This window comes from Acanthochromis polyacanthus, chromosome 16, assembly GCF_021347895.1.
Source record: "Acanthochromis polyacanthus isolate Apoly-LR-REF ecotype Palm Island chromosome 16, KAUST_Apoly_ChrSc, whole genome shotgun sequence".
NCBI classification, from domain to species: Eukaryota; Metazoa; Chordata; class Actinopteri; family Pomacentridae; genus Acanthochromis; species Acanthochromis polyacanthus.
The window spans coordinates 3,906,611-4,043,254 of record NC_067128.1 but is presented as its reverse complement, the minus strand read 5'-3'; the positions used below and the strand labels follow the sequence as shown (position 1 = coordinate 4,043,254).

Here is a 136,644-nt window from a genome sequence, read left to right as displayed (position 1 = left end):
GCCACAACAGATACAGTACTAAAGCTATTACTGTCTATTTCTGCTCTTCTGCAGAAGCTTTGCTCACCAACAGAACTCCTCCCTAACAAGCAACATACAGTAACTGAAGCTGCAGTGCCAAAACTTCCACTCAGATTAATATAAGCTCTTAAATTAAATTCAGTCTCCAGCAGCAGGAGTTTGGTTCAGCTCATATCAACTATTTTCTCCTTGAATTTCAACGTCTCCACCCATCACAATGTGAAGTGCAAAACGTTGACTTTTGGTTCCATTTGTATTCACTGCTCTTTCATACATTTTTGTACCAACATTGAAAGTTAAAGTAAAAACACGTCTTAACTCTACTTTTATGGTTTTTAAATGTGTCTTTTTCTTTCCAATTCAGAAAACTAAGGTGAAAATGGGGGGTGTTTTGACCCATATCTGTCAATATATTGTGCTCATTAGCCAACTTTACTGAGGGGGAGCTCCACTGCTAAAGGCTGCTGATTTGATTAAGTGCAGTTAGCTCACTTTGAAACTTCTTACACTGGAATTATAATTACTGTTGTTTCTTAATATTGCTGCTGCTAAAGCTGGGGTTGTGTTGCTTTGTATACCACTGGGATTATATCCTAGGGATCAAAAAATAAATAAAGCCCAACCTTAGCCCACATGATACATCATCATTTATTTATCTAATTAATAGTAAAATCTCAATCTGTTCAGTAAAGTTACCAGATAATGGTGGTAGAGTAAAATGTAGCTATAATATGTAGTTGAAAATTTACCCACTGACCAAAACAGACTGTTTGAGACATGAACACTGGAGCTCTGGAAGGAAACCGTGGCAGTGGATCCTTTGGGTTCTGTAAGATGCTGAAGTTGGGGCCTAGTCGGTGCTTTGGGCTCTTGTTCATGTTCCTTGAGCTGTCCCTGAGCAGTTTTTGGAAAGGGCATCACCTTCGATTATAAGCATTGCCATAGGGGGACTTGCTCAGACTGCTACAATGTGTAGATGGAGGTCAAAGTAACAGCAGAACATTTAGTAAATGGAAATGACCAATGTCATTCTTTTTACCTGTCAGTAACTATCCAGTACAAAGCCCTAAAACACAAAAAGAAACACATTAAAGACGATTCTGCTGGAAGCTGCAAGCCAACACCTAAAGAACAAACTAAAGCAATGAAACCAAACCCAGTTCAGTGGTGAAGAGAAGGAGAGGAAATGTTTGACTGCAAACATAAAGCAGGAAGACACTGAGCTGCTCAGATGTTCCTGATAACACCAAGCAGCCTCCTGGACAGCCAATAGGAACACAGCTTACTGGAAGTCCAGAGGGCTGGCTTAGTGAAGGAAATTTAGTTTAAAGTTGAAGCAGAAAGTTAACAAAGAAAGTTGAAAACCACCTTCTGATATCTGAAATCTCTGAGTTTTCTCACAAAGAACACCTGAACATGTCAAACTGGTTCCATAGTAGAACCTTCTCTTTAAACAGGGCCGTGCAGAGGCCTTTGGAGGGGCAGGTGCTCAAAGTTAAAAGGGGGCACATGCCTCATTTTAAAGCACCATTTTAAGGCATGTCATAAACTTATGTGTAACTTTGATACACAGATTAGTTTTTCGAGGTTTTATCACCTACATATGAAAATAAAAGTGTTAGCATTAGCTCGGCTACCAATCAATCAATCAGACTATCTATATAACCATTTTATACAAATAGATGTTAACTATAATGCTTTACAGTACAAAGGAAAAAAAATCCTCCTTCCATCACCTCATAAATGATTTTGTTATGAATGAATGACTCAATAAATTTATGACTGAGGAACAGAACAAATGCATCGAGGCATGAAATAAGTAAAATAAGACAATAATAATAAAGTGAAGAGGTGAAAGACAGATAAAATAGACCAAAGTGTATATATAAATACACAAATACTCTAATAATGGCCCCTTGAAAGACAGAAGTCCAACGAATACACATATATTTACAGTACTTCATTAAATGGATGGCTAAAATTTCTAATTTACTGTTTAATTCAATCTTTTCAGTTGCAGGATTTATTTTGATGTTGCATCAACATAATAATGTTGATAACTGCAGCAAACTGATACTGTGAGTCATTTCAACTCATATTTCTGCATTAGTTGATTTAAAACTCCTTTCAAGTTGCGGTAACTTAATAAAATTGGCTTGAAAAGTTCAAGATTTGAAATCTTTAACTAAATCTTAACATGCTTGGACACTTTTAGCTGGTAAATGAAAGCACCTTTGACTGTCAAGGTAAAGCTGTTTCCTCCCAACTCAATATAGTTTGTTGAATATAATTTCATAAGAAGTTGCCACAACTCAAAAAGACTGAGTGTTTGAGGCATCATGAAATTAAGAAACCAATTAGTAAACTGATGAACCGAGTCTTCTTCAGTTACATTTAATAGTGTTCTGTGGTTTGGACAAGGACCAAAATAGTTGTGAAGCTTTAGCAATTTTTTAACCTTTATGTCTCCACAACATCTTTAAAGCTCTATATTTTACTCGACTATTGTGTCATACATTAAGCTTTTTACTGCACAAGTCTTCACTCAAGTCAACGTGAAGGGTGTTTTTTGGAATACATTAGTTTCAAAGCAAATTTATTCCAACCAAACAAAAAGTCAGCTTTGTTTTCTCCCAGTTTTCAAGTATCTTCTCCCTCATACTTGTCGCTGTTTTTTCCTGAAGTCAAGGTCTCTGGATCATAAATATTCAGGTGCAAAGATGTAGAAGAATCTGGTTGCTGCTTCGCGGCACTCATCGCGGCTGCTAAATAATTCACCGGCTGTTACCTACTCTGTTTTGCGAGTGTGTGTGTGTCAATGAGGTGCAGGTTGTGCGTGAGCCTGACGAGGACAGATTGAACCCACTGAGGTGGATACATCCCCCCACTCCAGTTACTCCTCTGGCTACTTAACACTGATATGAACCAGTAAGCTCTGATACTGTATCACACATTCACACTGCACAATGGCAACGCACTAAACAAGAATAGCAGGGAATGGTGAGCCTGCCAAGTGAGGTAAAGGCCTCCCTTTCTTTAAAAAAAATGCAGATCCTAATTCATTTCAGGGTACTACTTGGACACGAAGTCATTAAATGTATATTAGCACTACATAAAGTTTGTTTTGGATGCTACAGAAGCATCTTCCTCCAATGAGAGTCAGACTGAATCCGAACAGGTCATGTACGTAAAGCAAGGTATGGGAAATCCATTAATAATGCAGGCTGCACATACAGTAAAGATGCATCCATGGCTACTGGAACATTGCGTATACGCTGCAGTAAACATTGCATGTGCCCTTAACGTTGACTTTGACAGACTGCTTAAATAATTTATTATCACTGATGCAATTTGCCTCTTAAGCCGGATTAAGACTCGTTCGAACAAAACTTGAGATTTGTTTTGTCACAGCTCTGATTTCCTTGAGATCTGACGTGCACTCGACCTTAACTCTGGTTGCATAACATAAACATGCTGTCACTTTATTATAGTGGTTTCAGCAGATTGTCAAGGCCCTGTTTGTTTCTATAGAGTCATACTGTAAGAGCCGGTGTCATTCTCCGAGAACAAAGGAGGCATTTTCAAGGTCATGTAGAGTTCAGGTTCTCTGACTTAAGAGAAAATTGACAAAGGTCCTAAGAAATGCTGGATCAAATTGAACCAAGAATGGATTCATGTGATGCTTTAGCTTGACTAAGATTAAACTGCTTTTGCCTCTTTTGACAGTGGAGCCATGGTTTGGCCCAAATATGTCCCTTCATAGGAGTGATCAGACTGAGACCAGGACTTTCATTGGAAGGGCACAATGTCTCTTAGATGTTATTTTCTGTAGATTACCCACCGGGCACAACCATTGTAACCAGCCCAGGTTTTTGACTACTTGAGGGCGTCATAAAAAAATCTTATTTTATTGAGTTGTCGTGTCATTGCAGGATTTCCTGTGCTAGCAAATAATAAGAGTGAGTGACCAAAAATGACTATTTGGCCTTCAGTGATTTAAAAAAATAATGAGATATTGTGTCATCCTTAAGTAATGGTCTCTGCCAGTTCACCATTATAAAGACTGTCTGGCTTCATCACTGGGAGAAGCTACCCACATTTCCTCTTTAACTCACTGGTAAGACTGTGGGTTATATGTTGACCTATTAAAACCCATGGATGGTTGGTTGATGGATGGTTGGGTCTTTTACTATCAGGCTGGACAGTAACAGGTGTGTACCTGGTTCCTCAGATCATTCGGGCCCAGTTTAAATAATTCTATAGGTTCAGTCTAGTTGTTTATCTCTGTGTTCGCCTGTCCTGAGATGCATCCCCACCTTTTATCTACGTCTGGCCTAATGTTCTCCCTCTAATTGAACTTGTGTCCGTTCCTCCAGCTCACAATTACTAATGCGGCTTAAGGCAAGTGAATTCCATTAAAGTTTCAGTAAATGTTACACCCTGTTAGATAAGACGCTGCGGAGATGGACGGTTGTGGTCACTGGCAGTTGTGTTCAGACACCAAACATGCCTGTACTTGTCTAGCAGCAAGTGCTTCCTCTGAGGTTTGTTACTTTGGGGTTAGGCTAGTTAATTATTATAGAGGTCTTGGAACAAACAGTCTTTATCTAGTCAATGAGATTTAAACAGGTCATAAATCATCTCTGTTTTACTTTCTTCAACTTGCGGGAGGTCTATGAGGCCAGTAGTCTTTAAGATGCCAGTCCAGTCAAGCAAGATTGTGGCTTTTGCAATAAACAGTGAATACAAAAACAGTATAGACAGGATGAGGTGAGAATGGGATGTTTGTTTGGCGACTCCAGAATCCACCTAACACTTCACAGATTCATAAAGTTGTTACGATTTCAAGTACAGTTTGTGAAGACCATAAATCATGGCAGTCTTGGTTTTCCAATGACTCGTACAACTCTTAATATTCTGTGCTGGAATGATTAAACCACATGCATCTTTGTCTCAAAAACAAACAAAAATACAATCGTGCATTTTGCTTCTTCCGTAGATTTATTGTAGGTCTTTTTATGTGAGAAACTGCAGGGTCAAATCTATATACAGCAACTTAAATGATCAATCTTAGCGATGATGAAAGTTGTGCTAATCAGATTTTCTATAGACCTCTTACTTTCTTATGAGTGATTACAGTGTATTGAAACTTCAAGAATCTGGATTCCAGTGAGTTCAAAAATGGCTCAAATCAACCAATCAGGTAAGTAATTTAACTGTTGTCAACTAATCGACTGACTCTTGCATTGAAGGCACCTCTATAAACATGCAAATGTCCGTATAATTACAGTGCTAACATGCTGATGCTAAGCTATGCACCAAACCATTTTTTTTTAGCTTTTTAACATTTGCCAGTGAAGCACAGCTAGTTTAGCTAGCATTTAGTTTTATACATATTGAAACACTGACCTGATGTTGAAGAATCACTGAAGTTACTGTTATAATACTACATTTTCATTGCAATCTATCTCATAATTTCTGAGCTATTTCAGTGGAACCAACCAGCAGTGCCACCTCTGAAGCTGAGCAGCCGTCATAGCTAAAACCACACAACAAAAAGTCAAAGAAAATGAATGAAGGTGTTCTTCGGCAGAGAAGAAGAAAAATGACAGATTCCACACTGTAAACCTTTCTAAGTGTGTTTCTGTGTGGATTGTGGATGCATCACCCTCGGTGGCATCATTTAATGTGCTGCAGCTCAATCCCTGAGTTAATGACTGCTGAGAGATATGCTTTGTGTGAGCTTCTATCTAGAACAAATGGAGGATTAAGAGCTGATACTGAAGGACAGATCTGCAGCTGCCCCCAACGTCAACCTTCACATCCGACCGATTGAGTTACTGTACATGAAGAACAACAACTCCTGATAAAGATATTCATGTTTTACTATCAGAATGATTAGTTTTATGGTGATGTGTTAATGTGACACTGATATGGAAAATTGCTCGGTGTTGGTCACCTGGAGGCCACGGGGGTTATGGGTGCAGTGGTTATGGAATGAAATGGATGGTGTTACTCCATTAGCACTTCAATAGTCTTGGGTGTCTCTGAGAATAATCGTCGTGCCCATCACAGTGTTTGTGTGTGTGTGTGTGTCAGTCTGGGCAAGCCTGTGTTCCGGCGGGTCTGGTTTCTAATGATGGTCATCCATAATTGAGTGTCTCCTCTCGGGGGGTGCTGGAAGTGGTGGAGGAGGTCCAAGGCGGCGTGGTGATGGTGGTTAACTGGGCTCCAGCTGCTCGCCATGACAGCGTGTGTGGATATGAGTCACGGGGGTCAGCGGCGCACAAAACGTCCAGCGCCACGGGGCCGCAACCCGAGACCAAGCTGTTTAATTGATGCCACCTCTGATTAACTGTCAGTTCAGGATCAACACCAGCTAATTCAGTAAAAGACGCTCCGGACCGCAGGGACACTCTGTCAGTTTAACCTCCACACGTAGGAGCTGCCCTTAACCTCAACACATGAGATTCAAACCTGAACAGCAGGGAGACATGCTGAGGGAAGTCAGGTTATCAGGAAACACACAAGTTTATCTCAGCAGCAAAGTTTTAAAATATGGCTTTGAATAAGGATTATTCATCATGCTAGGCAGATTTTCAACCTCAGACGGTCATGTTAGACTGAGTGTAGGAATTTAATTTGATTAACTCATGTAGAAAAGCTAGTCAATCTTGTAGTTGGGTCCAGTTTTGATTCTTTGACTGGAATTAGCCCAACACTGGATCTGTTAAAATGGATTAAATGGGAGCCTTTCTGAGCTAATTTCATGATACAAGCGATTAATCAGATTTAATAATAAGATTATAGGTTGTGATAAATCCCTCTCCTGCTGGTGTGACATTTTATGAAATACCAGCATGTTTTTAAGACATGTTGAAAAAACAATCACTTTCTTTCAACATAGTACTATGGCGTTTTTTTTTTGGACAAAATTCATGATGATTTTTTTTTCAAAGAAAACTGCTCTGTAGTGTTTTTCACGTCCTATTTTACATTATTTCATCATATGGCATGTTTTTACGACATGTTGAAAAAAGTTGCATTTTTTTTTCGACATGGCGTTTTTTTTGGACAAAATTCATGATGATTTTTTTTTCAAAGAAAACTGCTTTGTAGTGCTTTTCACGGCCTATTTTACATTATTACGTCATATGGCATGTTTTTACGACATGTTGAAAAAATCACATTTTTTTTCGACATACTATACTGTGGCATTTTTTTGGACAAAATTCATGAGGATTTTTTTATTCCCAAAGCAACCTGCTCTGTAGTGCTTTTCACGGCCTATTTTACATTATTTCATCATATGACATGTTTTAACGACATGTAGAAAAAAGTCGCATTTTTTTTCCGACATAGTATACTATGGCGTTTTTTTGGGCAAAATTCATGATGATTTTTTTTTCTAAATAAACTGCTCTGTGGTGCTTTTCACGGCCTACTTTACATTATTTTATCATGTGGCTGGTTCTTTACGACATATAGAAAATATGGCATTTTTTCTCGACATAGTATACTATGGCGTTTTTTTTGGACAAAATTCATGATTATTTTTTTTTCAAAGAAAACTGCTCTGTAGTGCTTTTCACGGCCTATTTTACATTATTTCATCATATGGCATGTTTTAACGACATGTTGAAAAAATGGCATTTTTTTCGACATAGTATACTATGGCATTTTTTTTGACAAAATTCATCATGGTGACCTGGGTGCCCATATAGCTCAACGGGTTAAGTGGGTGACCCATGTACAGGGGCTGGTCTCTTATGCAGCAGCCCAACTTCGATTCCTGACTGCGGCCCTTCATTGCATGACTTCCCTCCACTCTTCTTCTCCTCTCAACGTTCACTGCCGCTATCGAATAAAGGCTAAAACAAAAAATTCATGATGATTTTTTTTTCAAGGAAAACTGCTCTGTGGTGCTTTTCACGGCCTATTTTACATTATTTAATCATGTGGCATGTTTTTAGGACATGTTGAAAAAATCACATTTTTTTTGACATAGTACACCATGGCCTTTTTTTGGACAAAATTCATGATGATTTTTTTTTCAAGGAAAACTGCTCTGTAGTGTTTTTCACAGCCTACTTTACATTATTCCGTCATATGGCATGTTTTACAACATGTTGAAAAAAAAATCACATTTTTTTCGACACACTATACTGTGGCGTTTTTTTGGACAAAATTCATGAGGATTTTTTTATTCCCAAAGAAACCTGTAGTGCTTTTCACGGCCTATTTTACATTATTTCATCATATGGCATGTTTTAACGACATGTCGAAAAAAGTCGCATTTTTTTTTCGACATACTATACTATGGCGTTTTTTTTGGACAAAATTCAAGATGATTTTTTTTCAAGGAAAACTGCTCTGTGGTACTTTTCACGGCCGACTTTACATTATTTCATCATGTAGCATGTTTTTACGACATGTAGAAAAAATGGCATTTTTTTTCCGACATAGTATACTATAGCGGTTTTTTTTCGAGAAAATTCATGATGATGACCGAGGCGCCCGTATGGCTCAACGGGTTAAGTGCGTGATTTATCCAAAGGGGCTGGTCTAAGACGCAGCAGCTGGGGTTTGGTTCTTGACCGTGGTGCTTAGCTGCATGTGTTTTCACTGTCTGCCTAAACTGCTGCAATCGAAAAAAGGCAAAAAATTCAATTCTTGATTTGTTTTTCAAGGAAAACTTCTCTGTAGTGCTTTTCACGTCCTATTTTACATTATTTTATCATGTGGCATGTTTTTACAACATGGTGAAAAAAGTTGCATTTTTTTTTCGACATACTATACTATGGCGTTTTTTTGGACAAAATTCATGAGGATTTTTTTTCAAGGAAAACTGCTTTGTAGTGCTTTTCACGGCCTATTTTATATTATTACATCATATGGCATGTTTTTACAACATGTAGAAAAAAGTCGCATTTTTTTTCCGACATACTATACTATGGCGTTTTTTTTGGGCAAAATTCATGATGATTTTTTTTCTAAATAAACTGCTCTGTGGTGCTTTTCACGGCCTACTTTACATTATTTTATCATGTGGCGGGTTCTTTACGACATATAGAAAATATGGCATTTTTTCTTGACATAGTATACTATGGCGTTTTTTTTGGACAAAATTCATGTTTTTTTTTTTCAAAGAAAACTGCTCTGTAGTGCTTTTCACGGCCTATTTTACATTATTTCATCATATGGCATGTTTTTATGACATGGTGAAAAAATGGCATTTTTTTCGACATAGTATACTATGGCGTTTTTTTTGGACAAAATTCATCATGGTGACCTGGGCACCCATATAGCTCAACGGGTTAAGTGGGTGACCCATGTACAGGGGCTGGTCTCTTATGGAGCAGCCCAGGTTCGATTCCTGTCTGTGGCCCTTTGCTGCATGAATTCTCTCCACTCTTCTTCTCCTGTCAACATTGACTGCCGCTATCGAATAAAGGCTAAAACAAAAAATTCATGATGATTTTTTTTTTTCAAGGAAAACTGCTCTGTAGTGCTTTTCACGGCCTATTTTACATTATTACGTCATATGGCATGTTTTTACGACATGTTAAAAAAATCACATTTATTTTGACATAGTATACCATGGCCTTTTTTTGGACAAAATTCATGATGATTTTTTTTTCATAGAAAACTGCTCTGTAATGCTTTTCACAGCCCATTTTACATTATTTTATCATGTGGCATGTTTTTACAACATGTCGAAAAAATGGCATTTTTTTTCCGACATAGTATCTATAGCGTTTTTTTTCGACAAAATTGACGATAATGACCGAGGCGCCCGTATGGCTAAACGGGTAAAGTGCGTGACCTGTCCACAATGGCTGGTCTAAGACGCAGTGGCCAGGGTTCGATTCTTGCCTCTGGTGCTTAGCTGCATGTGTTCTCCCTGTTTACTGTCTACCTAAACTGCTGCAATGGAAAAAAGGCAAAAAATTCTGTTCTTGACTTATCTTTCAAGGAAAACTTCTCTGTAGTGCTTTTCACATCCTATTTTACATTATTTTATCATATGGCATGTTTTTACGACATGCTGAAAAAATTCGCATTTTTTTTTCAACATACTATACTGTGGCGTTTTTTTTGGACAAAATTCATGATGATTTTTTTTCTAAATAAACTGCTCTGTAGTGCTTTTCACTGCCGACTTTACATGTGGCATTTTTTAAAACATGGAGAAAAAATGGCATTTTTTTTCGACATAGTATACGATGACGTTTTTTTTTGACAAAATTCATGATGATGACTGAGGCACCCGTATAGCTCAATGGGTTAAGCGCGTGACCCATGTACAGGGGCTGGTCTGCGATGCAGCGGCCAGGGTTCGATTCTTGCCCGCGGTGCTTTGCTGCATGTGTTCTCCCTGTTTACTGTCTACCTAAACTGCTGCAATCGAAAAAAGGCAAAAAATGAAGTTCTTGATTTGTTTTCAAGGAAAACTGCTCTGTAGTGCTTTTCACGGCCTACTTTACATTATTTCATCATATGGCATGTTTTTTACAACAAGTTGAAAAAAGTCACATTTTTTTCCGACATAGTATACTATGGCGTTTTTTTTGGACAAAATTCATGAGGATTTTTTTTCAAGGAAAACTGCTTTGTAGTGCTTTTCACGGCCTATTTTATATTATTACATCATATGGCATGTTTTTATAACATGTAGAAAAAAGTCGCATTTTTTTTCCGACATACTATACTATGGCGTTTTTTTTGGGCAAAATTCATGATGATTTTTTTTCTAAATAAACTGCTCTGTGGTGCTTTTCACGGCCTACTTTACATTATTTTATCATGTGGCGGGTTCTTTACGACATATAGAAAATATGGCATTTTTTCTCGACATAGTATACTATGGCGTTTTTTTTGGACAAAATTCATGTTTTTTTTTTTCAAAGAAAGCTGCTCTGTAGTGCTTTTCACGGCCTATTTTACATTATTTCATCATATGGCATGTTTTTATGACCTGTTGAAAAAATGGCATTTTTTTCGACATAGTATACTATGGTGTTTTTTTTGGACAAAATTCATCATGGTGACCTGGGCGCCCATATAGCTCAACGGGTTAAGTGGGTGACCCATGTACAGGGGCTGGTCTCTTATGGAGCAGCCCAGGTTCGATTCCTGACTGCGGCCCTTCATTGCATGACTTCTCTCCACTCTTCTTCTCCTGTCAACGTTCACTGCCGCTATCGAATAAAGGCTAAAACAAAAAATTCATGATGATTTTTTTTTCAAGGAAAACTGCTCTGTTGTGTTTTTCACAGCCTACTTTACATTATTCCGTCATATGGCATGTTTTACAACATGTTGAAAAAAAAATCACATTTTTTTTCGACATACTATACTGTGGCGTTTTTTTTGGACAAAATTCATGAGGATTTTTTTATTCCCAAAGAAACCTGTAGTGCTTTTCACGGCCTATTTTACATTATTTCATCATATGGCACGTTTTAACGACATGTCGAAAAAAGTCGCATTTTTTTTCGACATACTATACTATGGCGTTTTTTTTGGACAAAATTCATGATGATTTTTTTTCAAGGAAAACTGCTCTGTGGTACTTTTCACGGCCTACTTTACATTATTTCATCATATGGCATGTTTTTACGATATCTAAAAAAAATCGCATTTTTTTCGACATAGTATACTATAGCGTTTTTTTTGGACAAAATTCAAGATGATTTTTTTTCAAAGAAAACTGCTCTGTAATGCTTTTCATGGCCGACTTTACATTATTTCATCATGTGGCATGTTTTTACGACATGTAGAAAAAATGGCATTTTTTTCCCGACATAGTATACTATAGCGTTTTTTTTTCGAGAAAATTCATGGTGATGACCGAGGCGCCCGTATGGCTCAACGGGTTAAGTGCATGACTTATCCAAAGGGGCTGGTCTAAGACGCAGCAGCTGGGGTTTGGTTCTTGACCGCAGTGCTTAGCTGCATGTGTTTTCACTGTCTGCCTAAACTGCTGCAATCGAAAAAAGGCAAAAAATTCAATTCTTGATTTGTTTTTCAAGGAAAACTTCTCTGTAGTGCTTTTCACGTCCTATTTTACATTATTTTATCATGTGGCATGTTTTTATAACATGTAGAAAAAAGTTGCATTTTTTTTTCGACATACTATACTATGGCGTTTTTTTTGGACAAGATTCATGAGGATTTTTTTTCAAGGAAAACTGCTCTGTAGTGCTTTTCACGGCCTATTTTACATTATTACGTCATATGACATGTTGAAAAAATCACATTTTTTCCGAAATACTATACTGTGGCGTTTTTTTGGACCAAATTCACGAGGATTTTTTTTTCCCCAAAGAAACCTGTTCTGTAGTGCTTTTCATGGCCTATTTTACATTATTTCATCATATGGCATGTTTTAACGACATGTTGAAAAAATGGCATTTTTTTCGACATAGTATACTATGGCGTTTTTTTTTGACAAAATTCATGGTGGTGACCTGGGAGCCCATATAGCTCAATGGGTTAAGTGGGTGACCCATGTACAGGAGCTGGTCTCTTACACAGCGGCCAGGGTTCGATGCTTGGCTGCATGTGTTCTCCCTGTTCACTGTATACCTAAACTGCTGCAATCGAAAAAAGGCACAAAATTCAGTTCTTGATTTGTTTTTCAAGGAAAACTGCTCTGTAGTGCTTTTCACGGCCTATTTTACATTATTACGTCATATGACATGTTTTTACGACATGTTGAAAAAATGGCATTTTTTTCGACATAGTATACTATGGCATTTTTTTTGGACAAAATTCACAATTGTGATCTGGTCGCCCATATAGCTCCAAGGAAAACTGCTCTGTAGTGCTTTTCACGGCCTATTTTACATTATTTAATCATGTGGCATGTTTTTACGACATGTTGAAAAAATCACATTTTTTTCGATAGTATATTATGGCGTTTTTTTGGACAAAATTCATGATGATTTTTTTTTCAAGAAAAACCGCTCTGTAGTGTTTTTCACAGCCTACTTTACATTATTTGATCATGTGGCATGTTTTTAGGACATGTTGAAAAAAAATCACATTTTTTTCCACATAGTATATTATGGCCTTTTTTTGGACAAAATTCATGATGATTTTTTTATTCAAGGAAAACTGCTCTGTGGTGCTTTTCACGGCCTATTTTACATTATTTAATCATGTGGCATGTTTTTACGACATGTTAGAAAAATCACATTTTTTTCGACAGTATATTATGGCGTTTTTTTGGACAAAATTCATGATTATTTTTTTATTCAAGGAAAACTGCTCTGTGGTGTTTTTGGAACTCTTCTCCACTTCGGCCTTCAAAGTTCTCGTTTGAATATTTGCTACTACCAGCAAGATCTGCACATGTATAACACATACCTGTGCCTGGCGCAAGGTCTCTTTTTATTACAGATTCCATCCATCACAAATGATACGTCAACTAAGCAGCCTTGTTTTAGTACTGCACTCTCTAAGTGCTTTTCTAGTTATTATTACTTTTATCCTTGTTTTTAATCCTTTACTCTCCATTTTCGTGTTCCGTTTCCTGTCTTGGATATGGCATTTTTGTTTATTTCCTAATCTTATCTGGTCTTGTTGTATTGGTTCATGTTTGATCATCTTTTTTAATGTTTAACTCTGTTTCTCCATTTTAGCATTTTTGCTTTTCTTGTTCTGTTCAGACCAACTGTCCTTTTGTTGTTCAATGTTCCTCCTGAGTCTCTTCTTTTCTCTTTTTTTTTTTGTCTGTAAAGCACTTTTGAAAACTGTTTTTTATAGGTGCTATATATATATAAAGTTCTTATTATTATATCACTGTTACATTTATCTTCCAAGGTGCGGCCAAAGTTGCTGCACATTTTTACATCCCACAGCCTTTTAAAAACATTTGTCCATTCCCAGACAATCGAGCGGATCACATAGTTGATGGAGCAGCCATCGCCTGGCTGTCTCTCAGCTCATTGTTTGGATGAATCATGGCTTGATGAGAGTCACATTTCTGGATAGGAAAGGTCTTGATCGGGTGCCAGCTGTTTTGACAGGCAGAACTCAGCACCTAGACGCTCACAACAGAGAGACCAGTTCGAGACTGAGGCCTCCTCGCTCAAACATACCGACTCTGTGATATACAAGCGTTTATTAACAGCAAACTCACCACTTGGTTTCCCACTTTGATGTTCTTTTGGCAGCTTTGCTTAAAGATTATCTCAGGATTGCAGATTTTTCTCTGTTTGAAAGTTTTCATTCATTTTTAATCAACACTTCATCACAAGGCTCTGGCACATGATCCCCAGGGAGGTTTTAAGGAGTGCAAAGATAAAAAAAAAAAAAACACAACAAAGCTCACACTGCCAGACAAACTGGAGTGTGAGGAGACATCAATTACTAATGAAGTCTGTAACAGAGAGCAGAGCTGCATGAGTCAGAGGTGTTAAGTTCAACACACATGTTGTTCAAACTGTGAAGAAGACTATAAAAATGGTAACTGTGACATTACCTGTGAAACTCATTTCACTTTGGCTCCATAAAATGGGTTTTTCAGTGGTAATGCAACAGTAACTCAGTGCTGAAATAATATGTTTATGGTTCTAAACGCTCAAATCTTCAGCGAGAGCAACTACAAAACAGAAAGTAGAAACTCATGCAAACCGCACCATCTGTTGATCTGCAGCTTCATCTGCTGGAGGTTTAATGTACTGCAAGTTTCTTCATCACTTTCCACAATTTGTCTGCATGGTTCTCAGTACATTCCACTGATATCTCATCTCTCACCAGTTCTGCACGGCTCTAATCATACATCATCAGTTGTATATACACAGACTTTAGTTCTCCCCACAGCATGCTGTTGTTTTGTTTTTTAGTTAATGAGATAATATTTCTAAAAATTATTTTATATTTAGAATAATTCAAATTTGGAAGGCATAGTACAAATTTTGCTCATTTCACTTTTTAATTTATGCAAATTTTTATCGTTTTCCTCCACCTGTTCCTCATAAATCACTCGGACGGCCAGTCCTTCTGATACTATCAGGTTTCCATAACAACAACCAGCTGCTTCGTTGTGTCTCAACACATGCTCGTCCACGCTGCCTAATGACTGTTGACCGGCGTGGATGTGAGCCAAATCGCGACTTGTTGGTGAGGTGCAAATTCCAGGAGATGTTGTGTATCATCCGTAGCACTTTGGTACGAGTCCCATCAGTTCTTTTCTTTGTGTTGGTGTAGCCTCCAAGATACAGGAAATCATCACCTTTTTTGATTTCTGACCCATCTAGTGCATGCAATGTCTCTTCAGATGTTGGGTTAAGGTGCAGGTTCAGGACGAGTCCAATCTGTCTTGATTCTCTCTCTACCCGATGCAGACGGTCTTCTGCTTCACTGAGGGTGCTTTCCAGGAAGGTGATGTCATCTGCGAATGCATGTTTTGAGAGGACTTCTTTGGGGTGTCTTCTACTTTGACGACTCTTTAGGGTCAGACCATCGGAGGACAAGATTGCATTCCTCAGTGCATAGTCTAAGCAGATGATGAAGAAGAAAGGTGCTAGAGGGTCTCCTTGAAGTACTCCGGTGTCTATGGAGATCTGTGTTGTCCCCAGGAGCCTTGAACATATGTCTTCCAACATACAACATACCTCCAAAGTTGCTCTACTTTAGGATTTGACTGAATTATTTTCTACTTACAGAGTAGTATAGTAATCAGATTGGTTCTTATCAGTCTCCAGATCCATCAAATTCAAGAAGTGATTGTTCTCTTGCTGCCAAACACATTCTTCCTGCTGTCAGGTGCCACTGGAATGAGATAATCGATGTTCACTTCAGCTGTGGATCGTTTTAAAGCTGTGGCTGATCTACGAACCATTAGTGTCAGATCCAGTGGTTTCCTTTTTATGTGCTTCATCTTGCTGGTTAACTCGTTTATTACAACATTTTATTTTGGTGGAAAGTTGTTAAGTAATGGGTCTATTTTGTTGGAAACAAAGAAGTACAGCTGGATAAAGTGAAATGTAACTAAAGGACAGTCTGTAAAAAAGACACAAATGCAAACAGTCCTCTGGTTTTCAGAACAAATTCTAGAACTGCATGAAACCACAGACAGGTGATGCGGACAGTAAAGAAATGTAATTCAAATGCTGCTCTCTGCTGTCCTCAGGAGGACATTTAGGAAAGTGCTGACTGCACTTAACCCTGCCATAGACTGTATATAAAGATGGACGTAGCATCTGGCTCCAAAAATGAAGCCCCCCAGAAATGTCAAAAACTTCCAATATCACGCCGTCCGCTAGGATTGGCTCCAAAAAGCTTTTGCTCCATAGACCCCAATTCATTTTTGGAAAAAATAAAATTTGATAGACTGATTTTCTAAAGCTCAGGATTTTTTTCCCGTTAGTTTTCATGGTCAAAATGAGAGATCAGGTGGCCCACCTTAAAATAAATCAATACTGAATTTTAAATAAATCGTTAAAGTTGGCAGAGCCAGGGGGCGTGGCTATACTTGATAGACAGTCTTGTCTGGAATGATTGACAGATCCTTTTATTCCGAAAGCAGCAACAGAAGCCTCTGCGGTAAAATGTGGGCGGGATAAGAGAGTCTTCAGCTCTCAGTCTGGCCCGCCCATAGACTGGTCCTGCCCCTAGTTGCTCTCCTGTCCAGCCTGTCTGATGACACTTTTTACATCACTGGCTCTAAAAAATCCAAAATGGCGACCAGGAAGTAGCAAAATCTGGGCTTCATTTTCTCGGCATTGAAACCAACGGGTGACGTCACGGTTAGTTCACGCCTGAGCCCTGCTCAGTAAAGACAGTAAAACAGTTAAAGAAAATTCTCTTTTATTTGTTTCTGGACAGTCCTTTCTTTCACTGGTTAAATACAACATCACAAATAGCCACACTGAAGCCCTGGAGTGTTCGCCAGAGCAGCGTTACACAACAGCTTAGTTCATTGATCTAGGGCAGGAATTAAGACTGTTCTTCCTTCAAAGTGGTGAGTGAAGCTGAGGAACACTACGAGAAAATGCCCAGAACAAAAGAAAACAGGAAAATGAAACTAAAGGAATAGATCTGCCAGCTGCTTGACAGAGATTTTGTTTCACTAAATGGCACCATTTTTCTCTACCGGCAAACATAAAATTCCTTGTTTTAGTTTGTAGTGTTTGCAGCCTGGAGTGGAGGTCTTCACATCCAGAGCTCAGTATTTCTTTTCAAACACTCTCAAGAGAAAAAAACCTAGAGAAGATCCAATCAGCCAAAAATTAAAAATCCCCTTAAACTGTAGAGAAAAACCTGACGTAGACGGTTCTGTCATTTTCACTGCTGATAGGCCTCCGGTCATGAAGCCCCATGTGAGGAGAAATCTGCCAACAATCCCATTTGTAGTTTTAAAAAATAAAAAGAAAGAATATGTATTTACACAGATATTCACACATACATACAGCCATACGTGAACACATGGAGCTGTACATACCCAGACAGTGCATAAACCCACCAGAAACAACCGTTTTTTTGGTGGCAAAATCTCAGTCACAGCTGTTGCCACATCACTACAATCTACAGTCAGATTTCAAAAAAAGAAAGAAAAAAAAGAAACTATAATGTGCTTATGCCTGCATACAAGTTTTCCCTATTTGCAAACCACAGTGGGCTATCTAGCTGGGTATCATGGCAGTTACAGATGTTTTGTTCCTCTCACACATACAGGGACGCTACAAGCTTGTGCCTGTGGTCTAAATGTTCAGTGCTGCTCATAACGGTTTATATACAAAACATCTGGACAAGTGGTAAAAAGCAAAAGTAACGTATATATTTCCTATGTTCTCTTTAATCAATTATCCCCACAATCTGCTGTATATGAGATGATTCCTACTGTGACCGGACATTTTTATTCAGTCAGATAACCGGCAGACAGAAACGACCATTCCCAAGGCAAGAGCATGGTTTAACAGCTGATATTGTGGTTTGTTTTTTTTCCTTCGTAATCACTAAGATCCAGACATTACTGATTGTTTACAGCTGACTGGATCTACCTATGTGATGAAAGTGAGGCATAGCATGGCAGGTTGAGGATTTTGGGTTTGAAAATGAATTAAAATAGATTCCCTTGGTCATGACCACAGACTGTACATAAAAGATGGATGTAAAGACAATGTAAAAGTGCTTGAAACATGTATTCTTTCTAAAGGCCAGCAGGGGGAGACTCCTCTGGTTGGGAAATATAGACATCTAGGAGAAAATCAGGCTACTTCTCACTTGACTTGCTTCCTTATAAAACATTTTCCTAATGGGTTTATGGTCTTGACCACTACTTTTATGTCTCCTTAAACACACCATAATGTTCTTTTTGTACATTATGGTCCCATTTGGAGGTAATTAGATAATAAGGGAGAGTTTGTTTTACAGCGATTGAGTGTTTTCTATGGGCGTATCATTTTTCAAAAGACCTTGATGGCGATGGCCAAATTTCAAACTCGAGGATTAAAAGCTGTAGTCTAGAAACCAGTGATCTATAGATTGCATATAAAGATGACCTAACCCATCATGACATCACCCACAGCTTTCCTGAACAGCAGTTTTTAAAGTTCAGTGTGGCTCCACTCATTGCCATCTTGGCTAATCATAGCAGAGAGGTGGAGCTGTGGAGTGGTCATGCACTTACACAAAAAGTTCATCTTACCTATAGGTTTATTAGACACAGAGACCAAAATTGTTCTTTTTACCAGCCTGTAACCGTGTCTGTTTCTACTGTAAAAGTGGACATTTTAACATAGAGGTCTGTGGGGATTACTCTGCTGAGAGCCAGCCTCAAGTGGTCATTTGAGGAAGTGCAGTTTTTTTTTCACTTTAGTTTCACTTTATAACCCCCTGAATTCACTAGTTGGTGACATCCAGGTGGCTACGTCCATCTTTTCTATACAGCCTGTGGTCATGAAAATCTCTTAGTATGAACTGAAGCACAAAATTGTGCTCAGATAAACAATACTGGTCAGTTTTCAACAAGGCCAAAAAAGGGAGTCGAATGGGTCAAGGTTACACACAAGCAAACGTACTTCCACAAAACTGCAGCCACACGGATGTCACATTTGTCTTTTGAAATGAGAGGTAACACAAATAAGGCCTGTCTTGTCTTTTTTGGCCTTGCTTTGAAAACCAGTTCAATGAGAAACCAAAGTCATGCAGCCACAACTGAATGCCCTTCGCCTTGGACACAAAGTTTGAATCTCCCAGAGGAACAGTGTTTACCCAACCGAAAAAAAGCAGCGAGACAAGTTACATGATAAACAGTATAAAAGGTGTGATAATATCTGTAGGAGCAGGAGAGCACGACGCCCGGCGGTGGTGTAGCGTTTGCGGTGTCCCGGCTTGTTCCCTCAGAGTGAGTCCGCTCCAGTGACGGTTTTTGGACGCACTCTTCATTCAAGCGCTGCGCAACTTAACCACACACCGTTGCCATGGCAGCAGACAAACAGGGAAAAAAAAACCCTGAAGACGTGTATCTATATATAAAAAAATAAACCTATAAAAAAAGAACGAATCAGCGTGAAGACACGACACCTCAGAAGGAAGGGAGAACCGGGAGGTCAGAGCTCAGACAGAAGTCAAAGTGGAAAGTTAGTTGAGGTCACCCTGGTCAATTCTTGCCCTGGTTAGTTCATGTTTCTGCGTCAGCACAGAGCAGAACGCGGAATTAATTAACGGGAAATTTATACAATGTTTCACAGGAGGAAATTGTTTTCAGTTTGAAAATAAAATGCCCCAAACCCCTTAAAACATACACTATATATATAGCTATTAACATATATCACAGAGATTTCCAACTGTAAATCATCCAATAATAATAAAAAAAAGTGACGGAACCTTTAAACACTGAACACAGCTGCCAGAGTTCTGAGGTTTGGTCAAGTTTGCAACAACACACTACTTGAGGCATTCCTGTTAATAGAATTAAACTGAAATGGCGTTTCCCCAAGGCATATTATACATTCATAATACTATGTGAGTACGACTGCGTGTTCGTGTACATAGCTGTGTTTGTACTGAAATACCTGCCACCAAATAGAAATGATCTGCGTTAAAGCAGAATAATACGTGTGTGCATGTATTAGCTTGTGTGTCTATCTTTGTGAGGACCGATGTGAGTTATAGACCTTGGGAGTGGCAGGTCCTCGCTTTGGGACAGATCTAACCAGACGGGCCGTTAGAGGGTCAAGACTTGGTTGAAATTAGGTGTACTTAGGGGTTAGGCATGGAGGTAATGGTTAGGATAACAGGTAGGGCGTGTCAGTAAGGGTTCTCACAAAGACAGAAGTACAAACGTGCATGTGAGTGTTCGTCTTTGCATGGCTCGTCTGGGCTCCTGTCCTCTTGACTGAAGCACATTTCCGTAGGAAACAATTGCACCTCATTGGCTCAACCAAGTTAGCCAATCACCAATGACGGAAGCCAGAGCCCCTGGACCCGCCCCATCGCCGAGACCAGAGTTCGGTTGGTTGGTTGGAGGATATGTGTGTGATTGTGTATGTTGTGTTTGTTGTGTGTGTGTGTGTGTGTGTGTTTTTGGAAACAATGGAAAAAGAGGGCCACAGTCCTCCTTTCCATTTGCAGTGTCCTCGCAGATGGAGGGGAGGGGATGCGGTTTCCGTGGTGATGGAAGTGAAGTGTCGGTAAGCCGAGGAGGGGCAAAGCCTAAACCTCTGCTCCTTTCAAGCCGATTCGTTCCTCCTCCTGTCAGTCACTACTGGGCTTCTTGAGGGAGAAGGCGAAGATGTTGAAGTGACTGCTGAGCTGCTGTACCTGGCAGGGAACAAGAGAATATATTCATTTTATTATTCATTCAAACTCAGTAACTGATCTGATAACAACTCTGTGTAATAAAGAGGAGGATGCTACATTCAGCAGCACAACACCTCAACGGGAAACGATGGAGCCCAGATAAATTCTCATAAATATCTCGTGTTTCCACTGCATCTAAACCTGCAACCTTTAAGAAAGGGGCTGACAATTTATTCAGGAAGTTCTAATGTCAGTCACACTAATTTTAAAATGTTGTAGAGTATTATCACTGCCAACTGTCGCTGTTTTTTTCACAAGAAAAACAGCCATGATTCTTTAATAACAAATGATCATAATTAAGTAATGAGTAATTAACCGGACAAAATACTGAAAAGGCCTTTTAACTCAACTTTGTAAGTATTTTTATTTTGGCTTCAGGCAGTGCCACAGGACTGAGGTTGTACTAATAAATATGCTAAAGGCCCAGTAGTTACACACGTGGACAAAATTGTTGGTACCCCTCAGTTAAAGAAGGAAAAACCCACAATTCTCACTGAAATCACTTGAAACTCACAAAAGTAACAATAAATAAAAATGTATTGAAAATTAAATAATCAAAATCAGCCATCACTTTTGAATTGTTGATTAACATAATTATTTAAAAAAACAAACTAATGAAATAGGGCTGGACAAAAATGATGGTACCCATAACTTAATATTTTGTTGCACAACCTTTTGAGGCAGTCACTGCAATTAAACGATTTCTGTATTTGTCAATGAGCGTTCTGCAGCTGTCAACAGGTATTTTGGCCCACTCCTCATGAGCAAACAGCTCCAGTTGTCTCAGGTTTGATGGGTGTCTTCTCCAAATGGCATGTTTCAGCTCCTTCCACATATGTTCAATGGGATTCAGATCTGGGCTCATAGAAGGCCACTTTAGAATAGTCCAACGCTTTTCTCTCAGCCATTCTTGGGTGTTTCTGGCTGTGTGTTTTGGATGGTTGTCCTGTTGGAAGACCCATGACCTGCGACTGAGACCAAGCTTTCTGACACTAGGCAGCACATTTCTCTCCAGAATGCCTTGATAGTCTTCAGATTTCATCGTACCTTGCACACTTTCAAGACACCCTGTGCCAGATGCAGCAAAGCAGCCCCAAAACATTACTGAGCCTCCTCCATGTTTCACCGTAGGGACAGTGTTCTTTTCTTCGTATGCTTGGTTTTTGAGTCTATGAACATAGAGTTGATGTGCCTTACCAAAAAGCTCCAGTTTGGTCTCATCTGTCCAAAGGACATTCTCCCAGAAGCTTTGTGGCTTGTCAACATGCATTTTTGCAAATTCCAGTCTGGCTTTTTTATGAGTTTTTTTCAGCAGTGGTGTCCTCCTTGGTCGTCTCCCATGAAGTCCACTTTGGCTCAAACAACGACGAATGGTGCGATCTGACACTGATGTACCTTGGCCTTGGAGTTCACCTTTAATTTCTTTGGAGGTTGCTCTGGGCTCTTTGGATACAATTCCAACGATCCGTCTCTTCAATTTGTCATCAATTTTCCTCTTGCGGCCACGTCCAGGGAGGTTGGCTACTGTCCCGTGGGTCTTGAACTTCTGAATAATATGAGCCACTGTTGTCACAGGAACTTCAAGCTGTTTAGAGATGGTCTTATAGCCTTTACCTTTAAGATGTTTGTCTATAATTTTTTTTCGGATGTCCTGGGACAATTCTCTCCTTCGCTTTCTGTTGTCCATGTTCAGTGTGGTACACACCTTTTCACCAAACAGCAGGGTGACTACTTGTCTCCCTTTAAATAGGCAGACTGACTGATTATGAGTTTGGAAACACCTGTGATGTCAATTAAATGACACACCTGAGTTAATCATGTCACTCTGGTCAAATAGTTTTCAATCTTTTATAGAGGTACCATCATTTTTGTCCAGGCCTGTTTCATTAGTTTGTTTTTTTAAATAATTATGTTAATCAACAATTCAAAATGGCTGTTTTTGATGATTTAATTTTCAATAAATTTTTATTTATTGTTACTTTTGTGAGTTTCAAGTGATTTCAGTGAGAATTGTGGTTTTTCCTTCTTTAACTGAGGGGTACCAACAATTTTGTCCACGTGTGTAAGTGGGCAGCATGTCTGCAGACTGCAACCATCAAAATATCCCGCCCTCACCTCTGCCTTTCTAATAACTTACAGTACTAGAGTCTATGGTGACTGCCACTTCAACATAAAAACACACAAGTCCCTCTGCAAGCTCACAAAAACACAACCATTTGAAATGATAAGTGATATTCACGAGTGGAAACATAGTTAATAATATGCTCCATTTCTGCTAACATATCCCTCCAAATCCTGTACACTCAACTTTTATCTGATGACTGATTCTGGGGAAATATCACCTCTGGCGCTACTTGACATTAGTGCAGTCTGTGAACCATGAAATGCAAACTGACAAACTGGAAAAGTGAGTGGCTTTATTTTAATACAGTTCTCCGTTTGCTGCAGATCTCATGTTAAAGGAAGGGGCTATGCTGCTGCCGGTCCTGATCATAAATCTGGGCAGACCACAGTGACATGTGAAGTCAGTATATGACTAGACATGTCTGCTGTTCAACCTTTCTAACATGCTCAGAGGGTATTGTTTGAAATCCAGCCCTGGTGTTCTCTTGTGTCTTTGGTGGGACAGCTTAAAACTAACTTATAGCTACACTGACTGCACACTATCGGCACAATAAATGTATTTCTTGTTCAACATCATCTTTGAACTCAACTTTTTAGGCATAAATGGCTTTATTCTGGTTTCAGACACTATCACAGAGCAGAGGTTGCACTAACTAAAGGTGGTAAGAGGTAAGATTTAGTGGTATCTAGCAGATACCGATTTAGACTAAATATATTTAAAATTCCAATTCATTCTGTCTTAATTGATTTAAATCTGCTTCTAATTGCTAATGTAAAGATCTTTCAAGGGACAAGAGAGACCTGGCCAAGGTAGCAGCCATACAAAATGTAAAAGTTATATAAACCAGATACACAAATCAACAATGAACAATAAAACAGATTGACAGCTGTTCAAGGACAGTGACCTCTTAAGAAAAACTACTGACATTCCTCACTCGCTGTATTCTTTATGATAGTCTTAAACTCATTAACGGATACGAATGTTTCTAGTTTAAGAGTTTTATGAAGATTATTCCATGACCATGGTGCATGATGGGAGAACACTGTTTAGCTTTTGTTTCAAAGGACTCAAGGTTCCTCAAGTAAAAAGTCCAAATGCTGACAGTGTTGACAAGCAGAACGAACAAAACAAGTCAAGTCGCCGTTATCACGATTAAAGCAACAGCTGCTGCATCGATGTGCTTTCTAGGAGAAAAGATTATGACTGGCATTACCAATCATCTAACAAGTTTAGATATTGGGGTTAAGACACTACAGTGTTATTTATGGTGTGATTTTACCTGAGCCGATTATATATTATATATTAAAATCTTACATCCAGTATATAAAATGGTACTAATCTGTGAAGCTACAATGAATAACTTCATCTTTTAAACTCCTGCATACACCTCTTCCCTTCGCCTCACACAGTGTCTTTTCCTTTGTATGAAAGGAAACTCAGAGGGTCTTAGTGTGTGTGCTCTTACCACTGATACTCCGTAGTGTATGTGTGCTAGTATGACAGCAGCCGTCCACAGGTAAAGCAGCTGAGTCTCGCTGGCCACGATTCCGGTCACAGCGAACAACACGACCGCCGCCATGGGCAGCAGCAGCCAGCTCAGCGGCTGGCAACGTGTGTTACTCATCTGACACACAATCAGCTTACACTGGAAGGGAAACGGACGCACAACAGCATGACTAAAGGCACAGAGAACACACACCTGCAGAAAGTGGGAACTGTGGGGGTTGCAGACTCTCACCGTGACGTTGGCGAAGGCCGTCCCCACCATGAGGTAGAAGATCCTCGGCTGCTGCTCAAGGATGTTGGATGGAGAGAAAACCACCCAGGCGGTGGATAAGATGAAGAGGAGGAAGGGAGACAGGAAAGGCAGGAACGCTTCGTACAGGCTGCTGTGCTTCAGAGTGTTACTCCGGTGAGCCCTGAAAAACCACAGAGGGTGAAAAGTTCAGAACACCGAGTGAAACACAGTGAACGGAGCAAACAAAGAGCTAATATGAACTGCACTTACTTCAGGACATTGTACAGGCTCATGGGTAAGGTCACAGTGAAGGAACAAGCTAGAAATCATCAAACCATAATTTTAGCAGCTGTTAAGGACAGAGAACGAATGTGTTGAGAGTAACCGAACACAGCTCACCTATGATCATAAAGGTGAAGAGGTCTCTGTAGAGGAGATGCCACAGGACCGGCTGGTACCACTTTTCAACACCAACCACAGAAGTGACCAAGTAAACCAGGGAGATGGTCTGACAGGAGAGGATTAGAAAATAACAATTATTTAACTCTCTGCTACTAATTTTGTACTGTGTTAAAAAAATTCTTGACAGCCAGATCAGCATGAACTATTATCCTACTGTGGAAGTTTGACGACAATATTACAGAAATGTTAGATTAGCCATTAAAGAGCCTTCCATTTCTACACTGGTTTGTCCTCATTCTGAAAGATTTTTCTCTTCTAATGTTAAAAAAATGAAACCTAGTTTTGAAATACAAACAATCCTAAGTCTAGCATCTCTCTTGCTTATCAAAGTAGGTTTAATTTTTTTTTAAAAAAGCATCCAGTTTTAAGATAACCTTTAGACTGCAATATGAGAACATGGATGCTTTTCAGATCTACAACTCCTGCATCGATTACCAGCGGGAGGACACTTTCTGTCTGGGAAATGGGGCTCTAGTTTTAGTATTTTGGCAAAATATCATACATGTGACCATCAATTGCTTGAAAATACCATTTGCCAGGTTTTATCAAATCCCCTGAGCAAATGTTGGCTGATTTTACCTGGTATATGGCAGCAGACAAAATGAGAAGCTAATGTTTTCGGTCTGAAATTCCACTGAGGCTAATTTTGATGGTAATTCTATTATGGTTTCTATTGTAAACTGCATATGTAACATGGGAGAACGTCAGAAAGGTTCACAGTGCAGCAGTGACTGAGGAGGGCGGGGCTTAGCAAACAACCAGTGACCTGGCTTTATTTTTAACACACCTTCGATCACGTATGTGTATGTGTGTGTGTGTGTGTGTGTGTGTGTGTGTGTGTCCTCACCACTTGGCTGATGTCGTATCCCCAGGGCAGGAACAAGATGCCAGTGTTGTATTTCTCCCAGTGAGACAGAATGAAGGAGAACAGCACCACCCACAGGATGTAATACAGCGTGACCACGCCCACGCCGCTCTCCCCGCGCCCAAATATGGAGTACACGGTGGCGACGAAGAAGATGCAGGCCCAGCTGTCCAGACCGTGGTCAAACAGCTCCCCTAGTGGTGTGGAGGAGTTGGTGCGGCGAGCCTGTTTACCATCGACGCCATCTACACACAACAAAGAAAGTCACGGGTCACTGCATAGAGTTCATGTTTACAGGGAAATGCAAACACAAAAAGGGCCAAATATTTTCTTCTTCTACCATCTTTCACATCTGACTCAGCTGAAGCTGCTGCCCACACTCACATAGCTGTGTAAAGTGCAGCCACATTCCTACATCCCACCACTGAATTCACCACTACAGCAACTGATCTGGGCTGTTTTCTTTTCATCCACACATGGAAGTATTCTGGAAGCACATCCATATAACAAACATCGCACAGCAAGTTGTTGGATTTTAATGCATCACACAAGCACAATGGTTCACAGAGAACATGTCTGCACACAAGTATGCAGGGAATTCAACAGTACAATAAGTCTGCAGTCTCCAGAAAACATGAGGGGAATTTATATGGTAAACTTTGGATCTGTCAGGAGAGCAGTAGTCAGCTATAAAAAAAATAATATTCAGCTGCTTTGAGCTTGGACGGTTAATATTTGTGAAACAATTTCCAACAAGCTGACAAATGCAAACAAAAACTCATCGATTTAACATTTCTATTTAACAATCGTCGGCTGTGTTATCAATTGATGAGTGATTAATCATTGAAATGAATGGAATGGATGTTTTTTCATACAATGCAAACATTTTTAACCGCTAACCCATAATTTTTACGGTAAAATCAGCTATATTACATTAGGAATTTAAAGACGAGATAAAGTAAACACCAGGTTACTTGAATCCCAAATCAACCAGCAAAAAATAATAACTTCATTTGAAACTGTTCGATAATTGGCACGACACAATTCAAAGCATAAAATGCAGCAAATAAGGTGTAATGGTAATAATCTCTTCACTGTGGTTTAATATCAGAATAATGCTTACAGGTGATCTACATGATGCAGCGACTCATTCACGGCAGTAAATATTAGTCCAGCTGCAAGAAACAGCTGCTCAGATGGAACAGATGTCCATAAATACTTTTGCAGCAACTTTATCAGTCCAGGGAATCGATCAGGGTTTATTGCCACCTCTGAAATGCATTTATACTCAGATCAGAGCATCACTGAGGCAATTCATCACTTTAGCTTAAATGTTGTTGGAAGTATGTAATCAGAGTCCTGCTGCAGTATCAGAGAGACAGACACTCGGCTCCCAGCATGTGTTAGCATTCAAAAATCCTAGCTTAGCATTAGCCTCAGGTAGATGTGTGAACCAGACACCTTTTTACGACCTGATGCTGCAGAGTTTAGAAACACGACTGCCTCAGTTACCCGTTAGACAAGTCAAGTCATCTTTATTTATAAGACATAATCTGTAAGGAAATATACTGAACAAGATGAACGATGCCATCTTTCAGGTGTCAGCGTTCAGCTACAACTGAAAGCCACAGAGCACGTTTCTTCAGTAGGCACCGAGCGGTTCTATTCTGAACAGGTAAACGGCTCCACAGTCTGGGTGCAGCTACAGAAAAGACTCGGTCCGCTCCGTTTCTGAGCCTGAAGCCAGGAACCTTAAGGATCATCTGACTGACCGACCTCAGCGATAACACCGGAGCATGGATAGTAAAAAGCTCAGATAAATAAGAAGGTGCCAACCCGTTTAACACCTTAAAAACAAGCAATAAAATCTTAACAATTCTAAAATAGACAGGAAGCCAGTGCAGTGAGGCTAAAACTGATGTGCTCCTGTTTCTTTGTCTAATCGCCAGTTAGACAGCAGGGAGGTGTGCTCGTTTTATGCACCATTACAGGCAGTCAGCAAACACACCTGTAACTCCAGAACATTAACCAGAAAGAGGCTCCACCTGGTTTCACTGGTGTATAATCACCGCGACTACCTGTTGTGTTTGGTTAGCTTAGAATGAGGCCCTCCTATCTAAAGAGGAGCAGGGCATTGACTAGCCAAACACTGGCTGTCACGTTTACTTTGAAGAAGCAGCCACCATGGGTTCTCCGACATGCTTGCAAAGGGAGAGGCGAGGGAGTTGGCCACAATCTGCAACTTCTCTGCTAAACTCACTTAAAGTCTACGTATGTTTTGTCATGCGTAGGGTAAATATTGCCCTGCTAAACTGACTTATCCTGCTTCAGTGAACAGCACTGAGGGTGTGACAGAATCACACAACTATAATGCATATTACACATTCCTTTAAATTCCCTCTGATGACGACACCATATGCTAAATATTCAGCTCCGTACTAACTGTGTGCATTCATTGTGCATGTTGAGAGTCAAATGAAGGTGTTTTCAGATGCAATAATATGATGCGATGCTTTGCTGTTATCGTATTCCACATGATGCAGTAGATTCTACATCAGGGCAGGAAGTGTCTAACTAATTTCTCCACCCACATTTTCAGTCTGTTTCTACACCCTTGTTTCTTGTGAGACATCATTTTAATGTCATCTTATCTCAAACTATTTATTGGGTCCCTTTCGTAAACAATTTTTAAAAAATCTGACCGTTCGTCTTTTGAAAACTAATTTATATTTCAAATGTGGCTTCCAAGATCTCAGCGCATGCATGAAAGTGTCGTTCACATCTTCATTTCAGCATCTCAACTACAAAAGCTCCCTGCACACCAGCATTTTCAAATCATGATTCCAACTAGTTGATGACGTAGTATCAGTTTTTTCCTGGCGCGGGACGCATTTTGCCTTCTTGTTTAAAATAGGAATCGCATCACATTACAGTCATCTGGCAGACACTTATGTCCAGAAGTGATTTACAGCAAGATCCTTATTCTCAGTTTGGAGGAAACATGGGGTTCAGCACATGGATGTGGCAGGGATTGAACTACCAACCTTGGACAAATGTCATCCAAAATTGGGAGTGTAACCAGAATTTTAAAAAACTATGATGGCACCTGCTGAAATGGAGTCTGTCGTAGCTTTCAGCGTTAGTGAGTGATTGAAGTCATTTGTCATAGGAGGAATGGGGTGTGTCAGCAGCTGGTTATGATTGTTAACATTAAGCTACACTCATTCACCAACATCAGTCTGGGCAACAATCCAGATATGTGACACTATGTAGACTGACACTATATGCTTAAGACTTAACATACCTTAGCACAGTTCCCTCTGTGTATCCCTCTAATGAATATAAAGATAGAGACTTGTGTTCAGAAGTGAATCTAAGGAGCAGAGCCGTTGCTAACCCGGCCAGTCGCTGCCAAATAATGAAAGGAAACTCAACCTTTATTAGTCTCCTGCTTTGACATAACCACTGAGGTGATAACACAGACAGCAAGAAGGCTGATCGTTAATAAAGATAGCGTCCAACACAACTTCACATCAGGGGATAATAAGACTGAACACAGCCTGAGTTAAGAATGAGCTGTAGTCAGTGACATAAACGGGGATTTTAAAGTGCAACAGACAACCACTATAGTTCAAATGTCTCAACACTCATCAGCGTGAAAAGCAGGAAGCATGCAGGACGACTAGTACATGCGATGAACAGCACACTAAACCATGTTTCATTAACCGTGCAGGGGTTAATAATTGACAAAATGCACTAACCTACCCCTTTCCCATGACCTTTAACTACAAACCTCCCTTTAGACTTCAACAACTAATAGTACGTTCAGCGCATAAAGATGTTATGTGTTGTTGGCCACATTTTAAGAGATTAGTCACAGCAGATTATCTGAGGGGAAAAATGACTCAATGCAATTAAATATATCTGTACCTCCAGGATGTTATGCGTCGCATTAGAGACAGATTAGTACATCTTCATCTCATTCTGTTTATAAATAATCTGATAGTGTTCTGTCTGACAGCCTGCAGAAATGTGCAAAGAGGACTGACTTCTAAACAAAGTTTGGATGAGTCCTGGTGGTACACAGCTTGAACTCAGACGCAACAAACAATCCACGTTCAGCAGAAAAATACATAGAAATGTGCAGCATATCTTTTAGTGTCAAAAAGCATTTGCAGGGTTCTCGCCAGCGCATTTCAGCGTAACGGCCCGTTAGACAGTGTAACGGGCCGTTACGCAGTCTTAACGGCCCATTACGCTCAGTTTAAAAGATTACGCTGTGATTAGAGTCGCTACGCCAGCGCATTTCAAAGATTACGCTGTTGTTATGAGAGTGTGTGGCTCCGTCATGAGAGTGGGAGAGAGAGCAGCGTGTGTGTGTGTGTGTGTGTGTGTGTGTGTGTGTGTGTGTGGGAGGGAGGGGGAGGGAGGGGGAGAGCGAGTGACAGAGACGGCAGTCGGTGCAGTCGGAGGAGGAGAGAAGGTGTGTAGTTGCTGGGTTGGTGGTACTGTGCGGTTCAGCCACTGTTTATAGACAATAAAGGCTGCAGTGTTCTTCGATGCGGCTGGGCTCCTGAGTCTTTGCCTCTACGGCTGCTGAGGAAGTGAAGGCGGTTAACCCCGGGCTTCCTGACCACGGTCGGGGGCCGAACAGGAAGGGTTAACACTGTGATTAGGGCCGCTGCGCTGTTATTTTGACAGATAACGCCATGTGCGTTTGTTTTTATCAACTGGGTGCCTATCTAGGTTAATTTGTGTCTTCCCACCTCAGCTGTACTTTCCTGTCGATTGACCCGTTCCCGTCTATTGCGCGCGCGCGCGTTCTCGTCTATTGCGCGCGTGCAGGAGGACCTGCCGTTACGCTGAAAAAAAATCCTGGCGAGAACCCTGATTTGGGTTATTCCATCTCAAGTCATCAGTAGCCTTCTGCTTGATCATGTCTGATTTATTTGAAACTTATTTCATTACCAACTATGTATATGTAAAATGGTATCTTTGAAATTCTGGATTAATAAAGCAAGTAATTTCCAAGATACAAGAATTTTTAAATTGCCTATCAACCCACTATTGGCATGGTTTTTCACACACTAAAATCTGAGGGAGTGTTTGGAGTACAATATGTTAGGAAATAAGAAAGACAAAAGTCTGACATGCAACTACATGTGAAACAGAAAAGAGCACTGGTGGACTTTTTCCAATTCTCAAGCATATTAACGGACTATTTGATCTACTTGTCCGATATTGCAGATTTTAAATCAGCAGTGAAGATTTCAGGCTTTTATCTTAAGTGTTGCAGAGATGTTGTCATCCAAACATATCTTTAAATTTCAATGCGCAAAAAGAAAGTATTTGACATATCAAATCTTTATAAATATCCACATGTAATGCTATAAAAAATTCAAGCAAATCAGAGATAGTAGAGCAGAAACTGAAATGGAATGACCCACTTTTGAGTGGAGGTGGAGTTGGAATTTTCCAAGAGTTACTGTGTTTCCCCCTGAGCCTCTCAAAGTCAGAACAGAAAGTAAGACAGTGGGGTCAAAGAGGTGGGAACTCACCGAGTGTGTAAGCTAAGAAGTTGAAGATCCCTGCAGCAACCCAGACCCAACTAGGCACATGATCATGTCCTGCAGCTGAAACATGAGGAACATAAATATACAGCACATCACACAGAGACAGTGAACGACTGGAAGCCTTTACTTTCTGACTTTACTCTAAAAGGAATGTCTAAACAAGTCTTAGCAATAATACTGCACATGAACCACCATGTATGTGTGTTTATTTTGCTTGAATGGTTTTCTATTGACAGAAAATATGCTTGGGAGGTCAGTTTAGGGTCCAATCCGGCCCGTTGGACGACTTTGCAAAGTGCAAAAATTACAGAGAAGACATTAACTTCAAATTGTAAATTTGTAAAACTGTAAATTTAAAATAATATCTAGACCATGACAAGTTATTTTGATCATAAAGTAAAATACTAGCTATTATATAATACTAGCTGACTATTGCTCACAGTTCTTTTGCCATTTTGTGTCTTGTTTTTGTAATTTTTGTCTCATTTTCAGGGTTTTTTTGTCTTGTTTTTTTGTCTGGCTTGTCATTTGTCTCGTGTTTTTGTTGTTTTGGGTTTCCTTTTTGTCTCACTTGTGTTTTTTTTTAATCTTATTTTGTCATTTTGTGACAAAAATGTTTCGCTTTATTTGTTGTTTCGTGTTTCCTTTTTGTCTCGTTTGTGTTTTTTAATCTGATTTTTGTCATTTTGTGACAAAAATGTTTCGCTTTATTTGTTGTTTTTGTCATTTCGTGTCTTGTTTTTGTTTCGCTTGGATTGTCTATTTTTTTGTCATTTTGTTTCTTGTTTTTGTAACATTTTGTCTTGTTTTTGTCTTTTTTTGTCGTTTCGATCATAAAGTAAAACACTCTTCTTCAGATATTTGTGACTAAATGTTGTGTTCCTTTGTAGACAAACTGATCTGGAAGCTGTAATGTGGAAATGATAAACTGAGGCATAAAATTGTTGAAACTGAACTTATTTTTCGTAAGAAATTTCAGGTTGTTCCTGATGTTTTGCAAAAAGATAAATTTCTTACATGTGAACATTGCCAGAATTGTACTTTTTTGCACTAAAATAAAGGAAAAATGTGGAGTTATTGTTATTTATCCGTTTTTATGCTGGGATTTTTCTGGTCCGGCTCACTTGAGATCAAACTGGGTTGAATGTGGAACCTGAACTAAGATGACTTTGACATCCCTGGGTTCAAGTATGCTTGCTTGTGTGTTTATTTTATCTAAGTATTTAGATAAGACAGCAGACATGATAGAGCACGGTATCTTAACAGAGCTGTGTCTCAATCTTTGTTTATGTTGTAGAAACACAGTTTTAAACATTAACAGCTTATTCTGTGCTGCTGTGTGTGCGTTAAGGATCTGTTAGTTATTATCCTGAGTCAGTTTCTGTAAGTAATGGACTTTGTCTTTCATAAACAAACCTACAAACTTGCCTTTCCCTCTCCTGTGATCGATTCAACCAGCTTCTAGTGATGACTGATCACAAAATTAAACGAACAACACTCCCTAATGCACGCTGTGAAGCACTTACCAGAGGCATGAAAGTCAAAGTCGTAAAAGGCCAACATGAGGAAGTTCAACACGAGGAACATAAAACCTGTAAATGTAATAAGGTTTGGAGCCAACCATGTCGGCAGAAACTGTGGGGAGAGAGAGAAAAAACAGACTGTAAATAACAATTCATGATCATGTTGCTGAGCTCTGACACAGAGGCGTCTCATCACAGCAATGGCAGACTGAAGAACTGCAGATGAATTATTGTTGTCAGACTTTGCGGGCAGTTACAGTGGTATTTCTGCACAAATATAACATAAGCATCTTTAGATTTGAACACAATTCCGAAATGTAGATAAAGAGTTAAACAAACAAGACAAAATATTATACTTGGTTCTCTAGTTATTGAGGAAAAAAAGCAGGTAATTTGACAGAGAAATTAGGGTCAAGTGTTATTTTTTATCTATGAGATAATCAGAACTGAGCGAGTGTTTATTTAAAGAACGATCTGTCCAAGTCTGATAAAAGAGCATCACGACATAAAGTAGATTACGGACGACCTCAGAAAAAGATTTATTGATGCACGTCATGCTGCAGAAAGTTACCAACCCACACCTGCAAGTCAGACCGTACAAATCGATGAAATCAGGAGCGGTCGAACAACAAAGATCACTCCAGGAGCCAGATGTGTTAAAGTCTAAAGTCTGTTACACTGACTGTTATGTTCATGAGTCTACCATCAGGAGAACACTAAACATTTTATTTAGTTCACAAAAGATCACTTGGACAAACCAGAAGGCTACTGAGAAAAAGGTTTAGTCAATGGGTAAAGCTAAACTAGAGAATTTTAGTTGAAATGAGGAAAAAAAATGTCTGGAGAAAGGAAGACACTGAACTCCAGCATAAGAATCTGATCCTCTTTGCGAAACTCGGCAGTGGAAGCATCAAAATTTAGACCTGATTTGCAGCATCTCAACATGAAGAGCTTTCCATTATTGACAAAACAAGGAATTCTGAATTATAGCAGCAAATTGTAAAGGAGAATATCAGCACCTCTGTCTCTGAACCGAACCCCAAGACAAAGTACATCATTGCAGCAAAACAACACCACCAGGCACACAAGTTGTTTACCCACCAACAAAGAGCTGTAGGCTGCTCTGTACACAGGAGTGGGTTAAAATTTAGCCAAGTTGGAATACACAAGTGATCCACAGTTACCAGAAACGCTTAGCTGCAGTTATTTAAGCTCAAGAGGGTCAAGCATTATTTTACAGATACGCAACACTGGCTCATTCTGCTCAATAAACAAATGATCAAGTATTATATTTTGTCTTTTTGGGTTCTCTTTATCTACTTTTAGAACTTAAAGCTGTTACGCAGAGAGGATTTTAGTGAAAGCGATGTAAATTACTTCACATAAATATCAGGTTACTGTGATGTAAAATATAAAGACTTAATACAGATAAGTAGATAAACACATCAGTGGCTGCTTTGTAAGAAACATAAAGTCTGTGTAATATATCAGATACATGAGTGCATTAAAAACAACCAATTATCTTGAAAGCCTGAAACAGACGGATGTGTTTGGATGCGTTGTGGCACAGACGGGGAAAGGGCTGCTGGTGATAAGTGTGTCAGGTCGTCTCACTGCTGCAGCAGACGGCTGGAAACCTCATTAATGATGCAGAGCAGACACACACACACACACACACACACAGCTGAGCAGGTCTTTCTCACCTTTACCACAAAGTTCCAGAAAGGATGCATGACGTAGACAGACAGGGGGTTTGAGTCCACCGCGCTGTACTGCAGAAAGACACACAATTATACATGTTGGGATAATACATTAAAAAAAAAAAGAATTACATCTCACTTTATGTAAGCTAATACAAAAGACATTTAGCCTCGCATTAAACCTGGAGTATTAACTCACCCTGTCTTTACTGGAGGTGTAATGATGAATTATTAACCAATAAATGAATCAACAACTATTTCACTTATCATTCCATTGGTTTGAGTTTAAGAAGGAAAAAAAAGTCAAGATTCTCCAATTCCAGCATCTTAAATTTAAATAATTCTGTTTTTTTTTTCCTTCTGTATGACAACAAACTGAGTATATTTGGGTTATTTTTGGGCTTAGGGACACACTGACCAATATTTTTCACTATTTTCTGACATTTTACAGCCCAAACAAGTGGATAAAAGAGAAAATAATCAACAGAGTGACGGTGAAAATAATTGTCACTTGCAGCCGCAGTCATCACACACATGAAAATTAACCTGATTCCAGCCTCTGTAACTTTATCCGTGGATGGCTAATGTGTGTGTCTCATCCAGTGTAATGTACCTTCTCTGGTGGTCATACAATTTAAGAAGAGTGCAAGGGTTTCTTATTAAACGCTGTCTCTATGGCCGGGGTGTCAAACTCATCTTAGTTCAGGGGCCACAAACACCCCAGTTTGATCTGAAGTGATCCGGACCAGTAAAATCACAGCATAATAGCCTATAAATAACCACAACGCCAAATTTTTAACAGCAAGAAACAAAAAAAATTAACAAAAAAGCTATAAAGCGACAAAATAATGGATAAATGACACAGAAAAATGACAAAAGCAAGAAACAAAATGACAAAAATTTGATAAATGACACGAAACTAAGCAAAAAAGTGACAAAAAATTTGAGAAAAAGGTTACAAATCGACAAAAAAGAGACAAACAACACAAACGGGACAAAAACACAAAACGACACAAACGATACACAAAACAATGAATAAAGCAAAACACAAAATGACAAAAATAAGACAAACAACACAAGCGAGACTAAAAGGAAACACAAAACGACATAAACAAGAAACAAAACGACAAAATTCAGACAAAAAAACAACAAAAAGAAGACAAAATATTACAAAAATGAGACACAAAAGAACAATGATCAGTCTAGCATTTTACTTTATGATCAAAACAATTTATCAGGGTCTAGAAATTATGTTAAATTTGTACTTTTACAAATTTACGATCTGTAGCTAATGTCTTCTCTGTAATTTTTACGCTTTACAAAGTCGGGCTGCATGTTTGACACCCCTGCTCTAGTGTGACAATATTTTCGCAGGGCTGCTTCCTTTCACTCTCACTCACAGTTTACTTGGAAAATAACCAAGCTCTTCATTTCCAGGTGATTACAGCAGGATTACTATTGATTTTTAACAACAGCAGGAAGCTCTGTGGAGTTCAAATTAACAGACTTACTGTAGCAGCTAATACACCAGTCAGCCAGGCGAGGACACAGATTAATGCTACTACACTGCTCACACTGGGGCTGCACAATTAATTACACCATCCATTACAAGGAATTTAATTTACAAAATACATAATCACATGTTACTGGCAAACTGACAGCACTTAAATGCTTCATTTAGAATGTCCACTGTGTATAATGAGTCCCGTGATATTAGTAAAAAAAGTGTGTTCGTTAATAAACAAGTTAAACACTGTGATTAATCATCTGCAAAAACAGATGCTGGAACCACAATTTACAGCCTTATCTTGACCAGAACACGCGTGCATCGACACAAGTTACTTTTAAAAGTGCAACTAAGAATGCGGGATGCAGAAAGACAGACAGCAGCATGAAAAATTAGACTGAACAGCGATCTTCACGCTCTCACGTGCTTCCCACTCGCTTGCACGTTCGTTCACCTCTGAAGAAAATAAGCTCTGTGTCAAACAGCGCCACAATCCTTCCATTCACTGCCATTTGTCATCCACCGCTGTTCTGTGGCTACTTGAGGCTCAGTAGCAGACACACAGAGGAAGCCACTTAAAAAGCAATTATTGGAAAAGGTCTCTCATGATTAACAGCTCACAGAAGTCGTTTCATGCAGTAATAAAAGCTGGAGGTATTAGAAAGAGAGCCTGAATGGCTGGAGTGTCTTTAGAGGCAAAGAATATGACTAAGAATGAAAAAACACAGGTAGAATTGGAATTGCGGCAGCAAAATACGTAGATTTGACAACAGTAGGATTTTTAAATGTCTGAAATAATATTCCTCACAACCATTCCTGTCTGAGGAAGAAGATGTCGTTGTGCTCCAGTTTCTAGCAGATATAACTACTGTAGAGCTCCGTTCTCTGGCCTCACAAAGAAATCTTTAAACAAACTTGAGATGTTCTGAAAATGCAGCATCTTCTCACCAAACTTTCTTAAAAGTCTGGCCCTTGAGGACTTATTTCTGATTTGTTGTTTATATACATAAATCCATGTAGACCTCTCTAACATCCTCTAACATCTGGTCTCTCCAGAGGAAAATAAAGATTTCTGGAGCAGCTGCAATCTGTGTCTAGAATAGCTTCTTGATGATGGCAGCACATCTGACTTAGTTTATCATATCAAACTCAACTTTAAAACTTCTTATTTTAGATTTGCATTTATGCTGTTTTGTTGGATTTTGACACATTTTACAGGGTTCAAAATTAATTTTTAACTTTTGCTATCGACTGTTTTATTTATTTTCATTTTATCACCTCAATCTTTATTCCAGCTATTGTTGTATTTGATTTATTCTCATTTTATTGCTGTGAAGCCCTTTCAGTTGGACTGTGGTATACAAACAGTTATTTATTTTCTGTAAACTTCAAAGACAAATTATCATGCTGATAAACCAAAGCATGTACAGTGCCAAGTCATATTCTGTCCTCTTATCACAGCTCAGGAGAGACAAGTGAAATACACTGTTTGTATCTGTATTACCACACTGATACTCGTCTTTATGGGAATTAACTGAACACACCCTTTCCACCATCACCTACTCATGTATTACAGCACTGCATCTGCTGTCTGTCTGTGATTGCAAATGATCATTACATTAACAAGCAGGACTTAAATACAAAAAGAAGCAAGACAGGAGATCCCTGAAATGTGTGAAAACAGCAAGCAAATAAGGCTTATTTCAAATCCTGGCAGAGAAAGAGTGGCTTAGCTATTAGCTCATTTATGCCAATGCAAAGCAGGACACTGTGAAGACCAACATGCAGACCAAAACTTTCAAAACAAAACGTACAGTGTGTGGAAAAATGTGGGCTTAATTCTGTTCACCAAACCTATAGAAGCACACAAAATGCTAGAATCAGAAAGCTGGCAATGTCATTGCTGGAAACCAGTGATGAAACACCACTGTTGAAGTGCCACTGAGCAAGACACAAATTCTTCCCAACTCCAAGGATGTGCATTTTTTTTAAGTTGAGACCCAAAACTCCAGTGCTATTCACTCTAGAGTTAAAGTAATTCATTGATTAAATAATTAGTTCTCAACAAATACATTCAAATAAAATGCAAGCGTATCAAATCAAACCTGTAATGAAGGAATTTACAAAAAGCCAAATTAATTGGCTAGGATTCTGCAAAATTACCAAATATTCAGTACAAGGTCTGAGTAATTGTTTAAGTCTATTTTCTGTGATTTTAGATTCCTGAATATGATTACTTTCTAGTTACTCTTCTTTCACAATAAGCTGAATATATTTCGGATGTGGACAAAACAAACATCTTGGGCTTGGAAACACTGATCGACAATTTTCATTTTTTTAAAAAACTAAACAACTAAACAAGAAAGTATTTGCCAATAAATATGAGCGTTAGTTGCAGCCCGAATCCAATAATTAGAAATGACAACTCCGCATTGTGGTAGTAGCAGCAGACAAGATGCCAATAAAATGAACTTGACCAGGTGAAAATATACTTTTGATTGAGTACTTTTAATTTTAAAGGGAAACTGGCCAACATCCAGGGTGATTCCGTCTAACCCTGGCCGCCTTCACACATTTTTCTGCTCGGGAAGCACCCTGCAGATCGTGACAGCTAGCTGCTAAATACACAGCTCAGTGGCTAGCCGCTAGCATGCTAACGCAGCCCCTTCTTGTTACCTTGTATTTGTCGAAGCCCGCGAGCTGCTCCTGAGTGACATATTCGTAAAGAGCCATGGCGGCGCAGTCTGGCTCAACGGCGAGATAAATATATATCCCCTCTGGAAGGAAATGCAAAGCCCCAACGTTAGCTGCCGAGTCGAAGTACCATCTAGCTTAGCCGCCGTCGTTCACGCCGGGTGAGGTGATGTCGAACCACCGGAGCCCCTCCTACTACGAAGCCTGGAGCTAACGTTAGCCGCTGCTCACTAGCGCCCTCTCAGGCTTGGAGGACAGAGTCGGAAAAAGCACAAAAAAAACATAATAAAAGCCCAAAATTAAACGATATTAATTACTTATGTACCTATGATTAACGATACGAAAACAGCTCTTGAAATGTCCAATTAAGGTTTCATTTTTGTTCACGGATGTCTAATCTATTCAATCTAGTTCTATGTCGCCTAAAGGTGACGTGTCTTTCCTGTTCAGCCGGTAGACAACCGACCTGCCTGTTTGTAACTGTACAGCTGGAGCACCACTGAAACCGAGACTAAAACCCCAATCAATTTAAGGGAAAAGTAAGTAATAACACCAGCGAAAACATATCTTAATTGTGATATTTTTGTTATATATGGTGAAATTTCAAATCTAACGTTGCTTATATTCCCCAATTCGACCACTGTCGGCTTTGCAAGTTTGCTAGCTAGCACGTTAGCTAGGTTAGCGTTACACAGATTGATGGTTCGCTCAGAAAATTTACAAAAAATAGAGGTTGATTTATATAAGTGTGACCACTAGTGATTATTACTATTACTCTGTTGATTTCCTTATTTATTTAAACACTTGCTGCATCAAAAATGTCCACAATATGAGGTTGGGAAGTGAGTTTTGTCTCTGTGCCAAGTGCAAAGACAAGCTAACGTAACTGCAATCTGCATAATCTTTCTGCTAATTATTTACTTTTTCTGAACTTCACATTGCATTCCAGATCACATGCAACTTTTAAACGTTGCTATCACTGTCATATCATATAACGCTTACTATTTTTTTCATCAGGAATATAACACAGCTTTGACAAATTGGATGTACAAAAAACAACTGAAGTGAGTGCACCCTTGTGGATTATCACTTATCTATCGAATGAGTCAAAACCGTATCACCTCTTAATAGCAGCATTGCCTCGAAGTTGAACAGTATTTTTCTCCCGTTTAAAATTGAACACTAATATTAAGATTTACTGTGTTGGCCAGATCAACACCAGACAGGCTGGAGCTCATCTGAGCCCAACAAGTATATCTCGATCTCATCTGACCAACAAATGTATTTCCGGTATTCGTTTGGCTTCTTATCATGGCCTTTAGCAAAGTTCAATCTTCCAGTTTTACATGGAAGAACATGCAGGGTCCTGTCTGAGCTGTCACAGAAACTCCGATTTCCTTTGATAGCCACCACACCAGATCCGAAGCACTTACCTGTATTCCCTGAACTGAAAATGAACTTCACTTTATAGTAAACCTGCACAAAAATCCTTTACTCCTGTCATCTAATGTGCTTTTTCTGTCTTCCCTGCACTTGTATTATCTCTTTCTCCTGAGCAGAATGGTGACAGACGTGCAGCTGGCCATATTTGCCAACATGCTTGGCGTGTCCTTGTTCCTGCTGGTTGTGTTGTACCACTACGTCGCCGTGAATAACCCCAAGAAGCAGGAGTAGAGTCCCCCAGTATGATTGGAGAGGTCAGTGCACTGACAGGGGTTGGCTGAGCTGTGCACTGACAGGGGTTGGCTGAGCTGCTTCAACACTTTCACATCTGTTTCTTTGCATTTTTTTCAGCGGTTACCTCTGTCAGTCGTGGTACTTTGTGACCTTGAATAAGTCAGGGTTTTAAGTCAGTGTCATATTATTTAATTTATTCCCTTTTTCTGTATAGAGATCAAATGAGAAATTGGCCACTGACTTTTAGTAAAAATGTGAGGAACCCATAATTAAATGTTGAGTGATTTCTCATCTACAAATGGGACATTTTCAACCCTCGAGGTTGATTATACTGTTGATGATTTTCTCAACTAATTGATTAGTTTTGGTCTACAAAATGTCAGAATGTGTTCCCATAAGTCCATCTTTGTGCTTTATTTCTCCCCAAATCAATAACAGTCGAGTCAAAAGAAGATGCCTTTACCTGTGCAAGTATTTAACTTGTACAGGTAAAGGCACAGATGTCTTGTTTTGTCCACAACCCAAAGATATTCAATTTACTGTCATAGAGAATCAAAAAAAGAAAATATTTAAATTCAGGAAGTTAGGATTGGGTAATTTTTTCCATAGATAATGTGTTAAACCCAGTAATTTGGGATCAAAATTAGTGTAGATCAATTTAATAGTTAAGTCTATCAATTAATCATTTCAGCTCAACTTAAATCATTTTTTTTTGTCCCTACAGGTGAGATGGGAGTCAAAGCCACCACCTTGGAAACAACAACATTCCCCTCATCCAGTCCCTTTTCCAAGAAATTAATTTCTATGTTTGCACAGTAGTGTTTTTTTCTAATAAAAATGTTTGAATTCCATTTGTACTAATGTCTCAGAAAATTCCTGAATCTGTTCTATATACAAGCAGACACTTACTGTTTTAACATTAAAATGCGAGGAGTTTATTTCAAGTTACAGTTTGATTTTGAACACATACTAACATAGTATCCTATCAGTCACAGTCTATTTAATTTGGTAGAAAACAAATACAGGAATATAAATATGGATACATAATAAAGGTGTACAGTGGAGCAAAAAGCTTTTACAGGACTGTGGCAGGAAATATTCCATAGAGATGCCTATAAAAGGATGAACCCACTGTAGACTTTTTCATGTTTTGTGTTGAATTACAGATAATGTGACTGGATGTTTCACAGTCAATCTCATAAAGGCAACTCTGGTCACAATTACAGCCATTGGTCTGTTTTTTTTTAAAGTCTATCAACCATGAGCTTGATTTTAAGCCACATGTGTAACAGACTTTTAAGAGGTATATGTGGAGGTATATGGTCCCAAGCCACAGTGCTGCTGTCAGAGTGGATTTTACTGCATTAATTTGACCCTCTACTACCAGACACAAAGCACACAACTTCATGGGATTTGGTGTCCTCATATGGACACACTTCATAAGGGCTACAGGCAAATTTTGCAGCTGTGTCACTTTTTTTCTTAATCTTCTTGCAGAAATTGTAGGTCTGCATTTTTCTCACTACCTTTGTGTTGACTGACCTTTGAGCTACAAGTGTAATTATCTTAAAATCACTTGGCTGAAGCAAAGCATATCGTAAAAAAAGCAGGTCACAGTAATCACAATTTAGGTCTTTTAAAATCAAGAAATTAAATACTTCTATTTTCACAACTGCATTCAGTAAGAGTTTTTTTTTAAATCAGTGTAACAACACAATGAAAAAGCCCATAGGGGTGAAAACCTTTTATAAACACTATGAAAAGCACACACACACTCAAAAAGCTGAATAATTACACGTAACTCACATTTGTTTCTACAGTCACATTGGATATCATGGTTAATAAAGGTGCAGTCGTGCTCATCAGTGGGAATAAAAAGCAGCCCTCTGCTCTTACAGCACAAGTGGCTGACTGAGGATATTTACCAGTGCAGAACAGTATTGGTCAGAGTGTTTTCAAAGGAGGTGGCAGCAGGAGGATGATAAAAAACACAAACGTCTATGCATTCTTGATCAGACTGGAAAACTTCAGTGGGGAAAGTTTGCCCCCAGCCCCTGTCGTAGTGTCACAGAGCAAGGCACTTAACCCTCAGGAAAGCTGCTCAGTGGAGGCCCCGGGCAGCTCCACGCCTGCTCAAGAAACTGAATAAATAAAGACAGAATAGTGGTATTGCGCATACATAGTCCTCCTGTGAGGACAATGCTCCCTCTTATTTTGAACTTTTTCAGTATTGGAATTTAGGCTCTCAGTGAAACAAAACCACAAAAGCATGAGCTCTTCTGTGCAGTTCTTAGGCTTCTCCACACAGCGTCACTGTCTCACACACGTTCACAGCTTCGGCCGAAGGCATCACCGGAGTTTCCTCAACCTTCAACGATAACATTTCACAGCCTGCTCAGATCATTTCATTCATATGCAACAATAATGTCACGCATGTTATTTTTGTGCGTGTGCTTTCACCTGTTGCAGTTCTCCGTCTGTCTCTGGTGCGGTTTCTATGATGGTGTTTGCTCGGAAGTGGAAACTCTTGTCTGTGTTCTTCTTTATCAGCGCTTTAGAGGCCAGATGGAGGGCACCTTCTTTCTCTGATACACCTGAAAAGTTTAATAAAACACAGCTGTTAGCTGTCAATATGTGAGGCAGTACTTCTGCTCGAGTATTCTACTTAAATACAGTCCAGACGTGCGTGTACTTTATATGAGTATTTACATTTTATGCTACTTTTTCATTCCACTCTACAACATTTCATGGGGAATTGCTGTACTTTCTACTCCGCCACGTTTATCTGACAGCTTTAAATACTTTAAAGATGTATGAATTACATAACAACCTTTTAAAATACGGCACACTGTTAAAGATTAACCCCGTTGTTTCCAATTTTTTGTGAATCATTCGAAAAAGCAGTGTGTACTCGAGTGATATTTCGTGTGTCTCTGAGCTGCTAAAAGCTCCACCAAACAGGGATTTTTCCACAAAACAAAGATGAGAGAAAAATCCAACGGAAAACAGATTTGTGGCTCCCATTAATCATGTTTGCAGTCGTCAGATTTATCGTCTGTTCCTGGATATACAAATGGATGAAATCACTTCAAAACAGCTCCATCTACTAGCAGCTAATAATTTTGTACTTTCACTTTAGTAGGATTTTTACTGGTAATGGAATACTTTTACATTGCTCTATTGGTAGATTTACTTAAATAAAGGCTCTGAACACCAACACTGTAGCCATACTTACAAATAAATACATCCATGAACAGTTTTCCTTAATGTGGTCATGCTAAGCTAATGCAGCATGTTTCCGTACATACCTGACAGTGACAGGTGCCTCTGGAGACCAGGTCTGATCAGCTTCCACACCTTCATGGTGGCTGACACCTCCTTATCTCCAGGTGAAGCTGGGTTATTGCTAGTGGGAGATGTTTTCGGGTTATGTGTTGGAGGGGCGTCAGTTGATCCCACCCTGCGGATGGGGATGCGGCTAATATGAGGCTGCAGCTCACACCTGGGCAGGTAAAACAGAGAGGTTAATATCTTCACCACTTATGAAAAAACATCAGAGCATCAGGGAGACTAATGTCCAATTACTGCGTGCATCCCATCGCAAATAACGACATTGTTAGAAGCTTTTCTTCTCGCCTATCTCTGATTTGCTTTTTTTATGGCACAAAATATGGATGTTTATAAATACATTCGTAAAATTTTAGCTGGATATATCAAATGCTTCTAGAAATTACATTTACCATTAATTATATCTCACTATCCCAACAAATCTATATATTTGGTCATGGTTATATAATTTTAAAGTCATCCTAATTACTTTTTTTAATTAGTTTTTAAAAAAAAATCTTTATTTATTAGTTTCAACTGTTTTTAGTGATGAATACAATTCACACGTGCCAGCATGTGCACAATATTATCATTGTTCTTTTTTTCACAAAACAATTTCCAATCAAAAGTAATAAATAAAATAAAATAAACAGAAATGTGAACATTTTTAAGAACATTAGGGAGTTGCCATTACATTGTCTTTAATTTTTTTTAGCATAGAAGTTAAATCCCGCTTTTTAATGTTTATATACACAACCCATTTTTCCCCAACATGCTACAAACTGGTCTTGTTTTTGAGATATAAATCATCTCTTCCATTGTATAAATATCCAGTGTACTATCCTGTGATAACCATTTCTTATTTATAGATGTCTTACTTGCAGCCAACAAACCACTCAATAGATATTTATCCTTTTTACTCCATATCAAACAGTTTTTATTCCAAAAGGAGTTACGCATTTAAAAATGTCTTGCAGTGCTCCATGAACATCATTCATTTGCACGCTGTTCTCCACACTTGGAAGAGTTCCATAATAGTGTTGTTTTTTTACATGGAGTGATAAAGTATCTTATCAAGGCTTTCCATCCGTATTCCTTCAGGAAAACTGATCTTAATTATCTTCAATCAGACTTCACTCTCACGTTCTTTTTTTTTTTTTTTTTTTTTGTGGTACATCTTGTCATAGCTGCTCAGTCAATTAACTTTCATTCCATTTGTGAGACCAAGTATTATATGTTAAAAAATATTCTATATTGGTTGCTTTTTTGTATTATTGTGAAATTTATAATATGAATGTGCAAAAAAACCATAATTAATACAAATACTGGTCCACTGGTGTAGCACTTTCTCCTTCTGAATTAAAAAAAAGCCATTGTCTGACCAATAAGAATTCAGTTTGGATGAAAGCACATCAATTAACCAATCAACCTGGAGACCACAGCTCTATTGTTTACAGCATGATTTTTCATTCCACTTATCAGATGCCACCCTTTGTTTGTATTAAGATGCATGGATAGATTTGACTTACTTGCTAAATTTGATGGAGGAAAGGATGTGATCAGGCCCCAAGTCTTTAGAAGTCTATAACAGATGGAGAGATTATTAAACCAAACGATGCTGCACAGGGGAACAGATCACAGAAAAACTGGTAACATGAAACAATGAGGAGAAATTGCTGTCAGTGAGCCAGCAAGGTCAGCTAACCTCTCTACGGGCTTCTGTGGGGTGAAGAGTTCGGCTTCCTCGCTCTCCACGGCCGGGACGCGTGGGGAAGGGGTTTCTGGACCAGCCAGCTGAGCCTGGTCCACCGGCCTTAAAGTCTGGGCAGCTGAGGCCTAGCAACCAGATGAAGGGGCATAAATACAGGAAACGGAGAGAGCAAAGGAGAAACTGTGGATGGAAGGGGGAACATTATGAAAGAAACTTCTAAAACTACAGCTTCAGCCCAGACACGTCGTTGTGTGAAGACAAAACTTAACACACTGGGATCATTTAATGTCCACTTGTGTACATCAGCTGTTGAACTAATTTATAATCAGTATAATAGGTCTGTTTCTCTATATGGAAGCTGTAAAATAAAGATAAAACACACACAGAGAGTCAAAAGAGAGCAGAAGACACACACACAGCACTTTGCTTCACAAAGGGATAGTTTTTATTCCAGAGGTTAAACAGAAAGGCGGTAAAAGACAGCAGCACATTCAAGAAAGGTGATATTTGTAAAGACGTTACAGGGACAAACACAGAGCCGTAGTCTGGTATAGAAGGTTAGCACCACATTGAAGGAAACGGCACAATTCTCATAAAGCAGGAGGACCTAGTGAGAATGTGACTATGCATACAGTGTTTCCACCTAAAGCTGCTTATTGTCGTTTCGGGTGGAGATGGTGGAGCTTTAGGGGTGAAACCACTGGGACACAGGACGTCAAAGTTCACAGTGAGAAAGCAGAATTAAACTACGGTGAGCGCTCCACATTGTGCGAGGAGCTGATCTGAAACGAGAGCTCATGATACATCCTTTGCACTGTGCTGAACGCAGCAAGCATCAGCTACATGAAAACCATCATCATAGTTATCTTAAAGGAGCATTAAATAAGATTTTTATTGCCCATGATTAGTTGATATCTAGTTAATTTGTTGTCAGCTTCAGTTTAATCATATCTCTCCCTCTTTTCTTCTACTGTACCTGGGTCAATATATATAGCAAGACTTTCTGTATCATAGTTGACATTTTTTCTGTTTTCATTCCTAAAATCAACATGGCCGCCTATAACCAAACACCACATGGCATTTTTACATAAAGATTCTTCTAAAATATTATATATACAATTGAGAAAAATTGAAATTGAAAGTTATTTCTAAAGATATTGTAGTAAACCTGTTGACTCAGAAAGCCTTGGAGTCTTCCAGTCTTTTCTTCAGGAGGAAATGACATCATGTGGAGCAGGTCATGTGATCTGGAATTAACACACTTCCTGGAGAGGTGTTTTTCTAATAGTAACTTAGTTCAAAGGGATTTCTCGGACACAGATACAATTTGTTATTTTCCATATAAAATTTGATACATTGCCAAAAAAAGAGAAATATCTGTCATGATTATCTCAACTTAATAAAAAGAACACTTATTTTATTATTTTATTATTGTTTAGCTCATTAGAAGGTGGTGGTTACTAAACTGGAACGGTTATTTAGTTGAAATTTTAGTGATATCCAGTCATTTTTTACTAATAAGTGGTTGTTTCCATAATAAACATCCATGTAAAGACGAGATCATAATGAATATAAAACCATTAGTTTTTTTTAACTTTAAATAAAAATGTATGTAAGATATATCCCACGGACTTCAAAAGTCCCTATACTGACCCATATACGAAAGGACACAGCTGGGAGAAATTAACTGGTATTTTTTTTGCTTTGTATCTGCTCTAAGTTGAAGAGAAATCGGGATTGAAAAGTGCCCGATGTTTTGCCCCTATGGGTGTCGGGATACATGCCGACTCTACAGTGGTAGTAATATGTAAATATAATGTCAACAACTTTAATACCAAGAAATTAACTTCATGACAAGTACTGTTGTGAAAGTAAAACTTCATTTTTACTGTCACAGACAACATAGTGCACTTGAAATGAGGCTATGGTTAGCCTAGCCGGACTGTTCAAAGATCTGATCGAGGGCTAACCATTTTGACTCAATAGTTGTATGGAATAATTTTTCAGTACATTTGATTATATTGATTAGAAAATGTACACCTGTTAATTTCTCACTGATAAACACCACTCTGTGTGCAGCAGCATACTGTTTACTGATGCCATTTTACACTGAAGCATGCCCTTTATTAGGCACAACTGCAAAAGCTAGCACAAATATAAGCTTCTGCTGCAAAAACATGTAAATTACAGTCAAAATAAAATAGTTTCTTATTGCAAGTATATTATCATGTATATTTTTGATTTAATTAGAAAATGTGTACATACTTGTCATTAAGGTAGTTAACTGACATAAAGGCTGTTGGCATTAAATGTACATACTGTTTACATGACAGCACTAATATGACAGTTATATCACCAGCCAAGAGCAGCCATTCAATACCATGTGTCTCCTGCAGGTAGGAGGTATTTAAGAGCAGAGGCATACCGCTATAGACTTGGCATTTACCAATACAACCGGTACCATCAATGCTGCTACTAATTCGCAAGATTTTTCTTTTCCAAAAAGGTCAACAAGTCTTACCTATGCCCCTTCAAATGCACGTTCCTGCACTATTTGTGGTTATGTAGATTTTTTTTTTTTTTAAGCATACAGTGTTATCTTCATGTACACTCGAAAATCCATGAATTTTACTAAGATTTTTTCCCTCTTTTTAATGCAACCTGCAAGGGCACGTTTCTCCAGATCGAAGACAGCTGAGGAGGCGAGATGGATAACCTGCGAGATCACAACATGAGCGGAGCCTTCAAAACCTACTGTTTACTACAAAGCAAGGCACACCATAACTACAGTTTGTCACAGCACTGGATCAGACGGCTACAGCGAGGCAAGGTCAGACATTCTCAACAACGTTCTGATCTCATCAGTTAATAATCTGCTTTATTTGCTGCTCAGAAATACTTTCCAGATCACAGATACTTCGCCTTCGGTGCAACAAAAATGGCCGGTCCTAAAACACAGACCATCATCAACTACTTGGATGACAGCACACAAAAACTGAATTACAGACAAGTTACTATAATTCCACAAGTGACCGATGAGGTTTACATACAAACCAAGACAACGTGTTCACTTCTCACGTCTTCTTACTACAAAATAAATTAACTTTCACCATCGACAGCCGACTACATTTCTGCCAATTTAAATGTACACAAGAAAAACACATTTATCTATCTGAATAAATAATGATGGATGTTTTCTTCATCAGTTTGATGATACAAGTAATAGAATAAAAAAAACTGCATTTTATTTACAACAAAACTAATACTGCAATCTTATTAGAAAATTATAAACACTTGCCAACTGGAACACTGAGCCAAAAAAAAAGTTTTTATATGATATTGCTTGTTGGCAAACGGCTCCGTAAAGCAACTCTTGCTATCTCAAAGCGACTCTAAGAATCCCCCACCCATGAGGATTTAAGCCAGTGATGGTCCACATGAGGTTTCTGGCAGTAGGCTACTCTGTGAACATCATAACGTCAAGACCGAAATAGGTCTGACACTGGAATGATACAGATTTCAAAGCGAATATAGAATGAAGCACTGACTTACACACAAAAACTAAACGACAGAACCTTTAAATATAATTTTCAGTCACTGGAAATTAAACGTAGTCTACAGAACGACTAACTCCAAAGGACAGCTTGCACTGTTTCACACAAAAACATTAAAGGGGGACACAATTACGATTAAAAAAAAAAGTAAAGAAAATGAAAGTGCTCTGAATTATTTTAAAGAAACTGAAGCTACACTACGCTCATTCTAATTCTGCACTCGCTCGCTCAAAAATAAAATAAAACCAATAAATAATTCAAAACTTAAAAGTGCAACACTGCAAAAGTTTCTCATTTGTACTGCAGGAAAAAAATCTATAAACTAACAGTTGTGGCTACTTTCCAAACATCAGCACAGTAAAATGATGATTAGCTTATTACTTGTATACAGACTGCAAAAGAAGCTTGTTCGGGTTGGAATCCGTATTATAATATTTCCAACATCGATGTGTGCTGTTAATATCTGCTGTATATTCTGCAAGTCCTACATGAACATTACAGGTTAGATAGCCAAGCAACCTAACACATTCACAAACTAACCAGTCTGCTGCTTTGTTTAGTACAGAACATCCACGAGAACTACGAGTGATAACCGCTACTTGATTCGCGGTTCATGATAAAATGAGAAACATTTTTCAGAACAGTTGTCGTTGAGATCCGAATAACGCTTGCACTCTCAAGTGTATTGTTTATCTTAAGGTGCTAATACTGTAGATGTAATTAGTCAGATATGTGCAGAAAGAAAAACAACAGTATTTGAGGAAAAGGTAGAAGAGCTAGCACCAATGATGTTTCAGACTCACACACACAAACACCTTTGTTTTGACCTACATGGAGCATCAGGCAGGCGCAGGCTTCTGGAAAGACAGTCTGGAGAGAACCTAACACACTCCTAGGTCGGTATTAGTTACACTCACTCAGTCCACTCACAAACTCACAAAGTCTCACAGGTTAGATTAGATTCAGTCCGGTGTGGGCCCAGTTGGAGAGTTGGCGGCCGGTGGGAGGCTCTGAAGGAGCAGGGGGCTCAGTTTGGACAGCAGCCCAGGACGGGGCAGAGCCTGCAGGGAGGGGAGCAAGGTGGAGAGGCTGGGGGGCTGCAGGGAGTACAGACCTGTCATACTGACGGAGGCTGGGAGGGGGCAGGAGCCCGCTGCACACACTGAGGAAGACGAGGAGGACGAGGAGGAGGAAGGGGGTGAGAGTGGGGGGCGGGCGGGTGTGTGGCTGTTGCTGGGAGACCGTAGGATGGATCGGTGGTGTGGGGGGCGTCTCTTGTCCTGAGGCTTAGTGTCTATAAAGAGGGAGACACACACCTGCTCAGTGACATGCAGGGACTGTGCGCACATACGAGGCGTGATCGTAAAGTTCAGAGACCGTTTATGCTGCATCACACGTGTGAGTGGCGACTGTCACAAGTCAGGATGAGAACGCGTTTGATATCACGCTTTTGTGGCCGCCAGTAGGCGCATATTTGCAACTTTTCCATGGAACTCAAACAGTAGCAGAGAGCAAAGAGCAGCAGTGTCAGTCAGCAACCAGGAACAACCTTCATGTTGAAGACCATCACTAGTGATGAGGAGAGTCTACAGCTACCACTGAGACAACAAACACTTTTACTAGTAATGGTCGCACCGCAAGTGTTTATTACTGATGCAACCCAGAGAGGCAGGCATTTCTGTGTTGGCAAGCAAAGAGCATGTGGGAGTTTAGCTATTAAAGCAGAATTCTGGTAAAGATTCCTATGAGGTTTTCAAACATCAGGCCAGTGAATTAGTGCTAAAATACTCAGGGAAACTACAACAATAGTCCCACATTCCTGTGAGAAATCTGACAGCAAATATCACAGTCTTTCTCACAATAGACAGATGAAAACAAAGAACAGCCCATAAATTAATGCTAAAACTTCAGTTTTAAAACTCAAGCAATCCGCCTCAACCCTGGTCTGATCAGACTTGGCCCTGCCCTAGCACACCAGGAGCAATGCCAGGGTTCTCGCCAGTGCATTTCAGTGTAACGAGCCGTTACGCTGTCGTAACGGCCCGATACGCTGTCCGCTTCCTGACCGTGGTCGGGAAACACAGGGGAGAACCTTCTGCTCCAGACCCAAACACCCAAAAGACAAGAGGCCGTTTTGCCGAAGAGAGGGGCTTTTTATGAACTAACTGCACTGTTATCAGCCACGTGCCATTGCTCACTACCTGCCCCGGTCGCCGTCTCAGTCGTCTCTCAGCTGCGTCTCTCATACACACACCGGGCTTCTACCTGCTCGCTCGGCTCGTACACCCAGCAGCGCGCCTCGGCCACGCGCACACACTCACTCACTCGCATTCACACACTAAGCTACCTGAGCTACACTTGACAATCAGACACATCTCACAACACTGCGCTGTTATTTTGACAGATAACGCCATGTGCGTTTGTTTTTATCGACTAGGTGCCTATCTAGGTGAATTTATGTCTCCCCACCTCAGCCGCACTTTCCTGTCGACTGACCCGTTCCCGTCTAAAATTAAGAGTCGCTTCCAATCCGCTCATTGGCTGACATCTGGGCCAGCCGCTCGCGAGATTTAATGAAGGCTATTGCGCATGTGCGCGCGCGTGGAGTGAGGACCTGCCGTTATGCTGTAAAAAATCCTGGTGAGAACCCTGAATGCTGCTTATTTTCTTCAAGTTCCACAAATTTATTCACTTTGAATTCATCACCCAGGTTCAGACTGTTAAGACAGAGTTCTACTGTAACATCCTGTAATGCACTGAGGTGTCTGAGGGGGAACTTTGGGGGCAAATAATCTTAACTTTAGTGGCATGCAGGAGGCCAAATGCCGTGACACACAGGTTTGTTTTTTTTAGCACAACAACAACATGGTCGCTCACCAGCTGCACTACTTGTTAGAATTGGTGCATTCTGACTTCTTCCTTCTCATCAAAAGTAAATTCAAGGTGAGGGATCTCCATTTTACATTGACAAACTCACCAAACAGGACTTACAGGGAGTGATGTAAACACTGCAGGGGTGTGAGGTCTGCTGTATCACTGCACAAAAGACTTCAACAGGAATGGCAGCCAAATGTATTTAGATTGTCATACAGTCTCTGAACTTTCTGATCGCACCTCGTATAAACATAAAGCATCTGTGTTCTGAAACTGCTCTTCACTTTTATAAACACACACTGAAGCAAACAACACAAATTGCACAAGGTAAAAACACTGATGGGATGTAGGATTAGAACTGTAAAAAATCATTTGGTCTTTGGAAGAGAATTCAATAAAACTTAGCAGTGATGTTGAGGGTAAGAAAACATGCACAGACAGCAGCAGCAGCAGGTGGGGGTCATGCTACAATCATGCAGGTGTCATTCTGATGTCACACAAATCCACAACATGAACCCACTCGCTCATCTCTATAAAATCAAGTTAATCTCCTGCCCGGGACCAGTTTTACATCACCATCACAGAAAACCTGAAGCTGCCACACAGACACTGACACGTCAACCAGCCATGAGTCTTTCTTATCTCCAACAGCAGAAAGAGTACATGGCAGTGAGAGAGAGCAAAGAGAGACATCATAAGACAGAATATGTGATGTTGAGAGAGGAAAAGAGAAGAGCAGAGGGTCACCAGAGGAGAAGTGATAGAAAATGGCAGCCAGTCGGTCACGCAGGCAGACGGCTGAGAGATCAGCTTACCCCTGACCGGCCCGAGTGTCTTGTTGCCTCCTCGTCCACTGGTGTGTGTGCCGTTGTGTTGTGCGTGAGTTCGGGGCGGGGGGCAGCCAAAAGTAAAGCTCGGCGAGCTGTGCATCTTCGGGGAGGGCGTCTGGCTGCTGCTACTCTGGCTGTTACAGCGAACACGGCTGAGGGTGTTCTCCGATGCTGATCCAGACAGACAGCTGCTCAGAAAGTCGAGACAAACACAGAAACTTACGATGCAGCCGTCTGTAAAGAAGTTAAAAAAGTCTGGGCTTAACAAAGAGATGTGCTCACTTGGTGAAGCTCTTTGGCGGTGACACCTTGCTGCCATTGTGGTGTATTCTTGGGGGAGGGTAGATGTGTGTGTTCAGGCCTTTGGTGTTGCGGATGTGCTTGAGGATCCAGGCTCGGAGGTTTGTCAGGCAGGTGTGCTCAGACAGCACCAGTCGTGGCCAGGGGTTACACTCGGCCATGTCCAGGGCAGAGATGGCCACGGCACGACCCACCTGATGCACAACATCCACTGAATTTACTTCCCTTCATGGGTAAATACTGTTTGCAGACAGGTTTTGTAGTTACCCAATAATCAAAGCATTAAACTCACCTCAGTAACAAACACTAACTTGTTAATATTGGCTAATAACAGGAAGTCAATCCTGCCACAATAAATCCTATGTTGGAATAAGCATGTTTTTGGGGGCTGACTATGCATGACATAAAGCATGATCAGTCTGTATAGAGTATGGCCAACAAAATCAGGAACAGAAATCTATGCATTTTCCTGTTATTTCCATACAAAAAGTGTAAGAAATGTCTTTTATTACAAACCCCATTAAATAAAACTCCTAATTTTGGCACAGGGTAAGCACACTTGTGTCTTCCTACCTGCTCAAAAATCTCTGGAGTGTATTTTGGAGGGAATGATGGAGGTGGAGGAGGGGTTGCCCGTCCGTTGTCATGGCAGGCAGGTGGGATAGTGTTCATGGTTTTTCCTGTGTTGTAGTTGCACTCCAGTGTGTAACTAGTGGACACACAATAACAGAAAACACAACAAAAACGTACATTTACTGACATTTCAGGTTGTAAATGGAGAGAGAAATCATTTAATCACCTCTATCTCTTGCAAGTTAATTTGTATTTGATCCACATAAAAATAGTAAAATCACTGTGAAGCCCCAAAAGCTGCTGTGTTCTTATCAGAACTGCGTACACTGAACATCAGCTCTTGTAAATGTAATGATGTCTGACCTGTGAAGCAGCCCTATTGCCTTGTGAATAGCAACCCGACCACTGCCCTCCTTAGACTGGCCGTCTCTCTTGTCTCGTGCATACATGTTTTTCTCAGAAAAGTTGCAGCCGAGGAAGTCAAAGTGTGCGGAGTTCACAGCGATCAGCTTTGGATACAGCATGTTCTCGACCTGTAAACACAGCAAAAAGAAAGAAAGATAATAACTAAATGTTTTGGGACGTTCTTCCAAAAGAGCTGCAAAGGAAAACGGAATTGTTTTTACCTGCTGACTCTCATCAGGAAGGCTATTTCCATACATGAAGCATCCACGCTTTGAGGCGTGGCCATGTAAGTCAACATAATATGCCACCCCTCCCTCTTTTGGCGGCACTGATTCTTGTTCCTCCTCCTGTGGTGCTTCTACTTCTACAGTAACAGGAGCTACAGTCTCTGATGAACTTGAAGAACTGTTCTGGTCTCCTTTCCCCATCTCCGTGGCAACCCAGGCGTTTTCCTCCATCACCATGGGCACCTCCGGCTGCGCAGGATTCGCGTCTTTCTCCGCATTTCGTTCATTCAAGCTGACTTCGAGGGCAGTGAGCGGAGGAGCCTGATGTTGGTTTGCTGGTTTGGTGTTGAGGGGAGCGGGCTGTGTTCGTGAGGAGCTGTTACAGTGACTGCTCGACTGTGCGCTGTGCAGGCGGTTGTGTGTGTGGTGGTACAGCAACAGTGTTTTGGCTGCATAGATGGAAGGGTGCAGCTCGGGGCTGGGGTTCAAGTATTGTCTATTCAAGTTCACACCCCTGGAGTCAGTTCTACAAAAAAAACAAAGATTACAGCATTAAAAACAGTCTACAGAGACGTTCAAAGACAGGACAAAAAAACTACAGGAACCCTAATGTACACTTCCCCTCTGTAATATGGCTGGACACATTATGCTGCATTTAATATAATTAAAGTCTGTTTCAGATAAAGAGGAAAAATGGTACAGAAGCACATATGTTTACCCTCATGCACTGTGTCATTGCTTATTGATAGCACTAATACATCACTGTCTGAGGCACAGTGTCACAGGCCTAACCACCATCCGCTGAACGGGTCAACACATGTCATCCGACCCGTCTCCTCTAACCTCTTTGTGACCAGCAGTATGTTGATGAACATGAACTGAAATGAGCGGGCTGCACTGGGCTTCCTGCAGAAACCTGATTTCTTAAATGTTGTGCATATGAGAAGAGCAAAGTTACACACATGGAGAATTTTTTTCCTGGAAACAGCTCATTCCTTGATCATAAATATGCATAAATTGGTTGTTTGCATACTTTTTAAATGCATGCATAAGACACACACCAAAAAAAATCAGGCTTGAAAACTATTGTTGTGAAGGTAAAGCAGTAGCACATAGCCATATGTGCTTGTACTCTACTTTCAACTAAAGTCCAACATAAACTAACAAATATTTCAGTAAAATCTGACACATGTGCAACATAGAGGACAAGCGCGTGCTCTTACTACAGTCTGTCATGTAATATCCCATATCACTGTGGTTGTAAGGTGACCGGTTTCAGTATTTGGCTTCAAAAATGGAAATTTCAAACAGTGGGCAAGTAAGGAAAAAGCAGAACCGAAACCTGACCATATGCAATATTTATTTCATCGAATAAATTCAGTGTTTCTGTAATATAGGTAGAGCTATAGTTTCAGACTTTCTGTGTCCTAAGACAAGGTATCTGTAAAGAGTTACGCTTTCAGTGGATGAAAGTGGTCTAAAATGTTCACAGTGCAGTATGTTTAATGTCTAAACTCATGTGGCAGAGTCACTGCTACCATCAAGCAGATTCATGAATGCTAATGAGAAATTCTTACCTGTAGTGTCCGCGGACAACCCCGTCTGGGTTGAGCATGGGAATGAGCTTGAACACAAACATGTTGCGCAGCGCATTTGCACGTGGGTCATCCCTTCTTAGGATGAAGTTGAGGAAACCGTTGAACACAAAGGATGATGGAGTTTCCCCTGGGTGCACCCGACTGCTGAGGAAAAACACCTGCGAATATTTAGCAGAAACAAAGACAAAGGTAAGACTCCACAACAGTCTGAGCATTGCATACTGTCATCAAGAGCTGCTGGGAAAAGTGAGTGTGTTTATGTACGACTGAGTGATACCCTTTTGCTGGAGAAGCGGTGTGGTCTTGGGGTGTTGGTGTCAGGAAACAGCTTTGGCAGGCGGGCTTCTCTCTCTTCCTGCATCCCGCTGCAGTTGGTCACAGTGAGCAGGTCCACCCTATTGCCATCTAGAGAGTGACACAGCAACTCTCTGTGGTAATACACAGTGCCTGGTGCACTGGATCGAAATCAGTGGCAAAGAAATGCAAAACGTTAGAGGAGCAGGATAAAACAGCCCATTGAAGGTACTTTTATTCTCCCAAAACTGGGGTTTGTATGGCATTTATGCGACTTTGGATGCTTCACCTGCTCGGACTGAGTTGAGCAGCATTGGGGTAGTTCTTATCCAACTGCTGCAGCATCTCCTGGCATTCATTGTAAGAGAATGGGAAGCAGAAGGAGAAGTATGTGGTGGCCCCTCGCACCTCCAGCAGCCGGTGGGTGAATGAAAGGATGAACTGGTTATCTACAATCTGGAAAGCAGCAGACGAAAGGAGGAAGAGATGTATAATTAGAAAGATATTAATAGCCCATCTGACAGCACACTGCCTGATGCCCACATCCTCTCCCCGACAGATTCAGAAAGTGTGTACCTCAGATGTGGGCCTGTCGCGAATCCTTTCCCACCGGTTCTTGCCAGGTAAAGTGCGTACGAGAGGAGTCATGCCCTGGCTGTAGAGCTTCCTCTGATTGTTCATGTTCATCACATTGATCTTCAGCAACTTCCCTGGAGCTGCCCCCCGCATGCTGAAGTAAAACCAAGATCTGAAAAACAAAAACATAACATGGTTTGGGATGAACACTCTACAACTGGTGCATGAGTATGAGAAGAAAACTTGCAGACTACAGGAATCAATCTCAGATACAGACGACACAGACTCGTCCTCACAGCTTATGCCTGTTCTCCACTGTCAAATAGATACCACAGAAGGTACAGAGCAAACTGCTAAACGAAAGCATAAGACAGATTAATTTCACCATTGAAGCACTTCAGGACTAATGTGAACAGACCCTACAAAAATTGGAGCACAGTCATGGCAGAAATAGCTAAATTTACAGAGAGGGGACAGCTGACTCAAAACAAAGAGGGCAAGAAACGACAAAATCAACTTCAAATTACAACTTCACTCAGTGACAGTACTACCTATGAGGCCTGAGAAGAGATCCCACAAACAACTACAAAAAGAAGGTCACAGACTGTCTACAGCAGCTGGAAAAAAGAAAACGCCATAGACTGTCCATCCTACTACGGACTCTACCCTGGTGAGGACATACCATAAATGTATAGCCTTCCAAAAACATACAAGGAGGGAGCACCACTCAGACCCATCAGCAGCAGGATCAACTCAGTCACCTACAATACTGCAAAACACCTAGCATCAATTCTAGCACGGCTGGTAGGTAAAGCCACGCACCACATACAGAACTCCACTGATTTTGCAAGCAAAGATCAGGGAGTGAAATGACCTAGGAAACCCTAAGTCAGAATTGTGCATTTTTCATGTTTTTTGGTGTCCAGTCAAGCAGATTACAGAAAATACAAAAGTTACAAAAGCAGAAGTTCTGTTACCTGTTTCCATTCTCATACTCTGTGCCGGCACAGTCTGGCTGCGTCCAAACGTTGAACTCATAGTCAGGGCTGAGGTTCGACCCTGAGGAGGAACTCCCACTAGAAGCTGTATCAGAAGGAGGGCTGGAGCTTCCCTTCTCCACCTTCTCCACACGAGCAAGGTTCCCTGAGTCAAACTTGGAACTAAACACAATATTACCAAAGCGAGCCTCCATGGCTCCCAGCTCTGGTCTTTTTCACGTTTCTCCCCTCAAGTTTGTCTGTGAAGTGCCAGTCAGGGATCTGACATAGACAACCTGTCAAGAAATCAAAAGATATCAACAATATATGTTCTCTGAAATTTTTTAAGGGGTAAATTACATGAAGCAGGACAAAATAGGAGTGATATATTTACCCAATAAAACCAAACAGCTGCAGAGCTACAGTATTTTGAGGTACATGAATATATATTTCTCAGCTAACTAGAGAAATTTCATCAGATTTCTCCACTGATTCTAGATCTGTGGTTTCAGTGAGAACTAGTACAGTGCTAACCCATTCAGAAGATACTGTATGAACAATAACAGTGTATGAACAATAACAGTAAATATGACAAAGTCCATTATCACTTTTGTGGTCGTGAGTTACTACACCTTCTACAGCCTGCAGTTTGTTATCTAACTATGCAAATGCATCTTCCCTGGATGACAGAATTTGCAAAACAGCACCATGTCTTTATTTAAACTTTAAAGAAAGATGAGATGAAGAAGAGGCGGACTGATTTTATGAAGAGCCACATTGATGGAGAGCCACCAACACCCCCCTCTGCAATAACCATTTTATATCAGGCTATCCCTAAAGTCTGGGCACACAGGGAATCATTTAGTCAACTTTGTTTTTCCCCCATAGAATAAATATGGCTATTGTATTAAATATATATTTGATTAATTATCAAATATGCATCAAATTCAATATATTCAAAAATTAATATACTGGATAAAATGTTGTTAAAAATTTCATTTCTTGAAAATACGTATTTTCACCTTAAATGTCCAGACTTTAGCGACACTCTTTAGCCCACAGCAGCAAAGTGACAAAAATATTCCAGAAAGTTATTGTTAATATTTTGTATTTCTTTTACATATTTTTCACACCTAACTTGATCGGTTCAGTTTTTAAAAATTCAGGGCTGTTTGCTTGATTAGTACTGTTCATTTGGCCAGGTGTGAAAACTGTCAGTCAGCGCCTTCGGCAGACACAGTCCCGGTATTTGTCTTTTTCACAGTTCTGAAACCGGATTTTATATACTTGCCAATTCTTTCAATCCTGTAAATTAATCCAGGTGGTTAACAGCACAGTATTATGTGGTTTGACAAACTCAGGACACTGCTTTCCAAGAACTTTAAATGCCACAGGGGACAGGGCAGCTAAACGATGGCAAATCAAAACGGAAATTTGAAACAGTGCAATTTGCAAATCTCAAACACTCCAGTTTAGGGTATTATATGAAGAAGCTATTAAAGACACCAATGCAGTGATTTATTTTATTTAACTGGAGCAAACTGATAATTTCAGGTGTTGCTTATGACTGATCAATGTAGACTATGAGGTTCTGTGCTGTGTTTGCACCGATGTAAGAAAGCCCCGTCTCATTCTTTAATAACACCTCGTGCAGTTTGCAGCACGTCTGACCGAGAGTTTAAGTTGTTGTGGCAATGGTTTTACAAATTCATGCTGTCCTAGTTGTGTAGCAGTCGTGCTCTTGATGGGGTCTCACGTGTTAACGCTGCATCATGTTACATCTATTACACAGAAAATATTGAGCTGAGGCTTGTAATAATTACAAGCTGTTGCATTTACACATTTTACCCAAATTGTTCAAGTGTAACTGATACTAGTAACAACTAAAATTTAAAGTCCCTTGATTCCATTTCTGACGAAGCATAATGCCAATTCTAGACATCTAACATAGGATTTGGTATGGGGCTATTTATTTTTTTTGATGGCACAGTTCTCATTTTCCATGACTAATATATTAAAAAAGCCTATCATCATTACTTGATTGAGAGATTATTCACAGGGTTTGACATGCAGGCTCCAGATGTGCACAGCAAAATAAGCACGGAACTAGAGAAACACCGAGAAGGAACATCTGGGTGAAAAACATGCCAAACTGTTAGTTATTTGGATTTTTTTTTCAGCTAAAGAAAGAACATTCAGTCAAAAAACAGCAACTCTCTCAACTGATTGTCAGCAGCACGAAGCTGTGTATGACAAGTACAAGGCCAGATATAAATGCCATCCAAAGCAAAATAATATTTCTGACATCTTTGTCAGGGTTACATTACATGAGAAAGATTCCAAATGGCTTTTTGAGCTTTTATTCTCATTATTTTTATTTCTAAGCAGGTGCAGTTTCTACAAAATCACTGCAAATATCCTGGCCCTTATTCCCAAAAAGTTATTTAAATCATCTGGTAGAAACCTCTGCAATATTTCATATTGCAATGTCAGTTATTTTTAATATCTTGCAAACCCTGAATTGGCAGTATTTTCCATTTTTTATAAATTATGATGGCTCCTAAAATATGCAAGGAAATTCAACACATTTTTGCCTGAAATTATGCCAGTGTAAATTGATATTTCACTGAATAACAAGTATCTTTAACTGGAGGTTTCCAGTCAAATGAATTTCAACTGTACTGCTTAATGAGCATGTATTTAGAGATACAGAGTTCTGTGTCTAAAGATTTAAATGTCTTGCTTCAGTGCAAGTCAACATACACCAGTGACAACCTGAGGCCATCAAAAAAACTGCAACCATGGCTACAACCAACAACATACAACATTTTCTACGATTAGAAGCAAATGTTAGCATGAAGCTAATTGCTACCAATAACGGTTGCTCGGTAATCATTTATGGCAACACAACTCCATCTCAGTCCAGCAAATTTGAAATAACGGCCCCGTTGTTTGATTTAAAGCCAATAACACAGCGATAACAACAACAGCTGACCGAGAAATGGAGTAAAGGGGGAGTGAACTAACGGCTACAGGCGATACAGCCACCCCACAAAACACTTAATATAGCTAAAAATATTATTTAAGCTAAATTAGCAGGCGAATATACACTACAAAGCCAGCCTTAGTGGTCAATGTCACAGGGTTAACGTTACACGCAGCTAATTACGCTAGCATACGTCTTGCGACTGAGGCTAACTTAGCAACCGAACGAGCAACCGTAGCCAGAAACGGACAGCGTTTTTAACAAATGCGCGTATTTTTTTCGTCTTCACGCTGTCACTACCTTTTATCTGCACCAGTGCCCTTAAATGAAAATATAAATTGTATGTCTTACCAGGCTATTTTCGATCGATGTCCATTTTTGTTTTCATCGTCCTTCCAACCCTCAATTCATTGCTCAGTGCTGCGTTCGCGGTCCTCCGTAAAAATTAAGTTTCCCGGAAATTTCCAATTGCAGCATTGTTTGTGTTTGTTGTTAATGTCAACAATGAGATAAATGCTCAAATAAAACACGCTGTAATAAAAACAATATTTTTTATGTTATTAGTCAGATGTTTGTTGTTATTGTCAATCAGGAGAGAATATTTCAAATAAAACTCACTGTCAAGCTAATTCCCTGCTGTTGTTGTTTTTTGTTTGTTTGTTTGTTGTACTTTTTAAAATTTAGCAGACAAAAATAATTACAAAAAAAACCCCACTAGGGTTTCAATAGGGTCTTCGCACCATTCAGTGCTCGGACCCTAAAAATACATAGTTACATTTCTAAAAAGATCCATCTTAGTGTAGCTCAGGCTATAATGCAGGGGTGTCAAGATCCGTTCCTGGAGGGCCACTATCCTGCATGTTTTAGATGTTTCCCTCTTCCAACACAGCTGATTCAAATGATCAGGCTCGTTATCAGGCTTCTGCTGAGCTTGATGATAAGCTGATCATTTGAATCAGGTGAGTTGGAAGAGGGAAACATCTAAAACATGCAGGATAGTGCCCCTCCAGGAACTGAGTTTGACACCCCTGCTATAATGAGAAACAGATAAATGTCTGGTTGGAGCCGTCAAACTATTTTAGTGGTGTGTTTTTACCAGGGTTACCACAAATTGACACTAGGGGGAGACCGGTTGGCTGGATCATGGGCTGGACTACATTAATCAGCCAGGCGATTCTCCCAGCATCCTTTGCTGGTTCGAAATCGTCATGCTGCTCATGCTTCGGACACATTTCCTGCTATGCCAGATTCTGTTCAAAATGAATATTTAAGAGGGGTTAACTTCGATCTTACTGTTCATAACTGAGGGTACAGCTGTCGGATTTATTAGTGAGTAAAGAAAAGTCCGCTATCTGTTGTCAGTGTTTAGGAAATTTCCGAGTGAAAAATTGTCTCGCGCTAGCCGCGATGCTAACGGATTTAATAGGAAATCCCCTAGGCCTGTGCTAATAGCATTAGCATTTGGACCGCGGAAAAATGTGCTTAGCAATCCATGTTTTTAGCATATAGAAGTGTGAATATTAGTGGCATGAAGTTTAAAGTGACTCTGTTAAAGTCATAGTGTGTAACCGAGCTTCTGTAAATAAGTTAAGTTTAAGTTTGATGGATGTTAACTGTATTTACTCAGTTATATTGTCTTGCTATAGAGTTTAGCTTTCTAACACTGAGCTTCAGCAGTTTACAGTGTGGTAAGTGCAATAAAATGCCATAATGTGCCTTATAAAAGTAAATTAATTATCTATAACTTTAAGCCAATCTATTTCATGTTGTTAATATTGTTAATACTGCTACAGTGATGATTTATGATGCAATCGAGTTTGAGAAATTGATGTTTGTTGTACAAAAGATGTAATTGAAACTTGCGAAATCAAGCAAAGGTTATACTGATGCTTGGTAATGTTTCATGCCAAGTGTTGAAGTAAGATGCAGCCAAATTTGATGATGATATGTGGATAGTACTTTATTTGGATGTATGACCTGTCTATAGGTCAGGTTTTGGTAAAGGGCGAATTTCTGGATCTGTCCAGCATCCAGCAGAGCATCTGTTAAAGGATTCATCCATCAGAGAACTGAGGTTCCAGTTAACTGAATGGCGAGCCAACCTACAAGATGTTGAGAGACAGAGAGGAAGATTGTTTCTACAAAGAATTTACTGCCTTCACAGTGCGATATGACAGATAAAAGACACACACACATCTGGATTGGGCCCCAACGTTCAATCCAATGACTTAACACTAAAAGACTGGACTCAGACACTTTCTTTATGTCATTGTGTGTGCTTTATTATTTTGTCCTTAATTGTACTGTCATATTTTTGTTGTGCAGTTAAAGTGGGGTTATTATACACCTTTTTGGCAAATTTATTTCCTGCTTTGTGTCTCTTTATTGATGTTCAGACTTCAGGCTCCGAGTGTCCTATCCTTCTGATACTGGTCTATCTATAATATATTTATAGTTTTAACATATCAAGTGTTACATTAGCCAAAATTTCTTTGCCCAGGAATTTCCTTATGTTTTTGTGTGTGTTATTATTGCCAGCCAGGAAAGTAATATTCAAATAAAACTTGCTGTTAGGCTAATTCTAAATTTTGTGTCATTTACAATAATAATATAGTTATATTCCTAAAAATTCTATACTAGCCAAACATGTTTGTTGTGATTGCCAATTGGGCAAAAAAATTCAACATATAACACACTGTCAGACAAATTCTGTATTTTGTGTCAGTTTTTCAAACTTAGCTGGAAAAAAATATTTCAAAATACATCGTTACATTTATAAACATTCCATATAAGCCAAAACAACGATGTCCGGAAACCTCCCCAGTGCATGCTGCTCCTGTACCTGCCTACTTGTGCACCATGAAGTGCATATAGTGCTACTCTCCCCTTACAAAATAAACAAAATTTACAAAAAAAACTAATCAGACAAATCAGTGAAACAAACATAAATGAAACTAAAACAACGATTAAAAATATCCTTGTCAAATAAACATCTAAAGTAAACAGCATAATTATTCAACTAAAACCAATACTGATCTACATTTAGATCATTTTTTTATGAGATCGTTAGTGAAGCACTGGTGTGAAATTAAATGCGGAGAAAACTGGACTGAGACAGGTAGAAGGTAATTCAGTCATAGACTTCATCTTTGATTTCATGAAACAAAATGTGAAAACTTGGGAAAGGGACCCAAGAACTCAACGAAAATGCCCCCTCTGCTTAGGGAATCTGACCCCATGCTTTACTTTTAGGAAAAGTAAGTTCTCACTTGTGCATAAGCCTAACTTTAGTTGTAAAATTTGATGCTTCACCTTCAGCATAAATGTTACACAACACATTCAAGACAAATGAACACATCTATTTCATGTGACCGGTGTAACCAAGAGTTTCAAACAGCCTCCTGCACACTGTCTAACTTGCAAGAATATATTTATTACGGTAATGACATTTTAGTGCTAAACCATTGTCAGGCAAATGGTTTGATAGGAAGAGAAGAGAAGCCAACCATGGGTTTAGTCCTCAAATATGAACACTAAAATCCTGCCAAAACTGCATTCTCAATAACTGCATTACATAGCAATGAAGCGATGAAGATGTTCCCAAACAAACACAATTTAAGCAGATGTTCATTTATGGCAGTCACAACCACTCCTTTCAGTTTGTACTAAACCATTTACCTGATGCAGTTCTAACACTGAAACTTTGCTAATGAATATATTCTTGGAAGTTAAGACTGTGTGGGAGTCTGTTTGAAACTCGTGGATATATTTGTCTCTTTTCTACATATGTCCTATGAAATAAATGTGTCAGAGTTCCTGTGTCTCGTATGTGTTATCTAACATTTATATATATATGTATATATATATATAAGTGAGATTCCCCCAGTAGAGGCGGCATCTGCCCTGTCATTGTAATTATATTGAGAACCAATCCATCCCTCCATCTATAGGAGAAAAGAAATAGTCATTGTTCTTAGAGGGGTGTCTTATTCCTGTTTACTCCACATTTGTTACATACAAAGATATTGTATATTTATAAAATATGCAGACTGCCCATTATATGAACCATACATATGTTATTACAGTTACTATAGGCTTTCTACAGTATATTACTTTATATATAGATACATAAGAATCTACATTATAGCAAATGGCAATCCTGTAATAAAACTGTAGTTCAAAAAGGATTAGATGTAATCCTAATTCAAATCACAATCTTCAAAGCTGTATTTGGAGAATATTTAGTGTACCACCAGCGGTCAGGATGATGGTTTTAGTAGCAGACCAAACATGCACCAATGAGGTAGACCATGCTCCTTTAGACAGCCAGCATCACGCTGGTTTGAAAAAATGAAATAACAAAAAATAGCTGACCAGAAGCTGGAAACCACCTCTGGATGAACATTCATTTGGCTCTAGGAAACCTGGATGGTCAGCTGCAGTTTTGGCAGATGCCAGTACATTGCCGTTAGGGGGTGTGCATATGTGTACGAGTGCGAGAGTGTAAATACAAATAGTGTGCTGATGAAGCTTTTGTTCCTGATGTACAGTATAGCATACGCCCTAACACACATGCGCTGTATTATAAACTATTACACATATTATGTAGGCTACAGATTATATATATAGATATATGTATGTATGCAGTATATATTGCAGAGGTTATTATACAAACTGTATAGTAAGGACTATGTGTCTATACACATATGTATGTAGTTATTATTTGTATATATTGTATTGATTTGATTTAATTTAGGAATTCATCTTATGACATGTAGCTGTGTACAAAATAATATGAACATATTTATAGACAGTGTAGTAGTGTGCAGAATGTTTTTTTTAAACTTTTACAGAAATTACTGGATTTTTTTTCTTTAAATGATTTGATTATGACCAAAGTTGTACTCTTTACACCTTCATTCATTGTTATATATCATTTCCTGGCATAAAAGGTAGTGTTTGGTGAATTGACTTTATAGGACTAGCTAGCTTGCTAGCTTTAGCTGGCGAGCTAATATAGCATGGCGCTATTAGCTTAAGAAAACAGAAGGACCGATTACAGTAAATCTGGCTAATGGACAGATAATATTATATCTGGCTGGTGGACAGATTATTGTGCATTTTTACTGCTGCTCAGCTAATATTCCGCTGTATTAAGAACCTCAGTAATCACAAAGCTAGCATTAGCTAGGCTAGCCTAGCCTATTACAATTCATTACTTGTTTTGATTTGAATTGTGTTTTTGTTTAAAGTTTGGCGTCATTGCTTTCTACCTATCTGGAATCACTCTTTAGTTCCACGACTGCTCTCAGACTGTGTGGAGGCTTTACGGATTTCGCTGCTATACTCAGGGAAAACTACACTTTTACTGCTCCATATCAACAAACAAGTGCTTTTTATATCGCTGCAATGGCTGGGTAAGTACTTGACTCGTTTTCAATTTTTATTTTTTTTTTAATTTTTGAAAAAAAAATTTAAGTGATTTCTTCTTGGTGAATTTGGTGCGAGCTTGTACTTTTTAAAGTTTTGGAATAATATTCATGTCTGTTTTGGGATTTAAACAAGTACTTTGAGTCTGGTACCAAACTTTCATGCTACTTTTTTATACTGTAGAGGGAAATGCTACATTTTTCTTTACTGCTTTTATCTGAGAAATTTAATTTCTATTTGCACACAATCTTTTGAACAAAAAATGTACCTAAAAATTGAAAAAGTGTGATTTTTTTTCTTCTGCTTGCACTGAAAATCGTTTGAGATGTTTAGAAATAAAACATTTTGGAAAAAGGTGCAATATCTTCAGTGTTTGACTTAACTGACTAAATGTCAAAATTTTCTGACAGTGAATTATTACACATTAATACAGATATTGCTGCTCTTTGTTGGTCTTCATTCAAAGCAGGATTGCATTGAAAATGTTTTGAGATGTTTGGGGAAAAAATATTGGAATAAGGTGCAATACTTTAAGTGTTTGACTTTAAAAGAATCCACATGTACTCAGAATAGATTGCATACTGTATTTCAATAAATTATGTTACTAATTACAGAAATTGTTATTTATTTACTGACTATATGTCAAAATCTGACACTGATTATTATGTTCTTGACATGTTCTTGACTGCATCTGAAATGATTTCATATTTGTCTCATTTTTGTGCATTTTTTGGATTTCTGAAAGTTGTAGAATACGCTCAGTCTGCCTGTAGTTTTCTTGGGTACTTTTTTGTGAGGGCAATTTAATTTAATAAGCTGTACAGGATGGAAATACGAAATGCATTTTTGTTTGCATTGAAAATGTTTTGAGACATTTGAAAATAAACAATAATTCTGGACTAAGGTCCAATACTTTAAGTGTTTGATTTTAAAATAATCCACATGTTGCAATAGATTGAACTCTGTAATTCAGTAATTTATTTGACTAATTACAGAAATTGATGTGCTGGTAATCATTAACTGACAATCAGTGCCAAAATCTTCTGACACTGATCGTCACACATTAACACCAATATTACAACCCTTTGTTTTTCCTCATGCAAAGCAGGAGTAGATGTTCTTGACTACATCCCACATGGTTTCATATTTCTCATTTTTGTGCATTTTCTTTGCTTTGTGCGTTATTTGTGAGGTTAATTTAATGTGCGAAGCTGTAAACAATGAATATGCAAAATGAATGTTGTTTGCATTGAATATGTTTGTTGAGATGTTTGAAAATAAACAATCTTTGTGGAATATCTTCAGTGTTTGATTTCAAAATAATCCACATGTAATCAAAAGTAATATAGAAAGTAGATTGAACTGTAATTCAATAAATTATGTTACTAATTACAGAAATTATTTGTTAACTGTGTTTGTGGCAGTACTGTGTTTGTAACTTGATTTGATGAATTATAAATGATGAATATACAAGATGGATTTTTGTTTGCATTGAAAAAGTTTAGAGATGCTTAAAAAAACAGCAATCGTGACATACTTTTATTTATGTAACATTTGATTTAAAATACCTGTGAATAGTTTTCAAAAGTTTACAAGTATTTAATACGTGTGAATAGTTCCTTTACTGATGCATACAGTTTATTTCAGATGTGTTAAAGCAGTGGGAGTATTACGTTTTTTACATCTAACCATGCTGTGTTAACATGTAAATATCTCATTTCAGCAAAAAACAGAACCTAACTACCACCTCCCCAGCACCGGTTCAGCCCCCACCCAAGTGGTCCGGGCCCTCCGGTCCTATCAGCGAGGATTTCCCTGGAGAGGATGACCTGATCTTGACCAAAAAACTGACTGAAACTTTGCAATCATATGACATATATGAGAGCAAAGAGGAGCTCCAGCACAGGTTTGATGCAGATTTTTCCCGTGTCACTGTTTTCAAGTTGTAGCATCTTTAGTAACGAAAGAATTCAGGTGAATGTGACCGTTCTTTGCTTTACATTAATCTGAAAAATACATTCTTTTTCATTTGCAGAGAAACGGTTTTGAAAAGACTGGAGACACTCTATAAGGAATGGCTCCAAGAAATGTGCGATGAGATGGTAAGAAGTTGTTGGTGAGCAGTTTTTTTCTGTGTTATTTTTTTAAACAGAAGACGGTACATTTACATTATTGTGCTTTTTGATTTCAGAATGTACCTGAAGTGGTCAAAGACAAAGTTGGAGGCAAGCTCTTACCATTTGGCTCTTATCATCTGGGAGTCCACGCCAAAGGTAAATTAGCTTAACGAATAAGAATTTTTTTCCTGAATGTGTTTATTCTGAATCTAAAATGAAGCAGTGCAGTGCAGCAGTTTTTTTTGCCCATTTTCCTGACTTTCCTCTCATATGCGTCTGTTTTGTGTCGCCAGGTGCCGATATTGATGCTCTCTGTGTCGGACCTGGATTTCTTGACAGAAAAGACTTTTTCACTTCCTTCTTTGAGAAGCTTAAAGCCCAGAAGGAAGTCAAGGACATACGGGTTAGTTATTCAATAAGATTCCTTGTATACGAGTTAAATGATGTTTTTCTCAGTAGTGTTAGAGACTGACAATGTTGTCGCCCACAGGCCATCGAAGAGACGTACGTTCCTGTCATCAAACTGACCTATGAAGGCATTGAGGTAACTTGGTTTGAGACAAACTTTCAACCTTCACTGTCTCTAGCAGGTTTTGTTTGCATTCCTCTCACTCGTTGTTTTTGTGTTTCAATTACTGTATAGATTGACTTAGTCTTCGGCCGGCTGGCGCAGAAGAGCGTTCCTGAAAAACTCAACCTTCTCGATGACAAATATGTGTTAGGCCTTGATAAGTACTGCATCAGGAGTCTCAACGGTAAGCCTCAGATTAACTGTCACTCATCGAAAATCCTACATCTACATTGTGCCCAGTTTACTGCCATTATTTGTATAGTAATCTTTCTTTATTCTATTTAATTGTAGGCTACAGAGTTGCAGAAGAGATCCTGCAGCATGTGCCCAACGTACAGAACTTCAGAGTCGCTTTGAGAGTCATCAAGCTTTGGGCCAAACGTGAGTTCAGTGCTTTTTTTCATGACAGTCAACGTGATTTGCTCAAGAAAACTGCACTCCACATGCAAGGCTTCTTAGACAAGCATTTAGAATAAAAATAGCAGTGTTGGGTCAGGATATAAGGTTCAAGCAGCAGCAAAACGTTCTTCCAAAATAGTTCCAACACAGAAACAGCATCCTATACATGTTGTAGAATACACAAAGTACGTCCGTAGTTAGTGGAGTTAGTGCCTGTACCGTGTTTGTAGTTTGATTTGAATAATTGTTAACGATGAAAATGCAATTTTGTTTGCACTGAACGCAGGGCCGGCCCTTGGACTTTGGTGGCCCTAAGCAAGATTTTTTTTGTGGCCCCAAAACATGCACAGGGCAACTAAATCACGTGCACAGTTTGTAATTGGATTAAAACACACATGCACATGATTAACAGCATTAACAGATTTATGTTTTATTGGAATAAAGACAGGGATAAAATGCGAATCACACACTTATTGTGGTGTGGCCCCCTCTAGTGGATGTGGCTATAAACAACGGCATAGAGTGTTTATGCCAGCGGCCGGCCCTGACTGAACGTGTTTCGAGATGTTATAAAAAAACTGTATTTGCGGAATCATGTGCAATATTTTCAGCGTTTGACTTTAAAATGTTCTACAAGTAATCCAAAAGTATTCAGATTAGATTACACTTTTTCTAACCGGCTTTGTTCAAAGCAGGATTACACGTCGATCGCACCCAAAATGATTTCATAACTGTCTTATTTTAGTGCTTTGTTTGCTTTCTGAAAATCTGTCAGTGTAAAAGGCATTGATTTATTTATGTATTTGGATGGGACAGTGCATATTAATGAACATATAATCTCACAATAGTTTACACGGGGTTGCAGTAAATATGCTGGATTTAGTATGAGGCTAATTTCCATCTTTTGTTCCACACATAAAAGAAAAACATACAGGATTACAGACGTATAAAAAACAATGTAGTAAAGCATAGACAACGACAAATGAATACTGACTGGGTTAAACCTGCCCTACTATTTTAAAAAAGTGCTTTCTAAGCAAAGCCTGCCATAAAGCGCATACAGTTAAAGAGCCTGTTGTTAAAAGGCCTGAATTCCTCAGTGTTCACATGTTGGACTGTTAATCAGCCATGTCTTACATTGTCTCTTAAAACTGACAAAGGTGGAGCTTTGAAAGCATGAACTACACTGTGCCCTTGAAACATCACACACAACATCATTTTGGACATATTGCTCGCATTTTACTTCACCGGAGCTCATGTTTTTTCAGTATGTCTGGTATTAAATTGAAATGTGTTCTCATGCGAGCACTTTCCAAAAACATAAGCAGAAATAAACGGTTTGTATGTTTACTTGTCTGTATACTGAGAGTCGGTGTTGCACAAAAGCGTCTTTGTGGAGTCATCTCATCCAGTCACAAAGCAAAATTTAATTTAACCCGACCGCTCAATCAGAGAGAACAGTGTTTCTTGGATGTTTGTTAGATCTCCTGCATGAAAGATAATTATTTTTGTGAGTATTTGTAATATTTAATAATCACTTTTCTCACTTTTTTGTCTTCAAAAATGACAGAAACATTTCAAAGCACTTTTTTTTTAGCTTTTATTTGTCATCTTTCCGATCAATACCAATGTGAATAATCAAAATGAGAAGCCCGACAGAGGGTTAGGTTTAGTCTTCTGTTTTGATTCACGGTGGTTTGCGTCAGGGAAGTTTGTTTTTTACTGACTTTTGAGTTAAAGTGAGCAAAGATATTTTGCCACCGCACTTTGATGGCGATGACAAGAACAGCATGCGGAATTAATCACCCTCATCCATCAATAACAGCCTAATTGATCCATGAAGATACAAATACTGAAATAGAGAAATGCAGGACAAAAAGAGCACAATGTCAATATTTTAGACACCTTAAAACTTCACAAATCATGTTTTCAGAGAAGCTCGTGTCATATTAAGAGAAGCTAGCTGACTCCTTTGTAGTCTGAGCGCTAATTGACTTCTTTTCCATCAATTTAACATCAATTTTGAGCAAAAGTTACAACTGTAGTAATTGTATTTGGAAGAAGTATCAACGTGAAATAAAACATGAGCACCCAAAAGTTCTCACTACTTTGTAATCTCTTGATTGACCGTCGATTATAGCAAGAGCTAGAGCTGTTCTAATCTTTTTTGTCGTCTTTTTCTCGCCTTCAGAGCGCAACATTTACTCCAACTCGCTGGGCTTCTTGGGCGGTGTGTCATGGGCTATTTTGGTGGCCAGAATTTGCCAGGTGTACCCGAACGCCACACCAGCCACCCTGGTGATCAAGTTCTTCAAGGTCTACTCCATGTGGTGAGTTGTCGACACATTTCTGGTTTCCTTAGTAAATGAAAATAAAAACATGTCTGAGGTTGGGTTGCTTCCACTGTGAAAGTGTGGCTGCATGTCAATTTGAATAATCTTGTTCTATTCCAGGATTTGGCCTGTCCCAATTCACCTGCATCGAGTCAAGAACTGCTTGGACCCCAATATCTGGAATCCCAACGTAAGACCTCAGCAGAGTTTTTCATTTTTAGCAGAATCAAACCAGTTTGTTCAGAAGCACGAGTGAGCTCAAAATGCTGTGTTCTTCTATCATTTCCAGGTGAATCCAAGCGACCGCCACCACCAAATGGCCATCATCACCCCTGCTTACCCTCAGCAGAACACCTCGGTCAACGTGTCTCGCTCCACCTTAGATGTCTTGACAAAGGAGATCCAAAGAGGTACGCTGTGTCTGAGCTGATAGCCTCCAAATGTTCTCAGTTCACTCCCTGCACTGTGGTCCAGTTAAATGTTACTGTAGCGCTTTAATACTAAATCAGTTGAAGGTGTTCAGCCTTTACTGACTGCACTGTTATCCTTGATTAAGTTCACATGATTGAATATATTTTTATGCTGTTAACAAATTGCTGGAACGTTGTTTTGCCTTGATTTTTAACAAGCTTTCCTTTTCCTTTTCCCTTTTCAGGCCATGCCATTGCTCAACAAATACAGCAGAAGGAAGCGAACTGGTCCAAACTCTTTGAAAAACCGGACTTCTTTGAGAAGTACCAGTACGTATAAGCTACATGAACATAAAAATCAAGTTTGCCATGTACAGAATCCAAGGGAACACTCCTTAATTTCTAAGATTTTAACTGTATACATCTGTTGCATTGATAAAACTGTATGATTTTCTCTTTCTGCCTCAGTATCAGTGCCTTAAACCTCAATTGTGCCTCCAAATAGGAATATATTTGATGTTGCTTTTTACTTTTTTAATCCTCCTGTTGTCTTCATTTTCTGGCGCCAAAAAATATTGTTTCCTTGTCTGAAAAAAAAAAAAAAATCTGCAAAAAATTCCCCAAATTTCTGAAAATTTGCAAAACCTTCATGAAGAAAATTCCCCAAATTTGGAAAGAAAGTTCTTGCAAATAATTTTTAAAAATTACAAAAATCTTGCAAAAAAAATCATAAAAATATGTAAAGTGATTACATATAAATCAGTAAAACTTCTAATATTTATTTCCAGTGAATTTAGCTGGATTTTGTTTTTTGTTTTTTTTTGTGAATGCTCTTGAAGAAACACTTTTTTAACATTTCTTTTCCTCCCACCAAAAACTGTTCAAAAATTTCCCAAAAATGTTGAAAATGTGGACATAAAAATATATATGTTTTCCACATTTTCAAACTTTAAAACAGGTCAGTTTGACCCACAGGACAACACGAGGGTTAATGAAGACATATTTGTACTTGGTTGTAAAAATGGCTTTTATCATGTATTTAGGTCACAATGAAATGATTTGTTTCACATTTTACACTTTTTACAGTGCGTGCTGGTTTGGATGTTTGTTCTATTCTGGTTTCATTTCCCATTCCTGTTTTTATGTGTTGTTCTGTGTGATGACAATTTCTTGAATGACACTCAAATAATGAATGTGGGAAACGTTTTCCGCTGTGATTAACTTAATGTACACGAAGCCTGATGGAGTAAATTAAACAGTGGATCAGCTGTTGTATTTACATTTGCACCTAACTTTGCTGAATTCCACTCGTGGAATGAACGGTAGAGAAGTTTTGCTGTTTGCCGTCGTTAATTGAAAATATTCTGTGATGTCTGAGAAGTGAAAGTTGGGTTTTGTGTGGATTTATGGTTCCTTTATGTAATTTCTAAACCGATAATATGCTGTTTCAGACATAAATTTGCATCTAACTTTATTATTTTAAACTGGATGCTTCTATGGTGAACATGTTCTTGTATTCAAGGATTAATAATATTAATGCTAATATTCTCTGTCTTATTTATTTATTGTTTTTGCTGACCTCTTGTTAAGTTTCTGTCATTTATGCTGCACTTACTACTGTATTTTGTACGTTTTGAATAAATGTGCCATGTGTTCTGATCTCACTTTAGTCTTTTCCTGTATTATATGTTGTTTTTCTTAGTTTGCACAGTTAAATAACAAGTCAGAGGTCAGAACAGTATGTTCCATACAGCTAATGATGTAGCTTTTGTGCAACACTTTTGGGCTAAAACTGAATTTATAAATCATTGAAGTTTCTTAATTTTGAGTGTTTTAACCAATGCAATGAAAGAATGAGATATTAATGGATAGCAATAATGTATTTTTTAACCCTTGTATCGTCCTTTGGGTCAAATTGACCCGTTTCAAAGTTTTAAAATGTCGGGGAAAAAAAGTATTTTGACAGTGAAACGTCTGATGTCCACATTTTCAACATTTTTGGGAAATCTTTCGACATTTTTTGGTGGAAAATATGTTAAAAATGTTTCTTAAGAATATTCACAAAAAATAAACCAAAATTCTGCAAAATTTGCTGGATTTTGTTTGATTTTCTGTGAATGTTCTTAAAGGAAATATTCTAAGTTTTACTGATATATATATATGTAATCACTTTAGGTATTTTTGGGATTTTTTTGGAAGATTTTTACTCATTTTTTGAAAATATTTACAATAATTGTATTGCCAAATTTGGGGGATTTTTTTTTTTTTAAATAAAACTTTTAAGGGGAACTTTTAAGGAATTATTGGAATTTTCTTCCTGAAGGTTTTGCAAATTTTCAGAAATTTGGGGAATTTTTTTGCAGAATTTTTGGATTTTTTTCAGACAAGGAAACAATATTTTTTGGTGTCCGTAAATGAAGACAACAGGAGGGTTAAATTGCACGTCTAAGACTTAAACTAGCTGTGTATGGTGCCATTCCTGTTCTGTAGCTGTTTTAATAATTAATCAGAAAGTCGCTCAATCTAACTAACTAAATGTGATCAACCTTGTAAGATTCCACCATGTGTACAACGTCCCAATGCAGGGACACAAATGACCATGATTCTGTCTCACATTTTAAGGCATTACGTTGTGCTGGAAGCATCGTATACGACACATAAGCAGCGTCTTGAATGGTGAGTACGAAGCAAACCTGGAACAGATGTAGACATCTCTGTAGATCATGCTTGTTTGAATACTTTACGTCCAGCTACCGCGATGCTTTCCTCTCTCTGAACATCCTGTTTGCTTCTATCTGGAAGGCTCGGCCTGGTGGAGTCAAAAGTCCGGATGCTGGTGGGACTTCTGGAGAGAAACAGGCGGATCTCCATTGCACATGTCTATGTAAAGCCCTTGGTTGTACCCAGGAAGGCCAACAAAAAGTAAAAACTAGTGATGTTTTTATCACCTTTTGACTTTACATGCTTGATTGTTGTTTTTTGGACTTGCATGTGTTGTACTGTGTTGTCTCCTCACTGGCATGTTTTCATTCTGATTCAGAGGCGGAAAGAGCAGAATGTGGTTGGTGGGACTCGACTTTAAAGGGGAGATTTCTGCATACCTTAAAGACCAGTTGTCCTGCACCCTCCATAACTTCACTAATATTAGTAAGTTTGTTTCAACTTCATTTAAAAATCGGTAGAAGCAGAGCAACACTGCTTTGAGGGACCGTTGAAGTCAGTGGGATCTAGCTTGCATACATTTTTTATTAAGAGTAAAGAAAACTGATGTTTTTGATGTTCATAATGATCATGTCTACAAATTCCATAATTATTTGTTATGGAAACAATAATTTATTTATAAAAAATGACTGGATATCACTAAAATATCAACTAAATAATCGTCCAAATTTAATCACAAACACCTTCTAATTAGCTAAACAATAATAAAATGAACTTATTAAAAATAGTTTTGATTGTGTTCTTTTTATTAAATTGAGATAATCATGACAGAGATTTCTTTTTTGGCAAAATATACATTTTATATGGAAATCTGTTTCCGAGAAATCACTTTCAACTAAGCTACCCATTACAAAAACACCTCTCCAGGAAGTGTGTTAATTCCAGATCACATGACCTGCTCCACATGATGTCATTTCCTCCTGAAGGAAAGACTGGAAGACTCCAAGGCTTTCTGACTTATTTAATATAAAGTAGTGTGTGAGTCAAGTGTGGATTTATGGCATGTCAACAGGTTTACTACAACAAGTTTATAATATTTTCGAAGAATCTTTCTGTAAAAAAATACCATGTGGTGTTTGGTTATAGGCGGCCATGTTGATTTTAGGCCTGAAAACAGCAAAAATGTCAACTATGTTACAAAAAGTCCTGCAGTTATATATTGACCCTCTAAATGGTGTTTTTGTTTTTTTTTGTCCTGTTACAGTCTACAACCTGGCAGACAAGGCTAAGATCCTTGAGGAGGGGGTGTCCATAGCAGCCAGATACATCACGAGTGAAAACATTCTTTGCACTCCAAAACCGAAGCGTGGCTCAGACCCGGCAACAGCGCCACCTAGTTACACGCCAACCGTCACCGCAGGCAAACAGGGCATGAAAAGAAAAGCCGAGCCTCTGCCTCAGCCACCAGCCAAGAAGCTCACAGCTGACAAGGTTTGTAAACCCATCTGTGCTTTGGTGATGACAGCCCATGAAAATGTCTTTGTTTAGATTCAGAAGAGAGGACTGACACAATCCTCATAGCTGTGTGGTAAATCTGACAGTAGCCACTTAGCATAGCTTATTATACAGTATAGAACCACTTCGTGTGTGTAATTGCTACAAAAACAAAGTGTGGAAAATACAAGTTGTGGTTTTATGCAGGACTCCGAAACATAACTGTGCCCAGCCAAGAAATAGTTTGGCACATCAAGTCTGCAAAACCCAGAAATAGCACTTTTCACATGTTAAATGATCCTCCTGTTTTGTGTTTTTATGCTAAGCCAAGCCTCATACTTAACCCTCCTGTTGTCCTGTGGATCAAAATTGACCCATTTTAAAGTTTAAAAATGTGGAAAAAAATATATATTTTCACAGTGAAATTTCTCATGCCACATTTTCAACATTTTTGGGAAATCTTTGAACATTTTTGGTGGAAAAAAATTAATGTTAAAATGTTTCTTAAGAACATTCACAAAAAAATCAACCAAAATCCAGCGAAATTCGCTGGATTTTGGTTGATTTTTTTGTGAATGTTCTTAAGAAAATATTAGAAGTTTTACTGATATATATGTGTAATCACTTTAGATATTTTTAGGATTTTCTTGGAAGATTTTTACTCATTTTTAAAAAAAATATTTACAAGACTTTTCTTGCAAAAATGTAGGAGATTTTTAAAAAATAAATTTTTAAGGGAAACTTTGAAGGAATTATTGGAATATTCTTCCTGAAGGTTTTGCAAATTTTCAGAAATCTGGGGAATTTTTTTGCAGAATGTTTGGGATTTTTTTCAGACAAGGAAACAATTTTTTTTTATTTTTAACACAAGGGTTAACATACAGGCCTCTCATCTAACTCTCAGCACGATAAAGAATGGCTGTTTCACCCACATTTCTAGCTAACATACAGAGTATTTTTTCCTCTTTCCTACAGCCACCGGTGTCTCGGCCCTCACTTTTCCAGCCGTCCACTCCCAGCACGTCTGCTTCACACTTCCTGACTCCAAAGGCCACAAAGAGACCTGCTTCTTCCTATCTGGACACTTCACACAAGAAGCACAAAGCTTCTGAAACACCGACTGACGACAAAAAAACTACCGGCTCTGACAAACCCACCGCAAGTGTCTCGCCCAGTACGAGTCCGTCTCCCAGCGTCAACCCAAAAGTCCGACAGAGACCCGGCACTCCTGAGCTTGAGACACAGACGAAGAAACCCAAATATGACTCGGTATGTTCAACTATATGTTCCACTATCCTCATATACCTTGTCAGCGTACAACAACATGAGTAGTTCTTGACTTACTTCTCGGTTTGTCCTTTGCTTTTCAGAATGTACCGGCCGAAGAGTTGCTTGACCAGTCTTACTGCTACAGCAAGTCTGTTCCAAATGTGAAACGTGCCATCAAACTGCAACTCCTCAGGTAAGAATCTGACTCCTGAAGCTCCACAAACTTCTACTTCCACCTTCCTCACATGCGGCTTAGCAGCTAGGCCCGCTGCTAGGAGCCTCCAGAGCTGTTGTTAACCCTCCTGTTCATTTATGGGCACCAAAAATATTGTTTTCTTGTCTGAAAAAAATCCAAAAATTCAGCAAAAAAAAAAAAAAAATCCCCCAAATTTCTGAGGATTTGCAAAACCTTCAGGAAAAAAAATCCAATAATTCCTTAAAAGTGTTATTTTAAAAAAACAAATTTGGCAAGAAGAGTCTTGTAAATATTTTCAAAAAATGAGTAGAAATCTTCCCCCCAAAAATCCTCAAAATATCTAAAATGATTACATATATATCAGTAAAACTTCTAATATTTCCTTTAAGAATATTCACAAAAAAATCAACCAAAATCCAGCGAATTGTGAATGTTCTGAAAGAAGATTTCCTTTTTTTCCACCGAAAAATGTTCAAAAATTTCCCAAAAATGTTGGAAATGTGGACATCAGACGTTTCACAGTGAAAATATTATTTTTTCCCCCACATTTTCAAAGTTTAAAACGGGTCATTTTTGCCATATTAATGACATATTTCCACCACAAGAGGGCAATGAAGCCTTTCTGCTCGACCACAGCGAGGCGGTGGGTGAACAGAGTCGGTTCAAAGACGAGTCACTTGGTGACAGCAAAAAACTGGTGCAGATTAGAGTTATAGGAGCATCTTTACACACACTCATCTCTTTATTTATGAATATTCTGGACTTCCAGGAAGGAAAATAAAGATTTCGACTGCTTTGTTAATTTGCAGATAATAGCAGTGAGGTGCTGATTAATAATTTCCTATTTGTGAAGATGATCTGTCATGTTGTGCTCTTAAAACTGAATATATATATTATTATTATTTTCTTCTTCTTCTTTTATTTTTTTTGGCGGTGTCGCTTGATGTTTTTTCCTGGAAGCGCTGCACACAGAAGATAATGTTTTGTCAGCTGACCTCTGTGAGCTCTTTGCTGAGTGATGCTTTTAAGTCGTCTGTTGTCTTTGATTAACTGTAATTAATGACAGGGAGAAACAAACATCACTCATTATGGGATGGTAATTGTTTTTAAGGCCTTTTTGGATGAAGAGGATAAAAGCAAGTGTGCTTAAGATTTACTGCACAAAAAAATTCAACACCATTAACTATGGACTTTGTGTATTGATGTGACTATTTTGCACCACGCACAGCGAGTATAAATAATATCTTGAGAGAAAAATCTAACAGAATGCCCTGTTTTCTTAGAAGTTAGCTTCATATTTTCAATTGGTTTGAATATTTCCTCAGCAAATGTATCATTTCTGACATTACACCCGCGATGCACAGTCATGAGCAGGACTCAATAATTAATTACGTTAAATAGGCGTAAGACTTCTTTAATGCACCTGAGCCATCAGAATTTTCTCATCAACTGATAATGTGAAATGGAGTCTGAGTGCTGGAGGGAGAACAGGAATTAGATAGCAAGGTTGACCACTTTATGACCTTTTAAATGTACAAAGCATCCATTGTGCAGCAACTTGTAAAAGTGTCATGTAGGATTTCTTTGAAAAAGAGCTTAAAAGGTGTAAGAAGTAAGAGCTGACATTTAGCCGTGATGGATATCGGAACGTTAATTACACGATTCTCAGCTGAACTGAAAGGGCTGAGATTTGGTTGTGCAGAATACCTCTCGCTGGCTTCTGTTCTCCTCCGTGTTGTGTTTTGTTGATATGCGGTGTGTATCATTAAGGGCTAGATTTGTGCCAGACGAGACACCTACTGTAGATAATCAGCCATAGGGAGCAGCCTCATAACATGGCCTAGTTAAAGGTTTTCTGTTGTTTGCATCCCAATCCGGTCAAAATTCCCCAAGATATGGCTTGTAAGAGTGTGTATGTTGTTGCTAAGGAACAGTATTTCCTGTGCCCCCAGTAGGAGGTCTTTTTATGAATATCATTACAAATCCCCATTCACGGGAGGCAAGACATCTTTATCCTTTGCAGACTATGTTTATCACTATTTTTACTCGTAAATATGGGGCAGGTGTTTATGCTCAGTGTGCAGACCTTTATGTGTGCGCTGATAGATGGAGCTGTGATTGAAAATAATACAGAGAATATGCACCTATAGGGAGATAACTTTTAACCCTCGTGTTGTTTAAAGTTTAAAAATGTGGGGGAAAAAATGTTTTTCACAATGAAACATCAGATGTCCACATTTTCAACGTTTTTGGGAAATCTTTGAACATTTTTTGGTGGAAAAAAAATCTTATCAAATCAAATAAAAATCAAATCAAATTTATTTATAAAGCACTAAAACAACCAGAGTAGACCAAGGTGCTGTACACAAGCATTAAAACATGATCAAAAGATAAAAATAATAAAACTAAGATGAAAACAATAGAATGAGGTAAAAATTATAGAACTACAAGCAAAATACACAATAAAAAAGTAAAGAAAAGAGGTGGGTTTTAGGAAAGAAAAGTTAAAAATGTTTCTGAAGAATATTCACAAAAAAAACAACCAAAATCCAGCGATTTTTATGTGAATGTTCTTAAAGAAAATATTAGAAGTTTTACTGATATATATGTAATCTACTCTAGATATTTTTAGGATTTTTTTGGGAAGATTTTTACAAATTTTTTGAAAATATTTACAAGAATTTTCTTGTCAAATTTGGGGGAATTTTTTTAAATCAAACTTTTAAGGGAATTTTTTAAAATAAATTATTGGAATTTTCTTCCTGAAGGTTTTGCAAATTTTCAGAATTTTGAATTTTTTTTTTTGCTCAATTTTTACATTTTTTTCAAACAAGGAAATGAGGACAACGGATGGTTAAGTAGTTAGCTAACAGGCTAAAACCAAAAGCATGCCTGTTTCCTTGGACTAATGGCTTACTTACATTTGTATCTAATTAATCATGGACAACATTAGGACTTGATCCAGAGGTGTATCCACAGGAGGGCCGGTCTGGGGTCTGGGGCTCCCCTATAGTTGTGGCCCCTCGTACTCCTGCCGTGTGCACTCTGTGTGGGGCACCGGCTCAGGGCACGGCCCCCTGTCTTCCTGCTGGGCCTCCATCTGCTGTGGAGGTGGTTAGGTCCCCGGATTGATGGCGATACAATGACTTTATGACATGTGTCGCGGTGAGTGACAGAGGGTCTCGTCCCAACCGGGCCTCCCGACGACCACGAATCTCGCATTTGTAGTCGGCACTATGCCAAGGCTAATGGGAGGAGTGATCCTCCCGCTGTGGGATGGGACTTGTAGTTTACAGCTGTCTGGTAATTCAGGACAAGGAGCAAATCTCTCTGGCTTCTGTCTTAAGCCTCTTTGTCAGAGGACTGGCACCGGCACTCAGATCTGAAAACAATAATCTGTCGTAAAAGCAGGCGTCCTTAGAAGCTAGCCTTGGATGCTAACTCCTGGGTGTTGTTTTCGCTCCGTTGCCGGTGAGCCATGCTGCTCTCCGTCTTCTGAGAGGCTCTAAGAAGTCTTCTAAACTGGTCTCTGAAGTTCTCCAGTTGACCCAGCAGTACTCCTTTCACACACCTGTCAACGCCGCTGTTTCTTTCCACTTTGGTGGGTCCAAGTTAAAAAGAAATCGCTTCCTTCATCTCCCAATCCGCTTCTCCTCGCCCAAAACAGGATGATAAAAGCTCGAGTTTCACATCTGAGCAACTGCAACAATGCTACTGTACCTTCAAAGGGGGGAGATGCCACATTGTGAGATGACAGGGGTATTGATATGAAAGTGTTGTCTCCTTCCTGGGTGAGATCAGAGGAGGCCTGGTAGATGTGCTGCTCTGAGTGATCTGACCAGTGTGGTGGAAGAGAGGTGTCATTCACGGGGATGCGTCGGTTTTTCCTTGCAGAAATTCAGCATTGCACATCTGGTAGCGCATATTTCTTTACGTCTGCTCATGACTTTGCTGAAAATTAGTCATTGGTGCTACGTGTTGATTTTAATTTTGGGATATCTTGACATTTCTTGGGAAAATAACGCAGAATGTTTGGTATCTTTGTGATTTTTGTCTGTGTAGATTCGTTGTCGTCCTCTCATCCAAGAGGCTAAAAATTCTCACAAATCGAGTTGTTTTTTTACTGAAGTGCCTTGGATTTAAGTTTTTAGTTCACTTACATATGCGCCTAAATACGATGAATGATCTGTTTGTTTATCCCTTATATTGTACAGACGATGCGGTTTATTTTTAGCTCCTATGTAGAAGTTTTGAACACTTTTAATATTGACTGAACCTCGTTTCTCTTCCAGCAGGCGCAGCTGATTGACCGCCGCTGACTGAATGGCTGAAGAGAAAACTCCAAATTCCATCACCAGCCATCTTTTATTCTTCTCCTTCATTTTTGTTATTATTATTATTTACTTGCTTATTGTATTTTGCTCATGGCTGCTTCATTTTAAACCATTATTGTTATTCATTGAGCTTTATTAAAATTCTTAGCATTGCAGATTTTCTGTGTCATGGGGTTGATTTCAGGAGATGTTATGAGAGCAAAGAAGCAAGAAAAAAAATACGAAAGCTAATGTTATGAGCTACAGGTGTCTGTAACCTGATGAAGTAGTAGTAGTTAAGTCATTTAGAGTGTAAAATCAACAAAGTCTCAAGAAGATATTAAACCCAATACTGTATAAATATATCTAAGTTAAAAAAACAAGTACAAAGAAGTAAAGAAATGTGCTAATCTTGTGTTATGAAAACTTGATTGGTACTGCACCTACAGTACAGACACTGATCACAGCGTCTCCCTGGACTTATAGAAGTCTGCGTCTTTCAAATAAGAAGTACCGATTGCATATGTGGCTCCCAGGTAAATGTCCCTGAACACCGACTCTGCAAAGCATTCAGGAAGATGTAAGAAAGTTGGCTAGAGTGAATCATGAAAAAAAAAGAGTGAAAAAGCACAAATGGAAAACATCAGACTGAAAGAGTAAAAAAAAAAAAAAGAGATGAGAATAAAAAATAGCTTTTGAGAGTTAAAATATTGGCTGTAACCTGATTCAATAACATGTTGTTCCTGGGAAGACGCTACTTAGAGGGAATAAGAACTCATATTTCATATTTTTAAGGCCTTAATGAAATGTATTTGTAATAAGTATTGCCTGTGTTGTGATTTAGATTGTGTGAGCATCACTTGTCGTACACCTTGAAGAGGTTGTGGTCACGTTGCTGCTTAATCAGGATGAAACCGTTCTAACTTGCAAATGCTCATAAGATTAGGTTTGTCTGTAGTGACAGCAGAAGTGTGAATTTGTGAAGCTGCAATGTTTCTTGTAACTGAATAACCAAAGCCAGAGTTTGCAGTTTACAGTGTAATCAGGCCTGACATTTATAGATTACACACTGCAAAATAAAAATATACCAAAAAAGCAGTGAAAATCTGGCAGGAAGGGTGCCAAAAAATGAAGATAAAAAAAACATTCAGATATGGCAAGGTTCAAAAACTCTAAAAATATATTTTTTAAAAAGGCAAATATAATATCTCTAAAATAATGATAATGTAATTTTATGGTCACATGTAAAGGAAATAGTATTTGTAAAAGTTCAGATGTTTTTCTGTTTGTTATTTACAATTTTGCCCTGTTTTTTTATGGTTAACATGGAAATGAATGCGTTTTTTCTGTGGTTTTATTAGATATTACCTGTACTTTAATAAAACTGAGAAAATCTGTAAAAAAAAAAAAACACAAGACAGTCAAATTATTTTTCAGTCTTCAATATACACAATTTACAGCTACATGCAGTTTATCTCTTTTTTAAAAAAAAAATTTCTGAATGTTATTAAAGAAAATAGAAGTTTTATTGATATATATATATATATATGCAGCTGTTTTAGATATTTACAGGATTTTTTTTGGAAGATTGTTACTTTAAAAAAAAATTACAAGAATTTTCTTGCCAAATTTGGAGGATTTTTAAAAATTAAACCTTTAAGGGAAACTTTTAAGGAATTATTGGAATTTTCTCCCTGAAAGTTTTGCAAATTTTCAGAAATTTGTGGAATTTTTTTTCAGAATTTTCTGATTTTTTTCAGACAAGGAAACAATATTTTTTGGTGCTCGGAAATGAAAACAACAGGAGGGTTAAAATCTATAGAAATATTAAACGTATTAATGGTCAATATACAGGATTTATACATTTTGAGGCACCACGATTTAAAGTGATTTTGACAGGTAGTAAGACAACAGCTGTTTAGAACTACATAAGGTGCAGGACATTTAACTGTGGTCCTACTGGGATCCTGACTGTGACCCCTCCTGTCCACTCAGTGATGACTTCTACGGTCTGATGGGGGACAAAAGAGTTCCTGAGTCTGTTAGCTGATCAGAGACAGCATCCTGGAGCTGAACACACTCCTCTGTCTGATCGCAGTGTGGTGCAGGGGATGCTGGGTGTTGTCCAGGATGAAGATAAACTGTTGTGACAACTGTTTGTAGGGTTATGGTCCCAAAAAAAACTAAAATCTCCACGAAATATCCACCAATGTAAAAACATCTTTCACCCCTCAAAATCACTCATTTAGAGTCTGTCACAGGTGTCTGGAGCTCAGAGGGCAACTTAGATAAGAAAAAAAGAAAAAGCAAGAATGAAAAATCAGCAAAAGGTAGAAAATAGAAAATTAAATTCAATCTGCTAATGGTGACTTACTGCAGGTGTAGTTTCCTACAAAGCTCCATTCAGAGGTACATTTGAAGACTTTTTTTTTTTTTTGCAATAAACATTTTTATTACACAGCATTTTGGCCTGATGTTCAGATGCTTTAAGTACTTAATAAGACTGAATGGAGTAACATTATTGGAAACAAAAACAAATGTTTTATCTTATCACAACAATGTGGAGAGAAACTGAAGCACAAAACGCACACAGAATGCTGCTTCGTTTAATCCGAGCTCCGCCGTATTGAGTTTTACAATAAGACACCCACATCAGCATGGGCTGATATTTTTACCTGTAACTGGTTCAGATTACATCTTTGAAGCACGGTACTAATAAAAGAACCGTAAACCGTGAAGGCAACGAAACCCATAAAGACTTAAAGCAAACTGAAACTCAAATCTGATGCTTGGCAAAGGTCAGAAGTCAAACCATTCCACCTCCACTGAGGACCGGTTTCAGAACAAAATGACTTGTGTGTGCATCTGTTGTCGTACACTTTGAAGAGGTTGTGGTCTCGTTGCTGCTTAATCAGGATGAAACAGTTAGAACTTGCAAACGCTCATAAGATTAGGTTTGTCTGTAGTGACAGCAGAGGTGGGTATTTGTGAAGCTGCAATGTTTCTCATAACTGAATAACCAAAGCCAGAGTTTTCAGTTTACAGTGTAATCAGGCCTGACATTTATAGATTACACACTACAAAATAAATTAAAAAAAGAAAATAACAGTGAAAATCTGGCAGCAAGAGTGCCAAAAAAAAGAAGAAAAAAACCCATTGAAATATGGCAAAGTTCAAAAACTGTAAAAATGTAAAAATAACAGCAAATATAACATCTCTAAGACAAATACAGTGAAACAATGTAATTTTATAGTCACATTTTGTAAAGGAAATAGTATTTGTAAAAGTGTAGTTTTTAAAAAAAAAAGTATGTTATTTATAATTTTGGCCTGTTTTTTTATGGTGAACATGGAAATTAATAATTTTCCGGTGTCCAAATATGTGTACATCTCTTGTTTTTCAGCATGGTGTTTCCTTCCAGACATGCTTGATACTATATTATTCATCATACTGTTTTTTTTGTTTGTTTTTCTTCTTCTCATTCGTTATTTGTCTTTTACTTTAGTTATCTCCCAATTTGTCACGTGCTCTAACATATATTTATATGTACCTATAATTTGTACATATAATTCTACATAATTATAATTTTTATGTTAGAAATTCTTCTTTGACTGGTTCCCACAATAACAACACATAAAAACACACTGAAAACAGCTCACAAAGTAGATGTCTAAAAGAAAAGTTAAAAAGAAGCAGCAGCCGATAAAAACAAATAAATTCGTACATACGCAGTGCTCAGTGTTTTATTTGGTTCGGGGTGGTTATTGCAGTGGGAATAAATGATTTTTAGTCGGTAGCATCCATCAGCTAACTTTTCCACCACGTTAAAACCAGTTAGCTGCAGCGCAAATCAACCAGAACCTGGAGTCAAAGCCAAGCACTCGAATGTGTAAGCAGAAAAAAGTTAAGCTCAGAGCAGAGCACCCAAGCGTCTGAAATGCTCCCAATTTAAAAGCAACCTAAAGGATGTAATTGAGGCCTACGGACAGCATAAGCACAACACGGAGGAGCACCTGTTCATGGATGGCACCCTGCCACTGCTCTCTGTCTGCCTGCTGTGGAGGCTAGCTACCCACTGATGAGGAATTAGAAAGTCATTAAGGAACACAAATAGCAGGATGGCACAGTCGCAACCAACTCCAGACTAAATTTGTGTCTTCATTTATAGGCTCACGGGTAGGAAAAAAAAAAAAGAGGCTTTTGTTGGTCCGCTATTGATTATATTTACGTTTCAAATTCAGGTTTTCTCATTAGCTCAGGCTTTTCTTTTATTAAATCTCAATTTTGACATCATTCTCTCCAACTCAAATAATAAAAAAGCAGTAAAAATGAAATTTAATACTTATTTTTGTTTCTTCATTCAAAGGTTGTTGTGTAATTTGGGTTACAATATCTGACAATACCGAGCAATATTTATTTTTTTGCCAGAGTGATCTGCTCGTCCTTTGTTCACTGTTTTGCAAGATTTCTACTAAAAATAGCTCCTTGGAAACAGTTTCAGCTTCATACACACAACTGACTGTTGTTCAATTTCAAACCCTCAGGATCTTATACGAAAGGTACCAAAGTTTTCAAAAAAGCACTAAACACGCTGCACAGCTGAAGCTGACAGTAATGCCACTAGTTTATCAGATATTTCCTAATAAAGTCAATTACTGCACAAATTCAACTTTTGAACCGCTGAGAAGCAAAGCCAGTGGAACACCCAGGTGATATTGATATTTATCTTGAGGGAACACGAATGTCTGAACTACATTTCATGGAGAGCAATGTGAAAGCTGACACACACCTCCCATTATACTGGATTATTGCAACCCTGGATCTCAGAAATGACCTTCTTGCCCAACTAAACTGCACTCTCAAGCATGCAGTTTTGCATCACAAATCAACACATCTTTGCTATTTATGTGATTCCTTCACTGTTGGTCCTTTATGGCCAACCAATCACGTATACATGGGATGGAACTTGTCACCCTGTTAACCCAGAAAATGGAGAAGCTTCAAACATGTTGTGAAAGGCTTGTAGTTTAATCCTAATAGTGACATTCCCCTAAACCCAACCGCAGAGTTAACCTATAGGTGCCTATATCTGTAAAAACTAAAAGAAAAGGTGAGCGGTCCCACACGAGAAGCAAAATTCAGGGGCCGTTTACACGAGGACCATCTTAACAGAAAACGCAAAAGTGGCGTCTTGTCATTTCACGTTGAGACGAGCGGTTTTGAAGGAAATCTGCCTATATACGGTGACTCTATAGTGTGTGGAATTCGATTGGATATGCATGCCAGGCAGCTGGGTGGCGCTATGATAAAACGCTGCCATGTCTACGCGCATGCTTACTATCTCCCTTTTTGGATCTCCGCCGCGGTAAATGTTAATGAATGGAATCTGTACAGATTCTGTACGTTTGTTGGTATGACTCCTGTAGTGTACATAGAGCTGCCAGAGTTGCTTGAAGGTACGAAGGATGGAAATAATCACACATCTTTGTTTACGTCCTTGTACCGGCTGGCAAACCAAAGCACGTATGTGACGTAATCGCGTACGCGACGTGGTCAGATCTCGGCAAAGTTTTGCGTTTTGCTGTTTAGACGGAAACGTAACGGCGGAGCGTTTTCTACTTTTCCACTCTGGAGGCCGGTTTCAAATTTTTGCGTTTTCAAGCCCCCAAAACGCCGTCCTCGTAAAAACGGTAGGGTGTTTTGTTGAAATATTTTGCCGTTTTCACCTGCAAGCGTCCTCGTGTGAATGGCCCCTCAGACTCCTGGGTGGAAATCCTGTTGCTGTCTCATATCTAGATACGTAGTTGTTGCTATTTTAATGTTCCAGTCTGCTTGGAGTCCATCGGGAGGACTCTTGTCTCTACATGTGCAGATGGCAGCCCACCCCTCCTTCTCGTTAAAGGGGAGGTATTTTGATTCCTTCCCACTGTCACCAAGTTCTGCTCAAAGGGAATCCGAAAGGAACTTTGGATTGTTAGATTCTCTGTTTGAAATTTCACTTTACTACTGAAATTCTATGAGATGACATGTCGTGATTTGATGATGTATAAATAAAATCCAAACTGAGTCAAAGTAGGTTGTATCAGAGTATTCCACGCGTACACACTGCTAACCTTGTAGCATAGTTGCAATACAGACACAGATTGTGGGCTGTGTGTGGAAGAAACCACACTAACTCTTGCAGACTTTGGGAGATGAAGAAAACGGCTTCATGTGGACTCTTGCATACTTTGGAAAAGGCCAGTATTAAGCCTTGATTATACTCCCCTCCAGACACACTCATGGAAAGCTGCAAACATCACAGATGCATAGTTAATATTGTACTTTTCCAATCTGCTTGGAGCCTTATGTTCTGTCCCTTGTAGCGTACTTGGTGTTTTAACACTTGCAGACCAATTGTAGACTTGCAGATGTCAAAAATGCAACACTGGCATTGTACTTTCTGTGTCTGCAAATAAGGTCTGTGTGATGTAAATTTAGAACTCTCTCCAAGTCTCTGAAAGTTGGTTTGAACACTGGCCCAAAATTTGCATCTGTGCACTGTTACGATCCAACCTCTAGGGTTGGCTGCACGCAATAAAATTAACCAGAATGCTACCGGTTCAGGTAAAGGGATTTTTTGCTTAGTGGCAAATGGAACATAAGTGATAACAAAGAGCACAAGACTGGCGGGTGTTGCTAAATCAAAGAAGAGAATATAACAAAACAAAGACTAATAGAGTGTCTAAACCATCTAAACACAAGCCAAGTAACTGAACTCCCTAGCCAAACATAAGTACATCAGCAACATCCACCACAAGTAACAAAAACTAATACAACAGAGCATGAAAACAAACTAAACAAAACTGGTGCCTCACACACATACTGAACACACAGTTCACAAAGACTCTAAATACCAAACAGCTTCTTCACTAAGTTAGCAGACTGCTAACTAGAGCCTCACTCTCCAAATCAAATTAGCAGCTGTCAACAGAAGCTCAAAGTGTCTGTAGTACCCACTACAAGTATCTACAGACCAAAGGACAGCACAGGAATACAAACAAAATATCACTCACAGAGGCACCAGGGCAAACTGGTCACAATTTCCAGCCAACCAGATTGAGAGTTTGGCTGTCGTTATATACTCTGCAGGTGTGGTGATGGCTAGAGGTGAAACCGAACTGGATGGTGGCCCAATCAGGACGGTCGGGAGGCGGGGAGATCAAGGCTGGAGTGCAGGTCGTCCTCTCCTGAGTCATCAGTGGAGATGGCTTGCAGCTGGAGTTCTAGAGAGGCTCTGAAAGCAGCCACAGCTGAGGCCACACACACGATCTCCCCATGCAAAGGCCTAACAGGAAACCACCCCAGGAACCACACGGCACACAGATACCTGTGGCCGCAACATGCAACACTGTGCTAAAAGGGCAATAGACTAAAGGATATTTACTGTAGATACAACCGTTCTGCACGGGGGCACATGAAGCCCTTCATGCTAATTCCTCCAGACTAGAGAAGTACCATGATAACAACAATAATCCAGGTATTTCAGCGCTCGATTTAGACGGTCGCCAGGTCGCCATTTGCGACTAAAAACGTCGCAAATGGCGACCGTCTAAATCGAGCGCTCGATCGAGCTGAACTGCCTATCATGTTTTCTTCATGGAGGCAGCCACTTTGTATGATGTCATCAACCTCCCATGATTCCTGGCGCTCGCGGCGACCTGGCGACCGTCTAAATCGAGCGCTGTATTTCTGTGTTTGCAAGGGAGTATAATCAAGACTACTTATTTACTGCCTTCCAGTCTGCTTGGAGTCTACTGGAAAGACACCATTCCAGAGAGGTCCCTTGCAAATTTATATCCCTCATACCTGAGCAAACCCTTGCATACTGACGGATGTATAAAGTATAACACTGACCCTACGGATATTTTGGAAGTCTTTCCTATTTTGTCACAGTCTTACCTTTCAGGAAGAAAAAGGTTACTTTCAAAATGTAGAAGAAAAGGCAGTTTAATTGTTTATAGTCATAATTTTTAGAGACAAGGTACAAAACAGAGGATTGACCAACCAACAGAGACTGACACTTCTCTCCCTGGAGCCACACAGGCAGGACGTCCCAAAAATAATGGCTTCAGTGCATTAACATGAACTATTTTAGCTGCATACTAATCCAACATTAGCCACTTGGGTCATGTGTTACTGTTCCCTCGGTGCCATCTGCCTGCTCACTGGTCATATTCCCTCCTGTACAAGTGCTTGTGGTACCTAATTAAAGGCTTCAAATGAAGTTGCAAATGAAGTTGTTCAGTTGTCTCCACAGCTGGCGAGGCTGGCAGCGCTGAACACAGAAGTTCAACTGAAGGGCAGCCGGGCCTGGGGTTTCTGGTGACAGGTTAGGAATAAGCGACTGTAATGTCTCTCTAAAGTTTCACCTGGAGCTGGAGGGAAACGAGCGGGAAGAATTAGCTGCTGTCAGTTACAGTCTCTGGACAAGCTGTTTGAATATGGTACAAAACTGTTCAAACCTCCAACTGTCACTGTAAAGTTTCACTTTTAACTGCAGTATTTGAGTGATTTTGAAGTGTCGGGATCTACAAACACAAACCGCCTGATGACTGGAAATCACAGCATCGGCATTGAAACTGTTGATTTTTTCCACTGACACTGAGTTAGAGATTGAGTTCATGGACTTGAGAATGATTTAGATTTTACATCCAAATGAGCTTTAAGTGACTGAATCTTAAAATGTCTTTTTATTCCAGTAAAATTACCACTGGGGCAGTCAAAGCGGTTGTTCAGCTATTTACCATCTATGGAGCAGCTCAGGTTCAGATCTTCTCTGGAATATTCTGTTTCTGCTGTACGGTTTAAGGTTTGATTTGAAAATTAGGAAGAAATATCTCAGGTAGTTTTTTTGTATCTTCAGTGGGATTTCCCTTCAGATTTCAACTCTACCTGTGAAGCAACTGTGTTTAAAGCTGCACTAATAGCTTTAAATCATCATCATGACTGTGATGTACAAAGGTTCATTAAAGCTCACCATCTCTGCAGTTCTACTCGGCTTGTTTCAGCTCATTGTTTTGATTTTCTGGCATGCAACATCACTGTTTGTTTCAGTCTTACTGCTCAAAACCTTGTTTAAAGGTGCAATATGCAAGATTTTGATCATAAATATAGCAGCAAACCAGCTATGGGACAAAAAAATAGGCGGAATAATGGTGTCCTTAGCAGAGATAGAAGTCATACTACCTTTGTGTGTCTTGCATGTGCATGTAGGTTCCTCCCTTTGAAACACTTAATCTGCCTTATTAGCAGACCAAGAATGACCCATGTTGTGTTTTCAGCCGGTGTCTTCGTAAGGCTAAGAATTTATAGACCAAGTATTTCATGATGTTATTTACCTAATTTATATGCTCTCCTTTCATTTCAGCTCAGTTTGTGAGATACTACTGCTGATTTAAAGCTCTCCTGGGACATTAGCAGAGAGAGGAGATAGGTGAAGTGAATATAGTGTCAAAAAAACATTGTTTTTTTTACTGAATTGAATATGTTGCTTGCAACTGGCCAATAACAAAACTAATGATGATTATGACATATGCCAAACTAAGGACCAAAGAGTGTCAAATGCTGCCATTTTGTCAAAGCTGCTGTCATCCTGGAGATATGCACAAGGTGTAAGAGCTTTTAGAAGAGCCTCATAAAGAGGTTGGAGGGGTGAAGACGGTCTCAGTTACAGAAAGCTGAGGTTTGTGTGAGGCTGAATCTATTTTTTTCCACTTACTTTTGCTAAGGCTCATTTTCACTTGCTGCTTGTTTAAGTTTGGTAAAGATCAGTTGCAAAGCAAACTTCTTATTGCCTGAAAATGAGTGATAATGACGACACCAGCCTATTTCCTATCAGTCTATTTCTGATATTCACAAGTTTTAATAGGTCAATTGAATTACCCTGCAAGTTGAAAAATGAGGCTAAATGGAACCCAAATGTGTTTCCAAGAGGTCCTGACAAAGTGACAGTATGTGATGACTTGTGAGGAAGACTCTGATCAGTTTACTTTCTTGACAAACTGCAACTCTGACAGCCTCTATATGAAAGGTTGAGCTGTACAGTGGACACATTGTAAAGTATTTTCATTAGTTTGGAGACATTCTGCGTGTGCAGCTTTAAAATAGGGGCTTTAGACCTCAGACATGAGCTCAGTGATTCATATGGACCACATGTCCGGTACCTTCAGCAGACTGTGTCTGATCACTATGTGATGAATGTCTGTTTCACTGACGCCCTCGAATGCATCAAGTGCATTAAAGCCCATTTCAGGCCGCACTGCTTGAGAGGTCAAGGCATATGGGAATCTGACAGATATCATGAACATGGCTATAACTCCTATCTTTTACACTTAAATTCTGGAGCCATAATGCATTGGACTTTGAGAGTTACCCCAAGGCTCACTAGCCGTGTGAGTCATTGACATACCAGTGACTCTGACTGCACAGTCAATTACCCATCTACCTTTCATGGAACAGGAGTAGAAGACAGGGAATGAGTTCATCCATGCATTCAACCTACAGCAGGCCATGCCTCTATCGGAGGTGAAACCCATATGCAGAATGGAGAGACAAGAGGATATTGGGTTATTTTTTTTCCTATGTGGAGAATAAAGGTTAATAACAGTCCTTTCTGTGTCATATTTGACATGACCAGTCATCGCAGTAATTACAATCATTACACTCCAAAGGATGTCTAGTTATCCCTCTTAAACACAGGCCGCACAAAAGAAATCAATTATTCAATCAGAGCTCTCCCATTCATCCCTGCCTGAGTTCACTTAATTTTGGGCCTGGGTGAATCTGCCGCAAATAAACCCCACGACCGGAGAAGAAAAGACGAACAGGCCCCTAATTTGTACCCTTTCAGGCGGTCAATCACTTTTCAAAGGAATGCAAGCTTATTCTGACAATCAGGCCGACGTGAATGGGAATGGGTTTCATCTGCTACTTTACATAAGTTATCTGGTGATAAAGAGGGCAGAAGAAAAAGAGAGGGAGGGGTGAACTTTCTGTTGACAAGTGCAGCCTGTGGCCCCCTCCTCTCCCACTCTCAGCCCCCTCTCTCCTTTCTCTCGTCCCCCCTTTCACCTCATCTCTCACCCATCCTCCGCTCCTCATCTTGCCCGTGCCCACTAGGATTGGCAGCATGTAATTTAAGAGCATGGGCACAAAGACCAAATGCCAAGCCCATAATGGAAGCTGGATGTGTTCTGATTTAAATGGGCTTCTCTGCTCAGGGCCCAGGGCCTGTAATTAAGATCACTGGGACAAAGGAGAGGAGACAGTCTCACAATGCAGTCGGGACCTGGTTGAAGAAGAGGGAGTGAAAATATCAGCTCCTTGTGCCCAAAAATGGAAGAGAATTTTTATTTTATTTTTGTCTAAATGGACACTTGAGTTGTTAGAAGAGGAGAAGAAAGTTAAGGTTAAAGTTAAAATGAGTGTATTTGCGGTTCCTTCCCTGTGATGAGCTGATAAATGCGTTCGTGCTATCGGTGTCCATTCATTAAAAATGACAACTTGGACGCGCAGCCGAAATTAGTCTCGGCTAACTTTCAAGGATCCACCACAGTGCATGCATCTCTTTGATTGCTTATGGAGTATGTCACGTTGCAAAGAGCAGCTTAACTTCAGAGAGAATTACTATTACCAAGCGCTGACTCCATCAGCATTCCTGTAGGGGTATTTGATCAATCTGAATGATGAAAAGACTACGAGAGGCCTTCATATCCGGATGGAGGGCTGGAAGTCTCGTCCTCCATATCCATACACCCTCCATCACTCTCTCCTGAGCGTTTTTTGTTCCCGAGGACACACTCTAGCTCCTGGTGCTCTGGGTGGTTGTGTGTTCAGACCTTTTTCCGTTTAATTAGATTTGTTAAAACAATTTTTGGAGTGCTTTATTCGGTAAAAGCTCTCAGGGGTTAATATCCGCAGAACACTTCTGTTCAGCTTCTTTTCACCAATGGAGCATAAATTATTTAAATTATTCAGAATTGTGCGACCTTTTATCTCACCCCCTTTGAAGGCAGCAAATTAAAAATGCAAATGGGCTAACTAATTAATATGCAAATGCATTCATTCCCAGTTAACAATTAGCAATTAAACCTGCAGTGTCTAGAAAGAGCACTGACAAAATTAGCAACTTATTTTTTCATTTGAAAAATAGTCAGTCCGAAAAAAATTGATTGACGAAATGACTTTTACTGACAACCACCTGCCTCGGTATAAACAAAATTAATAGGATGTCATGTAGGAGACACAGAAATCTGAGTAGAGTCATGTCACAAACAACAAAAATGTATGTCATTTTTTCTCTTTTTTTGCTTCCAAGGCTTGTATATTTCATCACTCAATCAAACGTTAATTGAAACGTTAAAAGTCTGAAAGGGATTCTGGAAGTGTGTGCAGGAGAAGCAAAAGCACACAGTCAGGCAGACGTAGACAGTGATGCAGAGGAAGTTCGAGTTACCACATTGCATAACACAGATTAATAGCAGGTCCTGGTTTTTATAGCTGTGGTCAGATACGCAGAGCAGAAAAAGAACAGCAGGAAACCATAAAGCACCGAGAGCTGTCAAACTGTTTCCCATTTCCCTTCGACGCGCTCAAACGCAATCTTACACTTCACACTATCTTCTATATTACACCTTATGATACCTAATGTTACGAACTCGACATCAATCATGCATGCCAAGCCCCGGCCGTCTCTCCAGTGTCTGAATTAAACCACATCCAGATCCTTTGATGCGATAGCGGGAAGGTGCGGGGGCCGGGAGGCGTGAACTGCACCTCCTTGTAAAGGTTATCTGCGATACACAGACCCGGGGGCACCTGCCTCATGCGGAGCTGGCGCACGTTGCCGCTATTCAGCCGAGGAACATACGAAGTGATGTATGTGTGGAGATCACTGTCAGCCGTGGAGCTATGACAATAGAGGTCAGTCAGTCAGTCAATCAGCGAGAAAAGGAAGCGAGAGAGAACAAGAGGAAGACTTGCTCTTTTTCTTCTTTTATTAACATCCCCGGCCTATATACTAATAATCACTGTCACTGTTCAACTTGATCTCTTGTCAGGCAGCAACTTCTGCCAGAGGGCCTCGGCAACGCGATCATCACCTTTTTCCGGCAAATGCTCAGTGATCGCCTTTAAACATGATTCTTGTGTTTCATTAACTTGCATTAAGTGCCCACGTCCCCTGACACTTGAATGCTATATTGCCAAAGAAAGGTTCATATTTTATTTATTGCAGTTTAATATTGTTTTTGAATATTTGCGGTGCCTTTAGGCCTGGCTTGCAGTCACATTATGCTCTTTAATTTCTCCTCGGAATTGACTTTCCATTGCTGGGAGTGACGTTTGATTAAAAACATTTTCTTGCATAAAAATCATGAAGTTATTCTCCATACGGCAGCTGTTTGCTTCAATATCTTTAGATTACGCTCCCATTTTCTTAATTGAATTGTTTATGTTGCACAATCGCAAAGCGCCGCCGTTTAAGAACATCTCACCTTACTGACCGTTTATACGGATGACACCCTGCAGCTCTAATTCACTGGCTGGTTTTTCATATACATGCTGGTAATATAGCAGCAACTGCATAATTACTGCGCTCGACACTCCACATGCATCTCTTTATCCGCTCATTCGTGGAATAAATAGAACTAAAACACAAGAAATGCAGCAAAGAGCCTCTTTCAAGCAAATAGGCTGGGGGTGGGGTAGATAATTAATTCTGAGATTAATGTACTGTAGCAGTGGTGTGTTATTAAAACGCTATTTTTAAATTACAGCTCAGAAAGCACCCCCTTGGGATTAAGAGTGTTAGCCACTGATCTCTGCTTAAGTTATGGATAGAAAAGGAGGAGGGGGGAGGTCTATTTTACATGCCCAGGTCCCATCTTATGGCTCATGCTGTGGGCTGACACCGAAAATCTTTCTGGTGTTTGTTCGCCTCAGTGACTCACTGAAAAGCCTTTAGTCCCTTTATCAATGGAGTTAGAAGTTGTGCTTTTCAATAAGTATTTAGAGCGTTTGATAGGCGAGGGCCACTGCTGGCTTTACAAGTGGCATTTGATTAATGGATCTTGCTGTGTCTATTGTAAAACACTTGTTTGCCGAGCAGGGGAATGTTGGGAGGTTGTTGTAAGATAGATGACAGATGTTGTGTTAATATGCCACTTAAAAGGTACACAACTCAGTGCAGGACCTGCACAGTTTAAAGGGCAATGCTAGCTTGGGTTTCATTTGTGTAGTTTTGTACAAGGAAACATTCTACATTGCTGAGGTCTTTGCATAGTGCAATGCAACTATAACAGTGTCTAACGGGGCATAAAAGGTGATCTGATTCGAGAATTAACACGGTAAGAATCACCTTATTTTAAGGTTTAACCAAAACAGTGACACTGACCTTTCTTCAAGGCCCTGTCCATGCCTAGCATAACCATAACCAGGGGAAAGAGGCCTACCAAGCTTTAAGAACAAGGAACAAAGACCACATGGATGCCAATGGGAAGTGCAAGTCCAACAGGAGATATTGGGAGAGTGTCAAATTCTTTGGTTTTCTGATGCCAAAGACATGAACAGCCCAAGTCATTGCAAAATTAATGTTTCTAAATTTAGCACACAGCAAGCAAAGATGGTTAAATATTAGTCCTAACGTGCTTCTGTTTTAACTTTGTTAGGTAGTTGTGTGCCATATGAGGGTATGGTTGGCTTTAGTTGGCTTTTCTATTCTGCCTTTAATATATACATCAAACCCGCTGCCTAATATTGTTTATGTCCACCTCCTGCTGCCAAAACAGCTCAAAACCATTGGGTCTCTGATGCAAAATCTCTGGAGGTCTCCTGCGATGTTTGGCACCAATACATTGGCAACGCATCCGTTGGATCCAGTGGGCTTCTTTCAGCACAGTGTACAATTAGGTTGGGATCTGGGGGTTTTTAGGGGCCGGGTCAACACCTTGAGGTCTTTATCATGTTAGTTGAGCTGTTTCTGAGCAGTTTTATGCTGTGTGGTGGGGCACAGAGGCTGGTGGAGGGGGGATGTTGGCATCAGGAAGTGATAATCTCAAGTGGAGTGTGCCTGGTCTGAAACAATGTCTAGGGCTTGGCAAGCTAAAAATCACAGCACTGATAGATTTGAAAGATGATATGACAAAAATATTAGGAAAAATCTGTATTGTTCAACAACATGACGCAACATTATCTGGGTCATAGTTGCTGTTTTGGTTTCCACCGGCTCCTGAAGGAAATGAATGCTCTACTATGTTCACTAGCAAGTTGTTAACTTCGTCTGCCCGCCTGCTGTATTGAGAAAATTGTATACAGATAGTTTTTTCTGCTGTTTTTTCTGCTATAGATAGAAGACATGTTGAGTGAGATGAGAGCATTGGAAGAGAAAGCGTATAAAAGGTAAATCATTTTCCTTTGAAAACACTCAAGGCTCAACAGTGGAAGGAAATCGTTGATAATCCTCTATGGGTTCTTCACCAGAGGCGACACTTTTCACATAGCATGTAGTCATTTAATATGAAAATATTGATTAATGCAGCTTTAAAGTCTCTATAATCTGAGCTTTTGTGTTCCTGCATGTCCTGTATTTAACGCAATAAATAGAATGCTGTTATTGCCACTGAGACAATCTCCAAATGTATGGGAATATGTTGTAATAAACCTTAACAAAGAACAGCAAATGTTGTGTGTACAGTACAGGTGACTGTTTTCGAACAGCACCAGCCAAATGTTTGCATCATACCTCTCTCATGTGCTTAGCATCGGGTGATAAAGGGCTACCAGATATGTAAAAAAAGAACAAAAAAAAAGGCTGTGTGTTGGGTCCATCTGCATGAGATGACCACGAGATGAGAGGGAGGATATGTGTGCGTTTGTCGGGCCTTATGTTTGTGTGTGTGTTCATGTGTAATGTTCTGTTTTTAACATTGGCAGTGAGCGCTTTGCACCTGTGGCTGCTGGCAGACCATCCGGTGTGTTGCAGCTCCGGAGGGACCTTGAAGCCCGTCGCAGTGGGAGAGAGGAGTCTGTCCTGCTAACCGTAATTAGCACAGGCCTGTTGATTCACTGATAATGAGAGGGAGTTCATTAGCGCCATGCTAATTGCTGCCTACTTCACCACCGCCGCCACCACCGCAGCCATGCCAGCCCCCCCCCCCCAAAACCCCTTGCACTCCAAAAAAGTTTGTCCGTCTATCACATTAGTAATGAGAGAGGGAGAAAAAAGCATAAAAATCTGTAACTTTTCAGGACGTTGGAGTGGAAGCAGATGGAAGATTGCCTTTGAATTAGTTCTGACTTATTTTTTTTTTGTATGTGTGTCACAAAGAGAAACAGAGGAAAAAACAGAGGGAACGGAGAGAGTTGTTTTGGTGGCAAAAAATTTCACTGTGATAAGCATTAGCAGCGTTCTCTAGAGAGGCAGATGCATGTAGGTAGGACAGTTCTGTCCAAGGACGTGACGGAGGTTCAAAAGCTAATTGCCAGAGCAAGCAAACAAGAAAAAGCACAGCTTGCTGATTCAGCTTAAAGACGACCTACCAGCACCTGCGTTATATAACAAATGTGTCACAGGCGTATTGGTATTCTAGTCCAGTTGTGCAGAGTTTTGCTCACAAACTGAGACTACCGGCGGCAAATATTACATATATTTACTGTGAACTATGTGGGCAATGAATAAATACATCAGAAAATCCAAAACAATGACTATAACCACAATGGAAAATGAATGTGTGCGGCTACAACCAATGTAATTCAGGCAAATAAATCAAGCTGAACGTCCTTAATACAATGCATTTTAATATAAATTACCTGCAGATGGTTGATAAATTAAAGGAAAAACTAACATAAGGTGTTTTTGTAAAGTGTTGGACCACTACGTGTAGAATAGCTTTAATGTTCTGGATGGATTGAACACCATTTTTCCAAAAGATATTCCATGTTTTCATGGTGCTATTGAAGAGCACTGTCTAATTCTGGTTCAAAATCTCCCATAGGTGTTCAGCTGGGTTGAGATCTGGTGGCCAAAGCATATGATTCACATCATTGTTGTCCTAAGTAAACCATTCAGTGAGCCTTCAGGCCCTATGGAGGATCAAAATATTGCATTTTACTGGAATTTCAAGTCATTGTTCAACTACTGTACTGTCCTTTTTCAAAATGTAAATGAAAAGCAAATGAAAACATACTCTGCACTTGTCACCTCACCATTGTTCTCCTGTTTGTGTTTGCAGATGTGTGCTAATTGCTCCTCAAAGCTGAATGATGTCAATAAATTATGTTTGTCACCATGAACGTTTCCTGACTTAAATTTACATCTGGTAGAAGAGACCATTCCTGTTGTCTGTATATATAGGTTTATGCACATATATGCACCATTCAATAAGAAAAATGCCTATATGCCTACAGGGATTTATACATAGCATCTTTTAAATAACTGTCATTGGCAAATAAACTGTACTACTCTTGTATAATTACTGTCAACACTAACAGTTGAGCTGAGATAGTTTTTATCATATTTCATTTCCCCCAATTTTGCATCTGATACTGCCAGAAGCTCTATATATGCAGGGCCCCAGCCGAGCAACAAAACATCTGTTTTGCCCCATAAAGTATTCTCCTTTTATGCAATAAAATTATTGAGCAGATTTCCCGCAAAAGCTGTTGGCACACAATGTAAAACACCGGCTCAAAGCTGGTAGATGGTACAGTTTTCTCTGCTTTTCACCCTGCTGTACAGAATCTTTAAGCCCAGTATTTGGATCCCTTCTGCTCATTAACCCTTCTTCTTCTAAAGGCCAACAGAAAACAACAGATAGAATTAATGACTAGTGTTGAACACAGCAGGGTGCTTTTAGGGCTGGACCCGAATATCCCGAATATCCGAATATTTGTTCGCTACGGCACTATCCGGATATTAATTTTGGTATCTGAATATTCGCCCCCCTGGTCAGACGTTACCAGGCGGAACGAATATTCGGCGTTACTGTCTTTCCTCCGCCTTCGGCTCATATCGGCTCATCCCGTCGTGTGATCACATAAACATATACACATATGTCTATAACATATACACATATGTCTATGTGATCACTCCCTCCTCCCTCAGACGAAAATAGGAATATTCGGAGCTCGTCTCTTCTCTTCGCCCGCGTCCCACTTTGGCTCATCCCGTCGTGTTCGACTCATCTCGGCTCATGCATTCGTGTTTGTTACCAACATCTGAATGGCCGGATGGCTGCCGACTCTGACGTCACGCTTCACTTCGTTGCATAAACACAAGATAAGATGCCAAAGACCTCCGCTGTTTGGGAATTGTTCAGTTTAACTGAAGACAAAATTTGCGTCCGGGAGACCGTGCCCGCCACATCCCCCACCCCCCCGTCGGACGTTACGGGGCGGAACGAATATTCGGATATTCGTCTTTAATAGGGCCCGAATATCCGGAGACCAGAAACCACTATTCAGGCCAGCCCTCAGTGTTTTACAGCTAAATATACTTCCATCAGGAGTCAGTTCAGGCCACATGGAGGTAAATGTGGTGTGAACATTGAGCTTACATTGATCAGGTGAATAGAAACACAAATATAAACTTAATGCTAATAATGCTACTACTATTATTAATACTAATAATACTGATAATAAATAAATTGCACCTATATAGTACATTTCCAGGGACTCATGGACAAGTGTAGAACACACAAGAACAGCCGTGCTTGTAGGGAAAACAGCATAAGGCCTTGGTGACCAGGTAGGTTTGGAGGAGGTTTTTGAAAGTCTGTGTAGAAGGAGAATTATGGATTTCTGCCAGAAGAAAGTTTCAAAACTGAAAAAATTTATCCCCAGAGGAAAACAGAGATATGCCTGAAAGATGTCGCCTATAGTCCTGTAACTTTAAAAATAGAGCATTGGACCTGGAATGGCTCTAAAATCTGCTGGGACTGGTCAGTTAGTGGTTCCTAGAGTTCAGACCAAACGCAATGAAATGGCATTTAGTCATTATGCTGCCTGATGGTGGAACCAGCTGTTCTTGAAACTTAGATTTGTCTTTATAGCACTTGGATTAACCTCTGCGTATGATAAGGTGAATTAAGACAAACTTGCTCTCCTGTTTTTACATATAAATGAATGTCAGTTACATCCAAGCCTTTATCTAAAGGGTTCACCTAATTGGTGTCAAGTAAACCTCCTTGTATTTTGCAGTATACTGGAGTTTTTTTTTTAGTCTGGTTGCCATGCGGTTCACATTAACTAGCAATAACTGGTTTGCCAGACCAGAAGAGGATGGAAACAATATCAACGGAGACGGGATAGGCTACAGCAGCTAGGAGTGGTGGAACCATTTCTCAGACATACCCCCCAAACAGTCCTGATGCTCCGAATTAAAGAGCCGTTGGGCGTTTGAAGAAGCAGTTAAAAAAGAAAAATGAGGAATGGCGACACACGTGCTTGTATGATTGATCTCAGAAGTTTGAGACAAAAGTTCCACCTTTGTAGCCATAACCAATACCAGCTTCGGAATAAAATTTGTGTTTGATTTGTTGCACTTACTTTTGCTGCTTGCAAATCCAAAAATGCAGTTCGCTATTATGAGGCCTTACGTTTAAAACATTTAGCTTTAAATTCTTGTACATTTAAGCTAAAATTATATACATAGCATCACGTGATATTTGTGCATTCTAAATGTTTGACCACCTTTTTCTACTTGGATGCTTTGTAAAGATTCGCACGTCTCTGTGAAAACTTTGGTCCTAATTGTTGTGAAGTTAATCTCCGAAGCAGTCTGCAGCCTACGGTCTCCAGAGAGCACTTTTTATTCAACCAGGAGAAAATGGCAGAATTGATGGATGTAGGTGTGGATTGAGGATGGAGGGATGACGAACCGGTCCGAAAGTGCCATGGTAATATCCGTCAGTGTTGTGTATTTCTACATAACAAGTGTCCATCCACAAGGCAATCTCACCTCAAGAGAGTGATCTGTCTCTCCTCTCCCTTCGCTAAGAGGCTGAGGCTTTATCAGTGAGGCCATGATGAATTCTCAGCAGACACCCACTCCGTATGGTCCCTGAGTGAGCATGCATTTAAATGAACCCTCTCTTCCTCTGCCTCGTACTACACAAGGATTTCTAAACTCTCTCTCTTGTCAAGCACTACATCAAACACAATAACAACAACCGTCCCAGCCCTCCTTCATCCCCTCCCCTCCATTTTCTACCTCTTTCTTTAAGTCATTTTCCTCTCTGACATTTTTCTTTCGCGGTCCACATCACCAAAGAATCCTTTCATCTGCTTTTCATGATGGACTCATCTGCATTTTTTTTTTAAAGCACCTTACGTTATATCGGAGTTGTTGCTGCTCTCAATCAAACCACAAAGAGTCGGGCGCCATCACTCTTAATCACCTTGTTTCTCGTCTTTATTTCTTCTTCTTCTTCTTCACAGGTTTTGAACCAGAAGGTGAGAGGCAGCGTCCTGGTGATCAGAGCATCAAAGCTGCCAGTCAGCCCCCAAGGCTGGTGCATCATTCTCAGGGTGAATTACAGCTCTATGAGAGTCCCTTCCTCCATGACCACTGCTGTTTAAGGCTCTGCATGTCAAACACTACTCTAATTGCTATGGAAACACTTCACTGTTACCTGGTCCTGCCTTTCAAATACCCAGATTAAAGGAGCAATGCAGAAGTTTTTATCAGAACCCTCCTTGAACTAGATGTTTCGTGGAGATGTTAGCTAGATTTCAGCGCTCATTAGCAGTGTTGGGAAAGCTGCTGGAGATACGCATAGTCAATTATCAACACGTTACCATGCTCGTCCTAATTATGTCGCTTCCGTGTTTTTCAGCACGGCTCTGTCTAAAGCCTCCCACCCACTGGTCATTCAGTCAGTATTAGGAGGTAATGAGAGATTGTGGTTTGAGCCGCCCTGCAAACAAGCAAGGTTAAATGATGCAACGTTAAGTGAAAGTTCCTTTGTAGTCAATGATTGAACCCCAAAAAGAAATCTTTGTGTATCAAAGTTCAATTTTTAGATTTTTTTCCCCATTAAAATACTCTCTTCCTAATTTAGAACAGGCTAGACGAAACTCCACACTCTTGCTTCTACTAGATTGTGCAGATCGATGAAGTCCCAAGTTGTGGTTTTGGAGTAACTCAACTCTACTGCACATGCTAGAATCACAAATTTATTTTAAAGAAGAACGATGATAGAGAAAACTCCATTCTGCAAGTTGACAGGATTGGATCCTTATTTATGTCACGTACGAAACCCCTGAAGTTTGAATCTGTGTTATTGAGATGCTCCACTATGTTGAGTGTTTATTTATTTCACAATATGTCATCCAGCATTTAAGTAGATTGTCTTAACTAAGTACACAGAAACCACTCTGATAAATCTCCAACTTATACCTTGATTATACTCCTTTGTGGATCCACTTGACTCTGTACTACTGCAGGAAGTCATGTCTACGCAATCTGCACATGCACACTACTACTGTTATTTTTCAGCGTTATTTTCCTTTAACTTCAATGCACTTGGTCCACTGATGGTCGAGCTGCGCTGTCCCTTTGTGGAAGAAGGTCACATTTTGAGCTTCCAGGTACTCCTCAACAGCATGCATGACCTCATCATCACTCTGAAAATTGCGACCGTGCAGGTGGGATTTCAGTTTGGAAAAGACTCAGACGGTGCAGGTTGAATGAGTTAGGTGCACGAGGCAACAGTTCAAGGCCACGTTTAGCTGCTTCTGCCACCTGTGCTGTGTGGATGAACGCTTTGTCTTGGAGCAATAGCATCCAGCGCCAAGCATTATTCTCCTTTTTTCTTTATTTGCCTCAAACATTTGAGCTTTTGTGAACAGTGATAGAAGACCTCTGAGGACTGAGCTTGTTCTGGTGGATGCTTGATTGATTGGGATCTGGAGAGTTTGGAGGCCATGTGGTCACTTTGGGCTCTTTGTTATGTTCCTTGAGGTCTTTCTGGGCAGTTTTTAGGGGCGTAGGTCACTGGAGATGCAGATTACAATGATGGGGTGTGCTTGGATGGCAAAGGTGCCTATGTTTGGGTCAACGTCCACGTCACTTCACCTGTCAGTGTATTTAATGTCGTGGCTGATCAGTGCTTAAGCGTCTCTGCTGACAGCGTGTTGCATGTAATTAACAAGGCTTTCTTTAGAGCTGGAAGGAGAGACCATAGATCATCCATGAAGAAAAAGGGAGGATGATTGCTCCCATCCTTCTATGTCCACTGATTCAGCAAATGAAACTGCTTATTGGTTGCTCCTACCTCCAGCCACTGAAACACAATAACTTCACACCACGTTTGGATTTTCCTCAATTAAACCACTGAAGTCATTGTTTCACAGGAAATTGAGGAAAGTTCCAGAAAATGTGCGGTAATTATTCATAATCCCAACAATTTGAGTGCAGCTACCTCATTTGGCTCAGTAATTTTGGCTTTTCTGAAATTTTTCTTGCATACATTTGCACATTAATGTGGCCTGTTGTATGCGGAGAGGCTGCGTTTTCCTGTGTGATGTCTCACACAGTGGTGGGGCCCAGTCGGGAGGCAGGGCCAGCTGAGACACAAAGATTGGTTTTGTTCTCCTTTCACTGTGGCGCGCTTTAACACATTCAGCGCTATTGCCTCTTGTCAGGAGTGTTGTGATGGCAAACAAACACCTTTGCGGCGTGTGTGTATACATGCATGCGTGTGTGTGTGTGTGCTCTTTTACATGAAGCCGTTGGGGTTATGCCACAAATACTGAACTATTAATCAAGATTATAATTGTCTCACTTGCACATACCTGTACAGTCCCATTTAATCTTCTCATACTGAATGTGAAACCGCACACCAAAATTCCTCCACATCCACACGCAGCATCCATACATTTTATTTACCATAAACTCCACATTTCCTAATCTCCTTGACTTTGTCGCGCTGCTCTCCCTCTCGCCACTCAGTCCACATCTTTCATGTTTGCCACGTTTCTCCAACTAGTTTTTTGTGCTGCCGGGGAGATATGGCCACCAGTGTCTGTGGCCGGCTCTGTGTTGTGCTGTGACTGTCTCCCTGAGATTTGCATAAATAAGCTCCCAGTCCCAGCATGCCCACGCTGTTGCCCAGGTGCAAGGACATTTGCATATAGAGCTGTGATAGGGCTCCCCTGGGTCCCCTCGGCAACTGCTGAGCGGGTAGGGGGCCGGCAGCTCCACAAATGAGTTCTGAATTGGAACCTCGGCGCTGCCCTCCATTTTATGTGTGTGGAGGCATGGAGCAAGGCGAAGAATGACCAGAGAAAGCAAAAGGAGAGATAAAAAAAAGGGAGTGAGAGAAAAAGATAGACACAGGGAGATGGGTAGCGTAAGTCAGAAGGCACGAGCAGCCGCAACAGAGACGGCAGGGTAGATATGAGTAACCCATATGTTTGAGCCGTAACTCGGTTTGCTGTTGAATTTTGACACCAGGGTGGATCAATCAGTTGTTTATCTACATCATATAATGAATCCCATAATGACTTTCAACAGCCCTGCTGATATATCCCCCCATATTGTGTTGGACATCAACCAAAGCAAGATCAGCCGTAATATTTCTCGACTTTCTCTGATTCCCATCATGCTGTTCCATTGCCGCGGTGTCTCAGTGGCCTTTTGAATCAGCAGAATATGGTTTGGGAGGCAGGGAGCCGAGCCCAGTCCTGATTAGTCACATGCCGCTCCTCTGACAGCACTCTATCTGAGCACCATCGAGCCGTCTCTCATTCAAGTGACGAGTTCTGATGGGACGCCAGCCAGAGGAGCCTTGTGGGATCCGCAAGGAGATCCTGCAACAGAAGGGATCCAAACAATCAAGGACAAACATCAGACGAAAATCAATTTAAAGACAATTTGCTTGAAAATGTCTCAATGCCGCAATATGTCTTCCCCTTGTCATTGAACTATATCAGAAAAGTTTTCGCTCTATAGTATCTGTGTGCAAGTTAGAGCAGCCAGTTCATATAAAGTATAGATATAGTCATAACAGGAATGGGTGGGCAGGACTGGGGCAGGGGCAAAAACAACCTTTTGCAGATTATGTTCACGCTCTAAAAGGCTATTTCACCTGGTCATCACTTATGAGAGAGCAAAATATCAACACGAAATCAACACATTGTGCAAAGTCTGCCGCTGCAAAGACATTTTGACCTCAATTACCAGAGAATGTCTGACGAAACAAGCGAGCGAAAACTCAAGGCCAAACGACGAGGTGTTACTCTTGTCAAAGATGCTCAGAGGTCAGTGTGAACCCTCATTATGGGGTTCTTTATTCTGGGCTGTAAATGTTTTACATTTAAAAAACTGCTGCGAACAGATGAAATGACTTCACTAATCTAACTGTAGCTGTTGCAAAGAAATGCTACATCACACAGAGATGGCACAATACATCACCCCCACACCATCTATAAAGAAAGAAAAGTTGTGTTTTTTGAGTCAATAAATGTAGAAAACTTTGACATATTCTAACTTTTATTGTCTAAAATATCAGAAGCACTTCTGAATGTAATTCAGTCTGGATGTAAAGACTGACGCAGCTCAGTGGGGTCCATTTCCGCGGACTTCTCCTAACTTGACGCTAATCCAAAAATGAGCAAAGAAATGGAGTATGAATACAGCTACAGTGGTTCTGGACTATAATCATGCATAACTTTAAGCTTTTACACAATTTCAGTTAGTGCATTATATACAAATTTATCCCAGTACAGTTGTGATGAAGAGGGAAATTAGCTATTGAGACCAAAACCATGTTTGTACTAGGATGTAAACATGTCCATTACAGCTATAAAGGTGGACATTTTAACATGGGGGTGTATGGGGATTTACACGCTTTTAATGCCACCCTCAAGTGGCCATTCGAGGAACTGCAGTTTTTTGACACTTCTGCCTTGGCGTAATTTTTGGCCTCAGGTGTTCATGCTGGATTAAGTACAACATGAAAAGAGTTTCACATTACAACTTAAAATAATTTCTTTTTATTAAGATGTAATCATATCAATAAAACTGGGTGTATGATGTCTGTCAATTTAACCTTTTGCAACAACATAAAGTTGACAATATTATAAAACAAGCAATTAAATCAAAAATGATCAAAGAGGTAGAATGTAAATGACAGGATCTACTCCTTATTTATGCAAAACTTTAAGCCTTAATACAATCTAAATGAGTGAGTTCTATAAAAGTGCATTTTACAGGTCTAACTGGTAAAGTTGCCACTGAGTTTATTGTAATATGGAGAATATTGGGGTCTGAAATGAATGAAACAAGCATGATGGCAAGAAAGAAAGCATCAGTACAGAGATTTTGCCAGATTTTTTTTAATATACTGGAAACACAGGATGTAGCATTCATGTATGTAACATGACAGAAAAGTCCTTTTCATAGGGAAGAAATACATATTAACAGTTCACTTCCAACCTGCAATGAGTCTTTGCATTTTTTTCACAGCAGCAATAAATTTACACAGTAAATTAAGTGAAACCAATGACTATAATGTAGACATTTGTATAACAGCATGGGTGACCATGCATGGCTCATATGTCTAATCAGTGGGGGGATGCACAAAGAGTAGCTAATGGCACACAGTTCACATTTTAGTGCTAATTTGGTACTTATAAAGATTACATTTCCTGTACATGTAAATTGTGATATGAATAATTCTTTAAGGCTTTCGAAAACTTGGCCTCACACATTGAATCTTCCTCGCTGAAAAACCAACTATCAAAACTGAAAACTGAAATAAAAACATGGCAAGTGATAGTTTAGGTCTCAGAAGTCATAAAAATATGTCTCATCCTGACTGTGTGAAATTGGCTGATCACATTTAAATGATACTGACAGACAGCATAAGTACATAAACAAACAACCCCCTGACTGTGGTAGTAAATTGTGATTGGTGCATTTTTTTTAACTTGAGTCCCATCCACTTCAAATTGATTTAAAAAAACAACAACAACAACAACAAAAACTGCACAAAAATCTTTCAAAAAATGCTCACACATATTCTGTGAAGTGTTACAAACATGCTATATGCATTAACTGCCTTGATAAATATATATTATGGGTATTTACATGCCTGAAATCTGTGTTGTTTCACCTCTGTGCGCTCTGTATGTCCATTTATGACATACAAAAGAACTTGCACAGCATCACAACATTGTCACCATTACCAACAAACATCTGCAGGCTGCCGTACAACGTTAACTCAAATAAACCTGAAACGTTAAAGTGTCAGATGACAGTATTATCATGTATATCTGCAGGAATTAAATAAAGTCATGGCCACATGTTGTTTTCCCCACATGAAACACCTCTGTTTGGTCGCTGTTAATATTTGATATACCCACTTTATAGGATTAGCCAGAAGGGTTTTCTACATGAAGCACTCAGTTGTGTATGATCAATCAATTTACTGTGCATGATTGATACAGTATGTTTCGTCTGGTTCCATGGCGCCAAACAGGCTGAAAATTGCTGGTCTAAAGGACACCAAAAGCCCCGCTATTGATGTGTCTCTGTGGCTGGCATGACCTCCACTCCAAGTCTATTTAGGGCCTTTTGTTTGGTTCTTTGTTTGGCTCCAGGCTCTAATGGCAATCAAAAGGGACGTGGTGGTCGTTCTCAGTCCTCAGCACTAATGACATTGGCACCGAGGCAGGCAGACGGTGTTCATCCAATCCGCCGGCCTCCCAACACGGACTCGACTCCGCACGCCGAGCTCTCGGCAGAGTCTCTTCGGAGAGCTCCCATTTAGCCATTCTCTGTGATTTCCCTCTCAGGAAACAACCAAATCATTTTCTCATAGACACGCTCATTAGCTGACAGCCCGTTCTCTGCCAGTTTCAACATTTGAATATTCCCGTGTGTACCTCAGCAAACATCGGAGGTCTCATCGTTTCCAACCAAAGCCAGAGCCGACATGCCAGCAACGCACTCCAAGGAAAAAGATCTAGATGCCAAAGCAATAAGATGAGGTGGGAAAAAAAATAATGGCTTGCGTGTTATGATAGTCAATGACATGATGAGAGTATGTCAGAATGTAATTAGACATTCAGTTAGAGGGAGTAAAGCAAGGAAATGACCCAAACCTGAGATTATTATTACAAAATTTAGAGAAAAGCCTTTAGCACAACAATGCACACACACACACACACACACACACACACACACACACACTCATGCATACCATCAGTTTCAGTGAGTTTAGTGCCTGAGACTGATTTTTATTTCCCTAATATGTTCTGCAGTAAATCTGCATTGTCTGTGGCTATTGAAATACAGAGAAAGAGAGATCAATATAATAGGTTTGGCAGGTGGCCAAAATCATCCCTGACAATGTGCGAGGCAGGCATTTGAAATCATCGGTGCATATCCGCATGTTTGGGGGATAAAAATAATTCCTCGCCTCTTTGCCAGGGAGCGAGAGGCACAATGCCCAGGTCTGAAGGGAAGGGTGCCACATGGGTCTGCAAATTGGCTCAGGCGATCAGACACGGGCATCTCATTTTGTAGAGGAGAAGAAGAAGAAGGAGGCGGAGGCGGGGTGAGTGGGTGGGGTAGGGTGGGTAAGAAGGAGGAGGAGGAGGAGGATGAAGACGGGAGGTGTGTGGTGGTGGTGGTGGTGGTGGTGGGTAAACAATTCCAATGATTTCCCCAACCTGGCACAGTCCAGGATGTGGATGGCTGCACTGGAGAGGAACTGCAACGGGTTTATTTGGCTCTCTGTTTGTTTCTTTATTGGGAGGAGAGAGAAAGAGGAGGGAGGAAGAAGGGGGGAGGAGGAGGAGGAGGGTGTCTGTTTCTTGTCAGAGCAGTTAGATGAGGGAGGATGTTCAGAACAAATTATTTCATTCAGACGAAACCGAAAATCGTCGCCGCATTTGCAAACATTTGCTCGCTGAAGTTGCCGGTCCTGAGTAGAAACTTCATTTGTGAATAAACCTGAGCGTCGCGGGGAAGTCATTTCCATTGCCGAGGCTGACTGATAGTATTAACCTGAGGTGTGATGTCAATGTTAATGTCAAGCATTTGAACTTGTGGCAATTACCTGCTTAAAAAATGCAGTCAGTAGCCTTAAAATGCTCTCTCTCTCACACACACAGGTATGGAGGTATCTTACAGCAGGATGTGTGTGTGTTTTTCTTTTTTTTTTCTTCTACACATGTCGGCTTTCATGTGCATGCGCCGACACATGCTCGGCTAACCGGATACACTTTTTCAAACACAAGCATGCAAACGTGCACACGAACACCCACGTGCTTCCCCATGCAGGTTACCTCTGGCACCCTACAGACTAGACTGCTCCCGAAGAAGTCTCAGCGGGAGTGCTAGATTAAAAATGACAATCACTCGGGGTGCACGGCAAACACCACAGGAAACGCAGGTGCCTTTGTTAAGAGACACCCAGCGCTCTAAAGGGCCTAATTATCTGCTGTTATTTTGGCAGTTATCAGGCAGAGAATAACTCCCCTGCTCAGACTCAGACTCACACAGCGAAAAATTACTCACTCACTCACAGTGAGGTATTATATTGCACCACTGACAAGGTATGAATATTATATGCTGTGTTGGAATTTCACTAGAATTTGCACAATAGAGCGTTGTGGTTTCCTGTTTTGTACGGAAAGGAAATTATTAGTATCACCCCCGATCATTAAAAAAGAAAAAAAAAACATGTAATGACTCTGAATTGCATACGACATATTTTCCAAAACAACTGCCAGGTGTAAGATATGAAAAATTTGGCAAAAGTTGGAATGAAAAACAGGAAAAATAAATGCTGACTTCACAGCAGTTTCCACACGGATCATAAAAATGAAATGCAGAAACAGGAGGAAGATATTAAAACAGTGTTCTCCCTCTGCTCTCAGGGGCTAGGTGGCACTGTTGGGCATGCTTTCACACACATGCATACATATCCTGCCCTCGGCTCATGAACAGATAATTGGACAGTTTTATGGAGGATATGAACTCTGAAGGGGAACTTAAGCCATCTAATCATTGGCATTCAGCGTATGCTATTCATATGCATAAATACAAATAAAACACATTCTCTGTCTGCACAAAGAGAGCCCTCACTGAAAAGGAAGTCGCACTACAAAACACCCATATTTCTCTGAAATTGAACCAAAGATTATAGGAAGTAAATGACTCCAGGTAGAAGAATCTGTTTTTTTTTTCTTCCTTCAAAGCACATCTGACTCGGAGATTAATCAATATAATATGGGATCCACGCAGACATAAATTGTCTTCGTTTTTTTCTTGCGTGTGAACAAAAGAAGTGCAACAATGCTTTGCTGTGACAATGTGTGTGTGTGTGTGTGTGTGTTTTCAAGCAGCAGTGGAGGATTCATACAAGAGGCAAGTTTTGCAAACCATTTACATCTCAAGTGTTTGTGTCCACGATATGATTAAATCAAAAATGTTTCGGGGATCTCGAACGTATCTCACTTTGGGTTTCATACATTTGGAGCACTCGCGCAGGGCAGCACTTGAATCCAGAACAAGGTGGCGTCGATTGCAGCGAGGCATAAATGAAGCGTTTCTCTTTTCTAGACGCGTTCAATAAATTTGGTTTTATTATCTGCTGTTTATGTGTTTACATCATCGCTTAAGCTTCTTCCACCTTTTCCGCCGAGACTTCCTGCCCGCTTTCCTCCGCAGCCGCTAATGTAACCGGCTCCCATATAATATGCAGATAATGGTGCATCAGCGTGTCTTCTCCATGTCGCCCCTCGCTGCATTACAGTGGATCACACGACACGGCCTTGCCCTGCAGGAATACAAGCCCCTTGTAATTGAAATGAATAAGAGAGGGAGGAACATGCCTATAGAGAGCCCAAACTTCTTCTTCTTCTTCCTCCTCTTGGTCTCTCTCTCTCTCGTCAGTATATTCAGTGGGGATCCAGCCTTTAGCTGGAACCTCGGCAGCCTCGGCGGCTCCGTCGTGGGGGCTGAGGCTCGACTGCGTGGCTGATCGGAAGTGGCACGGTCGAGGAGAGGAGCTCTCAGCGTGGGGTGCAGGAATGGGGACAGTCCCCTACGGTCTCCGGCTCCCTCTTCCCCCACTTTCCCTCTCTCGTGTGCAAATGCATATCCATCTCTTATGATCTTTCGGTCTCCTTCTTTTCCCATCGCTATGATCTCCCTCTTCCTGTTTCCCTCCCACTCTCTCGCTCCCTCTATCTGTTTCCTTCCATCTTTGTTTCTCTCGCTCTCTCCTTCCCCACGGCCCGTCCTTCCTTCATCTTAATCCCTCTCCCGCCTTGAGTTCTCTACTTTCTACTGCGTCTTTTTTATTTTCTGCTGCTTTTTCAGAGGTGAGTTTCATGAGGAAAAAGAAAAAGTAGCCCCAGTGTGGGTATTGCACCACCTGTTAAACTTGCTGCACTTTGTAGAAAGAGTAATTCGCTCCTTTGATGCCTTGTTTTTGGACACATGCACACACTTCTTATCCTCTCGTCAACTTTTCCTCTTTCCTCCTACTGCTTGCTGAAGTTTTAATATTTCATTGTGACATTCTTTTTTCTTTTTTTTTTCACGCTGATCTTAAGTCATTTGCTTGAGGTTTTTCTGCAAAAGCAAAATAGATGCACATACGGTAGTTCATGCACCCATGGCACGCACTTGCTCCCCCGCCTCTTGCCTCTCTTTGCTCCTCACCCATCTGTGGGGGCAATTACATGCCCCCCTCTCATCCACACACACTCAGCAAAACCACATTCATCCCTCGGTGCACCTGCATCCCTCACGTTTCTAACAGTCCCACAATGCCCTCCGTCTACCGGCCTACAACAGCCCCGGGTTCCTGTGAGAGCACATCATTGTCGTCTTTTCTCTCCTCTCCGCTCCCCACTTTGGTGACATACACATTATTTATTTTATGACTGAGGACTCAATTTAAATCCCCTTTCTCCATCAGTCACATGCCACACAATTGCTTTCTCCTTATCTACTGGAGTGTCCTTTTTACAACACATCAGGGCACCATAACACACCAATAAATTCTTCTGTTTTCTGTATTCTCACCTACTGAAAACCTGCGCTTTAAATTCATCTGGACAGGAAAAGTGGCTATGAAAAAAAATATTACAGTTTGCTCCTCCGTATGTCAGTGTGATAGTTGTAAACAAGTAGCTCCTCCTCAACTTTCATTCTTTTTTTCTCTTTTTTTTCCCTCCCTTTCACGCTTTGTAAGTTTTGTAAGGATTTCTGCAGGAGAGAATAAACAAGCTGATTATTTTTTTTTCTTGTTATGCAGGAGCTTACTTGGTAACTTTGCCAGCGCGGGAGGACAAACGTGTACATGAGTCGGGGTGACATTGCTGACCATGTCCAGCGGCCCAATTACCTCTCTCCAAATATGGCATACAAAAGCCGGGCCGGTGCATCTGTACACATGGTGTCTGTTACTCCCCAATTATTCCTGCATAAGCAGATTGTGTGGAACATCAAACTGGGGATGTGATGGCTCGTGTGCGGGCTGCCTCCAGCAGAGTGCTCTTTCTTTCCTATCATTTGATCTCGTATTGTAATCCCAGGTGCTTTGAATAATTTATAGGATACAGCTTCTCGTTAAACAATAATTTATATGTGTCTATGAGAATTGATTCCACAGGAATGCACATCTAAATAATGAGAGAAACTGCTGCATTTCATCTATAAGAAGAAGCAGAGGGATAATAATAGCAAAACAAAGGCACTTCAGCAGCAACACCAGCAATGGTAATAATTTTAATCATGAAATTAATATTAATTTTGCACAAATTAAATAACTAAGCAAGAAGTCGCGCTGTTGTGACGGATTCTGTGCAAAGGATGTCAGAAGATTCCGGCGTTTCTCCTGGGATTAGATGTGACATTAGTGTCCACATTTGGACTCAGTGTGTCACTCCATCCTCTCCTTCACTTTCAGGCTAATACGCCACATTTTCCTATTCACATCCACTTATCAATTCGCAGGAGAGGGCCACACTCATGCATGATGAATTTATTGTTAATGCAAAAGCCTTGTAACTGCCCAGTGCCGGTGCCCTAAGAGAAATGATGCAACTGATTCCTTCTCAGGCGAAACAATCAAAATGTTCATCAGAGGAGAAGATGTGAGAGGGTGGGGATGTGCAGCGTGCACGACGCACACAGGGGTCACACGGCTTACGGTAAATGTCTTATTGTTTTTTTTGACATTTTTTACATCTTATGAAAAGTTTGAAGCATAAAACAGCTAATTTAATGATTTTTTAAAGGTTTCAACTGTCTGGTTTGGTGAAGATGACTGGATTACACACAGGACTGTCTTTAAAAAGGAGGTGTTTAAGTGGCTCTCACCTGACACCCCTGTTCTCACATGTTCTCCGAATCTGACACTGACTGAAATCTGCCAAAATAAAAAAATGCTTCCTGTGCAGTTTACGTTAAACAGCAGCAGCAATGTGGCAATGCATAACCGTGAATAAGAATATGTGGTGTTGGTTAAGGTGCAACACTGTGAAAAAGTTTTATTGGGACCTTTGCAAAAAAAAAAAAAAAATAGAAAGAAAGAAAGGGGGGAAAAAAAGGAAGTGCTGGGGACCAATTATCCAGAAGTGTGACGCTGTCAGAAGTCTCCAGGTTTTGTCAAGTCTTCTGACACCCTGCCAGTGTTGTTCTCTGGGAAATGGAACTGTTGAGATTTTTTTTTCGTTTCCCCCCCAAACGGGATGGAAAAAAATCACTGCATTCCTGAGTAGCCTAAGGGTCTGGATTTAACTTGGTCGATACATTTTTAATTATCATTTTTCTCCCCTCCCTCCTCCCTCGCTGCTCAAAAGTATGTGATTCTGTGTTTGTTTGGAATCCTCCCCTCCTCTTGTGTTTTTCCCAGAAAAATTTCCAGTGTCTTGAATTGAAATATCTGACATTAAAACGTGTAAACGTCCCTCATTAGCGACAAGATTCGAGATGTCATCGCTATCACATGGAAATCAGAAAAATAAGATGATAAAACGTAGATTAGCATTTTAGAACTGCCTGCATCTAGTGCATCATTCTGCTTCAAAGAAGAAAAAGATAAATGATGATGCCATTAAAAGTGAACTAATTAAGGAATGCTTCTTTTAAAAACTCATTAACTGCACCCTCATTTACATAATGATGCATATTAATTAAGTTTTAATGAATCTGAGCTTCCATCAAGTCTCCTCTCCTTGGCAGTGGAGCCATCTCTACAAATGAATAAACACTTCTCTTAAGTATATTTCTCCCTGCAAATGGGAAATGGGTTTTAAACAATAGCAACAAACAAACAAAAGCCTTCAATCTCTGCTCAATAGAAATGCACATAATTCAAGGTCAAACTTCAACCAGAAAATCTACATAAACTCCTACTGGTTAAAACAAAAGAAAGAAACGGCTATTAACCGCAATTCCTTGCCGTGTAACATATTTATCGACATTTTGGGCAAGTTTTTTTGTGTGTGAAAATGAGTAATTCTGCTCTTTGTAAGGAGTAAGAGTACAGTGACAGGCTACGGGGTTGCTTCTAATGAGATGCATTTTAAATTAGAGCGCACCTCTCACATTGCCAGCTGGTGCCTGCTCAGGTGCGTCTGTGTTGTGAATGACGGAATGCACACAAACACACACACAGACACACACACACACACATCATCATCATCTTCCTCATCATCCTCTGTCCCTACAATAACACATACTAAAAGAGAGCCTCCTCACTGGTGGCTGCTGCGTGTGGTGTTTGAGTGACTTCTGTTAATCCAGGCTTCTTTTAATTATTTCATTTCCTCTCAGTGAAAAAAAAAAAAAAATCATTACTGAGAGAGAGACGAGTTGCTTTAACTAAATGGAGTTTTTCTTAAAGCGGGGAGGAGTCAAATCTCTTGAAAAATGGGGTCTTAAGTTAGTCTCGGAGATAAATAAAAAAAAATCAACCATTTCTAAAGTTTTTTTGCTAATTGCAGCTACAAATGAGTGAATTTTATCAGACGTTTGGCGAGTTGCTTTAACTAAATGGAGTTTTTCATTAAGCAGGGAGGAGCCGGATCGCTTTAAAAATGGGGGTTCAAGTTGTTTTTTTTCCATCTGAGGAATAAAAACATCTACCGCCGCTAAGCAGTCGTTCTTCAAATTGCGAGTGTTTTTGTCTCCGCAAGTTATTTTATCAGATGTTTGGCAGGAAAAGCAGCCGCAGCGAAAGACACGAGTGAGATGATTGTCTTGCACATGAGCTCTGGTGGTTTGTTTGTTTGCGTCTCCCCAGCTGGTTTGTGACAAAGACAGGTAAAGCAGGAAGGAGGGCTGGTTGGCGACGCCGAAGCAGCCGGCCATGCAGGCAGGCAGGCAGGCGAGCTCGGCGGGGTTAAAGGTCATAACGATCAGATGATTGGAACTACAGAGGGAAGAGGGTGTAGCCATGTAGGGAAAATGGGGGAAGCAGATGCCCGTTAATTAGGGGAAATGTGACGGACAAGATTTGATCAGCGAGGGGTACGGCTGCCTCCTGCAGCACGGCAGCTGTTGCGAAGGGGGATGCTGGTGGGGCTGGTGTGTGTGTGTGTGTGTGTTTGTGTGTGTGTCGAGTGTGTGTTTGTGTGTTCCCATCCCCACAGGGCACCAACACACTTCACAGACATGCCGGGAAGCGTCCGCAGGCCAACGCAGTGCCCTACGGAGAGAGGGAACTATTTACGGCACAATACAATCCAACTCATTAAACTCTCAGATGAAGTTGTATTTGTCAGTGTTGACTCTTGGTAGGAAACTCAGAATTTCTACATCCACAACTCCGCAGCTTTGTTTTTTTTTTTCAACTTTTGGAAAGAAATATTTTGAGTTGCACTTAGCTCGCAGGCAAAAAAAAAAAAAGAATAAAAAAGGATCAATTTGAGTCATTAGCAGCACATTCCCAATCTGTATTTAAATCGCTGTGGGTTTGAATGGGGTTCAACTTCAACAGGAGATTTTTATTTCCTTCCTGCGTTCAATTTTAGACTGAAATTATGGATGCTGCCGTGTGGGCATCATATATCAAACATTTATCATGTCAGACAACTAGCGAGGAGTGTATCATTCAGTCTACAATGCAGGTTTCTTTTCTCTGGAATTCAGAGTTTGTCATAGACAAAAAAAAAATCTAAAAAAAAATTTACGTACCCATATCGCTCTTTCAAATCTTTACCTCGCAGTTGTGAGTCAGACTTTGATAACCACTGACCTAGACATTTGCCGGCAGCCCTTTCACTGACGCCCTTCTTTGTCATTTCTATTTCTGAAAAACATGAATATCCCACGCTATCTGTCACTTTTGTCCTTTCTGGTTGTGAAAACAGTTGAGTTTCAGTGAGGCTGAGTAACTTCTCCGCCGATGACTCTCAGTCTGCGCGTCTTTCTGTCTGTCTGCCTCCTTGTCAGTGCAATACGTCTCCTACTTTTAGCTTTTTTCCGTGTGTGTTTCTATCTACGGTCGCGTCAGGTGTTTGCGCTATTTGCCCTCTTTATTCTAACGTTCTCCACTTGCACATGTAATTAGCATGCTGTGAGACAGACTGACAGCGTGTTTGACAGTGCTGACAGACGTTGTTAATGCACATTATGATTCCCTGGAAATGTTGGCTGAAGAAGAGTAAAAATAGTTGAGCAAAAGTGAGTCCACACAACTTTTTGGTGAAACTTGCTCAAGTTAAAGAAGCTATATAAACTTTTTACCTCCCAAAAATGTCCAAAAAGTACACATTTGATACAATGTTGCTAATAAAGTGTTGCTTTCCAGTCACACATCTTCAATTATTAATAAAAATATGCACCTTTTCTGAGAGATTCATGTGACTGTGGGTGTATTTTACCATAAATGTCAGCTAATATCGCACAGATAGATGCACTTTATTGAGCCCACGAGAGAAATTGTGAACCTTTAAAATTCAAATCAAACTTTGAAATTGTCGTACACGAAACGAAAAAGTTGACTGGAAGTTGAAAGTGCTCAGAAGAACAACAACAGCAAAAGGCATGTCCAACAGATTTCATTTATTACTCCAATATGTATTTTTCTGTGTTTGGTTTTGGTGCACAGTATGTAATAAATAGTGCCACCGTGTTTGTACAAGTTTTTTTTTTTTTAATCCTCATTTGCTTCAATATCTTGACTCTTTTTGATGCATAAAAAATCTCATTGCCGAGAAGACGCCCTCCCCTCCCTCCTCTTTCCTCCTACACCCACATCACCACCACCACCTATTAAAACTTATCTTTCTTTAATCAATTGTTAAATGTCATAGACAATCATCATTTAACAATGTCTTCCTGTGTGATTCTTTTTAATCTGGCTGTAAATAGGGCAGCCCTGTCTATCACTTCAGTTTTCTGCCGTACACCAGAGACTTAAGGTGTTTCAACAATAGCTCATGCAAAAAAAAAAAAAAAACAGACAAAAAAAAACAAAGAAGCACTTTTTTTTCCCTCCCTCCTCATCTCAAATCCCCGCAGAGAACACCAAAGGTATGAAAAGTGAAGAAAGGAGGAAATAAATCCAGGCGATGATGAATAATTTGAATGTAGAAATGAAGCTGTTTCAGGAGTGAGTGAGATACCGCACAAGGAGCAGCCATGGGGAGCGTACAATTAGGTCACCCAAAATAAAACGCTATCCTCCAGAAAGTCTTTCTTGGAGTTGTCAAATTCAATATATTTCACTGCCAACAGAATTCTTGATTTGGGCTGTGAAGTGAGAGGGCGAGAGAAAAAGGAGAGTGAAGGCCTTTTTTGAGAGAGGGAGAGAGAGACAGCTCAGGACCACGTACATTTCATAATTTATGTAAAAAAAACGGGGGGACTTTTCATTTTAAAGTCAGACTATCCTCTCAGGAAGGAGAGGGATGGCGGGGGAGGGAGGGAGGTGGTGAGGGGGACAACAACCGGAGCCATATTGTCAAGCATGTGCTGAGAAGCTGCAATAATAATACCTGGAATCCTGTGATTTTTATGAAAGCACACGGAGGCTTTGTTTGGCTTTGTATTAGATTTAATGACACTCAAAAGGAGCCTGTGGCCGCTGCCGTGGCGACGGTGGCACCTCGTGTAACCGGAGCGCGGCGACAAAACTTTTGGGGGAAAGTTTACAAAGCATCAATGCGGTGACAAAAGTCAACAAACGGCCTCAGCCTAGCCGGCATCTCTCTCTCTATCTGTGTCTCACTCTCTATATATCCCCACGACACCCAACAGGAAGGCGAGGCTTCCTCCGGAGAGCACGATACGGCGCGTCTCCAGGTGACAGATATGTCACACCACCTAAAACCCTGTGGCACAATTATACCTCTGTCGCTCTGAAGGGAAAGGAGGAGTGAGGAGGAGGAGGCGGCGGGTGAGGCGGAGGAGGAGGAGGAGGAGGTGGTGGCGGTGGGTACAGAGTGAGTGAGTGAGAGGGGAAGTGGAGGGTGTGTGGGGTTGGTGGTGCTGGTGGATGCTTTACTCCTGGCTTATTCAAAGAGACAGCCCAAGGGATGCCTCTCGCTCTTCTAACAAAGCACTTCTTTTTTTTTTTCCTTCAGTATTGCTGGGTGTGCTCCAGTCAAATCCTCTGGGCCCCAGTCTTCCCCCCTCAGCCATTTGAGGATGCCTCAGAAACTTTTTCTCGCAGACATTTGGGCCTGTTTCAGTTCCGATGATGTTTCAAATGAATATTGCAATGCTGCCGCCGCTGCTGCTGCTGCGGACCATGCAGAGGAAGGTTACTTGGGGGAGCCGGGATAGATGGCAGTTTAATGTCAGACTCACAGCTGAGGGACTGTCACTTAATTCATTGTAGCGAGCTGCACAGGGGGGCGACAAGCCCAGCGTTCGGTCGCTTTAAAGTCATTTCCTGAAATTTTCTTGATTCTTGATGAGTTTTTCTTAACTCAAACTTGGCAAAAAAAAAAAGAAGAAAAAGCCCATTTTTTCCCCCTTTAATGCAAATAAAATCTCACAATTTTATTCACATACACAGTTTGTATTAGCTCCTTCTGACATGTGATGACTTGGGAGTGCCTAATACGGGCCCACGGCTTTAACAATGCATGAGTGAGGGAAAGAGAGAGGGGACGTGCTCGCACTCCAACTAGGTCAAACTGTCTAAGGAACAAAACAGAACAGACCTCAAGTTTGCGGAAATCATTACAGGAAAACAAACTTGTCACTCGCTTGACACCCTTGACTGTTTTTGCTTTCCGAAGCAGAGAACGATAATAATAATAAAAAAAATAAAGAAGAAGAAGAAGAAAAAAATCTCCATTGCAAATTAGCCTCTATGGTTGTGAAGTTTTCTCCCCCCCTTGTTTGAAATGCATATCAAAAAGCCAGCCAAAGCCACAACTTACCTTGTCGTTGACATCGGGGGACAGGAGAAGAAAAAGCGCTTTTCTCTTCGAGAGCTGGTTTCGATTGTATACACAAGCCCCACAAAGGAAGATAAACCAGAGGCATACATTCATAAAATATACATTTGCTTCTTTGTCTTTCGTTAAGATCTTCAACAAATAGTGCTGATGCAAGAAGGACAAAAAGAGAGAAGGTTACGGGGGTGTTTGAGGAATGGAATTGCAGCAGCATGACTTAACCCCTATCTGCTTTATGAATTACCGCTAATAATGGGAAGAGGCTCATTTATACTTAAAGCAGCTTTAAGGGCATTTGCTGCACTGTTTGCCTCACTTCTTCTTCTTCTTCTTCTCTGGTGACTTTAGTCCCTGCTAACTCACTTAAAATGTTTCCACAAGACTTCCCACAGCCATCTGCGACACTTTGTTCGTCATTATCTTATAATACAAGTTGATATCCAGAGTTTCCTGGTAGTTTATTAACACCTGTCACCTGCGTTTCTCGCCTGTAGCCGCCGTTTGGGGCAGCTCACCTTCTCCGTCCATCCCCGATACCACTGTGAGTGAGTTTGCATGTATGTTAGTGTGCATGATTACAGGAGGGAGCGGTGGGAGTGACAGCGCCCCTCCCCAAGGTCACGTCCAAGGAGAGCCGAGCCAATTACTATGCAGATCAGAGCTGATGCCGTTTAAGGGGATTGCTCCGATGCAATCACATTAGCTGGCCAGAGAGGAATCTCCAGACTGACCCCAATCACAAGGGCTACAGCACCGGGGTCAGCCGGGATGGAGGGACCGCCGCCCATGTTTTCTTTTCACAAAACACTTTTTCCTTATCTCCAGCAAGGCACGTGATTATCAAGCCAAACAAGCCTCTTCCACCAGCACCACCCTGGGCTTCCTACAGGCGTGCACTTGCATATATATATATATATTTATATGTTTTTTTAGTTTTTTGTTTAAGGATGCAGATGAAACACGTACAGTAGACGGTCGCGTGAGGCCATTTTGGGTGAAAAATAATGCTAGACTTGCACATAAACACGAGGCGACAGTGTTCACAGCTGACCACAGACGTATATTTACACTTTCTTTCCCCTGCTCCTGTCTTTTTCTCTCCCACTCGTCTTTCAGGTGATACGCCTGTCTGTGATCCGCCGCGGTCTCGGAGGGCAGATTGCAATTTACTCTCTCCCTGTGGGTGAGGTGTGTGTGTCCAGGTTGTAAATATGCCTCCTCTCTTTTTTTTCTCTCCCTCTGTTGCACCCTTTTCTCTCCTCTGTCAGTAGTTTCCCCGCTCGCCCGTATGGCCAGTAATGAGACTGAGTCTGATCAGGTCGCCCCAGTGTTCCTGGAAAGATCTCACTTGAGCCACTGGCCCGTAATGGAATCTGCATCTAATGCATACATAAATCACACCTCTTTCAGGACATTTTCATATGCATAATGTCTTTCAACCCCCCCTCCTTCCCTCCTTCCTTCCCATTCCTCTCTCTTTCCACCCAATGAGCTTTGTATGGAGGGATGGAAGGGGGGTTGGAGGTGGTGATGGAGAGGAATGGCAAGATAGAAAAAGAGAGAGGTGATGAGTCCCTCTTTTTTGTGCCTTTTTTTTTTTTTAAAGAAAGAGAGAGACCCGTCTGTAATTCTGTCCTGTCTATTGTGCTGACAAGACTGGCTGAGTGGTGAGATGATGCTAAGATTGGGGAGGATCTTCTTTAAGGTGGCTGCCTGACATCTGTTCTCACCGACGTATGTGTGCGTGAAAGAGGAAGAAAGCGCGAAAAAGAATAAATAATAATAGGTAAAAAGAGAGGAGAATTTGCCAATTCTGCACATTGGTTGGACTTTGGGTAGATTTTTGAGAAGGACAGTTGCTATGGCCTGTCTTTCTCTCTCTCTACCTCGCTCTCTCTCCCTTCCTCTCTCTCTCTCTCAGCCCTCGGAGGCTTTGTTATGTTAATGCAGACGGATGTGGCGGATTCACAGTGATTTTTCATCTGCCGGTGACGAGAGATAAAAGGCGAGTGACGAGGTGTCGCGATCGTCCTCACTGTTCGCCTCTCAGTCACTAACAAGCTTCTGCATTGTACCGCCGCCATTTTCCACGTGCTCCATTTGCATCTGCAAGCCTCCACTTCATCCTCCCTCCTAAAAGTTTATGCCTCCTCGTTAGGGCCATGTAGGTGTGAGATTAAAATGTTGGGCACACTTTCATTTTCATAAGACTGTGAGCAGTTGGCTGTTCTCATGTGTGTCTACATGTGTCAGGCATATATGCAGCCGTGCACACTGTAAAGGATATTTTACCATACAGCATCCATGCTAGTCAGTGTTTTTTTCTCTTTTTTATATATATATTTATCTGAGTGCCTCCTTAGTACGTGGCACTTTTTTTTCTCCCTCCTGTAGGTGCTCTGCATCTCTTTAGATGATACAAGCTGCCATATCAGCACAGGCTAACCCATTCTTAATCACATTTGCATTTTTATTTTGAGATATTCCTCAAACGTTTGCATTATTGAGGATTTATGATGAGCTCGTCGCCTGATCCTCCATCAACTTCACTCATAAAGAAGGTTCTCCATAACTCACAGGCGAGTGGAATATGCTGTCCCCCTGAAGTAATTAGATAGCAGAATTCTGATATGGAAAGTTTGAATAAATCACTTTGTTTATGAGCGCTGAGGCCTTGAGAACAGGCGAGTCAAAAGGGAGGCCTATTCACACGGTGCAAAGAGGGATAGAAATTCCCAGCGTATGGTTCTGCAGCAGTGCTCTTGAAGTGTACAATTTGATTTGGATCTATAGACAAGGAGATAACTGTGGTGTAATGCAGCTTGTGTCATTGTTTCTTTCTCTTATGATGCTTCATATAGTCTCATATCTGCGGCAACAGTTCTGCAGGGCATAAAAAAAACAAGCTATCAGATGTCTAAACCACCTTACTGGGAGGTTAAACTGAATGTGAGCACAGCTGAAGAGCCTCACAGTGTGCACAAAGTTGGCAAGTACAGCAGGTTAAAGTTAAACCAGGAAGTTTGCCTGCAAACCACAGGCTGGGAGAAGCAATGAGCTGCAGGGCAAGGTGAGAGATGAAGATGTGCAAAGCTGTTAACTGCCGGTGTGTAAGGTACCTGAGATGGTAGCTGGCAGCCAGTAGTAGCTGAGATTAGTCGGCATAATTCAGTGACGTTAATGCAGAAAATGCTTTGACATCAGTGTTTTTAAATGATGCATGTGTTTTCTTCAATTCCTGTTTTCCTTTAGCATAGTTACAGGGGAACGGGGGGTCGAGTTCCGTCGGCATTTCGTTCCTATGGTGCAATGTAGCGTGATTTTCGCCGTAAGTCGGAACCCACATATGTACATGAAAACCTGTCACTCACCTATGCTAAAGGCTTGTACACACCATGTGATTTTAACAATCTTGTAAGTTCACAGCTTGCTACACCGTACGACATGAATCTAATAATCTTTGGGCATGACGTGGAGTTTGCTTCGTGCAGATTGAACGATGAAGACAGTACGAGAGTCGACGTGAATGCACAAGAATAAAATGTCATAAATGTGCGCATTCATGGAAATTAAAAAAAACAAAGCATAAATGGAGCTCCTACAATCACAGGGAAACTAGTGAAACATGAACGGAGCCCTCATCCATTTATGTGTTTGGAGAGAAATCCCAAAAAATGGATAAAGAGGAGAATATGGACGCGGGCGTGGTTCGAAAAGAGAGGCCAATTTGGGATGCTAATTTTGAAAAGGCAGCTTGAAATAAGTACTTGTTAGCATCTACTAGCCACGATTCTCTCACGATTGTTGTCTTTCATCTGGGACGGCCGAAAATCGCACAATGTGTAGTGGGCCTTAAAATCATAATCTTGGACCTACAAACACTGTACAGCAAAAATAAAAAAAAAATAGTTAAAAAGACAGCACAATCCAATGTGGCGTACAACCGGTGAATGTAAACAAAGCCGTCTTCATTGTGTAGCGCTGTGTGATGACGTATTCGTCCGCGCTGCTCACCAACAAGTTCCCACACGAAATATGTTTTAACGTCACAAACGCTGTACGTCGGAATGATGGAACAAGACTTTCTGAATAAATTTATGGGCAACGTAACCACGAAATGGCGTAGGTCGAGGATGTTGTAAACTGAAGACCTACTGTACATAATTTCTGCATCGTGATGTCAGTGGTTTTTAGCTGCAGTTATGGTCGTCTGCACTCAGCAGTACAGTTTAGAGGATGGAGGCAGCAGCAGCAAAGTTTGACTCGGTTAAAGGTTTCTATGAGACCCAAGGTGTTACTTAGAGTTATCACCAAACAAAAGGTGGTTAGGACGCTGTGCAGAGTTTCGGTTGCATATTGCAGCAAACCCTGAAGATAAAACACACCTGTGCCATCTCTTTGCTTCCTTCTGTGACCTGACATCCCAATAAAGCTGCTCTCATTTATGTACTTCTCTGTTTCAGCTGTCAGACAATGAAGCAAGTATGAAATAGTGGCTGGAACATGGCTCATTAAGGTGCAACGTTGACCACTAAGCTGCTTCTCTGCTCTGCTAAAATCCTTAACATTGTACATCTCGATGTTGTGGCACAAACTCACCAGATTTTACATGAATTTAGCAACATTTGTATAAAACTCAGAGCTACTACCAAAGTCAGAGAGCAAGATAAAGAGGAAAACGAGCTGTATTAGGTGGTACCTGCCCATAAAATGTCCATGTTGTGCTTTATTGTACAGATCGAACCTTCAATCTTGATAGAAGCTCGTATTTTTTTTTTTAAAAAAAACCTCTCTTTTTATTATATATTTTCATCATGTTGAAGTTTAAGCCTACAGTTTTGCATTTTAATACGTAAGTTTTGTTCTGTCTGCATTATTCAACCACACACAATTTGTTGAGATTAAACACATTTCAATGAAATGGTCATTTTGCTTTTTTGGAGGAAAATTAGTGCAATTATTCGGCAAAACAGTCAAAGGATTAGCTGATAGTGAAATAGTCATTAGTAGTAAACTGGCAGCACAAATGCTTGCAGATTAGCCTCCTTACCTCCTCTACTGGGAACACAGTTTGTATAATTTCATTTTGAAGGAGCCACAAGAAAACACTGAGGAAGTCTGTTCAAAGATGCTATCATGTTGCACTATGGGAAATGTAGGAATTTAGAGTTTTATTGTGCTTGATTCTAATACCTGAATCTCCAGAACAGAAGAAAAGTCTGATAGAGCCGATAGATGACAACAAATCTACGGTGGTTTATTCTAATGCAGATGTGTGCTTCTATGATGAGCATTTACTGTTTAAACATCTGGATTGCTCATTCTTTGAGACAATGACCTTAAGCAGGTGAATTGTACTGTTTCCGTCTTTGTCCCTCTTCTCTGAAAAAAAAAAGGGAATTCAAATGATGTTCTCTCCAATTCAAAATGAGTGTTTTTGGCAAATCTATGGGAAATGAATCAAGCCGAGTTTTATTAAAAAGGATTTGAATATTCAAATGAACGCTTGACTGATCTTTTGTTTAAGCCCTCTTCCTGTCACCAGTTATTAGCTCAAGAGGGTGAAAAGTTTCCCGTATTTTGGGGAATTTCACATTGGATTTACACTGGAGGGGATTTTATTAAACCATTATTTACATTGACTCATTTCCATTTTGGTTCCCTACAGAAAGTTCAAGCTTGACATTTTTCGAACAAACTTTGTGTTTTTTTTCTTATTAGTTTTTATTATAGATTTGCATTGATGCTTCAGTTAAAATAGGATTTCCAGTCACTGTTTACCGAGATGTAATTGGCTATCTGGAGAGGGGAAGTATTTGGCGTGGGGCTGAACTTTGGGATGAGACAGAAATTACTGCCTCAGTGCCTCTGCCTAACTGTAGGTAGTTATTCTACAAATAGAAATCTCTGCCTCGTGATAATTACTGCCACACACGCTCGGCGAGTGATGCGATATGAATGTGTGAAGCCATTGTACGTGGGGATCAAAATAATGACATGTCGACCCATGAGAGGAAAGGATTAAAAATGAGATGGATTGTTTTTTTGCATGAAAAGCAGTTCAGTGATGTTGAACAAGTGGAATTCAGTGCAGTGATTCAAAAAAGGACAACTTGCCCTCTGTGTGAGGCGCGTTAAACAAACCAAGTAATAGTGGCAGACTTCCCATTAATTAAGCTTGAAGGATTCAGTTTCAATCCTCCATTTGTTGATGGGGAATTGCATACTTCACAGCCTCTGCCCCTTTGATGGTAGTTTTGGGACCAACAAATTGATTGATGGATAGCTATTTGCATGTATCTTAAAATGCATCTTTTTCTCCCCATTTTTATTGAAAATAATGGAATGGAAGTAAATGTGTGTAGGTGGGTGTTGGTTGGAGGGTTGTGTGTGTGTGTGTGTGTGTGTGTGTGTGTGTGTGTGTGTGTGTGTGTGCGGGAGGAGGGGTGGGGTGGGGGGGTCGGCTTGTTAAGCAGAATTCATTTTCCACCAGATCATAATGCAATCATAGTGGGCCTCGCTTTATTGTGCCAGTCAGCACGCACACACACAAATATATCTTACTCTGCTTAGGGTTTGATTTTATTATTCCATCTCACTGTGTCCTATTCAAGCATGCACAAAAGCCCAGACATTCCTATTTATTTATTCTCAGACTTTTTTTTATTTATTTATTTTTTTCTTTTTCATAATCAACCATATCAAGCATGTGCGACGCCACTTCCTTCATGTCAAATCACGCCGGGTTAAAAACAAAGTATCACTTTGTTGCCGGCACAAAAAGCTCGATTACATGTTGGTAGGAAAATTGAAACCCTCTGTAATCCCATCTTAAGGAAATTACTTTGATTTCCATGTTCATGGCAATTTCATTATTGATGAGGCAAAGTGAATTGGCAGAGGTGGTGTCCAAAGACCTACATTAAGAGCAATATTCAAATTGCCCCTCCTCTCCCAGTATGAGCTGTGACCTTCGGGTGCCATGAAAGCACAGCCTTATAACCGAGGCAGTTAGTTTGCCCAAGGCATATGAGATATAAGCATATGTATATTGATATATTGAGGTAGTTCGTCCCTCGGCAATGCAATGAAGCAGGATATATATTTATATCGAGGTGTCCGGTGGACGCAGCGCCTGTGTCCGCTGATGAGAATGGGTATCCAGGCTCGGCGGCATGTGGGTGAATTTACTCGAGGTAGTGCATGCAGGGGTTTCAATCTCCCTGCAAACCATTTGAATATAGGCCGCTGATTTATTACCTTATTTGGTCTGTCTTCTGTATGCAAATGCATTAGTTGGGGGGTGGTGGTTGGGTAGCAGTGGCTCTGTTGGTGGTGGGAGGGGGCCACACTTTGGTTGTATGCATAATGAGATTCCCAGGGTCATCCCTCCGGTGTGTCAGGGACCCGGAGTGAAGCGAGCCTCCAGGGGATGTAGGGGAAGATGGGTGGAGGGGGGAGGTTGCAGGGGAATGGGCCCCGCTAGGCAAAGTCCCCCAGGTGCCCCCCCACCCCCTCACCACCACCACCACCCAACCCTCCTAAAAGTCCCTAGCAGCTCCTACCCGCTGCCAGTGTCTTCTCCGGCTCTTGGCTCAGTGGAAGTGCATTAGCCCTCATGACAATACGTCCCCCCTCCCCCGCCAATTATGGATCTGATCTGTGTGTTTAATAATTGCCCTCTTCAGACGCATTCAATTGTGTCCAAATGGGAGTGGAATTGATTTTTTTGTAGGATATTAGCCGATTACTTTGAGTGCCCCCCTAATTTGAATCGATTTGAATAATGGTTATTCATGTGATCTTTGCCTTCGCCGCTGCGCCGCCGCGACGACACGCCCTCAAGGTGCAGCGCCGCCGCTCTGATAAGTACACTGTGTTGGCATGCGCACACTGTTTGATATTACATGTTCTTTCATAACTTGAGAATTGTAAAAAAAAAAAAGAGAAAATGATTAATACATTAAAGGCTAGGGGGATACAAAAGGAGATTGCAAGGGCATGGATTATTACGAAATCTTAAGACTCATCCTTTCAGCTGGAGATCAAAATCGAGCTCATGTTTATCATCAGTGGGAGGCAGATTTCAGAGTGGCTCTTATTGTGGCTTAAATGGAACTCCATCAGAACGGCCCTTTGATTGTTGCTGCTAAATAAATCTATGGTTTTTATTTGCTTGCTTGCTTGCTTGCACATGTGGTCTCTGAATGCATAAACTGCCGCTATCAGATTTATGAAAAGGTGTACCTAGCTACCGCCTTGACTCACTTTTGTTGAGTATATATGCAAAGGACCTGGGTGCTCTCATCTGTAACAGAGTTAACGCCGGCCAGGCCATCACAAAGAGACCTGAGGGACGCAGACAGTGATTTACCTACTGCTGCCCCCCCCCCCCCCCAATAGATAGACAATAGGCCTGTCTGACACTTAAAATATTAAAGAGTGGAATATGCACCGCTACGTTGATCTTCACTATCAATATTTAACATCCTCTTATGCATGTATGCTGAGTTGTCCAATTTCATTAAGGCCATTTGTCATCCTGGAGGGCACTGGTCCTGGGGCCTGAGGAAGCCCAGGGACAAACCGAGGGGGGCTTGTGTCACCCATGTGGGAGTAAGTGATCTGCCTTCCTTTATACGCTATATACACCAAAACACGGGCGACAAACAAACAATCTCCACTGTGCTAAAGCGCTTGAAACACCAGCAGCGGTGTCGTATTTCCCCTGAACACGTTGTCCAAAGCGAGAAACATTCATTCTTGCCTGCTCTTAATGCAAGTACATGAACACGTACTGTACATCTCAGCGCTTTGAACAACTCAACGTTTGGTTTTCATTTATGCGTTTGAATGTCATTGTGTGGGTACACGTTCCTTTTTTTCGTCATTATAGGGAAAATGTATGAGTTCCGACGAAAAAGGTGCAAGGAAGTATATAACCACAAATTGTGCATTCATCAGCTCGGGTCTGTTCTGTGGGCGTCGCTCTGAGCACGTTGACTAAGACAACACGGCATACATGGAGCTCTATTTGCTACCCGTACATTTGGCTCGTGTTTATCACATTTCCTCTAACAATACATCTCGATTCCTAAAGGCACAGAATCTCAAATGTGACATTTTAACAACCCTTATTCCTTTCACGCTGCACCATTTCCTTTTTGCACTTTAGTGTCATTTTCATTCCAAACCTGAATTACCAATTTGTCTTTGTGGCACAGGCAATTTACATGCATCCGTTTCAGTTTTTTTTATATGCAAAATGCACTAAAGTGTAGCATTTTTCCCATCACAAGGATATTTTCCCGGCTCTAATTTCATGGTTTTGATGGTGAGTGAGTCTGTCTCGGAGGAACTGTACCTCTTGTTCTCATAGCTCCTGGGTGACGTCTTGATGACAAGTGTCTTTAATATGCATGGAGAATGGCAGGTCCCACATTTTGTCCCCACAGTTTTGCATGTTGAGGGGAAATTGCCCAGCATTGGGGCTGTGGTTACTGTTGGAGACGAATGTCAGTAACCATTCAGAAAGAGACCCTGGCTTTTTATGATTATTGCCTCTGTGTACCACCATTAAAAACCAGAGTGGGGGGAATTGTCCGTGCAGCGTTTTTGGCTGTCTGCGCCGTGGCTAGCTTCCAGTAGGGAAGGGTTGCACAGACATTTCCCTCTTATGAAGGAGGTACAGTGATCCCATGCCAAACCCAGGGGCCTGTGTCCTACCACGCCACAGCCAGGGCTTAAATGGAATCTGAGGGCTTGTTTGCTTTCGGGAACACAAAACCATGTTTATCAGGTTTGTAAGGACAACAAAGGGCTGGAAGCTCTGCAGAATTTACAGATTCTCTACAGCACAGCATATTAAAGGAATGTCTAGAGATACTGTTTGCATGCATGCAGTTGAGAATTGTTGATGCAGGTGTCTGTGGAAAGAAGTGCTCGGCAGTGTCAAACCACAGTGGGCTGAATTCAACACACAGCCTTTTCCTCTCTGTACTGCACTGTTACTGCCATACAGTATAATGATCAAATACAATCAAAGTAAACGCACATGTTAAACCTGTATGTGTTGAATCCTACAGAATGTGAACTGAAATTATCATTAAGTTCACATATTTGATGCATAAAAGGTTTGCGTGGCTCAATTAAATGAATGTTACAGAACATTTTGACACATGTGAGTTCTTGTACTTGACTTGAATTTGATTTTACAGCAACTTTTTCTTCAGTTCTTCTGTGAAATCAATATTATAATGCTACCAATACAGCATCTAATTTGCTATTTTCTAACTTTTTTCAGTTATTACTCAGGATTACTGTTGCTGCTGCTTCTAATTCTCTTAATTTCCAAACCACTAAATACTACAGTGATTGAGATTTAATGCAAACACTGATTTTTTTTTCCTGGTAAACACCTTATTATGACAATTATGTTCCATTTGTAGTTTTTCCTCTAATCATTAGTGTGAGTCTGTTGTAATTTTACCTCCAACTAACCTTAAAAGTGTGCAAACCGAAACAGAAAAAAATACCACAACTTGCTCTGTAGATACCGAAACGGTGCATGAAAGACACGAGGAGTTATTTCATCTTACTTTTTCTAGTCATCTGTGTCATTCTGCTGTAATTTTCCATACAAATGACCTTAAAAATGTGCAAAATGAAAGTAGAAAAAACACGACACAATCTGTAGATGTCTAAAAAGCGCATTAAAAATATTAGGAGTCATTTTATCTTTGTTTTTTCTGATAATTTGTATCATTCTGCTGTCATTTTTCCTCCAATTAACCTTAAAAGTGTGCACATCAAAACAAAAAATACCACAAGATGTTTGGTTGATGCTAAATGGCACACTGAAGACATTAGAAGCTATTTAATCTTTAATTAACTATACTAAAAGATAAACTAACATTATGACCCGAGTTAGATTGGCTTTTCCAAAACAAAAGTTTGGTTGCTTTAAGTCATAGTTGTGCAATGAACTTACTTGGAGCAACAAACAACAAACTTTCAGAACAAGTTACTCATTAGCAACTTTTTAAGGTGGCAACAAAAAGCAAAGTGCACGATTATATTTAAAACTTTTGGCATTGAAATATTGAACATAATAAGCAAAACCACGTGTTGTATTAGTACCATGTACAACATATTCATCTTACAAGTGATTTAGTTCTATATTTAGTTCCGGAAACATACTTTTTCTGCAAAGAAATTGATCGATTTTGACAAAGTGAGCATAAATTCTCAGTTTTTGCCGCGCAGGATTTGTTTAGAAACAAATATGTGTTCTTTGAACCAACGCTGAATAAGACACATCACTCTGGCAGCATATAGAACATGACAGGTGAAACCCAATTATTGAAAGCTGGGAAACTGTTGAGGCATCTGAAGCCACTGAGATACATTTCACTTAAGAATGAATACTAAATAAAGTTACTTGTTAGGATTGTGTTGTGTTGGTGTTTGATTGTCCCCGTCTATTGAAATTAGGAAGCAGACGTGGAGCTTGTTTGTCTTTTTTCCTGCTTTCCTCACGTTTTTCGTCACCTCCTGGCTCTCCTCCATGTGCCATTTCTCACCTGAGCGACACTCTCTGCAGTCCGTCCAAACGCGCACGTCACACGTAGCATCGCACTCACACACCTATTCGCTTGCACCACCAACCTCTTCTGTGTTTTTTTCTCTGTTTCTCACACACACGCACACACCCACACACACCCACACACACACAAACACACACCTCTGGTGGCCATATCCGCCACACTTCTTACTGGCGCTAATCAATCTTACAATACATTCATCATCAGCACCCCACCGCAGGCTCCGTCCCGCTGAGTGAAATCTCATTTAGGCCTCTTTGGATGTTTCACTGCGGAAATACGCAATTACATCACGGACATGGAGGGACCGGGCCTGGCAGGGAGCAGCCACTGACAATTAGACACCAAACAGACCAGGTGTGAACTGTGCTGCTGCTGCTGCTGCTGCACACCACAGAAGAAGAACAGTCTGTATTTAACAACGGCATCCATCCATCCATCCATCCATCCATCCATAGATCCATCCATCCATCCATCCATCCATCCATGTATAGATAATGGATAAATACACCATTATAACTAACAGTCAAGCAAGACAAAGTTGTGAATGTTAAATTCTAACATATTTAGTGAGCATTTTGGTAGCATTACATAAAGTCTACACCAATGCTGTCGGAGGTGAAGTTAGATTACAACATGTGATATTTCGTTCATTATTTGTTTTATGTTCAAAATTGAGCAAATCTTAACTGCAGGATGACTTTTACTGTAGTACGATAAACGTACAGGAGTAGAATCATAATATTTCCTTTTCAAATGTGAAGTATGAGCACAAAGCAGCAGCCGACATACTCAAGGAGGGACAAACCGCTGACAACTATTGCTATATTTATGTAGTTTTCTATTTATCTATAAGTATGTAGTTTTATTACTTAGTGGTTGAAGAAGTATTCTGATGTTTTATTTAACTAAAAATGACAGTACCTACATACAGAAATACTCCGTTACAACTAAAAGTCATGTATAAGCAAACGTTAGAAACAGTCAAAATGAACACATGGATGCCACATTATAACTACATGATATTAATTGACTTTTAACCCTTTTGCATTATATAATCTCTAAGAAGATTTGTTTTTCTGTAGGTAAAACTGACAACTTTTAACTGTTTAGCTGTTTAATATGTAGAAAATGCAATATTTCCTCCTGAAATGTGAAGTAGAATTTGAGTATAAAGTGGCAGGCGAAATATTAAAGTACGTCAAAATGATATGTAATCACACTACTTGAATATATGTCCTTAGTTTCATTTTACCACTTCTTCTTCTTCTTTTCCTTTCGGCTTTTTCCTTCAGGGGTCGCCACAGCGAATCAATTGCCTCCATCTAACCCTGTCTTCTGCATCCTCAGTTACATTTTACCACTAAATCGTCATTTAAGTAAGAGTTTGTTTAAGAATTAGTCTGCAAAACAAGTCACACTAGAGTCCATCAGTCAGTTTTCTAACATTTATTTCACAATTGAGATTAAGATTCAGGGGGCAGGCGGGGCGTGTTGCATTATTGTTGTGTTTAATCCTTAAATGAGCAGCGTTTAGCACTTTTAATGATTTCATAGTGAATGACAAAGGAATAATCTTGGCAAAATGAGTAAACTAAGTATTACTACTATTGTGATATCTGTAGAGGACTCACTGCAAGGCTTCTGGAGCCAAACCCTCATGTTGTTGGATATATCAGAACTGGTACATTTTAGAGGACAAAACAACCAAAAAAAAAAAAAAAAAGAAAAAAAGTTGAACCTTCCAACCTTAACTGTCAGAAACCACCTTAGAGAATTCTTTTTTTTTCTTTCTGGTATGAGAGTGAGAACATGTGCACGTGTGGTAGTGAACCCTCTTACACAGAAATTGTTACTGCACTATCACTTTACCCAAGCAATAGTCTATATTACATTTTTTTCTTTTTTTTACTAGATCATATTTAAAGAAAGAATTATCTTTGAATAATTATAGCATTACAGGTGACACACAGCATGGCAGTCAGCACAGCTGGCAGGCAGTGAAATGAAACACAAAGGTTCATCCTTTTAATTATCACTTTTTCACTCACTAATTTCAAGAAAATATAATTGATAGAATGTCACAGTGGTCGTGAGACGACGGGACTTTGATTCTGATGTGACAGTGAAAAAACAAAATCAGGAAACCGGTGTCCTTCAGACGTGTTTGTGTGTGTCCGGGTGTGCGCACACACACACACACACACGCCATGCTGGAGCACATATGATTGTAAATGAGCATGCAAAGCAGACATCTATACGGCGCAGGTGTGCACGTGTGAGTCCCATGCGTGTGTGCAAGCGTGCACGTGAGTGTGTGTGCGTGCAGGGTTCACAGGCCCGGGCTTTGACATTCACGCTACACCACCTACGCACTGGGGTCCCATCTCGAGGTCATTTACATATCTTTGAAAGACAGATTGAAAAGAAAGAGAAAGGAGGGAAAGGAGGGGTGGAGGGTGGAAAGAAAAGAGAGAGAGAGAGAGAGGAGGGGAGGGGGGAGAAAGAGATGGATGGAAAGAAAGAGGGAGAAAAGGAGGAAAAAGAGAGAAAGACCAAGCCTCAAGATTACATTCCCCCCATCTAGAAAATGAGGGGAAAAGGCAGGGTGTGTAGGGGCCTACTGGGAGGATCCTTATTCATATTTGTGTGTGAATTGTTTATCACGGTGACAGAAGCGTGCCAGGGCTGAGATAAAGGCAGCGCTCCATCACGGGGCTGTGACAGCGGGAGGACACGCCGCGCACTCACCGCAGCAGCCCCAGAAATATTATTAATAGATGCTGACTTGATTTGCCACGATTGCAGCGTCTTGGCACCGCTTGATTGTGGCCTGTGAAGTTCCGTCCAAAGGGGAAGCTATTTTTCATGAAGTGACAGAAGTCTTCGCGATTTCTATCCCTCCTCCCCTCCCTCCCCTCCTCCTTCCTTCCCTCCTGCCTTCTTCCCTTCAGTTGAGTAGTTGCATCTCTTTCCAAGGAGCTGATATGCAAGGCTGCTTATTATGAGAGCAGTGTCAGATTTAGAGAGAGAGAGAGTAAAAAAAAAAAGCAGGGAATGGGAGAAATCGTCGCTCCTTTGATGGGATGGCCTGTGAGATGGCCTGTAGATGATATCCGGTGTGTGTGTGTGTGTGTGTGTGTGTGTGTGTGTGTGTGTGTGTGTGTGTGTGTGTGTGTGTGTGTGTGTGTGTGTGTGTGTGTGTGTGAGGCATGTGTGCGACCCAAGCATGCATAAACTTCAGTAGTTTTGAAGCAATATCACAGCTTTAGGAATATTGGAAAATTTGTTATCACATGCACACATGCATAAATTCATAAGTTCACACAAAGCTGGTAAACACAGGTTTTCTTTATATACACACATGTCAACAGCAGTGATGATGCGGCGAGGCTTCATGGAGGCAGCAGTTTACAGTACGGTACAGGAAGCCTCCAAATCCTCTCCATACTGACAACATGTGATGCTCCCCCCACCCTCCACCTCCAACACGTCCAGCCTCATTCAGCACAATATCTCGCTCGCATAGTGGGAGGCTTTGCTTTCACTTTTCCTCTCCATTTAAACCACATGCCGGGTTTACACTGGTGCAGCCATCAGAGGGCATTGCAGTCCCAGATGTGTGAAGGAAGTGTGAATAAACTTGGGGTTTTCTTCTGTTTTTTTGCTGTCAAAGTTCAGCTTATACACACATTGTCTTTGACAAATGGCTCCGCGACTCTGATTTGAATTTCAATCCGGGGCCACCAACAGGTTTCACAGGCCTCCCCTCCTCTAAGTGCCAAACAGCACCAAGAGATCAGTGAGGATATCTGACAATGAAATAGAGACAGAAACCTTTTCGTATTGAACATTGTCATCTCCAACCGCAGACAAGCCTCAGTGAAGGGAGTTGAAAGCCGGTGAGCAGTGAGATCACGACATCTGTAGACCGGCGTCATAACGGCAGGGCCGCCTCACCCTCTCTGACCTTGTTTGCTTTACAGGCTTATCAAAACGACCATGAGATCAGAACACGGCGGAGTTTCTCAGGTCTCTCTTTGTCGTGCACACACACACACCTGTGCTCGGCAACCGCAGGCCCTGTCCTCATTGGCGTGGAGACGGGAAGGAGCCTGCGGTCACACACACACACACACACTGACATGCACTGCAGCCGAGTGCTGCGCTTGGTGGGGCCCTAACCTCATACAGGATGTGCGCTTGTCTCCGTACAGGCCTTATCTGAGAGCGCTGCACTGCTGCTGCAGCCCAGAGGCCACAGTGTGGGTGCGACACCTGCCAGGGGTGGGGGTGGGGGGTGGGGGGGAACAAACTGAGAGATGAGGAGATAACTTCTCACCTTTTAGGAAGCTGGATGTGTTATTTAACTAAGCCATTTAGATGAAGCTGCATTTTCTTCTGGTGTCACCCACAAACATATTGGAAGCAACGGTTGCCACCCACGTTGCCCTAAATTTATCCAAACTGCGGCTTCATGCTACAGTATT

The 136,644-nt window shown here is 40.2% G+C and overlaps 5 protein-coding genes across 7 annotated transcripts; 3 read left to right on the top strand and 2 right to left on the bottom strand.

The window, feature by feature from the left end:
• Positions 1-16,825: 16,825 nt before the first annotated feature.
• On the bottom strand, positions 16,826-39,233 carry selenoi (selenoprotein I). Of its 2 annotated transcripts, none has more exons than XM_022195168.2 (10): positions 39,008-39,230; positions 34,828-34,896; positions 33,128-33,236; positions 31,587-31,661; positions 26,011-26,273; positions 25,101-25,209; positions 24,972-25,020; positions 24,702-24,882; positions 24,429-24,608; positions 16,826-20,799 (listed from the first exon to the last, which is right to left on the bottom strand). In XM_022195168.2, exons 1-10 carry the CDS (start codon positions 39,062-39,064, stop codon positions 20,692-20,694), a joined length of 1,200 nt encoding a protein of 399 aa, XP_022050860.2. In that variant the 5' UTR covers positions 39,065-39,230; the 3' UTR covers positions 16,826-20,691. The 2 variants fall into 2 exon arrangements, with proteins under 2 accessions (XP_022050860.2, XP_051792567.1); XM_051936607.1 differs by having other exon boundaries at positions 20,734-20,799; positions 39,008-39,233.
• A 325-nt stretch (positions 39,234-39,558) lies between these two features.
• ost4 (oligosaccharyltransferase complex subunit 4 (non-catalytic)) lies at positions 39,559-41,553 on the top strand. Its single transcript, XM_022195170.2, has 3 exons — positions 39,559-39,564; positions 40,585-40,722; positions 41,427-41,553. The coding sequence occupies exon 2, from the start codon at positions 40,586-40,588 to the stop codon at positions 40,697-40,699; it is 114 nt and encodes a 37-aa protein (XP_022050862.1). The 5' UTR covers positions 39,559-39,564; position 40,585; the 3' UTR covers positions 40,700-40,722; positions 41,427-41,553.
• Positions 41,554-41,613: 60 nt separating this feature from the next.
• agbl5 (AGBL carboxypeptidase 5) lies at positions 41,614-61,399 on the bottom strand. Of its 2 annotated transcripts, XM_022195166.2 has the most exons (17): positions 61,286-61,399; positions 57,949-58,244; positions 56,972-57,143; positions 56,685-56,851; positions 56,379-56,556; positions 56,081-56,259; positions 54,498-55,029; positions 54,235-54,404; positions 53,872-54,007; positions 53,281-53,492; positions 52,984-53,186; positions 50,409-50,588; positions 45,735-45,865; positions 45,559-45,611; positions 44,011-44,204; positions 43,163-43,296; positions 41,614-43,070 (listed from the first exon to the last, which is right to left on the bottom strand). In XM_022195166.2, exons 2-17 carry the CDS (start codon positions 58,161-58,163, stop codon positions 42,993-42,995), a joined length of 2,934 nt encoding a protein of 977 aa, XP_022050858.2. In that variant the 5' UTR covers positions 58,164-58,244; positions 61,286-61,399; the 3' UTR covers positions 41,614-42,992. The 2 variants fall into 2 exon arrangements, with proteins under 2 accessions (XP_022050858.2, XP_022050859.2); XM_022195167.2 differs by lacking the exon at positions 50,409-50,588.
• A 672-nt stretch (positions 61,400-62,071) lies between these two features.
• On the top strand, positions 62,072-73,858 carry LOC110951884 (poly(A) polymerase type 3-like). Its single transcript, XM_022195150.2, has 12 exons — positions 62,072-62,263; positions 68,088-68,270; positions 68,400-68,466; positions 68,556-68,637; positions 68,775-68,884; positions 68,972-69,025; positions 69,125-69,236; positions 69,344-69,433; positions 71,643-71,781; positions 71,905-71,974; positions 72,074-72,194; positions 72,440-73,858. Exons 3-12 carry the CDS (start codon positions 68,452-68,454, stop codon positions 72,532-72,534), a joined length of 888 nt encoding a protein of 295 aa, XP_022050842.2. The 5' UTR covers positions 62,072-62,263; positions 68,088-68,270; positions 68,400-68,451; the 3' UTR covers positions 72,535-73,858.
• A 2,182-nt stretch (positions 73,859-76,040) lies between these two features.
• Positions 76,041-82,303, top strand: LOC127530258 (threonine-rich protein-like). Its single transcript, XM_051936614.1, has 4 exons — positions 76,041-76,346; positions 77,325-77,618; positions 77,720-77,811; positions 82,107-82,303. The coding sequence occupies exons 1-4, from the start codon at positions 76,047-76,049 to the stop codon at positions 82,117-82,119; spliced, it is 699 nt and encodes a 232-aa protein (XP_051792574.1). The 5' UTR covers positions 76,041-76,046; the 3' UTR covers positions 82,120-82,303.
• Positions 82,304-136,644: the final 54,341 nt, after the last annotated feature.

Bases quoted from the DNA above. Each gene is read 5' to 3' on its own strand.
- selenoi (XM_051936607.1), bottom strand. From the start codon at position 39,064: ATGGCTCTTTACGAATATGTCACTCAGGAGCAGCTCGCGGGCTTCGAC. The intron at 26,274-31,586 runs GTGAGTTCCCAC...TGTTGTGTGTAG, and splicing joins CTTCTTAGCTTACACACTCG to ATGGCGTCGATGGTAAACAG. The intron at 25,021-25,100 runs GTGAGCTGTGTT...GATGATTTCTAG, and splicing joins CTTCACCTTTATGATCATAG to CTTGTTCCTTCACTGTGACC.
- ost4 (XM_022195170.2), top strand. From the start codon at position 40,586: ATGGTGACAGACGTGCAGCTGGCCATATTTGCCAACATGCTTGGCGTG.
- agbl5 (XM_022195166.2), bottom strand. From the start codon at position 58,163: ATGGAGGCTCGCTTTGGTAATATTGTGTTTAGTTCCAAGTTTGACTCA. The intron at 56,852-56,971 runs GTACACACTTTC...GCTGCTTTCCAG, and splicing joins GCGACAGGCCCACATCTGAG to ATTGTAGATAACCAGTTCAT. The intron at 56,260-56,378 runs GTATCACTCAGT...AAATATTCGCAG, and splicing joins ACCGCTTCTCCAGCAAAAGG to GTGTTTTTCCTCAGCAGTCG.
- LOC110951884 (XM_022195150.2), top strand. The intron at 68,885-68,971 runs GTTAGTTATTCA...TGTCGCCCACAG, and splicing joins AGGAAGTCAAGGACATACGG to GCCATCGAAGAGACGTACGT. The intron at 72,195-72,439 runs GTACGCTGTGTC...TTCCCTTTTCAG, and splicing joins GACAAAGGAGATCCAAAGAG to GCCATGCCATTGCTCAACAA.
- LOC127530258 (XM_051936614.1), top strand. From the start codon at position 76,047: ATGTTACAAAAAGTCCTGCAGTTATATATTGACCCTCTAAATGGTGTT. The intron at 76,347-77,324 runs GTTTGTAAACCC...TCTTTCCTACAG, and splicing joins AGAAGCTCACAGCTGACAAG to CCACCGGTGTCTCGGCCCTC. The intron at 77,619-77,719 runs GTATGTTCAACT...TTTGCTTTTCAG, and splicing joins AGAAACCCAAATATGACTCG to AATGTACCGGCCGAAGAGTT.